Raw genomic sequence first — 144,179 nt, forward strand, 5'->3', positions numbered from 1 at the left:
TAGTCGTGCCCAAACCAACACCCCCCCCCCCCCACAGCGAGCACTGGCGCCCTGGGCGGCGCGGGCCCTGGAGTGATGGGACGATGAATAAGAAGTCACAGTGAGGCTAGTAACGTCAGTGAGAGCTGCCGTCCTATCGTGGTTCGATTTAATGTGAGTAACTCAGTTTAGTGTCGCTACTTTACTCAGTGTTTAAGGCATGTTGCCTCACTCCAGTCGTTTTTTCAGGCTCAAATACATAATTAATAAGGTGGCTTGTGTTTTTTCAGAGCTTCGTAACGCACGTCTCGTTTACGAGCTATGCAAATAACAGGTATTACGATTATCCAATGTAGGCCCTCGGTACACGTTGTGTGGTGTGGAATTCCTGTATGGAATTACGATCGCAAATTGTATGTGGGCCTGTGTTTCTGCATCCAGATTTTCCAGATGTGGGAACAATGGACACGATGTTATGTATCAGGGATTCCAGATGGTAAAATTGCTTTAGGAATGCCGTTGTGAGCTCCACTTGACCCCCAGCCAAGGCGCCGGGGAGAGCATGTAACACTAGTCCTGCCAGCCAATGTTCACTTCTGTCGCCACACTCGCCCCACATGGGACAACTTGCCGATGTTTACGCCTGGTGTGAGCCGGTGGGAAACATCTACTTTGTCTCAGTCGAACCCCCTTGTGTCAGAATCGGGAATTCTGCAGGAATCCTGTACATTGATAGTGGCCAGTATGGGAAATTCCGGTTGCATCTCCGCAGAGAACTCTTCTCGTTATCAGGACATTGGTGATATTTATGTTGCCGACCTCGGAAAGATGAAAGGATGAGTTGATCATGTCAAGATTAAAGCTAATGATCTGCAGAGGACAGCTGATGTCAGCCGTAGTTGTTTAACTCATTGTGCGATCTTGTTGTCAGTAAATATAATGATAAATGACAAAATACTTTTGCAGTGAGGAACTATTTCTGTTCGAAAACTTAAGTCTAGCAGCATCAGCATGAACACACAAGTAGATAAATAAAGTAGAACCTTGCTGGATCTGTAAAATAGATTTGTTGAGAGGAGCAGGCGGTATGCCCATCCCTGATGACACAGCACACTGTTTTCAGATGTCTCCGATTAGCTCCACGTGAATGATAAAAATGTACCGTGTTCCCGGAAATGTGATTTGAAGCCACAAGTGTGTCTTATCCTGTGCACAGATAAAAATAAATAAATTGACGCACTAGTCATGCAGTTTGCTCAACTGAAAGCCTTCACCTCTCCTGCTTTTCCCAACATTGCTAAAGGGGCAGAGGGAAGAATAAGAACCTAAAACATGCTTCAGTTCAGAAAGAGTGAACTACTTAGGTTTAGATTACAAAGTACACCAAACAGTGACGTCTCATAGACTGACATTTTTAATACAATTACAGTTTCGAAGTGATTACACTGTGGAAACTGTAACGTGTTTTGAGTTGGGTTCTGTTTCTAAAGAATGGAGCTTACAGCATGCTACCTTCCACATAATCACCTGGAACTATTCTTTTAGACATGTCCCTTTGCAGCACGACCTCACTCCTTCTCCAAAGTGTTCCCATGCTGCATGTGCTCTATTCACCCGTTTCTGGCCGCTGCAAGAATATCGCATTTCGACAGCAGTTTCAACATTTTTGTTTCCCTTATTTTATTTTTGACAGTTTCCTATTTTAAGAGTTCTTCTTTTGCTTTTCAAAAGTATTGCTATGGAATTACTTTTTCAGTGGATTTATCCCTTTTTTTTAACTCTTCTGCCATCTCTTTCCTTGCATTCTGTCCCAGAACTTTTGTGAAAAACTTAAGGGAACATGTGAGACATGTCTTAGGGCCTCATTTAGAATATGTCAGGCGGTCTGTTGTCTGTCAGGGTGGAGAAGATATTTACATCTGCCCACCATACTTCGAGAACTTCCCAGGCCTTTTCCAGATCTTCGGGCCTTTAAAGACACAACAATTAGCTAAGCGGCTCAGGCAGCCACTCGCGCAGGTGCAAAGGAGTCTTGTCTTGTATATTAGTTTGCTCCTAAGCTGTGAATCACTCCCTCCACGCTGCTCTTTTCACCCAAAGTGTCTCCATGGCTGCAGCAGGCAGGGGTGAAGGGACTCCAGGCGGAGCCGGTGACTGTGCGGAACATATGGTATGTATTAGAGGTACTAGCGGGAGAGCTGAGGAGGGGGAGAGGGCAGGACTTTTGTTTTCCCTTTCTTGTAATGGTATGTGATAAAAACCATGTTTGCCAATGTACGGGTTTTATTAAAATGCTAATTAAAATAATGTTTAAAAAAAAAGTATGGGTGACTAAAAGGAGAAAGGATCCTTAAGAGTGGATGCTGGTATGACACTTTATTTTGTCTTTTGCAGTCACCTTTGCCCTGATATCTTTAGCTTTGACCAGAAGGGTCCAATCTTGTGCCACTAAATAGAAACAGCTCTTTACCCAAAGGAAAACCGCGGTGAGGCATATCAAACGATTACAATGCAATAACTGCCTAACTGGGCTGGCACTTTCATGATGCGGCGTTCAGTTGCTGTTTTGTCATTAGAGTATCATTTCAGCTTTGTCCCGTTCCCGCCCCCCCTCCCGCTGTCCGTGTGCCCGTTAACCCGCCCCCCTCCCGCTGTCCGTGTGCCCCCTCCTGCCCCCCCTCCCGCTGTCCGTAGTAAGAGTTCATGCAGCACTGTTTGCTGAAGGCCAGGTAGTTCTATTGTCTACCATAAGTGTTCAGTGATTTCTATATAGATGAATTACGAATTACAGAAATGACGAGTGTAAGAATCTGATGGTTTTTTTTTCTGAGGGCCTCTCTGAGTTTTTTAAATCTTGATACGTTTTTTGTTAAACTGGCAAATGGAAAACTACTAAACAGCTCACGCTGCATGTACGCTGACCCCTCAAACACAGTAACATTGGTTAATGCTGATTGACTTGCCGGACTATTTAATAAGGCTGCATGAATGTGGTGGAGGAGAATGTACCAGTAGCATAAAGGTCAGCTGTTGTTTGTGGGCTGCAGTTTAGCTTTACGCCACCCATTTGGGTGACTTTAAAAGCAAAGCATGCTCAGGACTGCAATTGGAACCCTGAATGGCTGCGGTGTCCGCCTATTCTTCAAAAGCGGTATGTTCCCAAAAGGCCACTTTCTGACATCACTGAAACTGGTTGGTGTCAACAGAATACTGAACACAATCAGCAGGGTGTGATCTTTATTTATAGAGTGTGATGAGCCATGATTACGAGGTCTGATGGGACATATATTTCCTTCCTTTGTTCTATTGTGCTCAGTGCATCCAAAAGCACTGTTGCAAGAGCAAGCACGCATACCTCCCTAGGACCATGGTGATAGCTTTTGCCACAAAAGCTATTAGGGCACAGTTCTGCAGTTAGATCTGAGGAATGAGCCACTACAGCATGTTCTCCTTCTGCACAAAGTTGAATTATGTATGCCATCAATAAACTGCACAGACCAAAGTAAACCATTTTGACCTGGAAAGACCTGCTTTCAACATTTGCTGAGAATCCCCTACGTAGTGCACTGAAGCCCACAAGGTTGTGGTGCTTCATGTGTAAAAAGCATAACATGCCATATTTTGACATTGGCCTGCCCTACATAGGTTGGAGTAGTTTGTTTTGTAAAAGGCCCACTTCTTAATTGAATTGTTCTGTGGAAGAGACACAAGGGGGCGCTGTGCTTGCTTCCCTGCCCCATGGCTGTGCTTGCTTCCCTGCCCCCTGGCTGTGCTTTCTTCCCTGCCCCATGGCTGTGCTTGCTTCCCTGCCCCCTCGCTGTGCTTGCTTCCCTGCCCCCTCGCTGTGCTTGCTTCCCTGCCCCCTGGCTGCGCTTGCTTCCCTGCCCCCTGGCTGCGCTTGCTTCCCTGCCCACTCGCTGTGCTTGCTTCCCTGCCCCCTCGCTGTGCTTGCTTCCCTGCCCCCTCGCTGTGCTTGCTTCCCTGCCCCCTCGCTGTGCTTGCTCTCCTAGGTGTGTTTGTGTGTGTGTGTGGCTCTGGGTGTGTGTGTGTGTGTGTGTGTGTATGTGTGTGGCTCTGTGTGTGTGTGTGTGGCTCTAGGTGTGTGTGTGTGGCTGGATCTGGGTGTGTGTGTGTGTGTGTGTTAGTAATTGCTGTCTGCTGAGCTCGTCCAGTAGGGTACAATATGTCTTACATTTGCGAGAGATTAAGTGGTTGGCAATGTAAATGACAATGCCATTTACTTATCTGTTTTCAAAACCAACACATAAATAAAAATGTTGTCATTTACAATGCCAATAGCTCTAACTTTTTCAAAGGCAAAACCGTTGCATTGTAAATGCTTGTTAGATTTGACACCCTGCAAATGGCCATTTTGAGTATCATTTGACTCACTTCTAAATCTACTAGTTCTGTTTGTTCCTGATCTAAGATTAACTCTCTGGGTTCACACACTTGGTAAGGCAAGTGGTTGAACTCTATCTTGAACACTTTTACAGTATTCAGCACCCAACAATCATTTGTTACTAATGACCATTTTTTACTGAATAAGTGCAGTCTTCCCTCTACCTTTGAAGGGGAAAAAACAACAGGAGTTAAAACTCTTACCTTGATGTCCAGGTCCCTGGAATCTGCCTCTGCCACCACCTCTTGTGCGAGTGCTTCGACCTCTTTGTGGGAAAAAGGTATTATTGCTTCCCCTGAAGTATCTTCCTTAACCAAGTTGACATTGTTGATAATACAGGGACCTTTGGTGCCCGCAACTGCCAGCCAGTCCAATCCTGTCAGCCCTTCCAAAAACCCTACTGCCGAACATGTGTCTCATGTTTGTCTGAGTCTTACTAAAGGCCGAGAAGGTTGAGACATACTTTCCTAGTATCTTAATAAAATGTTCTCCTGTCGGGTCTCCCTGAGTATCTTGGTTAGCAAGGTCACCCAGTTTGGGGTTTATTCTCATTAATATAGCTCTGCTACGTTCTGCATTGGCGTTACCTAGGAGGCATAGAGCTTGTTGACTTCAACCCCGGAGGAGTTCAACATCCACAGGGGAGCCCATAAGTGAGGCTTCTTCTGCCAAGTCTAAAATTGTAGCAAGTGGACCTACTTTGTCTTGGCACTGTTTGAGGCGACACTCAAGTCCCTTTCTAGGTACCCTTCCTGTTTTAAATAGAAATGTCAATAATTCAGGGTCTAAGTTAGATTTCATCCCTGATTTGTTATCTAGGAAGGGTCTGGGACATTCTGACCTCATTAGATTGTGTGCATCTTTTTCAAGGGACTTGCAAATCCAGAACTTTAAATAGTTTGCTATGTGGTCCGTGGGCCACCAATCTGACCCTCTCAGGGTGTGTGATGTGGGTAGAGTTAAACATTTCCACACCTGCCGGGTCTTTGATAGCCTTAGAATTAGAAGGCTGGTCCACGTCCTCATCCAGGAGGTCATTATCTAGGTTCTCTAAAGGGTCAAACACATATTCGTCCACCTCATTGTCAAAACTCATTGACAAAGGACAGTCTTCATTATCAGTTTGTAAACTGAGGTCTTTTGTGCCATGAAGGTCACTCGGTCTTCTTGTGCCGCGAGGGACACCTGAACTATTTGCGCTAATATGGCTGCTCTTGCTAGTTGTGCCGCTGTGAACACCCAGATCATCTGTATCGGACAGGCAACCCATGGATTGGTCCTGTCCTTTTTAGCTCACAGGCTACCATGAGGCTCATTAATCAGGTGTTTTGTCTTTGTTAATGCCTTAACTCCTTTCCTAGGTAAAGGTTTTTTTTCCTCAAAAAAGGATGACAGAGTCCTCTTCAGTAGGATAATCCATTTTACTTTTGTTGAAAACAGCATCCACAGCCTCTTTTAATGAGGAATTAAACTGTTTCCCAAAAAAACTCATTTATACATTTTCGTTAAGGGTGTAGCCTCACCCTGGGCCGTTTTTAGGTCTCGCCTAGCGTTGCTGCGCACATACGGAGCTTGCTCGGCGAGATTTCTTGTAAATGAGGAGTTTGAGAAAAGGGCTTGAAGCCCCGCCACTTATTTCCATTGGCCGGTATTACCGTTTATGTTAAATAGTGGCCTGCTGTTGGAAATTATGTGTTTGGGTTGCCTCCCTTTGGCTTTTTGTGCTGGCCCACCCGAACTGGCTTGCCTGCTTTGCGTCTGTCGCAAAGCACTTTCTTATCTTAATGGGGCCATGTGTTTCTAACACATGGCCCCATAAAGACAAGAGATTGATGCTTGTTCTTGCAGCAGAGCTGTCTCTGCGCACGCGCTGTTTTGGTATGCGAGAGATGGCTGTCTGGGTCTTAATATATTTGCGGCATGACTGGAATTCTGCACAGGCCCCCACCCCTCTTTGCCAAGTCTCAAAGCTTCACCCCTCTCCCCCCACCTGTGTGCCTGTTGCAGCTGCCAGGCGCCGTCTACCCCAGCTCTACCTCTCTCACTCGCTGCCGCAGACAGCACAGGTTTAACATTGCTTGCATTCCTCTCCTGCGTGGCTCCAGTTCCTCCTCCCTCTACCTACCCACTAGAGAAGAAGAGAGCTGTTGTCTGGCTTTCAGTAACAAATAGATTTGTCCTCAGCAAACCGACACAACCTGTTTACGTGCTTTTGATCTATTGCTAGATAATCTGTATTCCCCATAAAAACCTCGACAGCTCACTGACCCCCTCCGCACCCAGCCCGTTGTGGGAGGATTACAGCTCAAGCAGAAGATATGGGATTGTGGAATTTACTTTTTAACTTCAGAGATTTATGAAAAAAGGAGCAATGTCCAAATCTAAATGCAGTGTCACTTTAAAAGTGGCTTAGTCAGACATTTCTTAAACACCTTCAAGAACTACATACGTCTTTTGCCCTGTTTTGGGGCTGTTCACCCTGTTTTCGTTTATGTGTTTTGAGAAAAATTTGCTTATCCAAGACCACGTGTCACATCTGTGGTCTGATAAAAGAGTTGCACTCACCTGAGCCCCCCGCCCCTCAATCACGTATACTGTACTGTGTTGCTGGCAAAGAGCGCCGTATCCCTCGCACTTTCTCCACATCAGAGGCCGTTTGTTGACCCTGCTGGGAGTAGCTCTGCCACCTGAATTTAGTGTTTGTAAGCGCCGCAAGGGCATGGGCAAACGCTCCTAGGAGCCCGTCTTTTGGCAGACAGAAAGTAAGTTGGAGCCATGCCGAAACCTGACTAGCAGTCGGACGTCAACAGCGATCTCAGCTCTCCATGGGGCTTGTTTGTTGTTGTTGCGCCGAACCGCCTCCCTACCAACCGCCCCCGCTCTGATCGCGAAGTACTGTGAGCTTGGAAATGCAAATTTTCTGACTTATTTTAGAAAATAATCATGCTACAGTTTTCGAGCATGTTAGGTTGGTATTCTTGCTTTGCTGGTAAAGTAGCTCAGCGGGTTGTGTAGTGGCTGCTGGCACAGGTTCAAATTCCGTCAGGGCCGACTCGATGTTGATTGAGATAAGGTGTGGTGGGGATCATAGCACATTTCTGTTTGCATGGGGAGGTATTAAAGGTATGCCTGAGTGGGTAGTGAGCGCAGTATGTGCACAGTCTATCCCCGCACATCAAGACGGGAGGGGGTCACAAAGCGCCCAGTGAGCCTAAAGCGGTAAAGAAATAACACCACTGTCTTGCTGGCACGCTTTCTTCATTGATTACTTTTGTTTTTGTACTGTAAGCGCATACATTGCATATTTGTATGCTTTATTGAAGCCAAACAGATATGACTAGGAATCTTTGCCTGTACGTTTTGTTTGTTGGGCTGCAGCCGGGACGGCAGGTTACATAAAGGCTTCCAGACCGATCCAGCGAGAAAAACCTGCTGTGGTGCTAGTTGGATAAAAGAGATTGGGAGGGGTGGGCTCCCAGTGAGTAAAGGGGATTTAAACATGGTCGTTCAGAGCAATATGCGTGCTATCGCTGACAATTTCACAATGTCCACCACGAAAAAGCTACCTTGACATAAGTGATGGCTTATGGGTTAGATGCCTTTAATTAACGACTATGAACACATGTCCATTTGCTTCTTAGAACTGGCAGTTTAAGTTTTATTTTTCTGTATATAATTTTCAGTAGGTAACTTCACCTACCCATTTGAACGCGCTTGGTTATTTCTTAGTTTTAATATGGAATTTCAATTTATAAAAGCGAACAACTGGAGTAGCATACTACTCACTGAAAAGCGCTTCAACACCTTATCAGGGGTAACGAGCACTATATAAATGCAAACCTTTTACTCTTCTATCCGTCCACTATCCTTCTCTAACCAAATAACAGACTACATATCCACAGCTCAAATTAATTTCATATTTCGCTATACTAATTCACCTCTAATCCTTTTTGGGTTCCAGAGTAGCATGCTACTCGACAAAAAAGTGCTTTGATGCCTCGTCAGGAGTAGGTAGTACTATATAAATGCAATACAATTCATCATTGGTCTACTGGAATTGTCACTTGAGCTCCGAACATTCACTACTCGGTGTGCTGATTCCTCTCAAAGCTAATTCAGATAACATGGAGGGACCGCCTAACACGTACTCAAATTTAAGGTTCCCAGTTTTCCGTTTTTACAGACAACACACCACATACCCCCAATCCACACAACAGATTTCCACATCAAGCCACAAAATTTAACAGCCCACCACATAATTCAAATCCACCACATGCCACTCCACAATATCATTCCACATAATAAACTCCATGACACACAATCTCTCTACATAATTCCAATACACTTAATACCATTTAATTACTGTCCAGATAATTCCGCAGCACACCATGCCACATATTTCCACACCACATAATAACACAAACTAACTATTACAATACAACCCACATAATACCACCACACACCACATAATAAGTCCCAGCTCCCAAAAACTGGGGCTGCTGCCCACCATGTGCCCCACCACTGCACAAATTAACATTGTTTGCAGCCACACGGGTAAATAGTGAAGCTCTCAGTTGTACAAAGCATGGGGTTCACACTCAAGATTCTTACCCAGTCAACGAATGAAAGAATAACGCATACATAATGCGTATGCATTTAATTGTGTGTGTTCCTTTTGTGCAAGCCTTGTCTTTGGGTGAAGAGTAGCGAAGATTTTTTTAGTGAACAGTATTTACACAGAACCTTTGATCTGGCGGTCAGATGCTATCACTCACTCACAGTGAGCAGTTAATCTGCAGTTTAACTTAACTGGCTTTCATCTCCCCTGTCTCCCCTTATATCAGGCAATCCTCTGCTGTAAGCAAACAAGAATTTGCAATGCAATAGGTTTCACATTTGCGAGAGTTTAAGCTATTGGCATTGTAAATGACAATGCCTTTTGTTTATGTTTTAAAAACCAACGCGTAAATAAAAGGCATTGTCATTTACAATGCCAATAGCTCAAACTCTTGCAAATGCAAGACCTATTGCATTGCAAATGATTGTTAATCTTGTAGTCATGGAAACACAAGCGTGTTGATCTCATTTGGCACAGAGGCTTTGGTTCTCTTTCTATTTTAATAATTTTTCTTTCCCCTTTCAGTGCATCATTGTCTCGCACGTGGCGGACGGAGGTTGGGCTGGTTTTCCCAACTTCGAGCCCCAATCGTTTAGAGTTATGGTTTCGCCTGGGGTGAGGGTCACGCAGCAAGTTGTTCGACCCCCGTTCCCTTAGCGCAGCTGAGCCGAGCACTGATGAACAGAGCATAGGTTTTTATCTGAAGCAAGGCACAACCTGAAGTGGGGCACAGACTTTAACCTTTTTTTTTTGTAACTTATTTTTATTAACCCCTTCCATGCTCATGACAAGGTCAGCTCGTCATGAGGCACACTGGAGCTGTGCTAATGACGAGCTGACCTTGTCATGAACAATGGGTTTCAAAGCTTTTCAGCACCCAGCGGGAATTGCCTTAGCACCAATGTGGTTAAACATTGCGGTCAGTACAGCAAGTAGAAATATGCACAAGTACCGTATCAGGACTTGTGATGAAAGTATCATTGACATTGGTAAGAAAATATCTCATGAGTATACACATGCCCATTACTCGTAAGGAAAACTTAAGTGGGACTGACGATAGGCATGTTTCCATTGCTCTGAACAGCAATGGATGTCCGGACTCACGTTCCCACATCCCTGCGCGTCGGAAAGCTTATCCTAAGGTGAGCTTTCAGTGCCGATTCCGGCATTTAAACCCAAAAGCCCTGCTCTTGTTCTGGTTACATGTCTAATAAATATATTACCATTTTAAAGGCTTTTCTTTTCTTAAGGAAACTTTGTTTTACAATGGGGACATTAAATCAGAGAACCCAACCAGAAATTGGAAGGGTTAAACCAAACAGCAACACTTACCTGAACCTTTCTATTATTTAGTTCTAGTATTTAGTTCTAGAGAAAGCTGTGAAAGTAGAGGTTAATGGGCTATAAAGCAGTGGTCTTCAAACTTTTTTGCTCCGAGCCCTACTGAGCAAAATATTTTAATTTCAGGCCCCCCCCCCCAAACTTTACAGCAAGGATTGAGTGAACAGGAGGGATAGGGCTGAGCGCAGGGGGGCTGGTTTATGAGATCATTTCAGGAGTACTTTTTCTATAGCTCGTAAACCACACTAAATATGAGATGAATAAAACCGCAGATCAAACAAAAACAGTATTGATCCATAAATACTGCCCCCTATAATTGAGGTTTGTGAGCTCTTCATACTCCTGGACCCCTATGCAACAACACTTGCTGCACTAATGATAACTTCAGTCCTGAGTAGCAGGCTATCTCCACTGCCTCTTATACCCCTTTCCCACCAAACTGGACCATCAAGCTAGTCTTGAAACAGGCTCTTTCAGAAAAAAGAGCTCCAACATGTTATCTTCCTTTATCTTCAATGGTGCCCCTGATCCTAATGTTAGAAAGGAAATAACCTCCAATGCACCCTTCTTACAGTGAAACTGTCATAATTGTGACACAGTGTGCCCCTCTGATTCCTGGGCCCAAGTGCAGCTGAACCTGCTTCACTAATGTTAACTACTGCCTTACAAAGAGGGCAGTATCCTCTGCCCTTTGTTAAAATGATGGACTCCCATCTAGACACACAGTTCTCTGCCATCTCTCTGTGGCAAAACAAAGGTCCTCCACTGCTTTCATTTTCCCCCTTCCCTGGGCTATTGCTCTCAGGCCTAAATCAACACTGACGTGTGCAATAGACCCTAATGTTAAGAAAGAAGGATAGCAAACAGCCATAATTTAATGATTCTTTCTGTCCCTTTATGTTGAAAAGCAGGAAGGGTAACATGGGCTCTAATGCTAGAAAGGAAAATGGGCACCCACTCCACTTCATGGTAAGACAGCCATAATTGAGCAGCAGTGGCCACTTACACACCTGACAGCATTACCTGCTGCAATAATGGATGGCCCTTTCTATATATATATATTTTTTTAAGGCTCCCTTATATTGTTCCCTTCCTTGGAGTATCTCCCTGAGGAAGCGGTATCTGGCCATTTGTAACAATAAACATTAAACTCCCACACATCTCTTTGACTATATTTATAAATCTCAATATTTTCCTCTTTGTCCTGGACCATTACTCTGAGGCCCTAGGGATCAAGGAGATCAGAGCTCTGCATCTGAATGGAACCCTGCTGACTTACTCCCTGCTACTCTCTGGACTCACCTTCTACAAAAACAACTGCCCCTGAATGGTTAATGCTGATTTTGAGGTGCCTCTGCCTGAAAGCAAGACTGGGGTGGTAGTGCAGACAGTTAAAGAAGAAACAAGCCTTTTTTTGCTTTGCCTTTTTATATAGCATGACCTTGGCCTGAAGGTATCAGAGTGCTTTACATGAGCACCAGTTGCACTACAGAAGAACATGTTATTTTTTTTCAGGTGCAGGGAGAGTACGTGATTTGCCCAGAATCACAGGATGCTTGAGCCTCCCGCCAAGACTCGAACCTGGCTCCCCAGCTTCATTGTCTGACAATATGGCCATTACACTACATCCTCTTACCATCCATTAACTGATTGAGGTACTTAAAGCCAGGGCCACTGGAATTATGAGTTTCTGAGGTAGCAGAGTTTTCCGCATAGTTATGGATTTACCACATTTGCTACATAATCCATCATCTGCTGCATAATCTGCAGATTTTCACAAAAAAATATGATTCTGGTTCAAACAGATGAAAAGTTACTTAAAACGTGGATGGCAACGTGTTCTCAGCAGTAAAAGGCCCTTCATAAAGGTTGATTGGTCATCTTGCAGTTGCTTATTGATGTATTTGGGTATCAAACTAGTACTAATGAGGTATATTTCACCTGACAGTGTTACCCTGACTAAAAATTACTAAATAATTAAGTAAAGCTAACCACAAAATGTGCCAGATTACGCTGCATAACTTACCTTTCCTTCTTGCATAATTAAATAAACTCTGTTGCGTAATTTGGTCCTCTCATGCCAATAATTCCAATGGCCCTACTTAATGCTTTATAGTTATAAAGATTTTTTGTTTATAGGTAAGGCAGGGGTGTTATCAGCTGAGCTCAGGAATAATGGAGATACTTATAAAAATGCTTGCATTAGGTACAGTCTGATTACTTATTACTAAAAAAAACTATATTTTGTAGGAACATGTTTTTATTTCAAACACGGCATCATTTTGCAGCTAACAGCAAAAAAACAAAATACTCAGACTATTTAGTTATTTTCTTTTAGCCAACTTCGTGCCCTCCCTTCACGGCACTCCGAATCACTGTTGCCAATCTTTTTAATCCACATTTCAAGGGCTGCGTATAAATGAAGACAGCCAAATGAATAAGGACCCAGTTCCAGGCCATCATCATTTACATGTAATTGCACAGGCATTCGCGTGCCCCTTGAAAACCATCCACAGACCCCCCCAGGGGGCCGGGTTAGAGTAAACAAGGGCTATACTTAACTATAAAGGGGCGGCCAATAAAAGAGGATGATGCCTAGTTGCCATGACATTATATGTTAAAGTTCTTAATGGATGTTTTATTCATGATTTAATACATGTTCTTTAAAAGGGCTGCACGTGGGGCAGCAATAAAAGGTTATTGCATAATGGTAGCCTTCAGCCTTGTAATGAAATTGTTCCTATTGTGAAGCTCTCGGACACCTTCGGTTAAAGTGCGCGCTATATAAAAACGCATAAATAAATAAAGTACTACTGTTTCTCCCTAAAGCCCCGCCCCACTCTCTGACAGATGCATACCTCACAGTAGCCTGAATCTGCTATCGACCAATCAGTGCTCAGCAGGAGGAGACTTTTGATCACAAGCCAGTGTCTGGACTCCAGAGCTGTTTTTTTTAAAAAAAATTATAAGCCATCGTAGTCCTGAAAGGAAGCGTCAAAATGCACAGTAGACCTCTTGCACCGGTCGATTCATAGTCGGCGTCCTGGGGTTGAAATGGTTTTGGGGCGTTCCTTTTAGCGGCGTGGGGGCCATCTTCGAATGGTCTTAGCTATAATTTTTGACGCTACCGCTCAAATCTCTCCTCCCGAAATGGAGACTAAGCTGTTGTGGCCAACAGCACGGCCCCCCTACATTCATCTGTTAGCACTCTAGTCTTTTTAAGACTTCTCCGGGTGCTCCATTTGCGTGATGCCTCCCTACGTGTGACGCAACCGCGTACGCCCCACCCCCCACGCTGCCCGTTTGACAGGCAGGTACAGGGGGTGGTCCGGGTGTGTTTTCGCTTCCGGCCCCCGCGGTACTAGAGAAGATTAAAGGCCAAAGATTAGCAGGTAATTTGGGCTTTCCTTGGTGATACACATGGTATTTGCCTGTTACGTCACTAAGGGCAGACAAGGTTACATTACTTCTTTATGACGTCTCTGTGACGTGCGCATTCCTAGGGGAGGTGATTTGAGGCTTCAGTCCTTAACCCTGGGGAAAAGGCATGGGGCAATCCAAGGGGCGCAGGATGGGGCGGGAGTGGCGGAGGGTGCACTGACTATGGATGGCGAAAGAGGGAGCAGGTGGAGCCGCGCTGCTGGTGCATGGCAGGGCGGTGGCTCCGCATTCTCGAGGGTGGTGTAGCTCGCAGGTGCATACACTGGAATGTGACCCACAGGGAGTGACCTGGAGGTGATTATACCCAGCGCTGCTCTGAAAAGACCAGGCTTATATGGGTTTGGCTGGCAAGGGGTCAGCATTTTAACTCTTTGCTATGGAGGGGGGCGACTCCTGCTTTTTAGCTAGCGTACGTTTGTTTACTACTGTCTCCTCCCTAAAAATCTCGCTTGCAGACCAACTGGCAGACACATATATAACACTCTTTGTGTCATCAAATTTACATCTGAGGGTAAAATGGACTGGCTCGTTGTTTGAGGGTTTTGTGGTCTTCGTATCTGTGTAGGGATGATTTACTGACTAGGGGGTCTGAGGCTGGAGGGGACTCGCATCAAGGCACGTCTAGGGTTGCAGAGTAAAGGGGGTGTACAGATACGACCAGGCACTGGTAGCGTGTAGGCTAGAGGGTACAGTGGAGGGCAGACTGCTAGGGATGCTGGTCTGGATAATATTCACTATCTGGATCATAGAGGAAACATTTAGGATCAGGTAATAAAGAGAGCTCAACGGTGCTGAGGTAACTCCAAATGACTCTTGGGGTTCAGTGACACACTTTTAATGTATGTGCCTGTATAATGTTGAAGACTAGGCAGAATTAACAGATGTCTCTATGTCATAGCAGCGTGGAGGGAAAGGGGCCGTTTTTGATCTTGATGGTTGTAGGACAGGTTTTCTCCAGCGGTTGATGGAAGTAGAGAAAGTATGACACAGTGTTAGGGTATTCTTTTTAGGTCTTGTCTCCAGACAGCTTTTTACGGCATGTTGTCGAAGAACTATATTGAAAAGTGCCAAGCTTTAAAATGGTTTTTAATTCAGCTCATAGCTTTCTACTGGTTGTATTTCTTGTCCATCTCATTTGCTTACATCTTATTCAATGGTTTCCTTCCTTTTCTTGTTTTTGTCCCTGTCATGCAGTATAGCTTCTTTGCCATCCTTTTCATTGAATTATTTGTGTCTTTTGATTGTTGCCATCCTTTACATTGAATTATTTGTGTCTTTTGACATTAAGAGGACTACATTTTTCTTTTGCCTTCAGCACTACATGGGAGTGCATGTGTTGAGATATATATATTCTCCTAACTTCTCTGTTGCTTTCCTCCATGTCACCCCCCCACCTTAATTTTGCATCTCAGTGGAATTTGTTTTTCTCTCCAACCTCCTGCTTCTAACTGTGGCTCACATGCCCTTCTCGAGTGTCTTTTTTTCTTGGATGGACTGGAAGCTGCAGATTGCTTTTTGAAAGCATGCATTTGTGCACATATTAACTTGTTTTTTTTAGTTCACAACTCTAAAATGGCAGAGGCGTCATGCTATATAAGCATGTACGTGCATGGTGGTGCGTGCATGGTGGTGCATGCACACTTTTACGTCATAGCGTTGGCCTGCTGCATCATCAGGCGCTAGCACATCATCATGCTTTTTAGAATTTGTTTTTTTGTTTTTCTGATGCAGTTGAATATTGCCAATCACACATTTTTATGTTATCTTGTTGATGCTGAATAGCATTGGCAAAAACATTAGCAAAGCCAGCAGGTCTGTGACACCTATTGGCTTTGCCAGAACTTATTGTAAAAGATGCGTAGTGAGCTGATGTCTACTGAGGCTGACTGCTTCATTGTCTTACTCTCTCTCTTTTGTTTCTTCTATTGCAGATAAACGACTGGTGCCCCTCGAAATGTAGCTGTGTCCCTTGTGGACCCACATTTTGATTTATTCTCACCTTTCACACTCTTCTGTGGTGCCTGGGAGTGGTTTTGTTCCTTCCATGAGCGCAGAAAAAGACTCTGCCCAAGCCGCGGGGTTCGGTCAGTCACTGAGCTGAGGGGGTGGAGGGAGGATTCTGATGGATCCCTTTGCCTGAGTCCTCAGTATCTCCACCCCCTCGGAGGTCCCTTCATCCACATGGATAGATCTCAGGACAGTACGCTTGAAGACATTCCTTTTATTGGTCCTTCATAGATGTTGGAATTCTCCCAGACCCCAATGTTGTTTACCTCTCTTAGTGGCAGCTGAAGCTAAACTGGCAGTATTTCTCCCCGTATTCTGTTTCACTAATCCTGACCCTCAGCAGCACTCATGAATCTCTTCCTAAATGAAAGTTGAGCTTTCCAGTTGTGACAATTTGCTTCATTAAGACTGAGTAGGAGAATCTCCAGCTCATGGAGTCCAGAGATGGCCGTGAGACCCCTCCAGGGCAGCTTCGGCTGCCCACCCCAGGAGCAGAGGGGAACGAAGACAAGTCCCCCTCTAGTGGGGCCTTCAGCCCGAAAGACATGAAGGTAAAGACCGAAGCGGAGGAGCTGGCAGAGGAGCAGGAAGAGCTAGACCCCCGGATACAGGTGAGAGATGAGAAAGCTCAAGACATAACCTCTGCTTTGGAACTCTTTTCAGAACCTAACTGCTTGGCATCTGTTTTTGGAATGATTTATACCAGTGTTTCCCAAACTGGGTTCCGCGGACCCCCAGGGGTCCGTGACACATTCCCAGGGGGTCCGCAGGCAACCGTTTTAAAAGCACAGAAAAGTTTCTTGTGTAATTAGCAGCTTTCCAGCAACAATAAAAGTGAGCACAGAGGGTTAATGTGCCTACTGCAAAGAACGTGTAACATGCATTTTAAAAAGCAGCATTTTATGTGCATAGGTACGTTGTGGAAAAATACAAACTGGGGGGGCACTACCAACCAGAATATAAGATCCTTAATTATTGCCCGGCGATGTCGCCTCTTGAACCCACAAAGAAGTTAAACTATTGGAGAGGCAGGCGCTGGAGACTGGAAGGCAGGAAACAAGGTTTTTATTCGCTCCGGAGGAGAACACAACGAAAACGGACAGAAGGTATCGTTCTGAGGTGCTCTAACTGCATCCCGGAGGCCTGGCCTCTTATACACGAGTTTATCTCTTTATTACATGTAACACATTCTCGTTGATACTTTGATGTACGGAAAGACATCCTCAGAATCCCCCCTTCCCAGCCCGTTCCCATGCAAGGCTACAGTGGAAGTCCCCGCCCCGTTCACAACAGGTGATGATCATTGCGCAGCTGGGTATTCCGCCGATTCACGGAGTGTGCGGGTTTCGATCGGATCTCGTGGGATGGGGGGGGGCTTTGATCATCTCGGGGGTCCTTTGAGGAGGGAAGCTTCCTATTGTATGGGATGGGGCAAGAGATTGGTATCGGCAGAGCTAGGTGTCGGCCTGGGAACGGGGAAGACAGACGGGCACACGGGGAAAAGGGGTTTGCATCAAAAGGGCCGGAGGTCATGACGGGGAAGCAGGGAGATGTCGCGCTGGGAACAGGATGAGGGCCTGGGGCAGAGCAGCGCCGAAGAGGGGTTTATGACTCAAGGCAGGTGCAGGCAGGGGGGGGGGGGGGTTGCCAGCGAAGTTAGGAGAGAGAGAGAGAGACGCGCTGGCTCTCGGCGAGAGCAGGGAAGCCATGGTGTCCAAAATGGCGGCTGTTTTACGCGCACAAAAGGTTTAAGGAGAGCAAGAGGGCGCCGATAATGTTGACGGTTTTCAGCCTAACTTTTAACAGTCCTCCCTTTTCAACATATCTAGCCAACTTGCTTACTCAATGTCAATTTTCATCAAATTCCTAACTTCGGTATCATATAATGCCCTCATATGTTCGCTTCCAATGTCCACAGTTTTGGAAAAAATACAACTCGCACATAAAGAACACATAGGTGGCAAACATTGAATTCCTAAGCATAGGCCACATATTACAACTACGGGAATCAGGATAATGGTGAGCAGTCTCCAGCCCCAGCTTTTGACGGTGTCCCAGAACCAACCACCAAGCGACCATTCTTCTTGCTCTTGGTGGACTTCCGAAGAGAGTCTGTGAAGATGTTCGATGGCTTTGTACACTGAGGGTGAGTTGTCCGGTATGTATGTACAACAGCTGGCCCCAATAATGCGGCATGCTCCTCCACGGTCCGCCAGAACTACATCTAGAACGAGGCGGTTCTGAAGAGCCACCAAACGGACCGCTTGGAGCTCGGCAGTGTTGTTGGCAAAGATGCCCGCTGTGATGTTCATGGTTGTCTCGACTGCCTGAGTCAAATGTCGGATGGCACGGCTGTTTGCCATCGGGCCCCAGAGGGGGACGAGTCCTTTCATAGCATCGAGGAACTGTGCTCCTGTTGAGTCGGCTTGCTCAACGTCTTTTGCTCGTTTTTGCCTGTGGTGATTCGCTGGGGCCACATAAGTTGGAGGAAGGACGAAGGAGATGTAGCAAGTGCCCCCCCAGCCTTTGGGGAGCCAGGTGTAGGCCTTCGTGCCACAGATGAAATACATGTTTGGGGATGACACAAAGGAAGGTGGATCCGTGGAGTCCAAAGTTCTGGTAAAGCGGCAAGCGCTGTGACCCACCAGCTGTGTCCCAAGTCCTTCTACACACATGTGGCCTGTGACGTTGATGACCGTCAGGGCTACAGTCAGAGTGGCAGCCGTTCGTTTCCGCAGATAGGAGAAGGTGGGTCTGGTTGGATTGTTGAACACCTGCATTTCGATTCGTTCTTTGGCCGGAATGTCCATTTGGATTGAGTCGCTGGGGGTCAGCGGGCAGAAGTGTGTCTTTGTCTTGTTTCGCCCGGCCCCATGAGAAGAATGTGCTGCAGCTCTGCTGGAGGTGGCATTTTCCGTATAGCTCTCTTGCAGGAGGATCAGCCAGGCAAGGCAGGAGCCGTGGACGGAGAAGGGTGAAGGGATGAATGGTATTGAATGTCCAGTGGCATGGGGTAGCAACCCACAGATCCAGCAGTTGGTGGCGTTGGTGGCAAGATTGTGCTGGTGAAGTAGCTGTACGAAAGAGTTGTTCCAAAACTCCTTTCGCCTCTCTCTTAGTTGAGGAGAGAGCGAAATTAGATAATGTTCCTTCATGGTGGTAGGCTGAGCAGTGGTTAGGAATGTTTCGTGAGCAGGTGCGTGTTCTTCCATAATCCAGAGCGTAGTCATGAGGAGAAAACAGAGGAGGATTACGATGAAGAGTGCAATTGTCTTTGAGCTATGGAGTCTGTCTGTTCTCGGATTTCTGTAGTGGGTATTTCCTGTTGTCTCAGTCGGCTTCTTGTTTGGCGCTTCCATCATCTTCTTATCTGGCGCTTCCATCATCTTCGTCTTCAAGGTGCTCGGTAGTGGGCAGGACCACAGACTCAGTTTTAGCTTCTCTCCAGGTAACCCTTGGTAGTTTGGGTCACCGTTCTGAGATTCTTTAACCTAGTCCGTGGCCTACTTAGCCGAAGCTCCCTCCTTTCGACGCAGGAAATACCCTTCTCGAGATGGCACAGTGGGGTCAGGATGTTTTGAAAGTTCAAGTGTCTCTGTATCAGGGTAGCAGTTCAACGATGGTCGGTCCCGGTTCAGGAGCTCTTCTTGGGTGTTGACGGTGTCTGTCGTGGCCAGGGCTGGAGAGACCTTTTTGCAGTGATGAGCGTGCAGCCAGTGTTTCTTCCCCTCCACTCGAAGTGCGGTCCGAGTGGTGATCAGCACTTGCCAGGGGCCCGTCCACCGGGGTTCCAAACTCTTTGATCGCTGAAAGTTTCGGATCAGCACGAAATCCCCCGGCTGGATGGCGTGACCCGGACCCCTGGAAGCATCGGGGATGGCCTGCCGCACCTGCTGATGAAGGACAGACAAAGTTTCAGTCAATTTGTACAGATAATCAGACATTAGGACATCCGGAACGTCATGAATGGACGTTGGTTTCGGGGCAGACCAGACGCTCATGGGTCGACCGAAGACAACTTCATAAGGGGTTAAGTGATGTCGGGTGGGGGTAGAGCGCATCGATAGCAATGCCAATGGGAGGGCGTCTGGCCATTTCAGGCCCGTCGTAGCCACTATTTTGGCCAGTTTAAGCTTTAGTGTGGCGTTGTGTCGTTCGACCAGCCCAGCAGATTGAGGGTGGAAGACTGCGTGGAATTTCTGTTTGATACCCAGCCCATTTAGGATGAGCTGGATAACGTTGGCTACAAAGTGGGGGCCATTATCACTCCATAAAACACGACAGAGGCCATAACGGGGGAAAAACTCTTTTAACAGGACCTTTGCAGTGGCCATAGCGGTGTTGTCACGGGTCGGATATGCTTCCACCCATTTGCTAAATGCGCACACCACGACAAGTACATATTTCAGGCCTTGGCATCTGTCTAGCTGGATGTAGTCCATCTGCAGGACTTCAAATGGGTGGTTTGGGACCCCAAATCCCCCCCGGGGTACTACAGTTCCCTTCCCGGGGTTGTGTTGCAGGCATATTAAGCATTGTTGGACCAGGCGTTTGGCGGAATCTGGGATCTTGTCATTGTGCCAAACCCTGGAGACAAGTTCGATCATGGGGGCTGATCCTATGTGGGCTGGGGAGTGTGCCATGGATAATATGGGAATCAAGTATGAATCAGGTAGCAACCATCTGTTCGTGTCTTTTGTCCGCCAGCAGCCTTCATCGTCTTTCAATCCCACCCGTGCCCATTCAGTCAATTCGTGTCGTGTGCTAGCCATTTGTATGTCTCTAATTGTGTCCTTGGCGTCAGTCCAGTTTTCTGCTTGTGACCTGGTCACGTACATACGTGTTGTCGTTCTATTTTCAGCTGTCGTTCGGGCGGTGATGTCGGCTAGTGCATTTCCCTGTCCAATAATGTCTGTCACCTTCTTGTGTGCCTGGCATTTGATAACGGCAAGTTTGTTGGGGAGGAGGACAGCTTCGATTAAGGCGGAGACTAAATCCCCGTGCAGGATGGGTGTGCCGTGTGAGGTCAAGTATCCTCTCTCCCTCCAGAGGAGCCCAAAATGGTGAACCACCCCGAAGGCATACTGGCTGTCGGTGTAAATGTTCGCCGTGGTTCCTGTTGCCAGGATGCAGGCTCTCATCAAAGCAATCAGTTCCGCTGCCTGGGCAGATCGCTGGGTGATGCGGGCTGTTTCTACTACAGTTCGAGCCGTGGTGACTGCATAGGCAGCGGAAGTGGTACCATCGGAGAGTTTGATGCAAGAACCGTCCACCCACAACTCCCCGTCGGGGTCAGGGAAAGCTGTGTCTCTGAGATCGACCCTACTCCTGGTCTGTTCGTCCGTAAGAGTCACGCAGTCATGTACGGGGTGCACATTGGGGTCGTTCTCTGGCAAGGGTAACAGAGTTGCTGGGTTCAGTGTGGTGCATCTTTTCAGGGTGATATGGGGGGCAAGCAAGGTTAGTTCGTATCCAGTCAGTCGTGCACTCGTCAGATGTTGCGTCTTGGTTTGGTTCAGGAGGGTGTCGACCGCATGGGGTACCAGTACCGTGAGGGAATTCGAGAGTACAATCCCCTCACTCTGTCGGATAGAGACTGCAGCAGCAGCTACAGCTCGAAGGCAGGCAGGCAAGGCTCTGGCGACAGGGTCAAGAGTGGCAGAGAAGTAAGCGCACGGTCGTTGCTTAGGACCGATGGCCTGGGTCAGGACAGATAAAGCGCACCCCTCCCTTTCGTGAGTGTAAAGGGAGAAGGGCTTTCTGTAATCAGGGGTACCCAGGACAGGGGCTGAGCAAAGGGCATCTCGTAGTTCTGTGAAGGAGGTTTGACACTCAGGAGTCCAAGGGAGTGGGAAAGGGACGTCTTTGTTTAGGAGAGAGAGCAGTGGTTTTACAACGAGGCTGAAGTTTGGCAACCATTGTCGGCAGAAGGAGGTGAGGCCTAATAGGGAGCGAACCTGCTTCTGGGTTTTAGGGACAGGGGTGTCTAGAATGGTCTGGATTCGATCAGGGGTGAGTTTCCTTCCATCTTTGGACAGAAGGTGGCCTAGGTAAGTGACCTGGGGTAGGCAGAATTGCAACTTCTTCTTGGAGACCTTGTGGCCATTTTCCGCAAGGAAGTGCAAGAGTTGAATGGTGGCGGTAACCGCTAGAGGGGTGGTGTCGGCTGCCAAAAGGATGTCATCGACATATTGTACCAACACCACCCCGTCGGGTAACCGGACTTGGTCTAGTTGCCTTTTGAGGGCCTGGCTGTAGATGCTAGGGCTCTCCGTGTAGCCTTGAGGGGCTCGGCAAAACCTATATGAGCGGGATTTTAGGGTAAAGCCGAAGAGATATCGGCTGTCTGGGTGGATGGGGATGGAGAAGAAAGCGTTCTTGAGGTCGATGACGGAAAAGGTGGTGGCAGTGGATGGAATCAAGGTCAGGATGGTGGTGATGTCTGAGACCACAGGGTACTGGGGTACCACCACTTTGTTGATCTCTCGGAGGTCGATGATGAAACGGTATGCTTTCTCATCTCCCTCTCCCTGCTTCTTGATAATGGGCAAGATAGGGCTGTTGCAAACGTTGCTAACCACTTCCTCTACCACTCCTGCGTCTATCAGCGACTGGATAATCATTACCAATGCCTTCTCGCCCTCTGGCGATATCCGATATTGTGGGAGTTTTGGGAGTGTTGCGTCTGGTCGGACAGTAATGTGCACTGGGTCAATTAACATACGCCCTACGTCCGAATCCGCTTTGGCCCACAGATACGGAGGCAGGGTGTCAAGCAGGGACGCGTCGACGTCGGTGATGGAAAACATGTGTCGGGGGGAACAATGTTTAAGCAGAACGGGGTTGTCGTAAAGAAACACTCGAACTCCATCTTGAGAACACCTAATCGTCGCTCGGAAGTGTTTCAGTAAGTCAAGTCCCATAATGGCGTCAGGGCTATTGGAGGAAAGCAAGAACGTGGTGTCGGTGGTGTTGTTTTCTACGTCAAAGAGAATCGGGGCAGACAAAGGGTTGGTGGAGGGCGTTCCATCGAAACCTGTCGATGTTATGAGTGAGCCAGACAAGGGTGCCCTTGGAATCAGTCGTTTAGATAACGCACTACGTGTTGCGCCAGTGTCTACCAGAAATGGAGACTTGGTACCCAGGACCTTAGCAGTGACATAAGGGCCCTGCTGGTCAACATAGAGCTCGACTGGATCCCTCCCTCGCCCTTGGCTGTCCTATGCAAAGGTGTGAGTGTCGTCATAGTCAGATTGTTGATATTGGTTCTGTCTGGGTCGATCGAACGTATTCGGTCTGCTTGATCTGTCATTAGTCGCGTCATTTGGGGGCCCTCGTTGTGTTCCCTTAGGTCTCGGTCCGTTTGCTACATCCCTGGGGTCTCTGTTCCTGATCATTTCCAGGAGAACTGGGCACTGGGATTTCCAATGGCCAGTCCCTTTGCAGAAAGCGCACTGGTCATCTCTAAGGTCTGTGCGTCCACTGTAGGGAGTCAGAGTGCGGTCCTGGGGAAATGCAGTCTTAGGGACGTTTGTCTGGTAGTTTCCCCGGTATTGGTCTCGTCCCATAGTCACCCCTTGCAGTTTGGCAATCATCACCCTCTCTTTTAAGTCTTTCTTCTTTTTCTCTGTCGCCCTATCGTTTTCATTTTTCTGATGCTCATAATATTGGGCCATTTGAAGAATCGCTGTAGGTTTGGAGGCTGCCCAACTACTCTCGCTGGCCTGTAGTTTCTGGGAGATGTCCAATGATAGGCCCTTAACATAATTCTGGACAAACAGATGGTGTCCGGTTGCAGTGGTCATGTCCTGGCCGCTGTAATCGGAGAACACCGTTTCAAACCGGGAGAAGTATTCCGATACATCCTCCTGGGGTTTTTGGCGACAGGCTGTTACTATCGACCAGTCCACTTTCTTTTCTGGGATCAGGGTTTTTAATTTCTCTACAATTTTATCTGGGAGGTCTAGAATGGATTTCAATGGCTTTTGTCCTGGTCCCCGTTGTTTGTCCAAGTCATCGAGTTGTGGCCAGGTATGTCCGAACAGCTCAAGGTGGTCGACTTTCCGGATTTGCTTCCACACATCAGCTGGTAGACATAACCCGAAGAACAAGTCGATGTCAGCCAGGGTCATGATAGTTGAACCCAGGGCTGTACCCAATTCAGTATAGAAGGCAGTGGGGTTTTTACGTAGGTCGGGTAGAGATTTCCGGAATGTCAGTATCTCTTGCCGGTCCCATGGCTGGTAGACCCAGTTGTATACTACCCTTCCCTTCGCATCTTGGTTGTTTGCATCATCATGAGTCCCTGTACCCCGAGGAGGAACCCAGTAAGGGGCAGCCTCACGTATCGGCATCATGGTGTTAGATTGCTCGGTTGGTAGTTCGGTCACTACGGGGGCCGCGGATTTAGCTCCCGGCTTTCGTTCAGTGAGGTGGCGGAAAACCTCAAGCGTACGCGTAAGGAGGTCCGACACATCACACTCGCCCTCATCCCCGATATCGACCTTCCGGTACAGAGTCCTTAGGCTCTCGGGACCTTTGTCTCGATATCGGTCCTCGTATGCATTCAAGACATGATAACACAGTCGTACGGTAAAATGTCGTCTGTGACTCCCTGTATACGAGCTGAACATATCTGTGATGTACTCTTCATCATCCTTCCTTTCTACCAGTGTCCTTGCTATTTTGTCGATCCCCGCTCGCTCATCTTTGTCTAGCCTGTTTGTTCTTGCAAGGCCAGCCCCTCGAGTCTCATGCTCGTCTAACGTTGTCGTTGATGCGGGTTTTAATACAAGGGGTTCGGCTGGCACAGAGGCCATTGGGGCCGACGCTGCGGCGGTACCTTCGTTTGTACCTGGGGGTGGCGCGTGCTGCGCCAAGGGCCGAGAAGGGGCGTATGGAGGGGGCATGTAGATGATAGGAGGACCTAACAGCAGGTCCTCATTGGCTTGTCGTTTCGAGGGTAAATCAGGGTAGAGCATGGAGGGGGTTCTAACCGGACACTGGCTTGGCGTTTCCCTTTCTAGTTTCTGTTTAGCTTTCTCTCTTTCCTCTATCTCCCTTTTTAGTTTCTGAGCAGCTAGGTGGGCTGCTTTTTGCAGCTCTTTTTCCAACCTACTCTCAGTTTTCTTTTTACGCTGTTCAGTTTCTTTTCGCCACATGCCGAAGCTATCAAGCATAGTGGGTGTTGTCTTGTTTTTACCTAGGGCAGTTTCTAGCATTTTTATTTTATCATCATCGAAGGATCCTGTCAGGGGCCATTGACTTTCTTGACCCTGTTTTGTATATTTATGCCATAGTTTACTATAGGCAATAGCGGTCAATCCATGCTTCATGAACATGTCCTTATTAGGGGTGCCTTCCAGTGGGGCTGGATGGTCCATCTCTAATAAGCGGTCCGGGCTAAACAGGCTACCAATCAGTGGGGAGAAGACAGACATGACGGCTCGTAACGAGGGACTAAAAAGTCAGCACTGCCTATCTTATCACTAGGTGCAAAGACTAGACAGAATATTTCTATTCTACGTTGTTTGCAGGCAGTGAATACCTCATGGATCACAATAACCAAAGACCAACAAATAACAATGGGGAGAATGAGTAGGTCCGCAAAGATCTGCGTTACCTACCTTTTTCACTATCTGCAAAAAGGGTGGTCTCTTCCCTGTTTGCAGACAGGGAATCTCCAGGAAACAATAATTTTGCGAACAACAGTTCAGTTTCAAGCAATTATAGGGTGAGGGAGAAAAAAATAAGCACGGCTGCTACCCTACCTATCCTCCACTGCTTGCAAAGAGAGAGACCTTTGTTTCTCCGTTTGCCGACAGTGAATCCCTCATGGATCAAGATAACAAAAGACCGACAAATAGCAATGGGGAGAGTGAGTAGGTCCGCAAAGATTTGCGTTACCTACCTTTTTCACTATCTGCAAAAAGGGTGGTCTCTTCCCTGTTTGCAGACAGGGAATCTCCAGGAAACAATAGTTTGTGAACAACAGCTCAGTTTCAGGTGACTATTGAGTGGGGGAGAAAAATAAGCACGGTTGTCTGCCCTACCTATCCTCCACTGCTTGCAAAGAGAGAGCCTGTCGTTTCTCCGTTTGCAGACAGTGAATCTCCAAATAAACAAAAAAAGAGCAATACTAGTATTTAACAATCAAGCAATTTTTTTTCGCAATTTGTCGTGGTAACACGACCTTACCCGGACCGCATGGACAGTTTCCTGACTTCCGAATCCAGCGCCCGATCGTCCTCTCTTCTTCGTTATCCTCGCGGCACTCCTGATGGTTCCCAGTCAGGACCGTAGATCACTCGAGAGAGGTCTGTTCGGAACCAGTGAAGTTCGGATGATCGGCTGTCAGACGAGGGTCTATCGGACAGACGCGTTCCCGATCGTTGCAGTCGTTCACTTTGTCGTCAGGACCTCTCCCACTGGATCCATGGGTCGCTGATGGGCCCCACGCTTGGGACGCCAATTGTGGAAAAATACAAACTGGGGGGGCACTACCAACCAGAATATAAGATCCTTAATTATTGCCCGGCGATGTCGCCTCTTGAACCCACAAAGAAGTTAAACTATTGGAGAGGCAGGCGCTGGAGACTGGAAGGCAGGAAACAAGGTTTTTATTCGCTCCGGAGGAGAACACAACGAAAACGGACAGAAGGTATCGTTCTGAGGTGCTCTAACTGCATCCCGGAGGCCTGGCCTCTTATACACGAGTTTATCTCTTTATTACATGTAACACATTCTCGTTGATACTTTGATGTACGGAAAGACATCCTCAGAATCCCCCCTTCCCAGCCCGTTCCCATGCAAGGCTACAGTGGAAGTCCCCGCCCCGTTCACAACAGGTGATGATCATTGCGCAGCTGGGTATTCCGCCGATTCACGGAGTGTGCGGGTTTCGATCGGATCTCGTGGGATGGGGGGGGGCTTTGATCATCTCGGGGGTCCTTTGAGGAGGGAAGCTTCCTATTGTATGGGGAGGGGCAAGAGATTGGTATCGGCAGAGCTAGGTGTCGGCCTGGGAACGGGGAAGACAGACGGGCACACGGGGAAAAGGGGTTTGCATCAAAAGGGCCGGAGGTCATGACGGGGAAGCAGGGAGATGTCGCGCTGGGAACAGGATGAGGGCCTGGGGCAGAGCAGCGCCGAAGAGGGGTTTATGACTCAAGGCAGGTGCAGGCAGGGGGGGGAGGGGGTTGCCAGCGAAGTTAGGAGAGAGAGAGAGAGACGCGCTGGCTCTCGGCGAGAGCAGGGAAGCCATGGTGTCCAAAATGGCGGCTGTTTTACGCGCACAAAAGGTTTAAGGAGAGCAAGAGGGCGCCGATAATGTTGACGGTTTTCAGCCTAACTTTTAACAACGTGGTTACTGATTTTGTCACAGAGATTCTTTTATTACTGTGCACTTCATAAGTGACAATCGTAATGTAGCAGAGGGACCTATAAACTGTCATCAAAGAGCTGCTTGCAAACTGCATGGTACCAGTTAGTAACTTTTGTTTTTTCCCAGTTCTTCATTATCCTGATGCTGCTAAAAAGATTTATTTGGGTGGAAATACATTTTTAATGTTAAAGTCCGTGCTAGCCACTGTGTTTATGTTCTGAATCCTGAGTTTGTGCATTTCCAGACCAAGCACTCTTTAAACATTTTATATACACACTGATTTACTTGTACGATTCAATGTCTCTATATGAAGTGCTCTGACATCCTACAATGGTATGAGAGATGCTATAAAACAAATGAAATACATGTCAGAGTCAGAGTCAAATACACTTTATTCGATTATTTTAAAATCATAAAAGTATGCTATACTATACATTCATTTTTGATCATACAAACACAAATAGTTAGACAAACAATTTTAAAACCTATATATGTGACAGAGGGGCTATTACTTCAATATAAAATACTAAGGGCCAGATGCAGATCCGTTTTTATATGCGCGAACGGGTTTGTGAACCCGCTTTCACATGCAAAAACGTATTGGGCCATGTACATTGCCTATTTCGCGAGTCGCAATTTGTTTGCGACTCGTTAAATAGGTTTTGCAACTTGCTATTTGGAAGGGGCATTCCCTTCCCAATAGCGAGTCTTAAAACCATGTACAAATGTTTTGCGGTCGCAAAACACTCGCAATTACCACTTACTTCAAGTAGATGGTAATGCATTCACAAATGGGAATGGGTCCCCAGGGGACCCCTTCCCCTTTGCAAATGCATGCAAAATTATTTTTTAAGGGCAGGCAGTGGTCCCAGGGACCTCTGCCTGCCCTTAGAAAATGAAACGAAAACATTTCATTTTTTTTTTTTTTTTTTTTAATGCATGGTAAATGGGCTGCATTTTTTTTAAACTGCTTTATTTAAAAGCAGTCCCAGACATGGTGGCCTGCAGATCCCAACAGGCACCATACCTAGGAGGGCCGGCATTCCCAATAGGCGCGCAAATTGCGAGAGGCTCATTAATATTAATGAACCTCGCAATTTGCGACCCCATTGGGAATCCGAAACAGTGTTAAACACACTGTTGTACATTTCATTTAGTGTCTCGCAATTTGCCACTCGCAATGTGTTGCCAATTGCGAGGCGCTAAATGAAATGGTCGTACATCTGGCCCCAAAATCCTTAGGGGCAATTTACAAACCCCTTGCGCCTCTTTTACGCTGCAGTTGCGTTACTTTCGTGATGCAGCGGCGGCGCAAAAGATGCGCCATGGTGCAGGGTATTTACAACGTGACGTATCTGGGAGATGTTGCACGTTGTAAAGCCCTGCGCCAGAAGGAGGCGTTCCGGCGCATGAACGCCTCCTAAAAGTGGTTGAGTGAAATCTACAAGATTTCACTCAGTCACTTTGGGGCCCATGCTGCATCAACACCCTGCGCCTGCTTGAAGCAGGCGTAAGGATTGACGCAGCATTAACAAGATTCGACCCCCCCAGAGCATTGCTGGAGCTGTGTCGCGCTTGCGACGCAACTCCAGCAATGCGCCACCTTTACGGCACAGATGCGTCATGCATCTGTGCTTTTTTGCCCCATGAGGCGCAGCATTGTAAATGCGGCGCATCAATGGTGGCGGAGGCATGGCGCATAATAAGTGGCGCATCCCTGCTGATATGCATGGATGCGTCACTTATTGTAAATCGGCCCCAAAGTACTTTGAGTATTTGTTTTGTGTGCACACGTGTGTATTTTTTTCAAATTACTGTTTTAATATTTGAAATTTAACTCATACAAATTGCTTGGGGGTCCCCGGCTTCCAGTGGTGACTCAATGGGGGTCCTCAGGAGTCAAAAGTTTGGGAACCACTGATTTATACCAGCTCTCATTTGCTGCCAGCAGTAGGTGAATTTCTCGTCGTTCATAATTCATTTCTGAGCCACTGTGGCTAGAAAGCAGGAGTAGACAGACTGTTCTTTACATGTTTGGTGTGTGTGATCAGTTTTTTTTGTAGTGTTGTAATTCTTTATTAAGCAAATAAAGGGAGATACATTCATAAACGTATAGTACAGCATAATAGACCCACAATGGTCTAGGGACATTACATATACAATATAATATAAAGAAGAAGAAATTGCACATAAGAGAAAAGGGCTAAAATAAGACAGAAAGCTAATAGTGGAAAAGAAAGGTATTGAACATAGTATGCTAAAAAAAATCCTAACCCTGATCAGTTTTGTAATGTAAAACTGTTGATATTGTGAATCCACAGCACTCCTCTGTGTTTTTGCTTTTGTTAACTAATCTACTGTTCATGACTGGAATAGGAATTCATGTTTTTATTTGAGGGTCAGGTGGATTGAGAAGGTGTTGTCATGTATTCCTATAGGTTCTGAATCGATCCCCCTATTCCTGACCCTATTCTGGTTAAACTAACTATCAAGTTAACTAACAGTCAGCCCATGAGGCAAGAAAAGCCCCCATGATGCAGATACCGTTATCTGACGCAGTCACACTACGGCACAGGAACGTGTTATCTGATTAGGTCATAACGCTTGAGATCTAATTAGACAAGCGACATTCCTCCAGCCCCTGATAAGGCATACGACGTTCTCATAACAAATCAAACCTATGACAACCTGGAAAATCCGTGCGGCCATTGTTTTGATTTCACAGAGAACTTCAGTAAAAGAATGTGCTAACGAGCAAGTCGTATGACATCTTTATTGACGTATCTATGTCCATCCTTACGTCAATCTCGGCACCTTTAAGGTATAAATATTGCCGATCTTGCCCTATGCAAACACACGCGTGGTGACGAGACGGAGCAGCCATACTTGCCGAAGCCCAGAAGCAGAGCAGACCCCGCTGGCAGCAGCCCCGCCTTCCTGACGCGCTGAGAGACGCGCTGCTATCTCCTACCGAGAGACCCAGCACCGGCGCTTTAGGGCAGCCCTCGCAGGCAGCCTGGAATATCGAGACCAGAGAAAGAGATACCATTCCTCATTCATCCTAACTTCCAGGTACAGAACTGAATAACCCCTCACAGAGAATTCTTTAGTTATTCACTTGGCAAAAACAAACTTAACTTAAACTGTAACTTTCTATTCCCGCCCACGCATTAGACTTAGGTCAGGTACACGGGGTAGGCGTATTTAGAAACACCAGTTGAGTACGTTTAGTCAAATGTATATGTGTATGTAAATATATTTTAATCATTTTAAACATCATATGGCTCAGAAACCATATCAATGTTTTTACAGTATTATTTTATACTATTGCTTTTAATGTATGCACGTTACTTAACTATAAGTATTGCAATAATATCGATCCATTTCTCTTGTACGAGAAAAGAGACTGATCAATAAATAACACCTTTTTATTGAACACGCCCGTCTCTTCCTTTTCTCTACAATCTGATGAGACTAAGAATGCACGTACTGACTGAGTAAAATAATTGCCTTGTGCTCACACGACTCTGGAGATACACTCTTGATTAGGGGAGAGCAAAGTTGTCATGTTCTATGGTTGTCAGAAACTAAATCCCTTCTTGTCTAATCAGGGGAGTTAATTCTTTCCTGAACATTCGAGAAAGTTTCTAGCGAACTCTGAGCTACGCTGGCAAACCCAAAACTTAAGTCTAGTATCGACAGTAGTAGACCTAGTTAACGTCTGGCCTAGGCCTTTACTGCTGTAGGTATTATTCCAATGCGCAGAGCCTATTGGGAAGATAGGAACTACACTACAGTGTTCTACCACAATATTGTATTCGAAAAAACGATGCATGGTGACCATAATATGGACTCCCAAAATATCGCCACTGTGGAGTTAATAGTAAATGTATACTTCCTTTGCCAGTATTATGTAGGATAAGATTTGGCCCACCTTATTGTGACGTGCAGGGAGAAGGTTATTACATTGCAGTGAACATCTAGTTAGTGAGTGGGTGCACGTGTAACAGATATCCGTTAAACTAGAGCATTCATGAATTGTCTGCTGTTATCAGCAGACCCACAAACAAGCCGACTGGGGAAGATGGTACCAACTGTTTCCGAAAGGCATACTTTGTGGGCTACCCAAGTGTGTTCTTAAATGTGCTTAGTTCTCTCTTGTTAGGAGTTGGCCACAGTTGTTTTGTTGAATTACATCTGGGACAGTATCTCAGAGCAGCAATATAAACCCGTTTGAAAACGGAGTTGAGCTTGAAGTTCATCATCTATGCATGACTGCTTTGGATCATTGCAGAGTATTGTTTATTATGTTTCTAGGGCTCTCACATTTCCAAGATGGAGAGATAGTTAAGCTCCATTAGAGTGTTAATACGCACTTGATGGCAGCTGCAGATATTTGGTGTTGTATTTCACTTATGATAGCCTCAATGAGATGGACTGATCTTTATGAAGTGACCTCTTTGTCTATTAACACCATCCGCGCTAAGCGTTTTCCCGCTGTGCGCTAAAGATTCGCAAAACCCGCGGTTCATGACGAGCTCAGCTTGTCATGAGTGTACCACAGGCGTACCTCATGACGAGCTGAGCTCGTCATGAGCGTCGAAGGGGTTAACAATGAAACATTACATCTCTGAGCATCTTGAGGAAAGCAGTGACTGGTAGAACTAGGCAGGACCCATCTTATCTTCTTCATGTTTTTTTGACTTCTGAAAATTTTCTTATGACGCCTTGCATTTTCATGTACTCAATATAATTTGCAAACCTTAAGGACAAAATCGGAGGTGGTGTTTTAATGTAAATGTGTCAGTAATTTCTTAGAAAGTTCCCCTCAGTATTAATAACTTCTGATTAGTTGTGCCTTATTACCCTGGTCACATTAGCTTCAATTTATTGAAGCTTTCTATCAGACAATTAATAAACCACTTACCTCCATGAAGGTTAATGAATAAATAGCATAAGTCTGCGCTTATCTGTCGGTGTTCATTTATTTATTATACATTTTTTTAATGTGTGCAACTGAGGGCTACACCTTGGAGTCCCATGCACAGATACAGAGATTCCTCAGTGATTTTCAATATCTTTGTGATGTGTAGCAGAGGCTATTTTATCCTAAATATAGTAGAGGATTTGTGTATTATAGCTGTGTTAATAATTTTTCTTTTAATCATCCGTAGTTTACATTTCTGTTATGAAAATTGAAACACCTTGAGAAAGCTGAGCTGTTAATTATGTGATTATGGTCTGTGGTTCGAGCCACATTGCTAAATTCTGCAAACTTCACTTGCATAAGAGCAATGGAAGGTGGGTTTTTGCTGAATTTATTTTTTCTGCAAAACCAACTGTTGAGATTTTTGTACACTTAGCAACCCTTGTTTTGAACAAAAAATCTTACACATAATTTAGACAGAGGCAGACCTTTGCACATTCTTAAACTTTGTTTTGTGTAATGAAATGCTGCCACTGTGTGTTGGTTGGAAGTTGTACCAACACAACATATACGTGGACTATCTCTGTGGCCGACAGGCATGGTTTTTGCTGTCTTAATTAGAAATGGGCATGATATAGCCATGGAGTAGGAATTGTCAGGAAGTAGTAGTTGTTGCCCAAAATCAATTTACAAATTGCATAGCTGATTTCTGTAGGGTCTTCTGTACTCCTAAACGTTCTCTGAGTTGTCAAATTCTTGGATTTTCTATTGCCTTTCTAGGATCTCTGTATTTGTAGCATTGCTGTTCTGTCCAAATATTGGCTCCCTGGAAGGAAAGGAAATCTTTCATGATATAATATGCAAACTGTATTGAAACTGAGCACAGTAGCAGTCTTTTTGAGAATGTTCTTCATTTGCAAGCTTTCAGTAAATATTACTTTGCCATGCAAACAAGTCAGGCATCACAGTTGATTGAAAAACTGTCACTACTTGCTCCGAGTACAAAACCATAATTATTTTTTTTACCATTTCGTGGAACCTTTTCAGTGGTAGGAAACACAGCACTATATTTTGGGACAGGTGAGTGTTTAGATGTTGAATCCTGGTCACCCGAGGAAGTCCACCCATCTTTACATAGGAAAGCAGCCCTGTCATTTAGAGCTTTGCTCAATATGTGTTCCTGATACCCTTATTCCTTCATATCTCCTTAATGTGCCCTTCCCCACACACACTTCTCTGTAGGAGCTGTCCTGTGCTTGTGAATTATGGTGTTGGCTGAAGGCTGAGCACCTTGCTCATCTTAATGGACGATCTTGTACCATATGGAATAAATCTTGAATGTTGATGGGAGTGTGGCAGTGTGCGTTTTGCAATAAGGAATTTATGGATCATGGATTTAAACAAATTCTTGTTCAACAGAAGACAGCAAGCAGGACACTATCCTGAAAATGCATTGAGTCACATTTTTTTGGTCTCGCTATAGGCTGCTTTAAAAAAACAAAACCAGTTTTATTGAGCTTCTCATAAAACCTAACAAGAAACAAGCAGTGCAAAAATACAGAGTATATGCCAATGGGAATACTGCTCTCCCGGGTCCAGAGCACATCATACTCAACAGGGCAATACAATGACATGCAGGGCATAGGAGGCATAAAACGTCCAAGACAATACCCAATCACTTGGAGAGAACATAAGGGCAACGATTATCACACTTGGCTGTCACATTCTGTACAAGGCATCAAAATCTTAATGAGCAGCTCACACCTCAGTGTTCGAGCCTTTCCCCGAACTAGTGTCCCTGTCCTCATTAAAGATATGAAGAACCAGCCCCACGGTTAAGATCTCATCCTCTGCTTTCTCATCAGTAGGTGCGAAGCGCATATGAGCCTCCTCCGCTCTTTCCCATTTGCATAGGTCCCTAAGCCTAGGAGATTAACTGCTACAGCCTGTCTCCCATCCACCCAATGGCTATTCTCGTTTTTGCTAATAGCAATGCAAGCTGGGCAAGCTTTTAGTGCAGCTTGCCAGCTGGGTGAGGGTACCTTCTAAGCAGTTGCTCTCACTATGGCTGGAACCACAGCCCTCCAGAAGCTCTGAATCCAGGTGCAGGTAAAAAAGAGGCTCCCAACTCCCCACACCATGCAGAGCTAGCTCCTCTCCACAGGTCTACTCTGTTCAACTGCTTAGGGGTCGCATAAGTGCGGTGCAGGAAATTAAAATGCAATAATTTAAACCTGTGGTTACAGGACACCTGCCTATCCAGGGACCAGTCTGCATCTGTGAAAGTCTGCACCAGTTCCCCGGCCCAAGCCCCAGGTACTCTGTGCTCTCTATGTCAGCCCATATCGTGCCATAGAACAGGGTAATGAGGTGCTGCCCGTCCACCTACTGGAGCAGCCCACCTAGCACCCGAGACGGTCGAAGTGTTGCCGGGAACCCAGCCCACACCTCTTTCGCTGTATTCTCCAGTTTTGCATAGTGAAAAAAGTGACCAGAGCCTACTCCAAATGTTTCCTGAAATGTGAGGAGAACCTCCCCCAGCTACAGGTGTCAGCCACCACTACGCATCCTCCCAATCTCCATTGCTGCAGGGACATATCCCTGTCGATTGCACAAAATGGAGTCAGGTCACACAAACTGACCTGTTTATGAAAGAGTGCTCTACGTAGGACCTTCGTGACCACAGCTTCCCAAACCGTTCCTGCGTGTCTTAACAAGTAAGGGACTGGGCATTCAGAGCGCCCCCCTCTTCATATTAACCGTGCCAGAGTATTCCCCACACCCCCTAACATATCTGCATACAATCTCTTCTCCCAGTTGTGGGAGTCGTTCAACCATTTCGCTGCATGTTGCAGTGTGGCAGTGTAATAAGTCCGTCAGTCGGGTCGGGCCAGCCCCCCACCACCCCCTCCAAATCATGTTTAAGGACTGACAGCGCCACTCTGCTACATCTCCCCACCCACACCAGCGAGATAACAAAGCTTTCTAATTTACAGAAGAATTCCGGCCTAAGCGGGAACAACACATTTTGGACTAGATAGAAAAACCGAAGCAGGAAGACCATCTTTGCCACTTCCGCCCTGCCCATCACCATTCTCTGCTCGAATCCCCCACTGTTCCAACTCCCTAAGTAACAGCAAGGCCAAGGGTTCAGTTGCAAGAGCAAAGAGCAGGGGTGACCGGACTGCCTAGAGTCCCTCCAAACTGCCCATGGCTCTGAGAGGTCACTCCCAACTCGGACACAAACCATACAGACAGTGTACAGAAGTCGCACCCAGCTGCAGAACACAGGCCCAAAGCCAATACCACCAGTAGGTAACCCCAGTCAATCGTATCAAAGGCCTTTTGGTGATCTATGGAAACCAGGGCCAGTTCCTGATTTTGATCGAAGGTCTTGTGGAGCATGTGTTTAAGCCTGCACAAATTGAATGCGCCAGCATAAAGCAGTATTGATCCTCATGCACTAACCCTTGAATTACCCCTACCAGTCTGGTCGCGAGCAGCTTGCTCAGAATCTTAAACTCTGAATTCTGCATGGTAACTGGTCTATAAGATATGGGGTCTGCGGTGTCCCCATCTGGTTTTGGCATAAAACTGATGATTCCCTCCCTCAGGGTGGGTGGAAGAACTCCATTCCTCCTCGCCTCCTGAAAAACCTCAAGTAGTCTGTCTTTGAGTACTGTAGAACATGCCTGATAGAATTCTATGGGGAATCCATTCCCTCCAGGGGTCTTAGATGTGTTAAGGGCCTTGCTAATTCCTCCACCGTGATCTCCAGCCCCTGCACGAGGTCTGGCACAAGGGTGGGCAACCCCACTGTGCCCAGGAAGTCCTTCATCCCCTCAGGGTTGATTCCACCAGCTTGATGCACCTGCTGGAGATGGCCTTCAAAACATCCAAGATGGCTTGATGATTGGTCACCACGCCAGGTGTACGGACATGGAGAACAGGGGGTATCTCACGCTTTAGTCTCGGTATCCAAGTGACCATCCTGGCAGATTTGTCCCCATCCCTGTGTAGGCGCTGTCGGTATCTTCATTTATCCAAGGTGTCCCATATGTGTAGCATCTTCCTATGGAGCTGGAGTTCCCCCGCCTGCGCCTCTGGTGCTTTCAGATCCAACCCATGAAGCTCTGTCAAACGGTGCTACTGGCCCACCAGGTCAGCCCCCAGTTCCAGACCCCACAAGTGCTGCCTATTCAGGCCCCCCTGATAACTGCTTTGAGAGCCTCCCAGTGTAGCACCCTGTAGGGGCCGTCCCCCAATTAACCGATAGAAAGTCAGTGAGAGAGGTTGCAGCACCTATCCGTCAGGAAGTCGATCGGCATGCACCTTCTAGGCTCACGATGTATGGTGTCCCCTCCCCACTGAAAGTGCCACAGGACCGGGCATGATCATAAAGGTCTCTCCCCAGGTGAAACACCCTGTGCAATCTCCTGGAATCCACCCCAGCTATCAGGAGGCGGTCCAACAGACTATAAGTGTTGTGCATAGATGAGTGATGTATATATGACTCCCTGGGTGCAATATTCGCTAACTATCAGACAACTCTAGGTTACTCATGACCATGTCAAGTGACTTGGTCATCAGAGGTTTAGTTCCATGTTTGGGGTTTACCATTCCTCGTTCCCATCCATACAGTTATAGTCTCCTGCCCATATCTCTGGATTTCCCATACTATCTTCCAACAAATCCTGAATACAGTTGAAGAAGTGCTTCTCATCGATGTTGGGTGCATAAGTCTGGAGGAGTGTAATAGGCCTCCCATCCAGTGTACCCTAAAGCAGGAAATACCGACCCTCTATATCCGCCTCACTATGTGTGCTTAAATGGGACCCCAGGTGCGATCTAGATGGCCACCCCTCATGCATAAGTGGAGTAAGTGGCTGAAAGCAACTGTCCCCTCCACTTCCTGTCCTGCCTTTGAGCCCCCTCCCCCCAATAAAGTGGGTCTCCTGAAGAAAGAGTGGACCCTGTATCAACCATAAGAAGCTCAGCCGAACAGAACAAACTATGATAACCTTCTCTAGAGCAGCGCAAGCAACAGTATGAATCCAGAAATCACATGGTGAACTCCGCCTATATGCACAACTCTGAGAACAGGCAAAACTTTGTACCCTTCCCCCCCCCCCCAAAAGAAAGTAGAGACCAGAGGAAAAAAAGAAAAAAGCAAAGGCACCTAGAAATATTGTGAGGCTCCTTGAAAGGGTGAAAGATCTGCCAGTATCATCTCCCAACTCTATCGCTGACTCAGAGGCCTACGTCAATCCCCCGGCAGCAGCCACAGAACCCAGGGGCACCAGAGCCAAAGTACCATCCCCCTGGATCTCAGTCCTGGGGGGGCCCTCATCAGTCTGTGAAGGGTTGTCCATCCCTGGAGACACACACGACCTCCAGTTGCGGCTATGGGCCCCAAGAGCACTCCCAGTGACCATCCGTCCATGTCCTGCCCCATCCCTGGGTACCTTGTCCCACATTTCGAGCCAGAGCCACACATCCTATGGGGTGTCAAAAAACTGCGACTTGCCTCCAGCGAAGACCCTCAGTCGAGCGGGATACAGGAACATGTAGCTGATAACCATTGTCGCAACTTGGCCTCGCCGCCAAGAAGTCATTCCAGGAGCCCTGGACCTTATTGCTATTGCCTGGATAGATGGATTTCTGATGATTCTTGAACTGGGCTACGCCTGTTTCCCTGGTTGCCCGAAGTATACAATCCCGTTCCCTGTAGTTTAGTATCCGTACTATAATGTCTTGCGGCAGAGCCCCCGGCCTAGTGAGAGCCCTGTGTGCTCTTTCGGTTGCAAACATGGAGATAGTCTGGCAGTTTTGCGCACATCCCAAATCCAGAGCTCTACGAACACCTCTGTGGCGCTACCCTCAGCCCACTCCGGAAACCCAATAAGGCAAACATTATTGCGGCTGGACCGGCCCTCCGTGTCCTCGGCACGCACCTCAAGAATCCCTAATTTAGAGATGACCACTGCCATTTTGCTTTTTCAGTGTGGCCCCTTCGGACTGCAGCCCTTCGAACCTTGTCCGAAACTTTCCTGAGGTCAGCATGGAGGAGATTAACATCTAGCACCATTGTCTCTATTTTAAGTTCGAGAGCCACTTGAGACCCCTGTAGGGCTGTATGTAACTCTGCACCGGAGGGCTCCTCAGCAGACATCCACTGGCCAGGCTCCTGGTTGTGGAGGTATATTGTTCCATGGTGGTCACCTGAGAGATAGCTGCCTGTTTTTCTCCCCATATGTTCTCCACCAGAGTGCTCCCACAGGGTACCCTACTCAACTTGAAATTAATTGAGGAAAACAATTTGCTAGATGTCCTCCAATTATTTTTTTAGGTCAAGCTGTAATACAGAGACAGTGATTCTAAGGTAGTCGTTGATGCTCCTCATATGCTAGATTAGAGTGGCTTCTTCCTTCTCAACCTATCAGCTGCCTTCAAGATGGTGAGCCATGTCATTTTGCTTGAAATCCTAAAAGAGCGAATTATGTTTAGTGGCAAAGTCTTCATCTTGTTCACCTTCTACACAGACAACTGATGTCAGTTCAACGAAATAGAAAACTCACTATCGCCTCCTACCTTTCTTCTACAGGAAGTAGCTCAGGGCTCCATCTTCCCTCCTACCCTGGTCTGTATATGAAACCACATGTGTGGAAAGGTGGAATATTATGTGATTATGCTGAGTAGGCTTTACCATGCAATACTCTCACAATTCCCCAAAGGCGGTCTTTGGCTTTACAATAATAAATCCTTAGCTCAGTCCTGGTAGACTGGCACAGAGCAGTCCGGTAGTATTAGAGGAACACTCATTAAGCATTTCAGAGTACCAGCATGGACGATAAGTAATTGACGCGATAAAGAAATCCAACACCAATTTATAAAAATCAGATTTTTATATAAATTTAAACAACAAAATTATTTGAATAATGGATTTTAGAACCAATATTAAATTAGTGCAAAACTTTATCATTGCGGTCAATGACAAAAAGCACTAGTGACAATCTGTCACTTGCGTGTCAAGTTGTGTGAAACCCAAGAAGCGTAAGGTGATGCAGGTCCCAGAGCCAAGCCACAACAGTCAGTTTGATTTTACCTGGCTCGAGAATCCCAGGTGCAGAGTTGTCCTGGCTGACCTTGGTGCTGAAGTAGGAGCCGCAGGAGAGCTGGTTTTACTGCTTATAAGGTGCTGGTGGGAAACTGGGTGCAAAAAGTCACCAGTGAAGCCAATGCTGACGTCGGATGAAGGTTTTGCGGAGTTCCCTCGAGGTGCAGCATCGAGTAAAGTGGGTGGTTACCAGACTTGCGACCTACAAGCCTTTGCAGCGGTAATCACAGTAAAAAGTAATTTCAATGTCCTGATGTCCTGAGGTACACAGTAGCTGCCTGAAACTTTGTGGAGTTCAGGACTACGTTTCCCACAATGCACTGGACCATTTACTTGGCGATCCCTCAGAGGGCCCAATCGCCAGCGATTCTTTGTTTCCGGTATGTTATTTTTACCTGTGGTTGCAGAGGACTAGTGCCACTAGTCCACGGAAGTCTGGTGATGCCTTTGGCTCTTAAAGAGATCCCTCTGTCTGGCGAACCTCGGTTGTGCAGTTCCAAGAAGGTTGTCACAGGTGCAGAGTATCTTGCCTTTGGTTTGTACAGCTTCTGTTGTGCAGACACGAGTCGTTTTTGTTATTGTTGTCCTTGTTGCAAGTCAGATGAGAAACGAGGTTCTAGTATCAGGGGTAGGCCTTAAATCCTAGATTTAGGGGTGTTAGGGTTGTGGGGGCCAATGAGCTACTAGACCAAGCTGCTAATTTGCCCCTGAAGTGACCACATCTGGGGTGTAGGTCACCTTTTCTACCCAAAACCCACTATTCTACCAGAATAAACAGTATAGACCAGGTAGCCCACCCTAGAGGTGAGGCTAGCCTTCTGGGGGTGTACACCTCGAATACCTAATTTTGCCTGCTACTCTGGTGCAAAAATACCTGTGGGTGGCGGGGGGCTGTTTCCTTATTTGGGAGGCAGCCTGGTTGCATATCACAGGCGGTGCAGCCTTTGAAGCTCACTGCCTTGATGTGCCACTTCACTAGTCATCCTGTCGGAGAGTGAGATGTGACCTCCTTCCCATCCAGCTCTTTGTTTTTGACTTCTGGAAGAGTTCATACCTCTTGGCAGGGGGTTGGAATCCTGTCTTGACAGCAGCAAGCATGGGCTGGCAGCAAGAGCACAGTAAAGGCTGGGGTAACCGGGTGGGCAACCTCTAAGGTAGCCACCTGGATGCATGCCACATCATCCTCACATGAGATTCATGTCAGGCGAGAGGAGGCATGTTGTTTGATACCACACATGACCATAGAATAAATATTCCATACCATAATGGAGCTCCCAACCTCTGGTTTGCCCGGGTGCTAGCCCATGTATTCCTATGGACCGTCTATCGCTTATAGTGTCCTTTTAATGGTAAAGGCCACTATGGAAGAAAATAAGCTTGCACTTACATTTCCAAACCTCTAATATAATGTACCCGTCCTTCTGGGCTTAGGAAGCCTTACTTGGGGTTGACTGGCATATATTAAAAACAGTACATTGACTTTGTCACACATGGAGGTCAACACTTTCTTTGAAGTGAACACAATTTCTATCTGACAATAACCAGGCAATTCCTGTCTTGTTGTAAAATGAGGTGAAATACCTGTCCTTTGACAATACTGGCAGCTGTAATAATGGCAGTCCGCTGCTATACCTGTGGATGAAAATGTTCTAATTGCCAAATATTTTTATACTTGGCTTGTTCTTTTGTGTTCTCCTCTTATATTTATGACTCATTTTTGCTGTCCTTTTGTAATATTTGCTAAAGCGCATATTTTACATTTATTACTATCTTTTATCATTATTTCTTTGACCGTTCTAATCTTTTCTTTATTTTGCATCTCAGTATTTTCTACAAAGCATGTGCGGGATTATTATTATATAGAACATGCTGACTTTCTGGATCTTGTCCGTGCTAAATAAAATGATCAAGAAAGTAAATTCTGTCTTAATCATTCTATGCCAAATGGTCGCTGGGCATGTTGCCTGTGCCTGTCACCTCCCCAGTGAGCAAGAGAATCTCTGATGTGTTTCTGCATGATTGCGAGTTCAGCCCGGAGGCTGGTCTGAGTAGATGTGCTGAGCTAGACAGGCTATCATACGTGCTAGTGGGGTTTGTGCATTAAATAACTTGTAAGAAAATATCTGTACTCATCCACAGCCTATAAAGCAAACGTTTGGACATATGTTTTTGCAGGTACTTACACTTCAGAGACCTCTGTAAATTGTGTGGATTTCTTGTTTACTTAATTTTTTCTGTCCCACTTAAGACGTGTGGGGGCAGGGAAACCTCACTGACAAGTGGCAGTTCAGTGGGACAGTATGGAGTTAGAAGCGACAGTATGGAGTTAGAAGTTCTGGTGACCTGCGTTCTACAGGACTCAGCTGTGAATGGTCTTGTTTTCCCCTATCTTTCTCTTTACTCAAAAATGTAATTTTCATTTAGTGCTCTGGCTAGAAATAAGACTATAAGTCAGTAGTGAAGCAAGGGTCACCTCTTTTAGGATCCATTCATGAATCAAGCGCCTACTTGTGGACTTTGTACAATCAAGGGCCTACTTGTGGACTTTGTACAATCAAGGCATACAAAGAAAATGACTTTGCAGGGGCTAATCAAATAGCTGTGGTTTTTTGCAGAGCTACAAGTGGGAAATGTATAAGGTTGCTAATTTGTAGAGTTTGAGGTGGGGTTCAGGTCGTGTTCAGGACTCTGGACATGAACTGTATAGCAGCATCAAGAACTGTCAAGCAATTGCGAGGTACATGCAATGGATGGATTCAAAAGCTTCTCTGATAGAGAATCAGTTGCATCGCTTCTGCTTAAAGGTTTTCAGTGGTCCCTCTCCTGCACCAAACCTCTCTGCCTCGGGGGTCAGTGTGTCACTCTCTTGCAAAAGTGGATAGTTTAACAGTCTCCTGGAGAGGTGATCACTGTCTGCCTTCTGCAGAGGTGATCCCTGTGAGTCCCTCTCATGTAAAGGTATTTTGTATGTCCCTCTTCTGGAGAGGTGGGCTCTGTGTCCCTCGCCTGAAGAGTTGGTCTGTGCATCAGTCTCTGGGAAAGGTGGGCCCTGTGTCCCACCTCCATTAAAAACTGCATCTAGGACTTTCAAAGGGAATCCATGACCCCACTTAACGATGTAATTTGTGAACCTTATCTCTCACAGGAAGAGTTGGAGCAGCTGAACCAGGCCAGCGAGGAGATCAACAAGCTGGAGCTGCAGCTGGACGTGAGTTTAAACACTTCTTTTTCAGCCGTCCTACATTTTTCCATTTCTTTAGCCCATCCCTCTGAGGTCGGCATATCTGCGGCCCCCAGCACATAGCTATGTTACGGTTAACCATTGTGTTCCACAGAGTGACCCATTGTTCTGTTGTGGTAAGATCTGTGGCATCCCATAGGTTGAGAAGTCCCAACTTGGGTGTTAATTGGATATCTTTACCAATAGCCGTACATAGGTGTCGTGTAGCTTTTCGCCAGAGTGGCACTGTGTTGGGGCACCCCGTAGCACGTGGTATAAGGTGGCCTCTTCCATGCAGTGTTGGATGCAAAGTGAGTCTTCTCTGTACCCAATTTTATTTAGGGTGACCCGGTTAGGTAAGTCCTGTGTAGTATCTTAAGCTGAATATAGCAGAGTTTTAGTGGGATAGCTGCCTCGCGAGGGGACATTAGCGCAGTTTGCCACTACTTGACTTCAAGCGGCCCCAGCTCTGTTTGCCATTTTTCTCGAAGGCGTTGAAGTGGGTCAGGTAGATTGTTTCTGAGTTTTCGGTATGTCATAGATATGGCTTTTTTATCTAAGGGTTCAGATAGTAATCTATCTTCTAATGGGGATGCCACCGGTATCTCCCCTTGTGTGGGGATAGTGGTGATCAAAGCATGCCGGATCTGCATGTATCGAAATACTTCCCTCTGGTCTAGATCTATTCTTTTTGTAATTCTGAGAACTTTATAATTTTCCCTTTTTTCCACAAGTCGCCGTTGAGTGCGTTTCTTGAGTTAGTAAGGATGGTAGGGGAAGCGTGTATTTGTGTTCAGGATGAGTTAGATGTGATTAAAGGCTTAACTGGCCTTTATAGACCGCAAACGTCAAGAGAGACTGGTCTGCTGTCGCAGTCGTGCGAGTTCATGACACGCTTGTGGACCTAGGCTTCACATTCTTACCCTCACCCTCATTTGTTGCCGGTGCCGTTTTGTTTGCATTTTGAAGTTCTTACCCTGTAGTCCAGTTTGGAAATTTTATGGGAAGCAGCATGCAAACTTGGGGTTAAGGGATTAGTTACATTTTACAGCAATAGCACACCATGCACACTAAGCCCCACCTGCCCACAGGTAACTTTAAGGTATTCTAAGATTCATGTGATATGCAGTGGGATCGGTGACATTTGATTTTCTTTTTTGTGCTTCCATCTTTTTATATATTCAAACATTGTTACAATTAACAATGTGCTTTTTATCCATCCATCTACCAGCTGCCAAGATGAAACAGTGTGCTCCTAAGCATGGGACTCTGTAGACCCCTGAACTATGCTAAACTAGGAGGTAGTAGCCCCTCCATGCTCTGTGGGTTTCCTCGTAAGTTGGGACTCGCTGACACTACACCCCCTCTACTGGCTCTGTTACTGAGCTGCAACTCATCAGATCTCTGAATTACATCGACTTGTTCCTGAGAAGGGGAACCGTTGTGCACTGTGCTCTATGGGCCTTGTCATACGTGGGACTCAATAGCATATCACACGCCATGCTTCTTCCCTGGGGCTTTGCGGTTCCCAATGCCCACTTGGCTTGCTCCTGATCTGCGCCATACCAACACTCCACACTGTTTGCACCTGCCCCAGTATTTGATTGTACCTTGGACCTGCTGTCTGACTCAACACTTCACAGTGTGTGCATTGTGAGCCCATGCAACCATCCAGTGAGCCTTTCCTGGGGCTGCAATACAGTGTCATACAAGCTTTGTTGGTCTTGATCCAGCGGGTTACCAGCAATAGATAATCTAACACCACATTCTCACCTGGGCCCATAAATTCATTCACAACACACTAACAATAACCGCCGGGGTCATGTTTTTGTAATTCCCTAGATTAGTTATTTCTAGTCCCTAACTAATCTTTCACTGATCAAAAAGTTCATTCTTCTGGTCAATGGACCGTTAGTTGAACTAGTTGATGGTGAAATGTCATAAAATGTCAATATACTTTACACATTGGAAATGATGACAGAGTCGGGATGTATTTTAAATTTGAGCGCAGATTAAATTCATGTGAACCACTTACACAGTACAGAACAAACTCCATCTCTCACAGGAAGGACAATCCAAATAATCAATCAAAATGCATTCATTTATACTTTGCAATGACTGCATGAAAGGGAGAGGATAGAGAGAAAAGCAGATAAGCGCATACACGGATATATTTATATTTACCCAGAATAGTGTGAAAACCAACTCCCAGGCCTACTAATTGGTAAGGGTCCCCCAGAAAAGGTCTGGCGAACTAAGGCTTCCGGACAGGAATTAGGTCAGGTTTCAGGACAAGACAGATGACCTCTCTATCATCGATGGTTGTGTAGCACCCCTCTCTGACACACTCTTCCTCCTTGAGGTTCTTCCGCGATCTTCTAAATCAATTTTCTTAAGATAATTAGTTTAGCAATTCGATTCTTCGTCTGGGACTTCTCCGTGCTCTCGGACAGCATCCCGGTCTCTAGCTAGCTAACTAACTAATGTTACCGCAATTATACCTTTCTGTATGCTTGTACCACCCATTAATGTCTCAAACTTATGAAATTACTAACTGTGATTGGACAAGCAATAGGAGGTGATCATCACACCATGCTTATTTCCCATTTTCTTTCAGTTCTTTGTTTTGAATCCCACCCTTTAAGTTTTATACATCAGTCTTTATTCCCACCCGTGTTCACAATGTAATTGTCACATATTCGGGAAAAAAACTGTTGTTCCCTTCCATTTCAGTGGACTGCCGTTCCGGTTCTCATGAAAGTATCCAAGGAAACCTTGGACGAGGTTCAAGTTGACATTGCGTCTTCTAGCGTGGTTGCACTACGCATTTGCAGTAGAACGAGAGGGAATAGACTGTGGTTCGTGTTTCTAGGCCCACAATAAGCATTATTGAAAGAGTCAAAAAGACAAATATTAAAATAAAAAATAAATGGTTTCACTGTATTCCACCTATCCCTACTCTAATCCCATTTACTTATTATTAATCTCCCCGCATTAGCATTAGTAGAATAGCTGGGTTTAGTTTTTCAGCAAGCAGGTGGCAAGCATGTGAGTTTCAAGCGGCCATTTTCTTAGCTACTGCGCAAGTACAGAAAGTTTCCTCCAAGCGAAAGATACGTCATACTACGTAGATGCAGTAGAAGCATGCGCACTAAAGATATTCGGTTAGCGGCCATTTTAGAATCACCCTCGAGTTACTGGTTAATAAGACACAAAGGCAAGCTTCGTTCTTACTAATAAATGTTTGTGTAATGCACGTTATTTCCACAATACAAGTTTAGTTCGGGGTTAGTGGTTATCATGAGAAGATTTCTGACAAGCAAGTCTCTTTTTCACGAGTCCTTGCTCCATCAGTCTGCTTTTGAGTTTGGGCACAATGACCCAACCACAGTGTTCGCCCTTTTCCTGGGAAGCACCTTGGCAGTGCTCCACACTCCCTGAGCCTCCTCCTGAGCTTGGTCTCTCTTGCAATACATACTTCTGAGCTTCAACTATATGGTAGTTCACATGCTCTGAGCTGGGGCTTAGCAACGTCCACACACCCTCGGCTGCTCATGACTGGGGCTTTATTCCAGTCCATGCTCCCTGAGCGTGCCCTTTGTTGCAGTCCACATTCCCTGTGCCTACTCCTGAGCTGGGTCTCTCCTGTAGCTCACACTCTTGAGCTAGGAGTTTACAACTGTTCCTTTTTTCTGGTCTTGGACTTTGAAGGTGTCCACACACCCTTAACCTGCCCTTAACTGTGGTTTAAACTAGTCTACACCCTCTGAGTTGGGACACTGCAGCAGTACAAGTTCTTTGCATTTTCCCGAGACTGGATGTCAGGAGCCATCTGCTTGGCTAAATGTTGAAAGGTAAGGAACAGAAACTGTAGTGCCGGATGTCAGTACCAGCAAACTAGAGAATGGGCATGTCCTGGTCACTTTAAAGGTGGAGGGGGGCAATGGGTGTTGAGATTGATTTCAAATATATTCCTATTTCTTGTCCTGCATTACAAATAGGGCGAAGCGGTAACCTGTTGTACATTCAATCATTGAAAGAATTGTTAATAACATTTTTCATTTAACTTGCATTTAGTGTCTCTGGTGCGTATAATTGTGGTCTGTGTGGTCATGGATAGACTGTGTGTGCGTCTGTGCTGTCCACCATCGCATGCTTGAAATTGCTACCATTTTCTCCTTTGAGCTCCAGTTTGCTTAGTCCAGTTCGCCCAAAACTGGGTGATCATTTTAAGTGAGACGGTTGAAATTATTTATTTAGAGCATGTTTAGTTAAATATATATTTTTTTATTTTTAGATCTGTTTATAGAATTTTTCATAATACAGAACAGTGCATGAAAATGTAAAGTTCGATACGGATACATCATTTCAAGGATATAGCATTTCAATCCAACATTCACTAATAATATTAAGTAATATAGGCGGGGTGTGAAGAGAATGAGACCACCAAGTAAAGTCTAATAAACCTGTGGGACCCCTCCTACCCCAAACACCGCCGCCCTCCTGGGAACCAATTGCCAAGGGGACGTGGCCAAGTTCCTCTCACCAGCAATTTCAAACCATTCCTCCGTAATCTTTCCAGGGCCTCCAAATCTTTCCTGCTGTGCTCTGGCAACCCTGAGTGGCTTACATGGTCTCTTTTGCCCCATACAACTATTCATATTTATAGCCCTATCCTCCCATTTCAGAACCATTGGCCTAGAGTGACCAGTGCGAATCCAAGATCCAATGCCACCCACAAGATTGATCTCTTTACCTGTGCCCAAAATGAATGTTACCTAGGACAATTCCCACAACGAGTGAAGCCACATTCCTGTTTGTCCACAGATATTTGCCGGTGTCACTTTTGCCATTTGGAATAGCCTCGTCCTGGTAAAATGCGCTTGATGTGTATCTTGATTTGCACCAGGCGGAAGGAACCCAGCACTGCTGGCCACCTCTCATTGGTATCGACATGCCTCTTCCCATCCCCCTTCTTCCAGAATGCCCAAGTCTCTTTCCCCATCTATATACTAGAAGAGTTCTGTATATCTGACAGACTGCATGCATGCTTCAGGAGGCTGCCATCAGCCTGTATTGCAGCCGCAGTTCCTCTGCCACTCCTGTACTTTGCCACTGTGTCTCGAGTGCATGGTGTAATTGTATATATCAAAAGTGTTGGATATCTGTTAACTTGTACTGGCACTGGAGTTCCTTAAATGAAATGATTGCACCTGTGTCCCAAGTGTGGATATTCCCAATGTATCCCTCTGCCTCCTCCACCCAGGATATCAAGTTCTGCCAGTACTTCTGACTTTCGTCGAGGGGTTTCCAGCTTCGCCCTCCCTTTCCACCGCTAGCGCCGTCACTTTCTTCCAGATTTCAGTCACCAGATCTGTTGGGGATAGGGGTCTAGTCACACGATTGTTAGCACAATATATATATTCTTCATATTACAAGAGATACATTCAAGTCCTCATTCCAGAGCAGGGTTGACCTCTTCAGCATATGGTATAATATCTATGAAAGGACTGTTTCTTTTTGCCAGTCTTAAGATATGACAAGATCACAGTATAGACATTTTCCTGAAGCTCCCTTACCTTGGTGGTAGCTGCCAAGGACCATCAGGCATCTATTAAAGACCTACTCTCCTTTCACCCTCTCTCCCCCCCCCCCCCCCCCATTTTTTTTATACTGGCAAACAACGTTGTGGACAGCATGGTGCAGAAGTGTGGATGTGCAGATAATTTAGTAGTCAACCTAGATAATAAATTCTCCATGCTGTCCCAGCTCGAGGTGTGAGTAGATGGTACCGAACTATGTTGTATTTCCTCCTAGCATGTAGGTAACAAGGAAATAATAGTCTCTTTACCACCTACTGCAGGAAGCCCGGACCACATACCGTAAAATCCTCACGGAGTCAGCCAGAAAGCTGAACGCCCAGGGATCTCAACTAGGCAACTGCATCGAGAAGGCACGACCATACTATGAGGCCCGCCGGCAGGCCAAGGAGGTAAGTGGCACACAAAGACCACAATCTCTACACATTGTCACTGTACAGCCCTCATCCTCATCCTCATCACCTGGCACCCTTACAACATTCAGTGTGTATCTGCATACCTTGGCTACCCTGGTTGCCTAGTACTTTGGCAGTAACCGTGGTTCGAAGCCGCAGTTTATCTTTCCATTCCTACACACTTGTGCTGGCAGTCTCTCGATGTCCCCTCTTTCCTGCACCATCCGTGGTTCTCTGATGTTAATCTTTAGGCACTTGACAAATACTTGGCAACTTTGCATTTGTATAGCCCATACTATAGCCCATTCATCACACTAGGTCATCTTTATCTCCTCATTCCACTTTTGCCTCTGTCACTTTTTGTCTCTTCTCCATCCGTCATTTAGTTACTCTTGTCTCTGTTTCAACCTGTCATAGGGGTACTCTCTTATCTTTTTACTTACTGGGGCAGTTGTTATGTTTTTCTTTTCTTCATCCTATTTCATGGCGAGTCCCTTTTTTTTCCTAATTGTTTCTTGTATTCCTGTTGTTTGCTTTCCTCTTTTTTTAGGATAGTGTTTTTCTTATCTTCTTCTTCCTTGTTAGGCACAACTGGAGACTCAGAAGGCTGCACTCCGATACGAGCGAGCAGTCAGCATGCACAATGCCGCCCGGGAGATGGTGTTTGTGGCTGAACAGGGATTGATGGCCGACAAAAACCGGCTGGACCCAACCTGGCAGGAGATGCTGAACCATGCCACAAGCAAGGTGAGGAGTGAAAAGAATGTGCAATCCAGGCTTTCATGTCATCGGGTAACCTATTCATGCCCTACTGCGTTTTCTCCAGAATGCTTCTGAGCTGCTTGATAGCTGCAGATATAAATGGGTATTCCAGAAAATAGTAGTAAACCTGGCAAAGGTTTCATATTCTGTTCTGCTCACCCCAAGGGGTGATTTTTTTGTTGTTGCTTGTATTGAGTTGGTTCCAGTGTGTAGTACCGGACTCTGTTGTCTTCCCTTCTGGGTGTTGAGGAATATTAGTAGTTATTTTCATTTTGTTTTATTTATTACTTTCAGGGCTTTCTAGCTCTTGGCTACACTTGTCTTGTTTTTGTAGGTCTTTTTGCATTTTCTTTTTGTATATTCCGGACCTTTTGCTAGCAGGTGCCTGTTTCTTTGTAATACTTGGTACTCTGTGCACATTAGTGTGAGTACAAGTGGCTGATGGAAACAAAGGATCTTTTTTGTGCTCACTTGAGAGATGAGAAAAACGTGCAGTAAGATAATAACTAATATAACTCACTTTTTTATACAGGGATTTTCATCACACCTCTCTTGTTTGTATGCGTAGTGCGTAAGGCGAGTATAATTGTACTCCATGTAGCCATCTTGGTAGGACTGACGACTGTCTCTGAGATTTGAATTTGTGACTTGCTAATAATTACAAATTTCTATTCTATGAAGAGTTGTGAAACAGGTGTTAAATTCTTCATCATTACATTTCTTCAAAATTGACTTTAACAATATCAAGCAGATAAGTGACAACACCATTATTTATGCAAGCGTTGGATGATGCATAGGCTCAGTTTAATCAAAACGCGATGGTCAACACAAAGATTGCAGCTATCACTAATTCAAAATTCTTTGTTCCCCATTTTCCATGCAATGCAGTTTTTCAAGACTAGATGGCACTCCTGTTAAACCACTTTTAGGCCATGCAGTGTCTTAAAACAACTCTAGATATGAAGTAGATGCGGAGAGAGGTGTTTGGGATATGAGTACCACATTTTACCCCCCTCTTTCCCCAAATAGGATGCAATGTCCTTTTTTCCGTAGCATGATTCTCTGGTTGTGTAGCGGATATGTTATCCGGCCTAACGAGATGGCTGTGGTTTTGGTAATTTGTTATACTATTTTAACATTGTGCTTAGTTTCTTTGATGACTTGTCCATCATGGTTGTGAGGGTGGTGGAAAAGGAGAAGAAAGAGTTTGTTTCAGACATTTCTTGGTGCCTCTGTTGTTGTTGAAGGGGCTGTTCTGTAGAGTGTCTGATGGTAGCGGCTACATATCCCGCATAACATACCCTGACACATTATCGGTGCAATGGAGGATATACTTTATTAATGTAGATTAAAGGGCATTTTCCTTTGGATAATGACATTTATAAACCAACGTGCCGGTAGCGTAGCTGTATAGTCTCTGCCACAATATTGCACTCACTTTGGCCCACAATGATGCTTCGCTTACTTGGCTCTCAATATTCCATTTGTCTGTCGGTATTTCTAAAACTATTCATGCCCTGAATAGGCAAGATGTATAGTTTCAGCCAAGCAGTAACTGCTGAGATTGTAAAATTACTCTGTCATACGTACGGGCAGACAGTGCCTACGATCGAACAGGTCAAGGCAGATTTTCGTTTTGATGAGAGACATCCCAGTCAAAAGCACACCTCCCAAGACATCGCTGGATAAATGATTGCAACTCCAGCAGGAAGGAAGATTAATGTTATCAAAAGTTCTCTAGCATCAGCATGTAAGAGTTGTTCTGGGACAATGAACGACGGTTCTGTTCAAGAACAGCACAATCCAGTTTGTCTTTCTGACAAGTCCCCGTTCTGCAACCTTGAGATATCCATCTGGAGGCTGGGCCAGCGGTAAATGCAACAGGCCACACCCACAGGAGGATCCAGTATCTGCAAGGCAGTCCATCACCACAAACAAAGGTAGTAACGATTATGGACACAGCATTGCATGGCTGCAGAACAGCAAGTGGAGCTGGCTGCATTTGGGCATCCAATCTAGTCACGGAAGAGGAGACAGAAGCAATTCAGGCAGGGAGCCCTGACCTACGGCTTAGTGCATGTCCAGAGATGGACACTGGTGGGCAGGCATCCCTGGGGGTGCAGCACTCTTGCACTGGCAGGAGTGGACCAACATTGGCCATCCGCAACACTTCACGACTGTTGGAGATGAGCAGCACAAGGTATGGTTGTCTACAGATATAGTGCAGGGCAAGTTTCTTTTGGTGCACCTTCATGTACACTCAATCACCTGACTGAAGGGTGTGGGAGACCTCAGAAGGGTGGTCGGTGACGGAGAACCAGAGAATAGAAACTGTAGACACTGAATACGTTTTTTGCACTATTGGAGAACAGCCACATCATCGTTTAGTTGCAGGTCTAACTTAGCAGCTGTGACAAGTGGGTTTGAAGGCAACGTCCTAGAGCGCCCATAACTATTTTGTAGGGGTTCAGTTTGATTTTTTGAGTTGGAATGGCCCAGGTTTACCACAAAGCTAAAGGGAAGGTGTCTGACCACTTCGTTTGGGTTTCAGAACTATTCTCTCTTTCTACTTTCCTGCTAATTTTGGATGATGGGTACAATGACAGTGTTGATTGATACCTAAAGCTTTGCAGATCTCCTGTGCCATGTGTGAAATGAAGTGCAATCCTCAGCTTTTGCTTGTGTGCAATCCTCAGCTGCTTGAGAGGAAAACCACAATACTGCAACATGGGATAACATCAGTGAGTAAGCATTTAGCTACACCTATGCCGTCTACTTTTGTACATGGTATGCTTCCACTCACTCTGAAAACAGTCACAAGCCCATAGGGATTGGTGGCCCTTTTTTGGCATTTGTATAAAGTAAATTTGGAGATGGATGAAGGGGCCAAAAGGAGTTGGGCTGAGGGGATGGCTTTCAGTCGCTTACCTAAATTAAGTTATTGGTAGATGACACGAGTAGCAATTGTTCTCAATAATATAAGGAAACAAGGGGCATACCAGTGGGTGTATGTGGCAATAATCCTACTGTCCCTTCTCACATAGAGCTCCTTGGCAGCTCCATGATACAACCATGTGTAGTTAGGAAGCAGAAATTTTGGTGCGCCACGAGCTGTAAAGCGTCCAGCAAATTCTGTGCATGGAAGCAATTTTTTTTATATATATCGTTTTATTGACACTTTAAATGCAACACAGTACTGAAAAATTTCACATTATTTTCTAGCACCTTTCACCAGCCCCCCACCTGCTTCAACCCTTCACTCATTGTTCGATTCTCTTGTATTGTATCTAGGACTTATCACTTAGTCACCTGGCTGGTCAGAATTCCCATATATCTGGTCTTTATACGCATTCATCCATTCCAAATGTTCTCCTATATCCGGGTGCAACCATGACTTTCGTATACCACCCATTCTGCCATCATGCACCAATCCATATCGCGTTTCCATGCCTCTAGGTCTGGGGCCTGTCCGGCTCCCCATAGCTGTGCAATATTTATTTTTGCCACTACTAGGCCCATTGTGCTCTGCTGATGTATGGCTCTTCCCAAATATTCAAAACACATTGCTTCACTCTATGGAAACAGTTTTAATCAGGGTAAGGGCAAGAGTGAGAAAACCCCTCTGCATCTAGAGAAGACCAAAGTTGTGCGCAACTCTAAAGGCATACTTTGAGTCTCTTAATAGGTAAAATCTTTTTTTCAGCAAGGATATAAGCTCAGGTAAGGGCAACACGTTCAGCAACTTGAGCATATCTCACATTGGGTAGGTGGCGGTTCTCACAGTCTGATTTACAGTGCTTACATCAAATTCAGCAATCCGGTCATCCGCAAAATAGATGAATTCACAATTTGATATTGGTGCATCTGTAAGATCAGTGTGCAGAGCTTGGTTACATGTCTTGGGGTAACTGAACAATCCTGGGGTCTCCCCTTACTGATGGGCTTCAAAGAGGTTATGTTCAAAGCAGGACAACTGTTGTGGGACTTGTGGTTCTGTTGGATGTCCCCGAAGAACAATCACTGCTCTTTGATCAGCAGTTGAACAATCTCCATATGGAACTCTATTTACTCATTGGTAAAACTTAAAAAACATATATGTCTTAACCACTCGGTTTGTATTTAAGGAGTATATATTGTTGTAACATGACTGAAGGAAATATCATTCCACAATATTTCTCTGTATTGTGCTCCGTGTGTGACAAGTAACAAAAGGTGCTCATGGAGTGCTTCGAGGAATGTGGGCAAGTATACAGTAAAAAACAAATATGCAATTCTTTGTAGTTCTTTCGTGGTCTGGCCAATCAAACAAGTCTCTAATTGGGCTTGTTAGGTTGATCCACTTTACTTCCTTGCCCAAATGGGTATTATGGTGCAGGCGAAAATACAAAATCAGTCTACATTTTGATCCATTCACAATGCATGTACTTTATATAGCTCAATTTAGGTCCTTACCAGGCCAGTGAGGGAACATCCTGTTAGGTAGAATGATATAGTGACTGATATCCTGCTTACAAAAAAAATGTTTAAACTTCCGAACAAAAAAACTAGGGTACAACTCACCTAGAATGTGTGGGAATTGCTCAAACAAAAACTTCTCCATACAATCGCCCATACATCTGATGGGCTGCATCTTCTCTCCCCTAAGATATGGAACAAGAAAGTACTCTTTTGCTGCCCTCATGATGATTACATTGCTTCTTTAGAGAACAGTCAGCACTCATGAAGAATCCTGTGAGTCAAATGATGTGTTCCTTCCTTACAATCCAGTAAAAACTGTAGTTGTAATACCAACTGCTTTTTTAGACCAGTCTGAGAGGGGTAGTGAACGGAATTCAGACATTTTAAGGGCAGAAATTCTTGTGCCAGTATTGACAAGGCAAGTGGTAGGTTTTTCTGTTTATCATACATTCAACATATGGAACTTTCTGATCTATGGCGGACAAGACCCTCACTCTTGGCGGCTTTTCTGCCTCTCCTATTTCCTCTATCTGCTTGGCTGCCACCCTATCCCCAACACTTTTCTCCTCCTGAATTGGCTCCCTGTCCCCTTCCCTTTATATTTTGTTGATTTTATGTAATCCTAAAGGCATCCGTTTAAATTCTGCACAGTCTTTCTTTGATTCTTGTGATGCAACACTGTTTTACTCCTTTTGAACACACCCTTCAGCATGTCTAGGTAATCTGCTGACAATTCTCCTTTAACGTGCTTACAATTTAAAGTCTTAGTCCAATCTATTTTCATTGGACACACATCCACAACTGCAGTCAACAAGGCATCTTTTGTGGTGTTCAGGGAATTCAGGCTCACTATGTTCCCAGGACTCTGCCTCGGCCACTCTGACTTCTCAACCAATCAATCTTACTTCACTGGGCACTACCAGGCTCAACAATTGATTTACATCTGCTCTGTTAGGTCTCCTTGCTTCAAATACACTTTGCAATTCTTCTCGAAACTGTGTAGTCTTTTCACTGAGTTGGGGAACTACTTTTTAATGTTCATTAAATAAGAAGGCCCCCATGCAATGTGAACAGTGATACTACCTATGATCGCCTCTCGAATTGAGGGTGGTGCCTGGGGCCGGCAAAGTGGGATCATCATGGTCTGCGACGCTACAGTGGGGATCGGCTTCTGGGTTCTCTTTGTATCCTGTTACTTTAAGGGTCTGTGTTTCGTGTCCTGGCACTTCCGCTCATCTTCTCCATTCCTGTACTAATCTCTAGAGCAGTGGGCTTCAAACTGTTTAATACTGTGCCCACCCCACCCCACAGTAGAAAAAAACCTATCCGGCCCCCCTTTAAATTTTCACAGTTCTATTAAACTGGCAATGTTTAAATAAGTCTAGAATTATGCAGACCTTGCAGTTAAGTTCTGTTACCGTTTTAATAATGCAATCAAATAAATGATTGCCCATCATACTATTCTTTTAAGGCAGGCCTTTCTAACGTGTGAACGTATCCACAGTGTGGCTATTAGAAATGGAGATGGGGGTTTTAAAGAATATTTGGAGTCCTTTTCCTTTTGACACCTTCTCCCAGCAAGGATATAAATGACAAAAGATGTCCGTGATGGCCCATAACAGAGCGCTTACTGCCACTCTTTGGTTTCCACTAAAAACAAAGCACATAATGCTGCGTTTGGCCAGAGCCTGGCACCTTCTGTAGGATCACTTGAAGCCCCCCTGGGTGTGCCTGCTCCCCAGTTTGAAATGGATTACACATACTGTCTTCGCATCAGCGAAGGAGCTGATGCTGCTGGATCAGCATCTCTCTCACACACCTTCATCCCTAAGGTGATCCCTATGCCCAGCTGTAGGATTCCTACTTACCCACGCAGTCTATCCCATCATCTCCTATCAAAGTGACACTTTGGTGCACTGATAAAACATCATAAACATTGCAAAACTGTTCATATGGAAAGCAAAGTAGCAAATGACACACTTCACTTAATTTAGTTCAGCGTGCCTACACTTTCCAGCCAAGTTACAGATTCCAGCACTGGGCCGTGCTCCGTCGCAAGCTCTCTCGGAAATCTCTTTTACCTCTCAAACCTGGAATCATCATGTGGAGTTTTGAAGACAGAACTCCACATGTCTTCAGAGGTGGGCTTTTTAGGTCTCGCCTAGCGACGCAGCACATGCGCTGCTCGCCTTGGTGTTCTATTGTTGTTGGAAGGGAGACAGGATGTGCATGCGTGCAGAGGACAGGAGTTGTGCACGCGTATGCACATCTCCTGTCCTCGCTCGCGGCGTTTAAGCATAACGCGCGGATGGCATGCTTTCACTCTCACGGCGACAGCTTGTACAGGAGTTGTGCACGCATAAGCATATCTGTCCGCGCTCGCTGCTTTTCAGCAGAACGCTTCCTCTCAATGCACCAAGAATGCAGCACATCAAGCAATAGCGGATAGATATTAATTGGTATTGGAGTCCAGGTATCCTTTGTGTTTCAGCGATGGGTATTTTGAGCTAGATTTATTATACTGGAATGCTCAAGTCTACTACTAACTGCTGTTCATTAGCTGCACCTCTCATCACATCGCAGGGAGGCCCCACGTCGAGTACAACTCACACACAGGACTTCTTTACCTCTGTCTGTTAAGGGGATCACCGTGTTCACACCTCTCAAGCCCTCTCCTGCCTCACCTCCAGTGCTGTTCTCACTGAGTGTCTGATGTGTAGGAGCATGGCAGCATCAATCGGGGTCTGAATCTGAATCACTCTTCCTTGCCCCGCTCGAAACCATTGATGCATCTCAGGTCCATGTGGGGTTGCGGGGCTGCAGAAATAAATTCGGAGCTGGCGCTCCTCGTTCCGTAATAGGCGAGGCTCTACCTCTGGCCCACTCTAGCACTCTGTGACTGTAGGGTCTTTCGGCAACCTCACCTGCAGGGATTCTTGAGTCTGCCTCCTGGTGCTGCAAATTCGAAGGTCCTCACCTCCCCCAGTCGAAGCACTTGTATTACAAGCGGGCGTTAATCCGCGTTCGAGGACTCCTCATCGCTCTTCTGTGCTAGTCTCGGGCAGCGCAGGCGGAGCCTGCTGGACCCGGAGCAACACCGAAAGGTGGGCGGAGGTGGTCTAGGTGGTACGGGGCTCAGTCACTGGTCTCTTCTTCTTCTTTTAGGTGGCTTACCAGTGGGGCACGTTCAAGTCCAAAGCTCATCTCTTCTTAGGTCCTTCCAGTTTCTTTTGTCTCTGGTGGCCGCTGCCATTTTGTCTCCGAGCCCCGGCAGCCTATCTCGCTCTCCAAGCCACAATATTGCTCCGATATTAGGGTCCCCAGCTGCGCAGTTTGAAGCTTGTCCAGGGAGTGCCACTGGAGCAGCCTAGTTGATCGTGAAGTGACAGGATGGCACTAGGTTAGGGTCTGCCGAGCGGAACTCTGATCAATGCTGCTTACTTCATCGGCATCAGGCCATGCCCCTCCTCGCTGCCTATCAACATAGCGGGCAGGGGGGCTTTATTCAAAATTATATCTCTACCCAATTTGTTTTATGCCCTACAGAACTACCCCTACCAACTGTCAAATTCTTTTTCCTAACACTACACGTGGCGATAACATAATTCATATGGGCTGCCAAGCAACCTTGAATATTCTACAGGAAGTGTGTCTTATCCCCATTTGACAGTGGTGTGGGTCTAGCGGATTTCCAGCTATATTATCCGCACAAGACACATTTCATTGGCTCTTCTCAGACAGCGACACTCTATGGTGTTGTTGTAGCTAGAATGCATAGAGTAGCACAGCCTTCTACATGTACTTTACACCCATATGCACATAGACCTCCCTCGGACTATTACAGGGACCCTGGTTTTCTGGCACCTACCCCTTCGATAGATTAAATGGGATAGAATCTCTGCTATGGGAGCGCTCCTTGTTAGAACAAATAGCCAAACTAGCCAGCTTTAAAACATTGTATTTCATAGTCCTCTCTAGGTTGGGAAACGTTTGGGAAGGGAGGCACATCTGGTCATTTTCGTATCCATTGGAAGCTTATTACAACAGGCATCTTACAGAATTTTACAAATATCTGCTACTGCGACACGCACTGGATGTCCACGGGGACACCTTTCTTAATCTCCTTGCACGCAACTCACTAGAGGCTCATGTAATGCAAGCAGCCACAGAGAGCAAATGCATCAAAAGATGCTACTGCACACTGGTCGCCCCATACTCCCAATCCTTCAACGACCTTGTGTGAATGGTGAGTGTAGGATGTTGGCTCTATAGACAACGCTGACAGGACAGAGGCAGAAATGGCTCTGAGGATGTTGGCGATCTGTACATGGTTATGCCTCATCCAGCTAAAATACCTGCATAAGGTCTCCTATATCCCCTCGAGGCTTGGCAAAAATACTTGAAATGCTATAGGTTTCACATTGGCGAGAGTTAAGCTGTTAACATTTACAATGCCAATAGCTCAAACTCTGGTAAATGCGAGACCTATTGCATTGCAAATGCTTGTTACTGACGTGCTAGCAACTTCCTTTCACTAGATCTCCCAGCCTCTTTGGATAATATGTTAAGTCTTTATGGTCATTGGTACAGTCACTCATGTATTTTACGAGTGCACCACCGTGTCCACACATACAGGAAGCTGGTCTTGTTGAAAGCTGTAGTACCAGAAGGGCACAATCTCTCCAAGTCTTAATCGAGACTCTTGTAGAACGGGGCACTTGTATTTGACTGATCATGACAGGCCTCCTGCACTGTAATTCTGGAGATGTATGGTTTCTCATACCACCAAAAAGTCTACACTTTCAGGAGGTTGAGAGTTCAGAATGGCACAATACCCTTAATCCCTTGCAGATCTGAGGGTAAGTACACATACTTGTGGATTCTAGACCCATCTTTTAAGTGATTTTCGTCTCCCCTCTCCCCTCTCCTTCTTCCCACTTCCAGAACTCGCCTGTATTTGCACAGATGCCCGCGCCTCAAAATCCCCACTAAGACTTTACTGAATTGTGGGAAGTTTATGTACTCTTTCATCAGACAGCTTTTATTGCCTCGCGCTCTTTTCTGGTCAGCTAGGAATTCGCCCACCCCCACCCCCCTATGGGTTACCTCATCTGTAGAACCTGTAAGTGATCCTGCCTCTGTTGACTAATCTGTTTCCTCAGCCTCCACCTCCTCAACTTATGTTGACCTCCAGCGGGTTAAGTGGCTCCGGCTGATCTGTTTGTGCCTCAATTTTGGCACTAACAGGCTGCCAGTGCGGCAGCAGCTGGCTCTGCTTTGTAGGCATACCATACAGCGGTTTTACTATAAGGACATGCCACAGCCTTTAGGCATAATGTGGGATATTCCCTGCATTCCCATGGAACAGCAGTCAGAAGGGATGTTTCATTGTCCACCAGGGGAGATGCAGCCTCAGCTAACCGAGACGTTCTTCACAGAGTGTCAACGAAAGCAGCTTCCCGTGGTTCTCACAAAAATGTATACTTACAAAAATATCTGCAAAACAGCACTGGGTCAATGTAACACATTGCTGCCACTTCCCTTTCTTGTTGAAATAATTGGTCCTTATATGATGGTTACACTTTTGGGCACTCTTAACTGTTGATAGTTTGCTACTTCTGTGTTGTAGAGACACTTCCGCTCCAAGTTCCTGCCATCTAGGATTGGGGTGCAGCTTGTTTTTTTCCTGTTTGTTCTTTTAGTTTCTGTTGTACATTGACTAAAACATGCCTTTCAAACCCATATTTCACACAGACGGATGTCAGACTACATTTGTTTGTTATTGTGTTTGGAGCCCTTGTTGTGTAGCCCTTTGGTACAAAAATTAATTTTGACTCTAGAGGGAAACACCGCTGGGCGCGTTACACCATGCTACCCCAAAGGTTCTCTGCTGCTAAGGGCTTTTGAAGAGGAATTTGAAGAACTGGCAAAAGGGGCCTTGAAGGGTTATACATAGATCGCATCCTGGGTATTTGATGTGGATAAAGTGGACTCTTCCTTGTTCCTCATTACTCCACCAACCTCGCACCACCCTCCACTTCTTGCCTCTTTATCTCATTCTTCTAGGGCCCCCTTTGTCACAATTTTGTCACATATTTGTCCTCCTCATTTCTCTCGTCTGCTTTTCTGCCTTGCTCGGGATAGAAGTTTGATGTTGTCTTGATCCCCAATGAGTGATGGTGTGCCCACCTGGCCCATGCTGTATTAGCACTGATAGGAATCATTACTCTTCTGCAGGGCCATTTCTAGGTGTTTTGCTGCCCTAGGTGAGAATTGAAAAATGCCGCCCCCTCCCTTTTACGACTAATTATTCACAAGAGTAATATAACCCCTACCTACCCTCACACGCCAACCCCGGAAGCCACTGAAGGCCTAAACAACTACACAAGCAAACGAACCACTGGTGTGTGTCACACGCCTGCATCTGGCTGCCTACTGCACCTATAGCCGTATTAGAAGAACATTGATTCCCATAACATCCCTCGGTTTGATTGACAGCAGAAATGTCTTACACAAGCTTTGAACGGGAAAGTCTTGCTTATATTGCAAAACGTTTTTTAAAAGCACTCGCGCTCCTGCGAGTCCTACACAGATGCAGAATGGTTGCTCCCTATGGTGTAAGGTCTGATCAACCTCGCTCCTCCTATGGACCCCAGAGCGCGGAAGAAGGGACGAGGCAGTGTCTCAACTACTCTTGGAAGCAGAGTCCCGCTGTATGTGTTTTTAACCTCCTGGGCCATGACAGCCCCTGTCTGTTTGTTCCCGCTGGGAGGACCAGATAGACAGCCACCCGCTCCACAGAAAGGGGCAGTTAGGAGGGTGGATGGATGAGAGCTGGGTCAATTTTGGTCTGAAGTAGGTGCCGCCGCTGGGAACCGTTCAGGGACACCCACATGACTGGGGCTGTTGGCATTGCAAATCAGTCCTTAAACTCCAGACAGTCGGAGTGAGAGTGGGCGAGGAGATGATGCCGCATCCCGGTTTCCTTTCAACTCCCTCACAGGACATTTTCCCTTTCTCTTTGAAGAGGGCGTCCCCACCCCAATCCCAGCGGAAGGAAAAAACCTACAGGGCTGTATCCTGGTGAATGCAAAGTGATTTTAGACACTGACTACTCCTGGCCTGACCAGCCTGGTGCCACCACAGCCTCTTAAGCTTAAAAAATGCGACGTTACAACAGCTAATCGCCTCACATGTTCGCGCCTATCTTCTCACATTTAGATCAGACTGCAGATGCGATTTTGGCACCCCCGCCCACCTGCCCAAGACATGCTCCTGCCGTTCTTTACACAGCTTTTCGGCCAGGAGTGTGAGACCCACGGGGGTACAGACAGACCTCCTTGCAGGGGAGGAAGAGACGTGAAATGAAACAACTGTTCAACTTTCCTTTTTGCCCTGATCCAGTTGGTGTAAAGACAGGGCCAGCACCTCAACCAACAAGGGTGGCATTTCACAACAATTGATGTAGAGATAGGGAGCGAGCAGAGAGCGGCTGTAGGCTTTGCACGTCCCACTACAGATTCCATGTCAAGAAAGTGCGCCAAGAAAGGCCTCGCACGTTAATATTTACAACGCGTGCACCTCCCTCACACACAGTGAGGAGCAGCGAGAGAGAAACCGAGGAAATAAGAGAAAGAGGAAGAGAGACAGGCGACTGACAGCGTCAGAGAAGGAAAAGTGGACATTATTTCGACCACTAAATGAATCCTACCATGTCCGTAATACACCGGCTGGCATCTAAAGTCTCTCACACCACATGCAACAAAAGCAGGCTGCAGGATCGGCCAACCGGTCCTTGCCTTTATGCTCCTGACTCCTCCTCTCAGCTCCACAGCACTCTGAGTCTGCTGTGCGCCAAGAGGCTAATTGAAAGGTGACAGGCCTGCCCCTCGTAATTTCATTGGTCCAGTCTCTTTGGGGGCAGGCCAGCAAGAAGAAGCTGGGCAGTCACAAGTAGCGCGTTCGCGCTATGAATGATTAACAGCCCTGATTATTATAGATTATGTGAAAAATTATTTCCCCCTTTTGCCGCCCTAGGCGGCTGCCTAGTCTGGCCTAATGGTAGAAACGGCCCTGCTCTTCTGTAAACCCAGAAGTCTCCTATTCTGGAGGAGGTATACGCTCGAAAGAGTCTGCAGTACTCCACATTGGCCATGCTAGAAATTCTCCTGAATCACACAGAAACTGCTACAACTCCATTAGAATTGAAATGATTACCCCACTTTGTTCCTTCAACTTCAACACAAGTCAAACCCCAGCACTGACGTTAGGTTTAGGAATTAGGAATAACTTCAACTGGGCTTCAAAGAGGCCCAGCCTCCACCATATATTACTTGTCACATCTCAGTCTCCTTTCCCACCTCTGCAGACAGTCGGAGGTTGAGAAGGAAGGAGAGCAGGGAGACCAGGTGGAGGGTAAACAACAAAATGGTGTGTGGAGAAAAAATAGGTTGATTTTCCCAGGAATCTGAATCCTCTAACTTGATTGATCTTGCTTCAGGCATCCCTGATCTGGAGGAATTTGTCTTACACCCAAATCTGTGTGATGTAAGGGAGAGACCCTTGTCAAGTCTTAACCCCATGATTAAACTTATTCATCCATGGGAGGGATATCTCATAGGGAGACTTGATAAATAGAATCTGGCCAATGAGTCAAGTTGTTGCCAAACAAGAGAATTTCTGTTTTGCTTGCGTTTTAACTTGATAACATTTTTACAATTTCCAAGCCTGCGCACCACCCCAGTAAGAGGTCTATCAAGTTGGATGTTAACGTGAGGTCTAGATGTTCAAAACCTACAATTGTGTGTCATCCAAATATGACCTTGCCATGCACCCATTGGATCTAATCACCTGGGGTAGTGCGCGCATGTATGTGCGAAACAACAATGGTGAAGGAGAAGATACGTTATGGTAGAGACCTGTAGGGAGAGGTAAGACAACTGATGGTTTTCCTCTTTGCTTGAAAACAGAACCTTTGTATGAACTACGCCCAAAGTCCATACTTCATCTAGCTGAGTCAGTAGGATGGAATGATTTACTGTTTCAAATAGTGCTAAAAGTATGAAGTCAGCTGGGTCCCCCGATCCAATTCAGTTTAAGTTGATCCAGGGCAAATGTCAAGGCTATCTTAGTGCCGAGATTAGGGTAAAAGTCAAGTTGCCAACTTTATAATACTTTAAGTGTTAGGTTAGTTGTTTGACCATAATGTGTTTGGTTAATTTGTCATGGACTGATAGCATTATAATGGGCCAATAGGTTTCAGCTAAAGATCCACGTAAATGTATTTATTTTTTGTTTTCAGCAGGATGTAGTTACCCCCGGATTGCATTTAGACATGATGAAACAGAGAAGAGGAAACATTTACTATATTGAAAAGAGTGATGACAAAATGGATAATGAATGTGAAGAAATGTTATTTGGGTCATCATTGAACCAGATTTAACAAGGCTGACAACTGCCATCATTTCTTCTTTGTTGGGCTAAAACTAGCCCTCACTCTTGCTGGCGGTTGAGGGAGTGAAAGTGAGATTGACCATATTATAAAAGTGTTTTATGTCTTCATTTTATAATTTTGCAGGTAACAACCTGACCTGTTCTTCGCAAAACGTAACGGAAGTGCACAGCTTGTTAATGAAATGATTATCAAAGTGTTTGCAAAGTGTGGAATGTTTTGCTGTAAAAAAAAATGTTTACCCCACAATGTTAACAGTTTACACATGCATGTATCTTACAGTTGTTCAAAATGTACACCTGTGTACCTAATTTTATTGTCCTTTGTTTACTAGGTCTATTTAGTTAACCCTTTTTAGGGCTCGGCTGAACGCGCGGAAGCGCGTCTCCGCCGAAGCTCTTTTGTCGGCGTGTGTGCTTCCCAGGAGACAATCCTGGCCGCGCGCATCGCCTTTGAGGCGATTTCAAAGTGGCACGCGAACGAGCCCTGTGGCCAGGCGCTGTCTCCTGAGAAGCACACACGCATGCGCATACACACACACACACACACACACACACACACAAGCACGCACGCACATACATACATACAGACAGAGACACCCCCCCAGCTCACATACATACACACACACACACACGCGCGAACGACGAGTGCACCCCCCCTCTCCCCCACTGTCGCACACATGCATACACACACACACACACACACGCACACACGCACACACACGCACACACACACACACACACACACACACACACACACACACACACACACACACAACGAGGGAACCGAGTCCCCCCCCCCCCCCCCCCCCCCCAGCCCTTTTCAACTTACCAGGTGAATTCTGAGGGACTCCGCTCTCCTTCCGGCGTCGCAAGACGCTTTCACTCCGCCTTCTCTTCCGGTCCGGATGCAGCCCCGCCCCCGTCACAGGCGACTTTGCCTGACTTCCGGTGAGGCTGCTGGGCTCGTTTATTTATGCGATTTTATATAGCGCGAACTTTACCCGTTTGCAAGCTCTGGCAGCATTTCACTTGTCAAATAATACAGAGTTGTGTTCATTGAAACTTGCATGTGGGGCGCGTCACTTTTTCCCCCTCCCCGCGATCACTGTGCACTTATTGGAGTCTGCTCTGAGCTGGTGTTTAATAAATTTAAAGGCTCGGCATTTCGTGCTCCGATTACCTTTTGAAGAGGCAGAGCATGTGACTGGCTGTATGGTATCATCTGGTACCGCAATTAACTTTTAAAGAGGCAAAGCGCGTTACCAGGTTTTAGAGGCAGAATGTGTTACTAGCCTTATGACAGTGTCACGCTGGCTTATCAGCTGCGTTACCCACGTCTTCATTTAATATTACATTGTGCTGCTATTGGTTACAAGCTCAGCGGTGACACGCACACCCTTTAAATTTATCAACAGCTTGCCACAAGCCATTTGGTAGCATATACTGTGGTGTTATGCACACCAGAGCCAGAATTAAATTATTGCTGGGAGTTACAGCAGTGACTTACACACCTGTTTTATCTACAAGCAGCAAGTCCATACTTATTATTCAATGTGCATGCATCGGTGATATGCACACCAGTTTATCATACAAATAGCGTGTCACAAAATATTTGGATATATAGTGGTCTCACACACACCAGAGTCATTTACACTGTGCTACTTACTGTGCATTTCTACCTGTTTGTTTAAAGTTTTCTTGTTTAAATCTTTTATAAATAAGTCCTTGAGGCCTCGTGTGTCATGTTCTTAATGGCTGCATCACAAACTGTTCGATTAGCTGTTTGCAGGCTCTGGCAGCATTTCAAACGTCGCGTGCCTCTCCACCATGATCGTCCCCCGGGTCTCGTGGGCTCTGGCGCACATATTTATTGGGGTCTCTTGCAAAATTCGGACGAGATTAGCCCCTGCAAGGATCATGCACTTTCCCGGATCGCAGCACCTTAAAGGCTGCTCTCTTGGCTTGTGACAGAGGATGAAGCCATTGTCTTGGAGACGCTCCAAGGTTTTTTTGAACCTTCTGTAACTGATGTTATCAGGGCCCTAGGATGTTTATCCGCACGTGAGCCGGGACCCTGTTCTGTGAGTCATGGAATCTCGCTGGCAATTCCCACTGTCCCTCGTCTATCTTTAGCCAGTGGCGGCTGGTAAACTTTGAAAGTGGTAATGCATAGTAGGGGTGGATGTCTCAAGACAGTTTTTGTTTTTTTTAAATCAATCACCTGCAGTTTTCATCTAGGCGGCAAAGCCACTGCTGCGTGAAGTTGGACCTCATCTGCCATCGACCAATGAGCGTACACTTCACTTTTTAGGGCTCGGCTGAAAAAGGCTTGTTAAAGATGGGGATAGTTTCTACTCCTGTCCATGTGTCTGGTATGGGGGCTCCCTCCGCTATTGCATTGGTCAAGCAATTAACATTTGGGACTCTTTTAGACCAATCATGGCGAAATAGATCACCTGAAATTGATAATTGCGACAAGAGTAGACTGGACTATTTATTCCATTTACCCACTTCACACTACAGAGAGAGAAGAATCAATAAACGAGTTTTAGTTTCTGGAAACGCAAACATGTCAAAACATTCCATTGGCTATGCCCCAAGTCAAGAATTAGATGCAAGACTCTACACCATACATTTTACTCTGAGAGCATAAACAACATCCCACCATCTATCAGGCTCAGCCTACGCTCCTGCAGTTAAAAAGAAGCAAAAAGACTCATCGGTCACCGATAAGAACCCTTCAGCTCTCTCTGGATACTCTAGTTAGCCATACACATTACGCGACTTTGAGCTATTGGCATTGTAAATGACAATGACTTTTATTTATGTTTTGGTTTTTAAAACATAAATAAAAGACCTTGTCATTTACAATGTCAAGACCTTAAACTCGCGTTCATGTACAATGCTAATAGCTCTAACTTTTGCAATGCCAAGACCGTTGCATTGTAAATGCTTGTTTAATAACTTGCAGTCTAGAGTAAAAAAATTAAAATTATCTCACCAGCTTTCCTTTCTTTATTGGCTATTACATTTATGAGATCTAGCACAGAGACAATCAGTGCAGGTATTGTCACTTCATATGAAGAAGTGAAGTCTCTTTAGAGTGTGTAGCTAATGTTTGTTCCAGTGTTGAGGGTGGCACAACGACCAAGAGCAATGTGAGCAGGTGTCAGATGTGAGGTAGGCAAAGGTTGAGGTGCTGTGTCTTACTCTTATGACCCAAAGCAGTGATTGCTTGGGCTACAGCAATGGTAAGCTCTGAGCTTAAAACGCTGTCTGTAGTTTGGACAAGTAAAGCAGTTGCAGCAATAGATCAAGGACAGTGGAATAAGGAAGAAAGTGGCATTGGGATCTATATTGTTGTGTCCTTTAGTGCCAAGCAGCCATTCTGCTCACAGTAGAAAACATTTAACCAAGGTTTCTTGCAGTCAGGAAGCCTCAGAGCAAGTGAACTACCCAAGTCTCTTTTAAGAAGTAGGCATGGGTTTTCAGCTTCGGGGGTCTAAGGAAAGGGACCTGAGACAGTGCTTACTGAGATCTTGGAATGGTTATTGTGTAGCCTAAAATCCATCTGTGGCAACACCCAGTCATGGCCAAAAACTTGCAGATCCTAGCCTGTGCCAGTAGCCTTGCAGATGCAAAATAGCAGTAATCCTATCCACTGAGACTTGTTACAGGGCAGGGAATATGTTGTGTACCAAATAGCGGAAGAATAGAAAATTCTTTGTGTCCATGTGCTGCAATGTGCTTGGAGCACAATAGTATATTCAACTCGTGTCATAGGAAGAAACTCATTCATATATAGTGTAAGTGAAGAACCTCTGGTCAAAACTAGTGAATCTAGGTTACCTTTAGGGGTACTTGATAAAATGGAGCGGGCTTCAGTGTATCCTTGCGCTAGGAGCATACAGAGTTTGTTGTGTACACCACAGGGAATTGGCTGTCCGTGTACAAGCTGTAGAAAAGAATTAGGGGGACTGGATGAAAGCGCTGTAGTGGAGTTCCAGGACCACGGAGAAAATGTCTATAACTTTTATGGCCCTCGGGTCCTGGACAAATCAATAGGTGTCCTTACTTGGCTTTTTAACACACTGAATAGAGATGTAAAACTAGCTATTACCTCCAAACCAGAACACAAGCAACCTAGGTCCCAGATGCGCTTCTCGTGCACACTGCGTCACTGAAACCAAACTATACCTAGCCGATGAGCCCCTATTCAGGGCAAAACTGGTCCTAAGTTTCTTGTGTTCAGGGAGGACCTGTGCTTGCACTTTGGACTGGACTGTTTCCATTGGAACATGATCAAAACTGTTTGTCATTTAGCTGGGTACAAACTTAGGTGGTATGGCTTTCAACATAATGATGAAATGGGATGCGGCAAGAGTAATTACCAGTGGCTGAGATTAATTGAAGCATTCTATTCATCCATGGGATGTTATGCAGATTTGTATAGCGCTCTAATCACCTATGAGGGTATCCAGGCGCTTCACAAGTGGGTATACAGTGGTCTACCTGTAGATTATTAGAAAAGCCAGGTCTTTAACTTCTTGCAGAACTCGAGTGATGAAGATGCTCTGTTGTGCTATGGGATGTCCTTTCCTGCTTTGGAGGAGATGCATTTGAAAGCATGACTGCCAGATTTTGCGTATGGGATGTATGTGTGCCAGTGAGCGTAGGTGTCTGGAGGGTTGGTGGAAGTGTATGCAGCTGTCACTTTTTGTAGACTTCTGTGATGATTGAGATCAATCTAGAAATGCACCTAAGATTTCCAGTGTTTACTGAGCAGTACCTGGTTCCTAGAGCCAACTGAAACTTAGTAGATTTCACACCGTGTTTTTACTCTGCTCCTCATACTCCTCTCTCACCCCTTCCCCAGTGCCCCAGCAATGTTTGACATTGAATGCTACTAGAACGGTTCTCCAGGAAAGCTTAGGGATTTACTCTACTGTCCTTGCTCTCTGCCAGGCATTCATACACATCTGCTTTCGGATGAGCCACAGCAGTTTCTCTAAAGGTACTGCAGTTTGATGAGTGAGCGCCATGTTTACTGCGGCCGTTCAGCTAAGTATTTTTTTCCCCCCCTCAAAAACAAACTCCCAAAGCAGGGGTTTCTTTGTGGAAAAATAAGAATTAAATGTCCCTGCCACGTTTCCTGAGTCGCCCGACTCTTTATGGAGCGGGCAAACCATACGTTTCGTGGAAAGGGTACTCTTCCCCCAAGTATCCTGCCTACCAAACTCTAAGCCCCAAAGTGGCAAGCGATTGTGCCCTGGAGTGTGCAGTCAGGTTCTGAAATGAATTCTCTATTGTCAGTGAGGAAGTTTTGGGGGCTATCCATTAAAAATAAAACAGAAATAAATTACCTTTAATTTTCAGATCTTGCATCAGAGATTACAGGCTTTGTCCCACCCTCCGCATGTGGAAGAAGGGTGGTTAGTTGGTATAAGAGAAGAGATGCAGTGTGTGAATCGGAGTTCTCTGACATAAATCCTTGACACCATTCGTTCTTGATCCCCTGACAGGTGAATGAGGCAGAGGAAGAGCGGCTGCGCAGTGAGCGGGAGCATCAGAACGTCACCCGCCAGTGCCAGCAGGCAGAGGCAAAAGTACAGACACTGCAGAAGTCGCTCAAGCGCCTGATCGTCAAGAGCAAGCCGTATTTTGAACTAAAGTCCCAATTCAACCAAATTCTGGAGGTGAGCTAGAGAGCCATAAATTGACCTGTGGGTTTCGGATGAGAAAACATTGTGTATAAGCCAAAGGAGCACTTGAAAGGCTAGCAAAGTGCCCGAGATGTGTGGATGATACACCAGCAGTACCAGGTGGAGTTTGGGGGAAGGGTAGACCAGGTGCCTCAAGGCACCTTGATTAGAGATTCTTGGGAGGGACAGGGAGGGGGTGGAACATGGGATGTACAGGAAGCTTGCAGTCCAGGGGTTTTATGCTTTGAGCCAACTGAATGAGTGATAGTATTGGAGAAGGAACTCCAGAAGGGAAAGACATACACACCAGAACACCTAGTGATTCATAAACTGGGAGGAGGGTTGGTATCGGGAATAACAAGACATACACTGAGGGACCGCACTCCGAATGAGGCGTACATTATGAGGTGGAGTCAGGCATGGAGGTCCTAGGTAGGTTGGTGACAGCACAAGAATGCAGGAAGAAGATTTCTACTGGCCATACACTATCTTTCAAAAGAACCCGGTGGGGTCACAGCACAGGATTTGTTACGTTATTTGCTGTAAAGAAAAAAATCTTCCTGGCTTCTGAAGTATGGCAATTTGTCATAAAATATTCTACTGAAGTCTGGAAAATGATGCAGGTAAAAGTCTTTTTTTTTCAACAGTTTTTTGTACTCGCACCAATTAACCATAATACATATACATTTGCATGACCTAACCAGAGCCTTACAGGGGACAATAGTGTCAATAATGTGACTTTTATCATTGGGTACCTGCTCATTTCAGTGCACATCAGCCTAAGTAATGCCCATATCCTAAGCCTGTTCAACCGCTTTAACGCCATAACTTGCAGATGAAGACAGTGACTGTGTACTACATTACATTCTATGGCAGGGTCAACAAGACTGTTCATTATACACTTGTATTCCTGAAGTATGTATTTGTGGCACGTGCAAATGTACCGGCTAAAACAATTGTCGGGGCCCACAAACCCCTTCGTGAGCCGGCTGCTACTTCCAGTCCTTCCTCACCTGAGAATGTTGTGTGGGTGATGGAAAGACATCTTTTCAAAATTTCTCTCTGCAATTTGAAATACCCATGGTCATACTACCACCAAATCTGGCCACGTTAAGACCTATCAGAGTTTGTGCCTTGCCTCCGTTCCAAAAAGACACTGCAGTGCTGAAGGGAACGGCACTGGATACACTAGATGATGTACTAACAGAGCTCTGTCAAAACGTTGGACATCTTAACTACCAAAGAACAGGAAGTCACTGGTCTTTCTGGTCTGGCTACGCAGTCCTCATCCAGTCCGGAGACCGTGTCATTGAGCGCATTTGTACCTGAGGAGAACGTCAAGCCAAAGACCAGTGTCCCTTGCTCCAAGACCATGCCTATGGAGGTAAGTATGCCACCGGCCCCTGAGGCCCATGCCACCAGGCCAGGACCTCCAAGGAAGTCCCATGCCGAGAATGAGCACTGCTCCCACAGAAGTCCGCTCTCAAGCCCTGGGCAAGGATGCAAACAGATGCCAAGCCAAATGCTTCCGCTACCTTTGGGTTGCAGTCATCAGTGGGAAAAGACTTCAGAGCCTGACAAGCCTCTAAGGTTGAGCTCAAGTCACTTCAAGCACCCTAAATAAGCAATGAAGGCTCCATATGTGCCCGTGCCTAAGAACCCAGTGTCACCAAAACTTTGCTCGATGCTGAAACTGAAGTTGAATCTGGGCTCGATGCTCCAGTCGATGTTTAGATCCAAGGAAGTTGTGGCAGGAGCTTGATAGCATGAACAGAAGTACCTGTTTATGCATCCTTTATAAGTAAGCTCTCTGTGAAACTGCCTTAACCGCCACCTCTGGAATCTCTTCCTCGAACGAGGAGACTGGCCTGTGAGAGGGAACCTTCCTCCAAGCCTCCTTCTCTGGAGCCAACACTGAAGAACCAGGACAGATCTGCCAGTCTTCTTCCTCTGCAGTACACCACCCCCACTGCCTCCACCAAAGTTGCACAAGAGGTCCCTTTTCTCCTTTTCAGACACAAGCAGTCCCTATGACCATCATGTCACCGGGACTAAGCTATGGGAGCAGTCTTCAAATCTAATTAAGGTCGAACCCTGGCAGGGAAGTCTGATGGCAGGTTAACCCAGGCATAAAAAAGTTAACTTCATAAAATGTACTTTTCCTAAATAGTAAAAATTTAACTTCACCATTCATTTAAAAAAAAAAAATCTTAAAAATAGAAGTTTAACCATATCTTTAGCCTGTCCCAAGCCTGAGATAGCAAAATTAATATATTACGATGCACTCTAGTTTTCCCTCATAGGATAACCAGAACCTTCCATGGTGAAAATATCTTTTGGGCCTTATCCCAACTGCAGGGGCATGCCATCATCCAATATCTGCATATCCTATTTTTAAATACTAGGCACCGTACCCTATGCGGTGACTTATTAATATTTAAAAGGAGTGTCTTTCCCATGTCAAAAGGGTTAGTTTGGCAGGTCGGACTGTAGGCTTAAACAGCAGCAATCCGATTTTTTTCTTGTCACGCTAGTAGATGGCATAATAAGTGCTTCTGGCAACAAGTGACATTTAACTTTCCATGCCATGGGTGCAGTTTCTACACCATATACTAAGGCACATTTAATTCCTATGTAATGCCAATCTGGAATTAGGCAATGTGACATGTTTTAGGGGTCAGTTCACATACACTGGGCATTAGAAGGCAGTGCCCCAGTTCTCAAAACTTAAAACCATCAGTAAAATTCACCTAAAATGGTGGTGACTTTACAGAAAATGGGTATTTTCTCAAACATCTCTCCTTTCGGGGGTAGGATACCTGATTGTCTCTCTCTTTGAGAAGATATCTTATCAGGGAAGGGGATTCTAGCAGTGGGCCAACATGGCTATTGCCTCAAACTACACATACTCCACCCCAGCATCCCACCCTGTCCATACGCTCTCAATAAAGAATACTTCTCTGTATTTCTTGAAGAAGTACACCATAGAGAGGGTGCCCCCCACAGTATGAAGGGAGAGGTGTTTACTGTCACTACTTTCTCATCCCCAAAAAGGATGGCTCTGGCTTCTCCTCGACCTCAGGCCACTCAAATGTTAGATCCTATCGGATCATTGTCACATGCAAATTCTGCAGAACCTCCCCCCCCCCCCTCCCTCCACAGAGTGATTTTATGACGGGGCTCTATCTCAAGGACTCCTATTTCTACATACCTATCCAACCTGCTCAGTGACTGTACCTTTGCTTTGTGTCAAGCGAACAACACTGCCAATTCAAGCTACTTCCTTTCAGTGTCACCACAGTCCCAAGGGTGTTTATGAAGTGTCTAGCAGTGGTGGCTGCGCTTTTACGGCGGGAAGACATCCACGTCTTTCCCTACTTTGGTAATGTGGTCACTGAGGGAATCTTGAAAAACACTGGGTACACAGGGAATATGCATTAAAAGGGAGTCAGATGTGGGACCTTCTCTGGCTCCCAAAGAGGAGCCCTCCTTTGGTAACGTTTTTCTCTGAGATTATACACCCACTTATGGAAATGTGGGTTTAGGTATTACAAGACTGGCACATTGCTGCTTTCCTGTTCTATTTACCCAGATCTAATTTAACTCGAGAATTACTCCTGGCCTGAGGAGAGATCCCTTTGCAAAGTTAAGGGAGGGAAACTTCAGGATGCTGGGGGATATGTTCCACTCGGGGGGTTATAAAGTCTTTCAAGTCCTGCAAATGGGAATACTGTTCAAAGGAAACTGAGAGGTTGCAATATCTTCAATTACAGAATTGGTCACAGCACTCGACTAATAGAGAATGAGCAGTGCGAGACCGACCCCCTTTCAAAAACTTTTCACTTCCTAGGGTTCAACCAAGGGACTAATCATGAAGACATACACAGCATTGAAACATAGTCTCCCAGTCAAAACCACATCATGCAAAAAATGTGCCATACATTCTGGCAAACTGTACTGAAATCCCTGGGAAGTGCCCAGAATAGGGAAATGTGATACACTGCTGAAATACAGTTTGTATTTCACTCCTAGGAATCTAAAAATCCACTACAGACTGCAAATGCTGAAGGTGCTGTAGCATGCCAGGAGATGAGATGCATGTATTATAGACTTGCCCAAAGTGGCATATTTTCTGTAAAGATGTTTTAAACCACATAAATTCCATCAGAGCCTTGGGTTCGTATCCTAGGAGTACACCCAGGATCCCTTATGGCCATATCAACGTATGATTGGGTTGTAGTGTTTTACAAGCCAGTGGATGCAAAAGAGTTGATCACATTATGATGGAAGAAGACACCTTCCCCCAATGATTAATGACTGGCCGAGCTGTATACGAACTATAATGGCCATATAAATGTTTACCTATGACATAAAGAACAAGAACGTTAAATTGAGTTATGTATCGATACCTTTAGTGGACTATTTGAGTAGATGATTCCCAAGCCTAAGTTGTCCATAGACTAACCCAAGGGGAGAGAATCCTATGACTCCGCGTATCATCCAGAGCTTCAGTGTCGCGTAAATATGTTTTGCAGGCAAGAGAAAGTGCTTATATATATTTATTTATTTCTAAAGTTTTATATAGCGCGAAAAACATTCTATACCTCAAGCATTCATGATGCAATGGTACTTAAATCCTTTTTCTGTTAGTCCTTTATCAGCTGTACATGAGCATGAACTGGGCTTTCGAGAAGGGGGCGAGGGAGGGAACATACAGGATTACTAGAGTCTGTCTTACTTATATAGGTATATTAAAGGATGATGGACTCTGCAATGTTAACTTGTATTCAATAACATTTTGTTTATAACAATAAGTGTTGGAAAGCTCAAAAAGTTAGGGGCAGTGGGGTAATGCACTAGGGGATGGGGTGTAGATATTGAACATGGTGTCTGGTTCTGAGATATCAGAGATGGGTTTGCAGGTAGTGATGCCACTGGATGAGGTGAAAATGCTGGTCCGGTACATTGTTTCTCGAGATGTGATGGAGCCTCCGGTATTTTCAAAGAATCCAAATCAGTTGTTTGATCATTCTTGGAGGTTGCTTCTCTTCCTGACCTTGGTAGCCCTGAAGAACTTCCTCCGGAATGACGTTCAGAATAGGCTGTGAGAAGAGTGCAGAGGGCAAGGCTGGTCGGTGCCATCTGAGCCTCAGTGTTGAGGTGGGAGACTAGCAAGAGGTCCTGACTTGACGTGTTAGTATGTAGAAGTTCTGTAAGTGTTATCTACCATCTGAGTAGTCCTTCAACAAGTTTGCAACCCTCGTAGTCAAGGTTGTCATTGCTGTGGTTGTCATCAGTCAATGAAGCAGAAGCTCGTAGACCCGAACTTCAGAGCCATGATGCGGATAATCTCTACTTGGTCAAAGTAAAGGCAATAAATGCCGTATTCATGTCGATATTATTGCAATTTGGATAGGGATTCCGATTTTCTTTTTTGTCGTAGCATAAGTAAGTTAGCTGTTGCCAGCAAGCTAAAACATTTGCTAGCAAACATCCTGCCAGAGCTTTTCAGATGCATGTAAAATGCAGCTTTTGATTAGAATGCTGGTTATCACAAAATCTCATTATTATTTATACTGATATGTTATTGATTTGTCACCCACTCACTATCTCAATGGAAGAACAGCCCAAACGATGTGGTTTGTCTAGTAATCATGCACTGCAGGATGACAGTCTTTTAGCATGAGAAGCTGTGAACATCCAGTGTGCAATATGCCGAGAGCTCCACAGTGAGTAGAGGATAAAAGATGTACCTGGAAACTTTGGAAGGTTCTTTCCATGTCTAGGTCTGTGGTGAGTAGAGGATGGAAGATGCACATGAAGGCATTGAAAGGAGTCTGATATATACGAAGAGGCATTAAGAATAGTAAGAAATACCCGTCGGTCCTTTGGATGTCTAGGTCTATGGTGAGTAAGAGCATGGGACATGCACATTGAGCAGAATCGAGGAGTGTGATCTATACAAAGAGGTGTTAAGATTATATCCGTCAGCCTCTTAGTGGTGGGAATACCTGGACATCTGCTACAATTGTGGGGTATACTGACAGAAATGAAAACTGTGCAGGAGTCGCTAGGAGGATCGAGAGGGGTAGATACATGGCAGGTAAGCATGAACCTTGAGGAGGCTTTGCTTCATGCCCTCACAGTGGCTCATTGCAGTGGGATATAGGGCTGTTTTGAGTACATCCTAAAACTGTTGGTAGAATGGTAAAGTCCATGTTAAAAGCAATCTATTGGAGAGATAAAGATGAAGTGTTTCACCGGTTAGGGAATGTGGACCCCCTTACTGCAGCCTTCTTGGAATTCAAAGTTTCCCATTTTTAGGTCTCGGACTGCGAACCGATCGCGAAGCGATCGTCGCTCCGAGACTCTATTGCAATCATTTCTGCTTTCAAGGAGTCAAGGGAGACCGGAGACAAGTGATGTGCACGTGCAACCTTGCGAACTGGGAACAGGTCGTGCGCGCTTCCTGTCTCCCATGGCTCCTTGGAAGCAGACTCACACGCACGCACACACACACACACATACATACAGACCCCCCCCGCCGCGCATACTCACACACACATACAGACCCCCCCTCACGCCGACGCGCATACGCACGCACGCACACACACACATAGAGAACCCCCCCCCCCACACACACATACACACAGAACCCCCCGGCGCTTACACACACACATCCCCTACCTCGTCTCGGCGTGTCTTCGCGCTCCCTTGTTTAAATATGGTGACGTTCGCCAAATGAGGGTGAGCACTGGGCAGACTGTCCTGCACAAGGACGGGCAGGTGCACAGTCGTCTACAGGCCCCCAACAAGTCACCAAGCGCCTAAGGAGGGGCACCCTCTCTCAACCGAACACACCAGGCTTGCCCCCGTCGCGTGCCGCCCCTGCCTCTCACGCGGTCGTACGTGCGCGCTCTCCTCGCCCTGTCACTGGAGCTTCTCGCCCTCAGCTGATGATGGGATTGCGTGCCAGTGCTCGCGCGCAGCCACTGTCCACGGCTGCGCACGCGCCCCCGCAGCTGAGGCAGAAGCAGAGCCTGGAGTAATCACACACCGCCTCCTTCTCCTCCCTAGCCGCTGCCATTCTCTGCTGCCCTCTCTGCACACCGAGAACCGCCGCCCTCCCCCGGGGGGACACCATGGGCGAGTACACTGTCAGTGGCACGGGGAACGGAAGGAGGGGATGGTGACAGGCATTTTACGATACCATTTCTGCGTCCAGCCGCCCCCTTCCCCATCAATCATAAGTTGTGCGGGCTGTGGTGTTAAGGTCGGTTGGAGCTCAGCGTTGTAAATATTGCTACGGTGGGGTGGGTGTTTTGCTGCGACCCATAAGTGCTCTTGACAGTCTGAGAGTGGACCGCATATGCACATCCTCATGCTCTTCACATTCACTTCCTTATGCACAGCACATCCACTTCCCTCTGTTGTACGTTTCACATCCACTTCCTCAGTGCAGTATCCCTTTTCACTTCCACTGCCCATCCTTTCAGACCTTTATCTTCCCCTCTCCACTGACCTCCTTTGCTGCCCCCAGCCTATGCACTCGTCTCCTTTCCACTTCCCCGTACCCACTCAATCTGCATGTCCCCACCCTAAGCAGTGCATTATCGCTGTTCCGTGTCTCTCCCAGTGTATTGTTTCTCCTCACTGTGTACTGTACGCCCCCCTTATAGTCCCATGCCATTATTCTTCCCTGTTTACGTCCCAGTACACCTTCCAAATGCTCTGTCCCTCCCTACAAATTACCACTTACTGTTTAATGCACACGTTCGCTGTGCGCCACTCCTCTCTGTGCAGTGCCACCAAAATGCTCATCACCTTTGCTCTGAACCGTGCCTCTCTTTGAATGATCTCTGGTTTACTGCAAGTCTTTGCTTTAATGTGTCCCCCCTCATCCTGAAGCAAGAGTACTGTAAATAAGTACATGTTGCTGTTAATGTCTGCCTGTCTGCCTTCATTCCCTCAGCTGCTGTCTAAGGCCCTTCTAGGGTGGAGGAGCCCCCTCCCATTCCTTGCTTGGATTTTGTTTTCATTTTCGTCGTCTTGTCAGTTGGTGATGACCTGAAACTTCCTCCTCCTGTCCTTTCACCCTCCTCCTACCCAACGCGCATCCCAAGAGAGGGACCCGTACTGAGCATGCGATGCTTCTACATCCTTTACCCCTAGGGAGAACCAGCAGTAAATCAGGTCGTGTCAGGATTCGCTGCTGCCTTTTCATGCTGTGTTAGTGAAATGAAATGAAAAGGGGATTTGTATAGCGCGGCTGCTGCCCGAGGGCGTCCAAGCGCTGAATAGAGGGCGTAGTACTCTGAGGGAAGTGGGGGTAATTAGTTTCTAAAGAGGAAAGTTTTTAGATCTTTACGGAAGGACGAGAGGATAGGGTTGGATCTTAGGGGAGGGGGAAGGGAGTTCCAGAGTTTGACGGCATTGAGCGTGAAGGACCTGCTTCCTGCTCTGGACCTTTTGATTCGGGGAACTGCGGCAAGAGATGCGTTCGTTGATCGAAGTTGTTTACCGGGGCAGTAAGGGATGAGAAGAGAGTGGTTGATCTCGGGGCCGGCTCTATGAAAGGCTTGATGGGATATGCAGAGGGCCTTAAATTTTATTCTTTCCCTAACAGGGAGCCAGTGGAGTGATCGGATCCCTGCTTTGGCCGATTCTCTGCGAGGAATCTGGAGTAGGGTACGAGCTGCGCAGTTCTGGGTCCGCTTAAGTTTTTGCAACACGTATTCAGGGGCCCCCAGGTAGAGGGCGTTGTTAAAGTCAAGCCGGGACTGTATGTGGCCCTGAATGACAACTTGCTTGGCTTCAAAGGGCAGGATCAGTAGGATTTCTCTTAGCATCCGAATGATCCCGAGGCAGATTGTTGAGGTTTTTGTTGCCTGGGTGTTGAGGGTGAAAGACTTTTGATGTCCTCCTTCGGGGATGGAGGTGGGCCTAAGCTGGAGGGCCATAACTGGTCGGTGGGGGAGGGGGGACCGAGAAACATGATCTCGGTTTTTTCACCATTCAGTTTTAAAGAGGGTGCCGTCATCCATCTCCTTACATCTTCTATACAGGCAGCCAGGTTGACTTGCGGGTGCCAGCTGTTGTTCTGTGCCAGGGAGACCACGAGCTGAGTGTCGTCCGCATACGAGATGATCTTGATGCCATATTGACGGACGACCCCAGCCAGCGGTCTCATGTACACATTGAACAGCGTGGGGCTTAAGGAAGAGCCCTGCGGTACCCCACAGCTCAGAGGTCTGCTGGTGGAACAGGAGTCACCGTCGAAGACCTGGAAGGTCCTTCCGCTCAAAAAAGATCCTAACCAGGCAAGAGCGTCTCCGGAGACTCCCAGATCGGACAGTCGTTGCAGCAGAGTTTTGTGGCACACCGTGTCAAACGCGGTGCTAAGATCGAGGAGGACCACTGCCACTGATCCCCCTTGATCCAAGATCCTCCTAGATTCTTCCATTACGGCTAGAAGAGCCGTTTCCGTGCCATGTTTTGGGTGGAATCCTGTTTGGGTGGCGTCCAGTAGAAGGTTTTCTTCGAGGAATTTTGTGAGGTGGAGATTGATATGTTTCTCCAGAATCTTGCTTGCCCAGGGTAACAGGGAGATGGGACGGTAGTTGTTAGGGTCATTCGGATTGAGATTGGGCTTTTTCAATAGTACTTTCACCATCGCCTGTTTCCAGGTGGGAGGTACAACTCCCTTTTGCATGGAGCTGTTCAATAGCTTCATGAGGGTGGGGAGGATGACTTGGCTGACCATGGTCATCGTGCGGGGGGGTGCTGGGTCGGAGGGGGAACCTGATTTTATCTGTTGTGCGAGGGATTGAAGTGATTCTAAGTCTAATAGAGGGAAGATGCTCATGGTTACTCGGCGGAGGGGTTCTGTTGCTGTTGGAGGCTGGGGCTCACTGGTGCTGAGCTCGGGGACGGAGGTCATAAAGGATGAATATATTTTGTTAATTTTTTGATAGAAAAAGTCGGCTAGGTCATTGCAGCGAGCCGCGGGGTTATCGGCTGGGACTGCAGGGGGGGGAATTTTGGAAAGGCTTTTGACTATTTGGTAAATTTCTCTAGGCTTGGATCTAGCAGACATGATTTTCTCTTTATAGTAAGTGGATTGGGCTGTAGTAATTCCAAGTTTGTACGCCCTTATGGCTTCCCTATATCTGATTTTGTCAGTGGTGGTATATCCCAGGCGCCATTTCCTTTCAAACCTTCTGCACTGACGTTTTTTTTTCCCTGAGTTCTTCCGAGTACCAGGGGGCGGTCTCTCGTGCTCTTTTTAACACGATTTTCCTGCTGGGGAGAATAGAGTCGAGGGAGTCCTCGATCCATTTGTTGAATTTCCCACTATCGAGTAGGGGGTTCTGGCAGAGCGAGGGTTTCGAGGCAGTCAGTAAGTTCCCCCACTGCTCTAGAGGGAGCTTTGACCAGTTTCTCATTTTTCATGGGGTGGGGGTATGGGGAGTGACTTTGTGGGTGGACCAAGTGAGGGGGATAAGAAAGTGATCAGTCCAGGGGAGGTGAGTGATGGTGCCAACCGAGAGGTCGGGACAGTTGCTAAAAACAGGGTCAAGCAAGTGACCTTTGTTGTGAGTAGGGGACCGGATTAGTTGCTCCAGTTGGATAGCGGCCAGGCTAGAAACTAGCTCATTAGCGGTGCTGTCAGTACATTTGTCAAAGTGCATATTAAAATCGCCAAGTACCGTGAAGTTGGAGGAGGACATGGCAGATTCGGCCGCTTGCGAAGGTAGTGAGGAGTGCAAGTGGTTCAGAGGGCCTGGGGGGCGATACACGAGTATCCCTGTTAGGCTGTCGTTGGGGGTGAATTTAAGGCAGAAAGACATGCGTTCACAATCTGGGATTGGGTCCGGCGTACAGTGGCACTGATATAGGGACTTGTGGATGACTGCAAGACCTCCTCCTTTTCCCCGTGTGCGGTCCCTGCGAGCGATCTGGTAACCAGAGGGGAGTGCTTGAATCACGTCTGGATCGCATTCTGGGGTTAACCAGGTCTCGGTTAGTAAGACGGCGTCAGGAGTCCGCTAGTCTATTAACAGGAAGATTTCTGCGCTATACTTGGGCAGGGATCTGCAGTTTAGGAGGAGTAGGGTGAAGCTTTGCTGTTCCGGTTTGTACCGGGCGGAGTTGAGCCTAGTATCACAGTGTTGGCAGGAGGTGGGAAGGTCCATGTGGTGGTGGCGATGATGGCAGTAAGCTTCCGTGGGGGGTTTTAGTTTGAGAAGGGCGGTAGTGCTATATTGAGTCCTAGGAGGGGGATCAAGGGGGGTGGCCCCTGTCCCCTGTCGGCTGCGGACGGGCATAGACGGGCTTGCCTTTGGCGCGCTGGCGGCGCGCTGGCGGCGCGACCGCTGCGCGCGGCCGGGGGAGGCACATGTTTTATGTGAGGGGAAGGGGCACGGCCGTGGGCGTGGCCTGTGTGCTTCAACCGAATGGCGGCAAAGATATCTCCAACCCGCGGCAGCGTTAAGATCGGCTGCGCGGGAATTATGAAGTAAGTAAGGGGGGGGAGAGTGCTCAGGGGGAAGTGCACCAAGATAAAAACAGACAGTATTCAATTATAAGTATAATTATTAAAACGAGCGTGCTCCCGGCATCCGCCTCAGGAGTATGTAGCCTCTAATGCGGGCTCTGGCGTCAGCACGACTTATATAGTGGTCTGGGGGGGGCGTGGCCACACGGCCGTGGGCGTGGCCTGTGGGCTTCAACCGAATGGCGGCAAAGATATCTCCAACCCGCGGCAGCGTTAAGATCGGCTGCGCGGGAATTATGAAGTAAGTAAGGGGGGGGCAGAGTGCACCAAGGGGAAGTGCACCAAGATAAAAACAGACAGTATTCAATTTTAAGTACAATTATTAAAACGAGCGTGCTCCCGGCTTCCGCCTCAGGAGTATGTAGCCTCTCCGTCTTAGTCGCATGTACATGTTGTTGCTGGTTAGTGGGGGAATCAGGGTGACATAACAAGAAGCAGTTCCTTGCACAGGCCCGCTGAACGCGGTTTTGTAACAACGGCGCGCACACTTTTGTCATATTTTCATTGAGTTTGATATGGAAACTTAAAACGCCTCTTCATTAACCCCACTATAATCGGCATTTATAACATGTCTCCACACTTACAGCCCCCAAACGATTTGGAATACTGCCTTTTGAATTCTTTTAATGTAAGGGAAGGTGCTAATTATCGTATGCTCTTAATTTATATTCTAAAATCCCTTATTGTAAGGGTTGCATTGATGAGTCTTATTTAGTTTGATGGCAGTCAGGACCTTTACGCAGTTTCTGCTTTAGTGGTACGCAGGGGCATTTAAGATGGGGTCAGCGCCTCAATGGCTTTATAGCATATGGGGCACCTGTTTGAACTCTTACGTGTATGTGATAACACACGTAATATTCATTTCCTCTTACATCGCTTCTTTTGCTGTGTTGTCTGAAACCCCCTGTATAATACACAGCACCTCTAATCCATTGCGGGGGTTTTTTCTCTCCCTATGTGATAGGAAAGGCCCTTGCCGCCCCATTTGTTGAATTATATTAGCTCGAGGGCCAAGTACAACAGCTGTGGGTTTTCTCTCCAATCTGGCCTTATAGTAAGGAAGCATCAGACATGGAAAAATCAGGAGAGGACGTAGTCTCAACCTAGAGTCGTGACTGAGAACAATATGAAAGCAATTTGTCTTTTGGCGATTTGTGCATTAGTACTTCAAAACAAAGACAACTTATTTGTTCAGTGTAGCTTTTTATGGTGCAATGTAATGCACTACACTGGTATCTGTGGAATGAAATCAGTGGGTTATGGGCATTTACATTTTATTAGCTGGTGATGAGGGAGTGCAGTGTGTACACTGAGATTTGAAGTCGGGTTGAGGGCTTGTCAAGTTGAAGGCTGATTTGTATAGGTGATTTTCTGTTGCTTTCCAGTTGCTGGTATGTAAGGAGTGTGGTTTGAGAGTGACTTTAATTTTGACAGGTCTTGGGCAGCCACCATGAAATCAGGGTTCTGGATTCTGCAGACTTTTGCGTGTATATTTTCATTGCACTTCTGGTTAATCTGCGTCAGATTGTGGACTGGTTGTGAACATTTGCTTGTGTGCATCGCTCAGTAACTGATCTGCTAATACAGGGTTGTCGCCATCAACACCAATCCAACAATATTCAGAATGCACCCTATTAACCGGCATTCCTGAAAACAGCGCCTCTGCTAAGATCAAAACTCAACGTTGGCTCTGATCTCGTTTACGGCTGACATCAACAAAGTTTTGGGAGCAGATTTGAACAACGTGTAGCTGGTGAACAAGTTCAAGTGCTTACAGCCACACACACACAGCCACACACACACACAGCCACACACACACAGCCACACACACACACAGCCACACACACACACAGCCACACACACACACAGCCACACACACACACAGCCACACACACACACAGCCACACACACACACAGCCACACACACACACAGCCACACACACACACAGCCACACACACACACACACATACACAGCCACACACATACACAGCCACACACACACACAGCCACACACACACACAGCCACACACACACACACAGCCACACACACACACAGCCACACAGCCACACAGCCACACAGCCACACACACACAGCCACACACACACAGCCACACACACACAGCCACACACACACAGCCACACACACACAGCCACACACACACAGCCACACACACACAGCCACACACACACAGCCACACACACACAGCCACACACACACAGCCACACACACACACAGCCACACACACACACAGCCACACAGCCACACACACACACAGCCACACACACACACAGCCACACACACACACAGCCACACACACACACAGCCACACACACACACAGCCACACACACACACAGCCACACACACACACAGCCACACACACACACAGCCACACACACACACAGCCACACACACACACACAGCCACACACACACACAGCCACACACACACACACAGCCACACACACACACACAGCCACACACACACACACAGCCACACACACACAGCCACACACACACAGCCACACACACACAGCCACACACACACAGCCACACACACACAGCCACACACACACAGCCACACACACACAGCCACACACACACAGCCACACACACACACACACAGCCACACACACACAGCCACACACACACACACAGCCACACACAGCCACACACACACAACCACACACACACAGCCACACACACACACACACACACACACACACACACACAACCACACACACACACACACAACCACACACACACAACCACACACACACACACAAACAACACACACACACACACACACACAGACAACAACACACACACACACACAGACAACAACACACACACACACACACACAACCACACTGTCAGTGCACACTTTCACCAGGCACAGGCACCATCAGTCGTCAGTGCACGCTTTCACTGGGCACAAACGCCACCAGCCATCAGTGCACGCTTTTACCGGGCCCAAACACCACCAGCTGTCAGTGCACGCTTTCATCAGACACACACCACCAGCCGTCAGTGCACACTTTAACCAGGTACACACACCACTAACCGTCAGTACATGCTTCCACCAGGCACACACCCCACCAGCCGGCAGTGCACACTTCCACCAGGCACACACACCACCAGCGCACAATTTCTACAGGCACACACACCACCAGCCATCAGTGCACACAGCAATTGTTAACGCATCCACAAATTACTATTGTAGCAATCGCAGTATGGCGCACTTTACTTTCAAACATATTCATCTAAAGCGCAGCATGCCACCACTGCTACAAAAATAAATACACATTTTTTTGGCCTACGATTTATAGACTTTTGGTGCAATTGGTGTTGCAATATTAAGCAATGCCAATAGCTCAAACTTAATTAACCCGAGACCTATTGCATTGTAAATGCTTGTTTGGAAGAGTATATGGAGGACATTGAGCCTCTGGCTGCTAGAACATTGTACATCAAATTATGGTTTTGGACCCGGTCTCTTCACCCTTTTACAGTGAGATGGCCGCGCTCCCTTATTGAGCAGGAGATGAGTTGTCCCTTTTACGTTGGCACCAAGGAAACTGTAGGGCATGTTTAGTTTTTTTGCCCTATTTCTATAGGAGGGCTTGGATTGTTCAGCTTTGCTGTAATCTGGGGGTTAGGGACCACAATTCTGCCTTCAGAATTTTAAGATTCAATCCAGCTCGTCCAATAGTCTTTGCAGTCTCCGGGTTTCTCTTACATATGTGACGGTGTAGACTAAAGTGGGCTACCGTTCCATTTCTAGACCAGGCTGTGTGATCTGTTTTACAATCTGCCATTGCTGCTAATGTAATATTACTATGACTTCTCAATGGAATTGTTTGATTAGTTTATTTAAAAAAAAAAAAAATACTGTCCTAGCATGAATGATAGTTAGTCATTTTTTAGATTTATATTATTATTTAGAATGTTTTAACAGTTTTACGATGTGTTTTTATGGCTATGAGCCGAAATAAAGTTAAATAAAGAAAGTTATAGGGCAGTCTGCCAGAACCTACTGACTTGATGCTATGTTAAACCATATTGATGCATTATTGTCTCTATTGTATTGTTTTGTTGAGTATTATTTGAGCCTGGAAGCTTCTTCGTGGTTTCAGATTTTCATCCCCAGGGCTCACACAGTACTCATAAAACATCTTTTTCTCTCCCCATCTTGTAGGAGCACAAGGCAAGGGTGACCGAGCTGGAGCAGAAGGTCTTGCAGGCTAAGACCAAGTACTCTGTAGCACTTCGGAACCTGGAGCAGATTAGCGAGCAGATCCACGCCCGGCGCCTGCAGCGACTCATCTCGCGGCGGGCCTCTCCAGTGGGGGCTGAGGCCATCTACCCCTCAGAGGCTGGTCAGCTGGGGGCCGAATGTCCCTGCTCAGACACTTCCTCTGTGCTGAGCCTGCTCACTATTGCCTCGGACCTCCAGAAGTTCGACTCAGTGGAGCATCTGGCGGGGATGTCAGATGCAACCAGTCTGAACAGTGAGGAGACTGATTCTCAGCTTTCAGGCTATCAGAGCCACCATGGACAGAATCATTTTAAACATCACCGCAGTGTTAGCCTGTGAGGTGGGCACGGTTTGTTACAGGAGACTTCGTAGAGGAGCTCCAGAGCCGTGCAAGCCTGTAAGGTGGTAATGGGAGCCTGTGAGAGGGACCTCACAGTACTGACACATTTTTATGGGTCTGCCATTGTAATGTGAGCTTTTGTGGTGGTGGCAGTACATAGTGCAAGTTCTAAGAGACAGGCCATGGCAGTGTGAGCTTGAGACTTATTGTTACAGTGATCAGTCAGTCAATCTCGCTAAACAGCAATGATCCTCTGAGGACCGCCTCGACTGGTGAAAGACTAAAGCAGAGGCTGGTTCTGCAGGGGTGACGGTCATGCACAAAGACTGGAGACCGAAGGGGTGTCCAGAAATGTAAAGTGACTGCGGTTGTGCTTGACCTCTGAGAGCAAGAAGAGAAAGACACCACAGACAATGTGGGAAAGGCAACACTACAGGAAGCACAAAGATACTGACAGCCTGAGCAGTGGATTGACATCCTGAGCCCAGGGGAACTCTAGGGGGTGGGGGGAGGAATGCTTGTAATTCACTCTCCTCCTTAGTCTCCTTGTTTGTTATACCCCCTGTTCTTCTGCCTTTCTGTTTCAGCACTTCTTACCTATCAGTCACCCCTTATCTCCTTTAGATCCTAACAGCCATCCTTTCTTAATTGCTTCTTCTGTCCCTTCACACAGCTCCCAACACCAATGATTTTGCTCCTGCCTGTCCCTGCCTCCTATATTTGTCTCCTTTTCACCCCTCCTTTCTCTTCCTTATTCCCTCTCGCTCTTTTGGCTCCTTTCTCTGTGAGCACCTTTGTGCACATTATTGCTCAGTATCAAACAAGTGTTCTCGAATCTTAACGCTGCCATGAGCACCATGTTGGACCTTCTGGCTGGATTGCCTAACCCCCTAAGGCCTGCATTACTCTGGTGCTTCCCATATGTCATCACAAAGACCAATGTTGTTTCTATCATGGTGTTATCAACTGTAACCCAACTTGTAGGTCACTAACAGAGGGGTGGAATCATGCTGCCCTGTGCACTTTCAAGGGCAAAGCACTTGTATAAGGATGTTACATTGGGGCACTTTTCCCTGTAGTTACTCTACTCCTGTGTGCCCCTATTTACTCCCTCAGACCCCCAGCAATGCTAAATGGGGGGTCCTTTTCTGCACGGTACATACAAAACTCCCCTACTGCTCAACTTTGACAGTTTTATCTCTTTTTTTCTGTAGGTGTTATTTAGAGATTTAGCTATTATTTATTTTATATTTTTTTATATACACGTCATGCATCAAATCCTCTCCTGTGCCTTCCTAAATGCCCAGATGAAGTCATACACATAGCCTGTTGTTTGTTGGTGAGGAATCTGAATGTAACTTTTGGACTTCAGCAACCAGTTGACATGATTTCTCATCCTTTACCAATCCGTACTTCAATCCATACTTCAACTCCAACAATAAAGGAAACTGACTAATGAAGATTGGCCCCAGTTTGCCTCCCTATCGATATCTGGTTTACGTGGACTGTGCTCCCTGTCGCCAATCTATGGGAGACCTGGGAGTTCTTCTGAATGGCTTTACAGTCTGGTCCTGGCTGTAATGAAACCATCCTTGGGTTGAGGCAGCAAAGGACGTGGTGGTTATCCGACATTAGGCCCTACTGACCCAGATCTGGAATAAATTTTGTTCTGACCTTGTGGTTTCTGCATAGCATATTTTTCCTCTCTACGATTCTTTTTCTAACCTGCTTTTTATTTCACAATTTATAAAAGCAAAACAAAAATGGGAGCAGGAGAGAACTCGTGCAGCAAGGATTCTACTTATTCCCTGTTACCTCAACACCATTGCTGCAGAATCTTAATATCGTCACAGTATGAGTTTCTCTCGCAAAGGATCCTCACCAGATTCATAACATTAGAATAATTTGATATTGCCAGGACGGATAATGGAAACAGGATGGAAATAGATATAAATGTGTCCATCATGATATCTTCAGTAATATCCATAGGCTGAATATCTCTGCCCACATGTGGGTACACTTTTGTAACTGAGGAAAGTATGCGATAAGGGGTTTATATTAAAAAACTAGAGAATCAAAATGAGCTTTGAAAGACACTTAACAGCATTGCTGCACAATTCTTTTTTGCTACTCTTAAAAGATCAAAACAATGAAAGGAAACTTGAGGGTGAGTCTCCGACAACACATGTTGTCTGGTTTGAAAAGTGCAAAGAACACAGTTGATGAACAGAATGTAGAACAATGTGGGAAACATCATTAACAACGAAGGCAGTACTACGCGTAACGTTTACAACGAGGCACTTACCACGTAAACGTCTTTCCAACGCGTATGCCTTCAACGATCGTATTTACCACGAAAAAAAAAACCGAAGGATTAAATAGGGGGGTTGGGGGGGGTCTCCCCCCCCATAAAAAAACGATCCCGCCGTGCCGAAAAAAACAGTGTCATAAGAGAGGAAGCGGAATAAACTTCCGCTTCCTCTTTATGACGTAAGAACGACGTGGCAAAGAAGATGAGGGGAAAACGAATTCCGTGGTAACGCATGCGTGGAAAAGGCATGCGTTGCAACGGAATTCGTGGTAACGACATATAACCGAACAATGTCATACATTCACCCCAGTACAAGGATCTGGGCCTAAATCCATCGTTTTTTTGCACTCCACACCACCCTGGGTTAGACACTGGCTATATGCAAATCAGCTCTGACCCTGTGCCTCATGGGAACAGTCCAGTCCGAACTACCAAGCCATGTCTTTCCCAGACCGGAATCAAGCATCCAAGGACCGGTTTCTGGCTATCAGCCTTCATCACCCACACACTGTTGCTTTCTTTCTTATGTACACCCCCCCCCCCCCCATAACCAGTGTTGTTTTCCCTCTTGTGCTCCAGTTCCCCTCCACACTTCCCGTTGCTTCTTCCAACCGCTCTGCTATTCCTGGTCACCTGCTCCGTTTTTAAAAGCAAATTATATTTTATTATTTATTTATTCATGTGTTTTTCAAAGCTCCTCCGCCTTGAAAAACACAATTTTACACTACTTGTAGTTAATTTTTTTAATGATCTACTGATCTATCTCTGATCAGTTAATAAAATAAAAATGGGACCTGCCTCATTTTATAGGCACACCATGCGTAGTGTTGCATGTGCACTTGTCAGGCATGGATGTGCCCTTATGACATACAGCTGCTCCAGTCATGTTATCATGCCTCCCCACCCCCACCCCCACCAAAAGACTAAACCTATTGGCTTTTCCAGTGATTGTTTCATGACTATACAAACACAAACTGCACTGTTGCTTTAAGACCGCGAAGGAGGTACACAACCCCCATAAGATGCATAGTGGCAGATGGTTTTTTGGACTGTTTTGCTGCTCTTTCAGAGTAGCATCTGTGAACGAGATATTGGCCTTCATCTATTTATACACAGAAAATACTCTTTAAAAAAAAAAAAGTGTAAGGACACTAATTTTCTTTTTACCTCCAATGAAGAGACACTTTTCGGGTTGGGCTGTGGGTGGGGCCATTAACTGGAGGCAGCAACCTCACAGAGCACAATTGTTTGTCGTGACTGATTCTGGAACAGGCATTCTAGTGAATCACAAAGCTATGAACTTTGAATAGGGATGATTTCTGATGTAAGTCCTTTTAAGCACACCTGGTACAGTCTCAGTTTAATGTAACTTGTCTGGCATCAACATAGGGCAGATACTCCATGGCGCCAAAGGTCGGAGACTTCCTGTATTGGCACTTCACCCAGAAGAGGAGGTCTTTGACCCTCGTAGAGTTGGTGAATGAATTCCACTACGAAAACTAGAGGTTGAAGTGGGCCGGGGAAATTAAGTTTCCAGGCTTTATTAATTTCCCATGCTTTACTAAAAGAACAACCATACCTGAACGTTTTTTTTGTTGCAGTTGTATATAGCGGGAGACTCGACCCAAAGGTATTGAATTTCTTTACATGAGCACCAGTTGCATTACACAAGGTCATATTTTTTGTTGTTGTTGTTTCCCTTCAGTTATGTTTTAGGTACAAGGAGATAAATATTTTGCCCCAAATCACAGTATATTGAGCCAACGCCGAGACTCAAACCTGTTTCCCCAGCTCCACAATCAGCAGCTCTGGCCCTAACACCATATCCTCTCCCTGAAAGGAGAGAAGGGCTTCCCCTGCTGTGACGTGAGAAAAGGGAGAGGTAGCTAAAGAAGAAGCAAGCCTCTCCAAAGTCCCTGCTCCTGAAAGAAATTAAGTGTGTGCAATTAGTTAATCTGCAAACCTGGAGGCTGTTTCGAACCAGTATAGCCTTTAACTGATAGAATATGAAATTTGTCCTTTTCATGGAAACCTGTAAAAAGACTTGCACAAGGTACAGTTTGCGTATTACTAAAAACATAATGTTTGAAAGCACTGTAAACATATAAACAGCATTTTTGCAACAGCCTATTCATACTGTGTGTAATACATTTCTTTAAATTAAATAACTTCCATATTACAAGTGCATTCTGCCACTGGCTTGGACACATTGCTGTTTTACCAGTGCACCTACCAGGTTTCAATTCAGTGACTGTCCAGTTATACCCACAGACATCTGAAGCGGTTGTATTAATTGCAGAGTTTTCCTACCAGAAAAATGCTTTTCCCACAGATAAATGGTAAGTTGTGTTTATTTTTCATTTAAGATTATTTTGTTCTTATTAGCCACATCTCTGACCACACACACTCATTGAACCCACCTTCATTGTACTCAGCATCACAGTTTCCATACTTGTCTTTATGCACTTTGATCACTGACTAAAACATCTACATTTGATCTGCTTATAACAGAATGCTTATGAAAATATTCTTGGCTTTACCTGACGTAGACCCTAAAACTCTGTGGGAGGCCCTCAAAGCAACCATCGGAGGTGTGCTAATAGAAATCAAAGCCAGGAGAGACAGAGGCGAAGGCTCAGGTGTCACAACTAGAAAAGGATATCAAGCTACTAGAAACAAGACATATTGCAGACACCAGGAACCAACACATACTGACAGAACTCACAAGTAGTAAATACGAATTCAACAGAATCCTTCGTGAACGGGCAGGACTATGGATAAAAAAATACAAACAAATCAACCTGTGTGAAGCTAACAAGGCAGGGAAAACACTAGCCTCATATCTCCAGCACAAGCAAAGGCAGCACTACATCACAGCAGTCACAGACACTACCAGCAAAACACACACCCGTCACAAGGACATCCTACATACCTTCATGGAATTCTACAAGGAGCTTTACAACAAAGACCACAACTTAGACATAGAAGGGACTAAGACCTACCTTGAGAGCATAAACTTACCGAGGATATCGACAGAAGAGGCACTAGCATTAGGACAAGACATGAAAACACACGAGGTCAAGATAGCCATTAAGGCCCTAAAAGACAACAAGCCCCAGGACCTGACGGATATACAGCTCCATTCTACAAATCTTTCCAAGACCAGCTAGCACCAGTCTTGACGAAAGTATTCAACCACTGCGGGAGCAAGGGAGAAGTAACTGAGACGATGTCACAGGCCAACATCATAGTCATCCCCAAAGAAGGTAAAGACCCACAATGGCCGAAAAACTACAGACCAATATCACTCATTAACCTAGACTGCAAAATATAAGCGAAAATCCTAGCAACGAGACTTAACAGAATGTTCCCACAAATAATCGGAAACACACAGGTAGGATACATGAAAACTAGAATGTCCAGTGACAACACAAGGCTGCTCTGTCAGGTCATAGAACACTGCTCGAATTCAGGAAACGCGGCAGTAGCGATCATGCTTGATGCGGAAAAGGCCTTCAACAGAGTCTCTTGGCACTTTTTAGAAAAATGCATGCAAGCGTATAACCTGGGAGAAAAGTTCATAAAGAGGGTCATGGCCCTCGACAAAACCCCGAAAGCACAAATAGCCATCAACGGAACGACCTCGCCCCCTTTCAACCTCCAAAGAGGGACCAGACAAGGCTGCCCTCTCTCCCCCGCTGCTGTTCCTACTAGCACTAGAACCACTGATCAGGGACATCCTAGCCAATAAGAACATAGCAGGCATAACCATTAACAACACCACAGCTAAACTAGCCGCCTACGCGGATGACTTACTAATCACAACGGAAGATCCTGTCCGGTCCATACCGGCCCTCATGCACACCATTGACAAGTACGCATCCCACTCTGGGTATAAACTAAACAGAGATAAATCAGAGTGAATATACACACAACCAAGGAGGTATTGGGAGACTCAGGGCTAGCTTGGCAAACGAGCTCTGTCAAATACCGAGGAATCAATTTCGGGAGAAACCTAAGAATAACCCTCGAACAAAACGAGAAAAACACCCTAGACAAGATAAAAGGGCCACTAGAAAACTGGTCGCCCAAGTTTATCACATGGTGGGGCAGAATAGACAGTGGAAATGATGATCACCCCAATAGTAAACTACCTAGTAAGCATGCTCCCCCTAGCACTAACGGACTACTTCCATAAAAAAATAGACCAAATACTCAACAAATTCATCTGGATAGACAAAAAAAGCCAGAATAGGTCTTCCGAAACTGAGACTGAGGAAAGAACAAGGCGGCCTCAACCTAGCAGATCTGAGAACCTCCCAAGCCGCCTTTGTGGCCAGACAGGGGATTCACTAGATACTACAAAATCAACAATATACCCCTACCTGGCTACTACTGGAGAAAGCCATCCTTGACCACACTGACCCGCTTGCCCTCCTCACCACCAACAAACAGTCACTAAAAGGAAACCCGATATTCAAAATAACGAAACATGCACTTCTCAAGGTGGACCAAAAGTTAAAAGTAAGCATCAAAAACTCACTGTGGGATGCACTATGGGCAAACCCCAAAATCAAATACAAAGGCAGATACCTAGACATAAAAACATGGAGACAATTAGGCCGTAAACAGACAGGTATTTGGATAAATCCCAATACCAGGAGGGTTCGAGAGGTATGACTGTACCGGAGTATGTCCTCTCTAAATAATATCTGTCATAAAAAATACTCCAATAGACACCGGTTAGTATCGTTCTTGAACTAGCTGTATCTAGGGGACAAGACTAACAGGAGAAAAGGAATTCCCTTGTGAAAGGTTGTACCTAACCCAACCATGAATGTGGGGGAAAAAACTACTTTTTGTTTATTTACCCTCACACACCCTAGTGGTGTCATGCTTCCATCATCGGGTCACCCTGACCCCTATAAGTCAGGGTGGGCTCAACCACAGTGTTGGGAGCTCTTGTGATAGATCAATGGCAAGGGGGTTTAAAGATAAAATACCTCAGTCAGATCCCTGGTTTCCCTTTATTTTTGGGTTCTGTCTGGGTCATTAAAATTACATTAAGAATGGGTCTTTGTTGGAGTATTATGGTCCTAAGACCCTAGTGCCGACATGTTTCAGTCCATGATGGCCGTGTAGGTCCAGGACATTCTTCAGGGCAGAGATGACCCCCTATGTGAGGGAACTGAATGGATCGGAGGTCCCTATCCTATCAGTATGAAAGGGCAGAGTAGCTGCTCCTTATGATATGTATGTGGTGTTTGTATAATCTGCCAGGCTCCATCTGTGAAGAAAAGACAGCGACAAACAATATATAATATGCTCAACAAAATAGATTACTATTGTACAAACGCCCAGTTCGGTTGTCACCTATGTGAGCATGCTCTTTTTTTTATAGTATGCTTCGTGTTTCAGGTATCATCCTTTCATTGTGCCACTCAAATTGATCACTGTAACATATTGGATTTATATGTGACAGGTAAGTGGCTGTTTCAATCGCATTCTAGCAATATCAGCGTGAATGTCTGATCGATCGAAAAATAGCATGCATCAAGTAAAATCAATCTCAATTGCAATCAGATAAGCGTTTTAACCAAAATAACGACTTGGTAAAGTATACATTCATACAATCCACGCATCACATTTCTCATACACGATATACTTTACCCAATTGGGATCGGTCACCGGCGTCTCACGGGACTCGGCAGTCTATGTAGGTGGTCCTAGGTGATTGTTAAGGGGATACATGTGGCGTTATCGATAGTACTGTCTAAGCAGATATTTACGGGGATGACTTTCAAACAGGATGTGAAAATCCCCCGCAGCATAGTAGCTGCGCCGTTAAATGCTCGTGCAGATATTCCGACCTGGTATTGGTCTCAAACTTACTTTCTTAAGTACACACCCAGCAGTCTGACCTGTTACAGCCTCCAGTCCCTGGCTCTTATGTTCCGAGTGGTTGTCCTCGGATCTGTTTGTTGTTTAAAGCATTGTTCCGGATGAAAAAAAGCTGGATGCTCCCGCCCTCACCTTTTGACCCGCAGCGCGCTCGGCGTGCAGTGTCATTGTCAAACAGCCGATCCTGAGCCCAGTGACCCACGCGAATTGTAGTTCCCAATGTTTACGATTCAAAAGAGATATCTATATGAATATATAATGTGTTAAATTGAAAAGAACACTGTGATTAAATGTCTATGTGTGTTAGGAGGAAGAATTGTTTTTTTATGATGATGATCGAAGACCACTGGTCACGGTCACGTATATTCATGTCTCATCATCGCGATAGTGAAAGAAATTATTAGGACACAATATCCCCATACTGGGTCGCTCAGTATTAATTGGAATCGTATATCAGGGGTCAATAACCCTGCATGCGTGTATGACCACGTTGACACGGCCAGAACTTCTGTTGGCATTCTATTCGTATTCCAAATACCATCATTATATTTATTATACTAGGGGTCTCAGTCACATATATTCGGGTCTCATCATCGCGATGGTAAATAAGAATCTTTTGATATTTTTTCTTTGTGCTGTACAATCATGTGCCAGGGATTAGTACTATGTATACGTGTATTGCCATACTTGCAGGGACAGAATTTCTGTTGGCATTCTATTCTTATTCTCTATATAGAGCGGGCCACTCTCGCTTGGTTTTATTCAGTTTAGAGTGTCCGCGATCTCATTTGTAGATTCTTTGGATCTCCATATCAACATTTAATCAACTTCTTCTGGTATCCATATTTACACCTTGAAGGTGTATGGTTCATAGAACAAACTCAGGTCAAATTCCGATCGTCATTTTTTCATTTATTCATTTAGTCAGTTGACTCCATGGTATGCCATCATTGAGTCCTATCTGATGGCTCTTTAGTCGGTATACCCACCGTTGTTCTCTGTCTATTAATCTCTTCTGTAAGTTATTTGTGCCTTTCAGTTTCTCTATGATTGTCCACCGGATGTCTGTATCCTTGTGTTGTTTTTCCACAAAATGTGCGGTTAGTCTGGTGGAATTGACTGCCCATCTAATTGTGCTTCTGTGTTCGCTAATTCTTATCTTAGCTTTGCGACTGGTCATGCCCACATAGGCCAATCCGCACGGGCATTTGATGAGGTAAATTACTGATTCAGAATTACAGTTAGTGTGTGACCGTTGCTCCCATGGGGTCTGTAATCCTAAATCTAAAGATTTAGTATGTTCCGTGAATTCACAGGCTACACAAGATCCACAGGGGTAGTGACCAGTCACTGGTGGAGTGTTCCATAGGGTAAGTTGGTTATCTGCCTTGGGTTTATAACTGTCCGTATGAATGAGGATATCTCTTAGGCTATGGTCCCTTTTAAAAGAGACATGGGTTTTTCAAAGGTTAGTTGTTTTGACGTGAGTATTGACCATCGCTTGTTGATTATTTTCTTTACTTCATTTGAGGATGAATTAAATGTGGTGACACATATCATTTGTTTTTGTTCAGTCCTCTCATGTGTCTCGAGGAGAGCCTCTCTTGGGGGGTTTCGTGCTCTTTTTTGAGCTTTCTCAACAATTTTGGCAGGGTATTTTCTCTCTCAACTTATTCGTTAGTACTTGGGCTTCTTTTTTGTAATCTTGAAGTTCTGAGCAATTTCTCCGTATTCGTAAGAACTGTCCCACCGGTAAATTCTGTCTTAGGGCCCGTGGGTGTGCACTGTCGAACCGTAATAAGCTGTTTCTGTCAGTGGGTTTTGTGTAGAGTGAACTGCTGAGGGTACCGTCCTTAGCAGTTATATTGATATCTAGAAAGGGAATTGTTTCTCTATTCTTCATCACGGCGAATCTTAGGTGTGGATTTAACCCATTGATCCAGTCCGTAAAATCACCTAAACTCTGTTCATCCCCCTTCCATACTAACAGGATATTGTCTATATATCGACACCACTTACAGATGTTCAGGGTGTATGGATTGGTGGTCCAAATATGCAGATTTTCGAAGTGTCTCATGTATAGGCATGCAATGCTAGGAGCAAATGTACTGCCCATCGATGTTCCATGGACTTGCAAGTACAGTTGATTTTCATATTTGAACATTTTTTCAGTGAGTGCCAGTTGTATTAGTTTGATCACCCAGTCAACTGGAGCTGACCATTGCCATTCCGCTTTGGTCAGAAGTTCTGTGATTACTCCAATGCTCTCAGTCTGAGGTATGCTAGTATACAATGCCTCAACGTCCAGACAGACCAAGATGTATTCACTTGGATCATATTCAATGTTGGTCAGGAGGTTGAGAAGGTGTTTTGTGTCTTGTACATACGATGTTATCTGTCTCACCAAAGGGCGTAGGAACCAGTCAGTATATTTCGATAGGGGTTCCAGGATCGATCCAATCCCGGACACGATTGGCCTCCCTGGTGGGGGTATTTTCCCTTTGTGGATTTTTGGAATTGTGTAAAACAGGGGAGTCCGTGGGTCCCCTTGATTCAAAAAATCGTGTTCCTTTTTGGTTATCCACTTTCTTTCTAAGGCCTCTGATGTAAGTTGAGAGATGGTTTGTTTGAGTCGTTGTGTGGGGTCTCTATTGATTTTTTTGTAAAACTTGTCCTCAAGAAGAGAGAGGCACGCTGTTCTATAGGTTTTAACATCTTGAATCGCTGTTGCTCCCCCTTTGTCCGCTGGTTTTATTATTAATTCTGTCCTGGTCTTTAACTTCTCAAGGGCTTTGCGTTCCCTGTTACTCAGGTTGTTATAGGTGTCCTTGCAGGGTTGGAGATTCTCCACTTCTTTTGTTACCGCTTCTTCAAAAGCCAGTACCTCAGGAGGCATCATAGTGGATAGGGGGGAAAAAAGTCTATTTTGGTCGCAGATTGGTGTACTCTCCATCTGTAGCCTTCTCTTCTGTGTTCTGGAAAAAGGTCTTGAGTCTTATTTTCCTAAAGAACTCTCCCAGTTCGCATCTCAATTGGAATTTTTCCAAGTGGGTAGTTGGGGAAACCCCAGGCCCTTTTCCAGGACCCCCATCTCATCAGTGCTGAGGGTAGTATCTGTGAGGTTCACAACTATTCCTTCATTGTGCTTGTCCCTGGTTGTGGTTGGCCTCTGGAGTTGCTCCTTGTGTTCGCTCCTGGTCTGTCTTCCTCCCATTGTACTCCTCTGTTGTTCCTCCGTCCCCGCCTGCCTCTTCTTCCACCCTGTCCTAACAAATGTTGATTAAAATCAGGTTGGAAGTAAGGTCCTGTCGGGTACTGGGGAGGGCCGTTGTATGGTATCTGGCCAAACGGGCCTGGCCATGGGTACATATGTGGATGTCCATATCTTTGGTTGTATCCCCCCCGTCTCGGTCTCCTTGGTTTGTTGTTCCAGTTTCTTTGGGAGCCATCACTAGACCATGAGTCCTGGTCGGAATCTGACGTCCCAGATTGACCACTTCTTGAAGATCCTGTTTCGGTGTTCTCTTGTCCTTTGTAGTCATCCTTTATGTATGGATATACTTTCTCATGGCTAAATTTCTTAAGATCTTTCTGAAGTTTTGAGATCTTGTTCTGCATGAGATAATCCTTGTGTTCTGTGATTTCCTTATTTACTTCCTCGAGTTTCTTTTTGTAAAGTGTTAATTTAATTTCTGTAAGTAGATGATCCTCACTCGTTTTGATTTTAATCAATATGGCGCCTGAGAGGCGTTTGGCCGTATTTATTATCAGGATTAACCAATCCCTTGAACAGCGCCATGCGATCAGAGACCATTCCTTCTTAAATTGGGGATCATCCAAAAATATCCTGGGGGCATTTGTGACTAGAAGACCTGTTGGGGCAGCATTCCCCCGAAGGTATTCTGTCATTATCGCTCCATGTAACAAGATCCGCATTTGACAGCGTTTAAGTTCCTTTAGTTCATCCCAATTTTGTGTTTGGGATAAACTCTGACCAATATTGGTATCTGGTAATAGTGATGGACCTGCCAAAATGGCGGTTGCCATATCATCTGTGTTGGACCCGTCTGCTTCTGAGAGTCCCCTCACCAATATGATTTCTTTTGTTCCCCTGAACCTCCCAACATTTGCCGCTTTTTATTTGTCTACCAGGACCTTTTTGTGTGTTGTTTCATGGGGCTAGGTGTTCCTTGACCCCCAGTTGCTCACAAGGTTTCTGGCACCTATGTACAAGGCGCCTGGCGAAACCTGTGAACATGAAAACTGAGGTTGGCAACCTGTGTGTGTTTAACCTTAAAATGGTGGACACATATTTCCCTCATGTGAGTGACTCTCATTGAAGCCTCCTTGAACCCTGACCTTTTGAGGTTTTGGCGCCCTTTCTGGTTGGCGCGCTTTCCTGACAGGAATTTCATAACTTTCCTCAGGTACACAAAATGGCTGCTCCAGAGCCCCAGTACGGTGGCTCTGAGTGACCAAAAGACACCTCAAAAGTGCCATGCCATTGACACAGCCAGGGAAGGTTCTAGAACCTTCTGGCTCGTGCCAGTACCTCAGGGCACTGGCTATATAAAGCCCAGTCCCTGGCGGCCATTTTGGATGTAATTCAGATTCCAGACTTGACACCAGAGTGACACCTGCCCTGCTGACCCCTGAGGTGGCTGAGAGCACAGGCAGTAGAGTGGCACGGGTTAATAGCCTGATTCCTGACTGGCGTTCCAGTCAGGCGTGTTCCAGTAACCTTGCGCCTACATCGCCTGCCCAGCTAGTGCCTCATTGCCCCAAAAGACTGTGGCCAAGTTTATGTGCCTCCCCGCCCCCCCGGTGGCGAAGTCGTGAAGAAAAGGCGAGTCGCGACCTTCCACAGTGCCCCCTTCGTGAATAGCGCCTATCGCGGGGGACTCGGACGTCTCCAAGCCCCACCGGCGTTGCGCGCTTTCTGGTTGTGCAGTGATCGAAGGTGAGGTGGTGCGCCGGGGTGGGGAGAGGCCGGCCTTCATTGGTCGGGATTAGCGTCCCTGCCCTTTCCCAGAGACCCGGGAAACTGTTGCCATGGGCGGGACCAGCCCCCGTATGAGGAAGTCGGAGGGAGGTCCGTGAAGCCCCTGAGAACCCTGATGCTGGTGTAGGAAGTGCTGTGCCCCGACTGAATCGCTATTCGATTGCAGCCGTAGTGAGGTGGGTTGTTTCCCCTGGAGGGGTGCCGCGTTATCAAGGAACTGTGCACCGGCGTTGATTTGAGCGAGCGCTGAGACTGAGTGACCCCGCTGGCAGCCGTTCGTTCGTCTACTGACTTCGAACTGTGCTACCCTGGTGCCTGCGATATTGCCGTAGGCTCAAGTAAACCACACCGGCAAGCAGACATCCTTCCCCGGTGGCAGCGGAGGGCCAAATGTCATATTTACCGTGTTTCCTTGTCTTTAGGTACACGCACATGGGCCCCGCGTGAACATAAAAGAGTCCCCAGTGCACCGTGAATCCAGAGAAGCCCGCATGCATTCCCCATGATTCCACAAGTACTGTTATCCTTTTCAAAGTGGGTTTATCTTGCAAATGTAAACTTCCTGATTTATTTAATTGGTGGCAGCGATACCAGAATGAAAATGTGGTTATGCATTTAAATGAACCAGGCTTTATTATTCCATGTATTGGTGATATATAAACCTGATATGCATTTTATTTATTGATAGAGCTATTCCTAATATTTATGCAACACCAGTGTTCCTGAAGTCCTATTTACTGTATTTATTCTCAACCTGAATCCCAGAGTGCTGTAACAAATGAAATGTGAATGTGCTTCCCCAATTGATCCCTATTTACAGCAGAGAACTTTTATATAAAGGAATCGTATTTTTCTACAGCAGTGGTGTGGTGTCCTTCTTTTTGGTGTGACTGTGCAGGGGGTTATTATTGGGTCAGAGCCGGCTTAGCACTACAGCCTTCACTGCCTTGACACTTGAGCCAAGCTACCCCCTTTGTGCTGGGCTTGCCCATCGCAGGTCCAACAATCTGTATAACCGATAACCAATTGTTCAGCCATGGCAAATGATTGTATGTGTCTATTCTTTAGGGTATAACTCAAATGACTGCAAGAGACTAAAAATAAAAGTGCAAGTGCTATTTCTAAACCCGTGTGAGAATCCACTTGAGTCTCACCTTGAGTTTTAAACCCACAGCTGTGCGCTGCTCAAAATCCGTAAACAGACAGGTATTTTTATAAATCCCAATACCAGGAGGGTTCGAGAGGTATGACTGTACCGGAGTATGACCTCTCTAAATAATATGTCACAAAAAATACTTCAATAGACACCGGTTAGTATCGTTCTTGAACTAGCTGTATCTAGGGGACAAGACTAACTGGAGAAAAGGAATTCCCTAGTGAACGGTTGTACCTAACCCAACCATGAATGTGGGGAAAAAACTACTTTTTGTTTATTTACCCTCACACACCCTAGTGGTGTCATGCTTCCATCATCGGGTCACCCTGACCCCTATAAGTCAGGGTGGGCTCAACCACAGTGTTGGGAGCTCTTGTGATAGATCAATGGCAAGGGGGTTTAAAAATAAAATACCTCAGTCAGATCCCCGGTTTCCCTTTATTTTTGGGTTCTGTCTGAGTCATTAAAATTACATTAAGAATGGGTCTTTGTTGGAGTATTATGGTCCTAAGACCCTAGTGCCGACATGTTATAGTCCATGATGGCCGTGTAGGTCCAGGACATTCTTCAGGGCAGAGATGACCCCCTATGTGAGGGAACTGAATGGATCGGAGGTCCCTAGCCTATCAGTATGAAAGGGCAGAGTAGCTGCTCCTTATGATATGTATGTGGTGTTTGTATAATCTGCCAGGCTCCATCTGTGAAGAAAAGACAGCGACAAACAACATATAATATGCTCAACAAAATAGATTACTATTGTACAAACGCCCAGTTCGGGTGTCACCTATGTGTGCATGCTCTTTTTTTTATAGTATGCTTCGTGGTTCAGGTATCATCCTTTCATTGTGCCACTCAAATTGATCACTGTAACATATTGGATTTATACGTGACAGGTAAGTGGCTGTTTCAATCGCATTCTAGCAATATCAGCGTGAATATCTGATCGATCTGAAAATAGCATGCATCAAGTAAAATCAATCTCAATTGCAATCAGATAAGCGTTTTAACCAAAATAACGACTTGGTAAAGTATACATTCATACAATCCACGCATCACATTTCTCATACACGATATACTTTACCCAATTGGGATCGGTCACCGGCGTCTCACGGGACTCGGCAGTCTATGTAGGTGGTCCTAGGTGATTGTTAAGGGGATACATGTGGCGTTATCTATAGTACTGTCTAAGCAGATATTTACGGGGATGACTTTCAAACAGGATGTGAAAATCCCCCGCAGCATAGTAGCTGCGCCGTTAAATGCTCGTGCAGATATTCCGACCTGGTATTGGTCTCAAACTTACTTTCTTAAGTACACACCCAGCAGTCTGACCTGTTACAGCCTCCAGTCCCTGGCTCTTATGTTCCGAGTGGTTGTCCTCGGATTAGTTTGTTGATTAAAGCATTGTTCCGGATGAAAAAAAGCTGGATGCTCCCGCCCTCACCTTTTGACCCGCAGCGCGCTCGGCGTGCAGTGTCATTGTCAAACAGCAGGTCCTGAGCCCAGTGACCCACGCGAATTGTAGTTCCCAATGTTTACGATTCAAAAGAGATTATATCTATATGAATATATAATGTGTTAAATTGAAAAGAACACAGTGATTAAATGTCTATGTGTGTTAGGAGGAAGAATTAGGCCTCTTGCACCCCCCGCAGAACATCTATACAACCTGGCTTAAGAGCATTGCACTGGCTCCCCATCAAAGAGAGAGTCCAATTTAAATCTCTGTGCATTGCACATCAGGCCTACTGGAAATTAGGTCCAGCGATCAGCCATTCCTTGGTATCGCCATACAAACCTACCAAAGCCCTCCGATCTTCACAAGCCTTCCTAGCCCAAGTTCCAAGGATTTACAGAGCGAGGGCCGGAGGTCGTTCATTTAGTTATAAAGCCCCGAAAATATGGAACACCCTACCACTTCATCTTAGAGCAGACTCTAACCTTCTGAGCTTTCGCAAGCAGCTTAAAACATTTCTTTTTAATCAATAGGGCTGTCACCCCATTCTTTCTCTTAGAGCACTGATGGTAGTTTTTAGCGCCTGGACGCCTCAGGGCAGCTGTTAGCGCTCAATAAAAACATTTTTTATTTCATTTCACCCGGCCCAGCCGGTGGAAAAGGGCATGCCCCTCACGTTCAAAAACATGAAAGACAAGCACGCTCTCTCTGACCTAGTTATACAATTTTCTGGCTATCAAATCGGCCATTACAAAAGCTACACTATGCAAGCAGACTCCCTCAATCTCCCAATACATGGAAAACATAAACAAGACCGGTCACCAAGTATCTCACCTATACAAACTCCTCCGCCCAACATCCACAAAGATCAACGCTAAGAGTACAGACTACTGGGAAACACAGATAGGCTCTAAACTCTCAGAACAAGAAATACCTACCGTATGGAAGTCCCCAATCAGTAATATGATATCACCAGTACTAGCCCAAACAAAATTCTGGCAGCTGCACCAAGCATACTGGACGCCAGCCCGACTTGCTAAAGAAGGTCTCACCGATAGCGACCGGTGCTGGAACTGTGAGAGAGAAAAAGGCGACCTAGCCCACCTCATCTTCTATTGCAGCAAGGTTAGCAAATTCTGGAGGAAGGTGTTCGACTTTACTAACAACGCTCTAGGCTGTACCCTGAAACAAGAATTTGGCACCATAGTAACAGCACATATAAACACTGACGTAAACTCACAACAAGACAGAAACCTTCTTGACTTCCTCCTGACCATTACGACAAAAACGGTGTTAGACAAATGAAAAAACACCGCCAAGGCCACATTCAAGGGGTGGCTGAACTGGGTGACAACACCGCACTAAGACACACACCTTGGAGAAACCCCAATAGAGAAATGTGGTCATCCTTAGACAGTTTCCTAGACCCGCACAAGCCACCGTAAACAGTTGTGAGCAGGCAAAACAGAGACATTATCAACAGTGTTTGATGGTCGATCCACAACCAGCTGCCAAACGCCTTTATGTTATACGTTTTTATGTTATATGTTCGAACTAGGTACAGGACCGAAAAACAAAGGGTCCTTAGCAAATAAGCCACAGCGTTCGCAAGCCCACAGGACATTTAACAATGAAAAGAAACCACCCAGCAACCAGCTACCCAAAGTCTTTATACAATCCGAGTATGCCAATTGTAACAGCGAAATGTACTATTTGTGATATGTGTATATATATATTCTGTCAAAGAAAACAATAAAAATATATTACAAAAAAACACAAAAAACAAGGAGCAAATGCCATGCCTTTGGAGCCCTGATCCTTAAGACTTCTGAAATTCAAGCTAAATTCCTACCCAGAGGAGTCTATTCTATAAATATTTGAAAAGTCTGGTTCCATCACAGTAATTTTCCAGTATTTATAAATTTTAGTAACATGATTAACTTGTTTTTGCAAGCATTTTTAAATATACTCATGTTGTGTGTACAGGAGAAGCCAAAATACTAAAAAAAAAAAAAAGATTTAGTGGGAAACAATTACAAATTGATTCAAAGACCCCCATCAGCAAAAACGAACATTCCATATTTGTGATTTTCCAGTCATAACAATATGATTATTAGAGCAAACCACTGTTGAACAAGAAAATCCAATTACATGTTTCTGCAACCTAATAGACTAGCTACTGTGTTTACATTCTTAAGTGCCCTTGTGGAAAAATATATGTTGGAAAGAATGAAACAAAAATGAAATTGCGACCCAGTGAATACGACCAATATCAGAACTTGAAATATAAATCATCGGTAGTGATGCAAATTAATTAAACTAATCACACAGCAACCTTTGTCAATCATGGTTCCAGATTTTGGATATACTGAAGGGAGGAAACAGGTCAGAACTATTACTTCAGTGAGAAGTATTTTGAATTTGGCATTGTGACTCGTTACAAACAAAGGCTTAAATGACCGATTTGACATTCAATGTTTTTATGAAAGAACCGTATGACATATTTCAACAGGGCATGGCGGAACAGACAACTGAAACGAAGTTGAGGAAGACTTCTAATTGAGTTACATGCTAGTTACCTTAGAATCAGAACTACAATGAAAACGGATCCAGGGACCATCATTTTTATAGGGCTGCTATAGGTAACAATACTAGTCGGAGGAGTGCTCCGTGTGTTTCAGTAATTACACACATATTGCTTTAAACAGAAAAGGCTATCACTGTTTTTTTTAATTATAGCTTCTGAAGAAGTGAAATGCATAGAGGATTTTTTATGTGTCGTAATTCTTTATTGAGAAGTTAAAGGTATATAAATTCATAAAAATATAGTACAGCATAATAGACCCCCTATAGTCTAGCGACAACATATTCAGTGTAATATAAGGAAGAAAAAACTTGCATGTAGGAAAGGGAAGGAAGTAGGAGAAATAGGATAAAAGACAAAGTGTTAATAAAAGAAAAGTAGAATATTGGACATTATATGCTAAATAATCTAACTTTGGCTAGTTATAATCATGGATAAAAGTTAGAGTAAATTATGGGACGGTAAATATAATTTAGAATTATTAAAATATATTGTGTCTGTAATATGAAGTACGATATAAATATATATATGGGTAATGGGAGATCCTGAAGGGTACTAAATACATTTAAAAAAGTAGATAAATGTACAAGTGGGAAAATAAATGGATAAGTAAATAGATGTTTTGAGAAAATAAGCATTTAAGTGGATGAGAAAATGGAAGAATGGATAGATAATGATATGAAAAGAAAGAAACAACAGGAGAGAGACCTCCTTACCCAAAAAAAAGAAGGTAGGAATAGGACCTGAGGAGAAAAGAGAATAGAGGGAAAGAACAGACAAGTCAATAAGAGGGAAATATTTAAGGATCTCGGAAAAAAGAGTCAATACTTGTTGAAATATTTCTTCTTGGTCTTGTAATTTATATATTATATGTTCATGTGATGCTGTCTGGATCATCGCAGTCATCTAGTCCTCCATAAATGGAGGACTAGGTGATCGCCACAATCTTAAAATGCTAATTTTTAGTGCAGTATGTAAGAGTTGGCTCTGAGGATGCGTAATGTCATATGAATTCCCAAGATCATGCAATAAGATAGTGGAGGAGGTAAGAGGAAGTTTCCTTTAATGTATCTCCTACTGATGTCCAGAAATGTTGTATAGAGGGACACTCGCAGAGTATAAGGAGGAGGTCACAGTTAACACCAGAACATCTCCAACATTTCGAGTGTGGTGATAATCCTACTCGTTGCAACTTTGATGGTGTCCAGTACCAGACATGTAGTCCAGTCATGTAGTGTTTTAAAAAGACAAAATTTCAAGCGTGCTACACGAGTGCCCTTGTCCAGGGCTTCCAAAATGTCCGGCCATACATTTTCGTCTATAGAAATATGTAAGCATTCTTGCCATTTCTCGTAAAGAGCTTTAAGAAGTGGTTGCGAGTATAGATGGTTACTTAGAGTACAATATAACCCTGACATTACACCTTATGTTTAACCCATATGTGAAGATACTTCAATATCGCCAATGGTTCTAACATCCATGGGGGAGGGCTATGACATCTACTCAGGCAGTGCTGTAGCTGTAGATGTCGCGAAATCTGATGTAAAGGAAGGTCAAATTCTTCATGAAGAAGATCAAAGGATTTCAGTTCACCATTTATTATAATCTGATCTAATGTCTGGATCCCTTTTCGAGCTCCAGGTAGTCCAATTAAGCGTTTGACCATTAATATGAATATTTTCATTAACCCATAGTGAGGCTCTAGAGTGTAAATGATGGGCAACTCTTAAAAGGTAATGTACTCTTTGCCATGCTTGGTATGTAGCATGAAGCACAGGATGTGGAGGGGAGGTTAGAGGTTTACGAATACTGTGTAAAAAATTGAAACCATCTTCACAATTAAGTATTAAGCGTTCTGTTGTAACCAATTGTGGAGGATCAGTAACACCTGAAGTAAATGAGCCTATTTTGAACGATGTAAGACCAAGGAATAATGTTCCAGTGATGGTAAACCTAAGCCACCATGGGAACGACGTGCCAATAGTTTAGCAGCTGCTAAACGAGGACGCATGGTTCCCCAAACAAAGGACCGTATACAGGAATCTAAACCGCTGAGTAAGTTCAAAGGTAATACAACCGGAGCATTCCAAGCGTATAAGTAGAGCGGGGTAGAGTTACCATTCTCACTGCCTGAACTCTCCCCCATAGAGAAGCCCAAAAGTGACCATTTGGCAAAATCAGTTTCCATTTGTGCTATAAGGGGTGAAAGATTATCCCAAACCATTCCCTCAAGTCCACGGTTAATCAAAATTCCTAAATATTTTAATTGTGACGATTTCCAGCAAAAGGGGTATGCATCAATTGAAGCTTTTGTGGTATCAGAGGAGAGTGGGAGAGCTTCACTTTTGTCCCAATACACCTTATAACCAGAAAATATTGCGAATGTATTGATAATATCAAGTTAAGTTGGTAGGTATTGGGAGAGATGTTTCAGTGTGAGAAAGATATCATCGGCATATAAATATATCTTTGATACTCCTCCTGCTATAGGTATACCCCAAATCTGTGATGAGTGGCATATGAGTGTTGCAAGGGGTTCCATTGCTAATAAGAATAAAAGGGGGATAGTGGATAACCTTGACGGGTATCTCTTCGAATTGGAAAGGAATCCGAAAAAAAACCTCCACAATTGACCTGTGCTATGGGGTTATCATATAATAAATGAACCATGGAGATAAACTGATCCCCTAGGCCAAAGCGTTTCATGGTGGCTAAAAGATTTATCCCGTCAATACTGTCAAACGCTTTTTCTGCATCCTAAGAAAGAGCAATTGTTACCTCTGTCATTTTTTCCGCAGACCATAAAGTATGAGCTAATGATCGGAGATGGTTTCTAGAGGAACGACCTGGGACAAATCCAACCTGTGAATGGTGTATTAAAGAGGGAATAACTTTACATAATCATGACACTAAAATACTTGCCAATATTTTAACATCACTGTTAATCAAGGATATGGGGTGGTAGCTACCACATACAAGGGATCTTTGCCCGGCTTGTGGATGACTGCAATCAATGCTTTATTAGAAATAGGACCACGAGAAGATGTCTGAACAGTTTCATGAAAAGAAGAATGCAGAGTGTTAATTGTTTCTTCACCTGACCATTTATAATATTCCGCAGGGAATCCATATTCACCTGGGGATTTGTGATAAGGTATTTTGGAGATAGCTGTAGCTACTTCATCCTTAGTAATGTCGCCACCAAGTAAATCTCTACACCCCCATCTGTGAGACATGGAAAATCAATGTACGCAAGATATGCAGCTATTTGATCTTCAGTTGCTGGGTTCTCATGAGTGTAAAGTGTCTTATAGAAGCATGCAAAAGTATTTACTATTTCTTGTGGATTGGTGAGAATCTCACCAGAATTTGTTCTTATTGCAGATATAGCCATGGAGGCTTCACGTTGTTTCAGCTGCGCTGCAAGCAGTCGGCCTGCTTTCTCCCCTTGATCATAGTGTCTACCTTTTAACCGTCGAAGAGCATACTCTGCTTTTTAAGTGTAGAGACTATTAAGTGCCATTTTAGCTCTCTAGACTTTTGCAAGTAGTCAAGGTAGGACGAGAAGTATATAGACGAGTAGGAGAAACAATTTGAGCTTCAAGTTCAGTACGACGTGAGGATGCTGATTTATTGGCTACAGCTGCATCTCTCAGTTGTCCGCGAACAGTTGCTTTTGCAGCTGCCCAAATGGTTCTACAAGAGGTACCTGAGGATTTGTTATTGATTAGATATTCATAAAGGTGAGAACGTAATTGAGTTTTTCCTTGAGGTGAACAGTATTTTTTAATATTCATACGCCATGGTTTTTGACCTTGAGAGGTTAAACCTACTTCCAGAGCAAGAAGAACTGGAGAGTGATCAGAAACAGTTGCTTCTAGAATGTTCGATTCATTGGTGATTGCAAACACTGAATGGGAAATAAGAAAATAATCTATTCTAGATTGTGTGCCATGGGCAGAGGAGAGAAAGGTATACTCTTGATCTGATGGATGACAAAGGCACCAGTGATCTACTAAACCATGGTCCGATGTTATATCGCTCAATTAGGTTCGGTCACCAACATTATATCTATCTAAGGGGACAGTTTTATCTAAAAGTGTTTAGCACATGTTGGTGTATATACTGAACCAATATAGAAGGTCCTTTCTAAAATTATAAACTTAGCAAAGTAATCCCTTCCTTCTTGGTCGATCCAAGTTTTGACAGTTGTTATAGGTGGAGTGCAAAAAAAGGATGGATTTAGGCCCAGATCCTTGTACTGGGGTGAATGTATGACATTGTTCTACATTCTGTCCATCAACTGTGTTTTTTGCAATTTTCACCCCGAGTGGGCTGGGTTGCTCAGACGTGAGTCCCAGGCTCTCCACACCACTTGAGTCAAGCTATCCAGGCTGATGAAGGCTGATAGCCAGAAACCAGTCCTTGGATGCTTGATTCCGGTCTGGGAAAGACATGGCTTGGTAGTTCGGACTGGACTGTTCCCATGAGGCACAGGGTCAGAGCTGATTTGCATATAGCCAGTGTCTAACCCAGGGTGGTGTGGAGTGCAAAAAAACGATGGATTTAGGCCCAGATCCTTGTACTGGGGTGAATGTATGACATTGTTCTACATTCTGTCCATCAACTGTGTTTTTGCAATTTTCACCCCGAGTGTGCTGGGTATGCTCAGACGTGAGTCCCAGGCTCTCCACACCACTGGAGTCAAGCTATCCAGGCTGATGAAGGCTGATAGCCAGAAACCGGTCCTTGGATGCTTGATTCCGGTCTGGGAAAGACATGGCTTGGTAGTTCGGACTGGACTGTTCCCATGAGGCACAGGGTCAGAGCTGATTTGCATATAGCCAGTGTCTAACCCAGGGTGGTGTGGAGTGCAAAAAAAGATGGATTTAGGCCCAGATCCTTGTACTGAGTTGAATGTATGACATTGTTCTACATTCTGTCCATCAACTGTGTTTTTTGCAATTTTCACCCCGAGTGTGCTGGGTATGCTCAGACGTGAGTCCCAGGCTCTCCACACCACTGGAGTCAAGCTACCCAGGCTGATGAAGGCTGATAGCCAGAAACCGGTCCTTGGATGCTTGATTCCGGTCTGGGAAAGACATGGCTTGGTAGTTCGGACTGGACTGTTCCCATGAGGCACAGGGTCAGAGCTGATTTGCATATAGCCAGTGTCTAACCCAGGGTGGTGTGGAGTGCAAAAAAACGATGGATTTAGGCCCAGATCCTTGTACTGGGGTGAATGTATGACATTGTTCTACATTCTGTCCATCAACTGTGTTTTTTACAGTGGCCGTGGGGCGTGACATGTACAGTTGTCCATATGTACTCATAAATTTGTTCATGATACCTCTTGTATCACGCTTAGGAGTTCCTGTGGAGTCCTTGACTGTCTGAATCTGTTGTGGGGAATGACCGTTGCAGATTTTGTTTGCTAGGGTTTTCCCTGGCCTACCCCCTTCCCCATAGGCCCGTGCCGTCTGTCGTTTCGAGATGAATTTGAGCTTGTCATTGGCATATGTTTGGTGCTCCAACAAGATCGTCTTTATGTCACTTAATATTTTAGAGTCTTGAGTGCTTTCATATTGTTGTTCTAGGACACGCAGTTTGTTTTCACGAGTGGTAAGCTGTTGCCTAATGTCCTTGAGAATGCCTGCAGGGGTACTAATACATTTGCCCCTGATTGTCGCTTTGAATGCTTCCCATAGCAGTCTTCAGTTGTCGGTGCATTCAACTTAAAGTATTCAACAATGGCAGTGTGAATGGTGTCAGTGTATACTGAGTCTAAAAGCGCTGTAGCGTTAAATCTCCAGTTAAAAGGAGGTGGGGAGTAGTGTGGTATTTGTAATGTCAGCAGCACTGGGTTGTGATCGGACAGGGTACGGGGTAAATGCTTAACTGAGGTTGTCCAAAGTGAGATGTCTCCTTTCCCTAACCAGTAGTCTATGCGTGACCAGCTGTTATATGCAGCAGTGATGTGAGTAGCTTCAGTGCGATCAGGGTGTCTTGTTCTCCACAAGTCTGTGAGTTGCAGATCTGTGATTGCGTCGCGTAGTGTGTCAAGGGCACGTTTGTGTGGCTCTGTGTTACGGCCTGAACGATCTAGCCCATCTTGCAATGTAAGGTTAAAATCACCCCCCATAATAGGTGTATATCGCGTAGATCCGAGAGGACTCGCTACACTTTACTATAAAACCCGGGGTCATCCACATTTGGACCATATGTATTTATCAATGCTATGTTCTGGTTGCGTATGGTGCCCACTACTATAATGTATCGACCTTCATCATCTTTCAGGACTTGGTCGACGGTAAAATGTACACCTTTTTTTATGAGAATAAGGACTCCTCTGGAGTATGTGGAGTAGTTCGAGGCGTGTGCAGATTCAGCTCATCTTTGGCCAATTCTTGTGGGCGCATCGGCTGCAGCATGAGTTTCCTGGAATAGTGCTATATCTATGTGTTGCCTATCGAGATAGGCAAAAATTTGGCGAATTTTCTTAGGATTGTTTAGCCCCCTAATAATCCAGGATAAGAAGTTCAGATGTTTTGGTTGCAGTGTGTCAGCGAATTGCGAAGTAGCAGAATGGCGGACTAGGTAGCAGTAACATGTATATCGTGTATAACCCTGAAATGGGACATACAGGGTGTGATATAGACATTTTCTTACTATTCGGCCTGGAGTCAGCAATGTTTCTCAAGTGCATTGGTCTTAAAATAACATCCCAACACCACCCACACTTCCCCCTACCCACTTTAGCATCCCAACCTTGCCAAAGCCAATCCCGAGAACAAACCAAACCATGGTATAAACTGTTGTTGGGGAGCACCCATGTGGGGGGTCCACCCGGTACGCACAACTGCATCCACATAGGGAATGTGGGCAGGTGCTCAATAGAGAGTACAGTGCGGACAAGCAGTGCCGCAGGCAAGCAGCTATGTAGTATGCATAGGTAGCCTGGTGAGGCAAAACCACAACCAACAACCAACAGCGCTCTGCTGGTCAGGAAGGCACAATGTAGAAATTATTAAACATTGCTAATGGATACATGGTGATAGGTCGTGCATGGAAAGACGTTAAGCAAACAGTATCTCGTGTAGTTAGCAATTTGCATAAGTGAACAGTTATTGAATGACCCACTAACGTAGCACTATATACTGCAATTTACATATGCCGTGGCCTAAAAATGTTCATGTGCCATGCAGACAGTGGTACAAGGAACTCCGGTAGTAAAGCATGGCATTCAACAGGGCCAGAGTCTCTGCCATATGTACCAGTTTGTGAGAGGCAGTGAAAGGGTATTGTGGGCAGTGGAAGTCACCAGTATAGTGCTAGACACCCAGGTGTCTCTGCACATCTGCGTCCATACGTGACAAGTCACATGCGCATCCTACAGATAAAACAGGGAGGGTATTTTGCTGCGTCTTACCAGGTGTGCGGCCTACCAACACAGGCCTCTGTTTACATGGTGAAGACACCTCAGTCTGAATCCCGCTGCTGCTCTTCTCTGTTTTTCTCCTTGAGCCTGCGACTAACGGATTTTATGAATTCATGTGCAGCCTGTGGTGTGAGGAGTACTGTGGATCTGCCATCATGTGACACCTTGAGCTTTGCCGGATAAAGCATGGCATATTCAATGCCCAGGTCCCGCAGCTTTTTCTTCGCCGGGTTGTATTCCTTTCTTGCTTGCTGGACCGCCATGGTGTAATCCGGGTAGAATTCCAACTTGTTCCCTTGATGGTTGATGTCGCCTTTTTCACGAGCTAGCCTTAGAACGGTGTCCCTGTCCCTGTAGTTCAGCAGGCGGGCGACAATAGGTCGCGGTGGAGCACCTGGTTTCGGGTGTGGGGCGAGGGAGCGGTGTGCTCGTTCCACCAGCAACACAGATGATAACGCCCCCTCGCTAAATATAGTTTTAAGCAGTTCTTCCACATAAGTCTCCATTTTGCCAATGTTCGTGGTTTCCGGAACGCCTGCGATCCGTACATTATTACGGCGGGACCTGGCTTCCAAATCCTCCGTCTTATTGCGAATTACGTCCAGAACCTTTTCCATTGTTGCGCAAGTTTTCGTGGTGGACCTGGATTCACCCTCTACTGCAGATATTCTGGTTCCCGCCTCAACAAGCCGCTCACCATGTTTATCCAGCTTGGCCGCCATATTATCTACTCTTTGTGTTAGATTGTCTAATTTACCATTCATTTCTTGAAGGCTTCGTTGTATGGCCCGCAGCACCTGCTCCATTCCACCGCCCTCTGTCTGGCCGTTGTCTGTTTCTGTGTCCGATTGTGCCGTTGCGCCCCTGGTATGTCGTGTTGATGTAAACTGCAGTTTCGTTTGTTGTTCTTCGGGTTTGCCCATTGTCCCAGTGGCGCGTGTAGGCTAAATCGCAGGGGTAGCGGTGTTGCTATACAGCTGGTTGAAACGTCCCTTAGCGAGTGGTGTCCGCACTTCTCTTCCCGCGTAAAATCACGTGTGGTCAGTTTGAGGCGTCAGAGACCGGTCATCTAACTCCCTGGACGGTCCAGCACAAGTGACGCAGTTCTTGAGGGCTGTTAACAGCGTGCAGTCTAAGTGACAGTGCCCGCCGCTACACCCACATCAGTGTTGCCACACCAGCGGTGGGTAGGGTATAGATTTCTTTATGTCCAATGAGCAGCCCTTAGACAGGAAAAGGACTTGATATCGGTCAGCCGCTGCACTTTGAAGCATAACTCGGGGAAGTTACGTTTCGCATTGGAGACAGAGGCGCAACCAGTTGGCACATTTATAAAGGGAGCGAGGTGATTATGCCCCGGTTTCGTGTCTGTTGGTTATGTGCACCACAGTGCCGGGCAACCGTTAGTGACAGGCGTCATATTGTAACATAGCATGAGTCCTTATCGCGCACCATCTCCATCGCACTGCCGCATTACAAGCAATTCACAGCATTACCGGCAGCTCTGTTCCATGCACTTATTCCGCGTGCAATGACAGTGTTAAGATCTTGGTATGGGGTTGGCATTAATACAGCAATGCGCGATCTCTGTAGATCCAACACCTCTATTGTTTTGCGTGGTTCTTCGCAACGGCAGATCAGGCCGCCATTTTGTCGCCCAGAGTGATGCACATAGTTAAAGTCACAGTCGTTTCATAAACGTGCAGCCCATATATGAATTCCGTGACTGCAGCAGTGCATTCCGCCTCCGTGCCTGGCACATCACATGCCGCCCTTACTGTTGGTACGTTGTCCCTTGGTCTTCAGTCGTCCATCCTCGCGGCATATTTGTATCGTATGGGCGCCGCCATTTTGTGCCGTTTGCGAGTGGGTCACCGCGATCGTGTTCAGCAGTTATCCCTGCATTTTTACGCAGTTTGGCCACTCACAGCTTGCTCTTGATCTCTTCCGGTTACAGAATCGGCGTTTTTTGGGGCTGTACAGGTCCTCGATACGGTGCTAGAAGTGACATTGAGCACCCGCCCGGCGGAGCTGCTTCAGGAGCCAGCCATTCCGCAGTGCACCCTCTAGCGCCCCCATGTAATTTATATATATATAGTTATCCTAATATCTATACTATAATTAATGAAGAGGAATAACACAGGGAAACAGGCTATGAAGGAAACTATGATTATAAAAATATATTGATATAATATACAAAGATTAGAGTCATACAAGCTTTACATAAAATGGTAACAATAGCAATAAATAGTAAATGTTTTTTTAAAGTAGCTAGTATAACAATAAGGTATTACTAATCCTATATTCTAGTATAATATAAATAGATATCATCATAATTAAATATCAAGTCAGTTAATTATTAAATATTGAAATAGTTAATTAACATCATATGTATTGATTAAATAAAAGGAGAGGAAGACAAAATGTGAAGAAAAGGACTAAGAAAAAAGAAGCATAGTAGTGCTATAGTCGGTAATAAATTAATAACAAGTTAAATATTAAATCAATGGAAATTCATATTTATAGTCATTCTACGTTCTTTGTCATAATAGATTTAGCAAATAGGCTATGAAAGTAAACTCTAAAGTCAGAAGAATATTAACATATGTATAGATTTGGGAATGTTGGAAGAGAGGATAGAATAAAAGAAGGGAAGATAGAATAAATTATATGTGAGAAGAAGACAAGAGTTCAAGTATTCATCTGATACTCATCTGAGCATCCTCTTCGGTAAGTTTCTAGTGGATGAACTTCCGTCCTCTTGTAGATGCCAGAGATCAATCCATCAGCCATAGTTCAAGATACATCCTCTTCGAGTGAAAAAGGTTTTAAGGGGGAGCGAGATTAGTCCCTTCACTCGATCTCCCAAGGAACGTACAGGTCGGTCTAAGTCTCATCCTCTACTTTGGGAATGATCTGAATTACCCGGGTTTCACTAGAAGATATCGTAGATTTCGATGATAGTGGATGAGAGGCAGGTTCTGGAATACATTCTGCACACTCCATATTTTGAGGAGAAAGATTGTCTAGAAAATGACAAAGGTCTCCTGGATCAATAAACTCCTTGGAAATTCTATCTTTGGTGGTCCACAGATGTGCAGGCTCGAAAAGGCCATATTTGCTGTCAAGTTGACAAGACTGGGTCTAAGAGAAAGGAAAGCTTTGCGGCGATTGTTAGTTTCTTTTGAGAAATCTGCAGTCATTCTAATCTCATGACCTTCAAATATGTATGATCCGTGACTCCGAGCTGCAGTGATCAATTGACGGGCCTATTCATGTTGTAGGAAGCAGGCGATGAGTGGATGCGATTGAATATTTTTCCCTGTGTGGGTGGTCCAATACGATGGGCTCTCTGCATCTCCAATGAGGCCGGTGATATTTGGAAGAATTTCTCTGAGAAAGGATTTGGCATCTGATCCTTCTATTTTCCCCAGAAATTCAAAGAAACAGACATTATCTCGACTGCTTCTGTCGTCTAAGTCCACTATTTTGCTTCTGAGAAAGAGAAGTTCTTGGTCTCGGTCTGGAATAGCATCAAGGTGATTCACTGCTATTACTCTTCGTGCTGTTAGACCATCCATACTTCTCTGGAATCCAGCAGTATCTGCTTGAATAGATTTAGTTTTGGTCGTAAGAGTTGATATGGGCATTTCAATACCTTCTAGAAGGCGAGCTGTAGCAGACGTTTCCTGGAGTATATGTCCATAGTTGAGTCGGATGATGATGAGGTGGTATAGCTAGGGTGATTTGGCATCGAGGAAGTAGCAACGCTTGCATGTGAAGTAGAGCGACCTTGGTTTAGGGCCTCAGAAAAGAGTAGTCTTGCAAGTTTTACATTTGTTTTACCAGCAGGCATCTTCAATTTAACTGCTTTATTTCTTTGGTGTAGGACAGTTATATTCTGTGTGTGTCTATTGTTAATCAATCAACAGGTATACATGTATATAGAGTGAGCCAGATGAACTGCTCAAAAGCGGCAAATGGAAATTGTATTTTATATTTATAAGCGGGAGTTTAAGACCATGTTTTATGTCGGTTTTGTGTAATTAGAGGATTTTAAAGTCACTCTATCTTCTAGTATGATTAGCATAAAATAACTGGTGTAATACAAAGGAAAAATATCCACCTTAAACCTCGCAATTTTTCAAAGTGAATAAAGTGACTCTGTTTGCCTAATGTCAGTGATCACAATTTGAGTAAATGCTGTCAAGACGAAGTTCAAGACTTCAGACTCTATCGTACTGACAAAGACACAAAAGGATTTGAAAAAGTTCCACACTGGAATAGTTAAGACCTTCATATACAATGTTATAGATGATTTATGAATATCACAGGTATTCCTCAGAACTGGTTGAAGCGCACAATCAAACTGCCTCAGTTGCGCAGTTTCTGTGTTTTATGAGACTCTTTTGATTCAATATATAAGCCCATATATTATTCAATTGTAGTTTTCAGCCATTGTTTAAAGTGAAAGCAGTAAAAGAAGCCACTGCTTAACTCTTGGACTCTCCACTATTAATAGGCTATACTAAAGGCTACCACAGAACTCCTGTTGTCCTACGAGGCTCCTAACTTCACGGAGGTTCAAGTGCAAGCCTTTGTATACAATGTTGCAGTCTGTTCTCAAATTCCACAGATTTTCCTCAAAGCCGATGGAAACAGTTAATCAATTAAGCTGTGTGAAGCACATTGTCAGCACTGTCCCGTAATTAAAGAAGCCGCCGTCTCACCTCCAGACTCTCCGCTCGTTAGCGCTGCCCCCGCAGTCTGTGAGGCAACTTTTCAGTCAGTGTAGGGGCAACTATTTTCCTCAGCTGAAACATGTAACAGGAGCAGTCATTAGGAATAAAAACAGCACCGTCACATCCTCAGACTCTCCGCTGTCAGGGGAGCATAATTAAAACCGCTTCCGTATCACTGAAGAACTTCTGCCGCCATCTGGGGTTCCCCACAGCGGGCGCTCTGGATACAAGCGGCCATCTTCTTGCGTGGCCAGACCACGCCCCCATAGAGGAGTTGTTAAATGTTACAATCTAACCGTATGGAATCCGTTAATTCATTTTTTTTTAACAGATTTTATTAGTTTTGTGCATGTAAAACCGTTGGGATAAGCAATACAAAGGCTGCCATTACACAGATGGCTCATGCTGCCACAGGATAATAAGCAAATATCAAGTAATTGCCCCTTCCCCCAACGATCCAAACCCCCCTCCCTCCTCCTCCCACCCCCTGCCAGTGTGCCTCACTCAGGTCAATCACAAGAATGCCAAACGACTATCCAGCTGCATAGCCAGTTGAACAAAGAGAAAACAGGTGTGGAATCAATTTAAAGCATCTTCGCAAAGACAGACAGTGCCCTGCAGCCACATCCGAATCCACTAACATCACCAGCCCTGGTTCGCGGCCGAGTTTCTCCCCTGCTCACCCATACACCTCATCTTCACTTAGTACATTCTCTGTCTGTCTGGTGCTGGCGTTTGGTCCCCCTGAGTAGACTCTGCGTGCCCCTCTCCATCCTCCTCCTCGGCATCTGCGGGTGGGGTTTGTAGTTCGGCCACCAGCGCCTCCCATGCTCTCGCGGGTTTCTAACGCCTTGTCATTAGCTGAGCGCCTAGCTAATTGCAGGCGGAGCGTCCCCTCGCTACCCGCCCAAGTCAAGAAACTTGCCCGCCATCTCTGATAGCTAGGTCCCGTCCTAGATTTCCAATGCATAGTGAGTTCCCTTTTTGCCATAATCAGCCCCAAGTCATAGAACTTACTGGTAACCTTAGTGTTGGGAGTATGTGCAAACCAGAGCAACAAACAAGTTGCCATCTCTGCCGCTAATGTTCGCCCTGTCGCATGGTTCAAGCACGTCACTACTTCTTCCCAGTAGGATCCCAGCCCTGTGCAGGACCAGAACATGTGTAGGAAATCAGCACCGTCTGCAATACATCTCGGGCACGTTGAGTGGGAAACACCAAAGTACCACAAGATCTTGGCTGGGGTCAAATACGCCCTATGCAGCGCAAAAAACGGTACCAACTGGAACCGGGCATTGCGCATACCCTTCCAGGCCCGCCGCAACAATTGAGGCCACCTCGTCTCCGGTATGGCTTTGCCGATGTCTGCCTCCCATTTACCTTTTAGGGTATCTAGGGGTGGAAGCTGTTCGTTTGACAGGCGTTGATAGAGGCAAGTAACAGCTTTAAACGTACCCGCCGCCATGGTAATATATTGACAGCCCAGCGAAGTCTGAGGTTCCTGCAGCCCCATCTTCCAGTGGCGCTGCAGCCCCACCACCAACGCGGCGTGCAATAAATAGTCTCCCCGTGGCAACTCAAATATGCCTTGTAATTCCTGAAAGGACAACAACGCGCCATCTCTATATAGATCTCCCACCATATGGAGGCCGAGCTCCTCCCAAACCGCCAGCGCGGACCAGTTTCCCCCGTGGGGAAGGGCCGTACACATGCCCAGCGGTATCTCCGGGGCATATGGGCGGGAGCAACCTACCCTTTTCTGACTCCGATTCCAGCACAAACGGAGAGTGCGTTCTTTAAGAGTGAGCTGGGTAAGGTCGATCTTCTGTTGAAGGACTATGAATGATAAGACTTGTCGAGGAATCACTCTACCACAGTGTCCCTCAGGTCCCCGGAACTCCCGAGCCACTGCCAGCGTAAGCCACTGAAGCTGTGCTGCCAAGTAATACCACTCAAAGTCAGGCACCGCCAATCCCCCTTCAGCCCTTGGTTGCATCAGGGTGGTCAGCGCAACTCGTCGCCTACCCGAGCCCCAGATAAAACCCGTGGTCAAAACCCTGAGCATCCGGAAGACCGAGGTCGGAATCCACACAGGCAATGTGCGAAAGAAGTAAAGCAAGCGCGGCAGCACCACCATCTTTAAGAGTGCCACCCGGCCAGCAACCGATAGGGGGAGGGTACTCCAAAATTCCATGCTACCCCTAAGGCCCCTTATCGCCTTGTTCACGTTACCTTCCAGGAGATCAGACTGCGTGTGATAAATACGGGTGCCCAAGTAGGGCAGGCAGCAGGGCTCCCACCTCAAATCCTCCCCCGCCGGGGATTTCCGCCCATCTGAGGCCAAAGGGAATAGGCAGGTTTTGTTCCAATTCACACGCAGACCCGACAGACTACCAAACTTTTGAAGCAGAGCTCTGGCACCTCGTAACGATTCATCTACTCCCGATAAGAACATCAGTAGATCATCAGCGTATAGGGAAATGTAATGGGTCTCCCCCCATAACGACAGACCCTCATATGATCTCCCCAACCTAGCGTGTGCAGCTAGCGGCTCGACCGCGAGAGCAAACAATAGTGGGGACAAGGAGCAGCCCTGCCGAGTGCCCCTCCCCACCTGGTACACCGTCGATATGGTCGGTCCCGTCCTGATCCTGGCTGTGGCTGAATTGTACAATAGCGTAGTCCACTGTATAAACTGATCTCCAAGGCCAAACTCTCTAAAGACCTGAAACATATAGGGCCATTCTACGCTATCAAAGGCCTTCTCAATATCAACCGAAAGCTCAGCTGCATTCGGGGCATCATGGCAACCTCCTTCCTTAACTCTGAGCAGCCGACGTATGCACGTCGCTGTGTTCCTGGTGGGGATGAAGCCCGCCTGATCTGGATGTACCAGGGCCATCATGTGTTCCAAGAGCCGTGTCGCAAGGACCTTGCTGAGAATTTTATAGTCTACCGTAAGCATAGAGAGTGGTCGGTACGCTGAGCGTAAGCTGGCATCTTCACCCCTCTTCAGCAATGGAATTATAATCGCCTCCCTAGTAGTCGCAGGTAGCCTGCCCAGATCCCACGCTTCCCTGTACACCAAGTGCAGCCTTGGTGCCAAGAGGTCAACATACTTCGCATAAAACTCTACCGGGAGACCGTCGGCCCCTGGTGTCTTTCGCCGCGCCATGTGTTTGATCGCGGCCCTAATTTCTCCCAAAGAGATAGACTCTCCCAACTTGTTTCCTTGTGCCGGTTCCAATCGTGGAAGTTGGGCCGCCAACAGGAAATCGTGGATCTCCTCGGGCGGGTCTGACATCGCGCTCCGATAGAGCGAGGTATAGTAGCTAAGGAATTGGTCATTTATCTCCTTCTGGGAGTACACTAGGTCCCCGGTTGCCGTGCTCAAAGATAAGATCGGGGTGCCCGGGCCGCCGGGTTCGCTAGCCAAGCTAGTAAAGTACCCACTTTGTCCCTCTCTGCATGTGCTCGCACTAGGTACTCCTTATAATCAAGACAACGCAACCGCTCCACCTGGTTGGCTACCACCTCACGTGCCTCCAGTCCCGCCTCTTGACCTGCTGCATCAGTGTGGCTCGCCATCTCCGCTTGACGCAGCCGATCCTCCTCCCTCTCGATATCCCGCAGCAAAGTCTTGTGGACTCCCGTCATAGCCGAGATGCACACCCCTCTCATTACGACTTTAAACGCATCCCATTCATGAGCCCTACTGGACGCCGTATTCGCATTTTCAGTGAAATAGTGTTCTATGCCATTTCTGACCTCGGCATTAAAAACAGGGTCTTCCAAGGCCATGGGGTTCAAACGCCACGTGGGGATCGCCTGACGCCGTATTGTCCACCACACAGCTATTAGACAGGGATTGGGATCCGAAATTGTCCTTGCCAGATATTCGCTGTGATAAGTCATCCCCTAGGCTTCCGGTGAGCACAGGATACCATCAATCCGCACATGCAAATCATGTGGTATGGAATAAAACGAATAGTCCCTATCTGTTGGATGGTGTGACCGCCAGGTATCAACCAGGCCCCATGTGTTCTGCCTATCTCGCCTCACCTTCGCTAGCCTATGCACTGCTGACTGGGCCAGCGGAGGATGTGAGCGATCTAGATTTACATTAGCGGCTGAATTGAAATCGCCCCCCAAAAACACCGTGCCAGTCAAGAGGGTCGCCAGCTTCCCAGACAGTCGCGAGAAAAAGGCCGGTTGTTCAACATTAGGAGCATACACACTGCACAGGGCCACCTCTCTTCCATCCATTCGCACCTGCACTGCTACAAACCTCCCCTCTGGGTCAATCACTGTGGTCATAGGCTGGAAAGGAACACCTGCTCGTACCCAAATCAATGTACCTCGTGCATATGCAGAATAAGTAGTATAAAACAATTGACCTCTCCATCTGCGCTGCAGCGCCCGTCCCTCAGCCTGAACAATGTGGGTCTCCTGTAAAAAGACTACTTGAATCCCTCTGCGCACCAAATATGCATGCACCTTATATTGTTTCCTCATGGAGTTCAGCCCCCGCACATTCCAGGTAATGCATTTCAATTCAAGGCGGGTCCCCATATTTGAATTCACAAAGACACAACTTCTCCCTCTCCCGAGTGGGCACACTGACAACTCCCCCAGACCCCAAACATCCCCAACCAACCCCCCTTCCCCAGAACAGGTGCTAAACCGTAGTTACCCATCCAAACCCGGTCCCGAGAACAGGAACTCTCTGGCAACTACCAGAGTCTCACAACTAGCGTGAATATGGGGGGGCGACTCTACACCTGACCGAGCTAGGCAACGATACCACCCTGTCGCAATCCACGATCAGCCTCCAAAATAAACCCCCTATTCTCGCGCCGCCCCGCCCCGGAGGGACCCCCCAGCAAACAGTTGCATCATTTACCCCACCTAACATGAAAAACATTGATAATATTCACCCATCCCGGGGCAGGCTCCCCCGGTTCTCACCCCACTAGGTCAGCCCAGTTCCAGGATATCACCCTCTTACTGTATAGGAGCTGGGTCACACAAGAGTCATTCATCCAAGAGGCCATCTGCAGTTCTCGGCGTGACATGTGGCAAGGCCCGGTTATCCACGTCAGATCCCTCAGACACCAGTTCCTCTGACCCCTGCTGGGATCCCGAGTCCACCACTGGAGTCCACCACTTAAGCCTCACAGTGCCGATGCGCAGAATCTAGAACTGAGGCGCAGGCCACTGCTGCTCTAGCGCTTGGAGCAAAAATTGTGCTTACTGCTGTAAATTGTTTTATTCCTCACGCACCTTTTAAAAATTGTTATCTGCACTTGGTAAACCGCGAGCTGACTCCCCGTTCCACCGCAGCGATTGATGCTGTTTGTTGTGGAGGGAGAATATAGCGCAGGCTACTTCCTGGTGGGGCCACCGGCGGGCGGCCATCTTGGCAGGGTGACGTTCCAGCCTTTCCAAGAACCCAATCTACTTAGGTCACATGTCACCACCGCGCAGCGGGAACACCGTAGAAGCGCCGAAGAGGCGCCAAAGAGAAGCCAGTCTGCGCCAGTCTGCGCCCAGCTGTGCCCAGGTCCCAGGGACCCTAATCGCAGGTCCGGAACTTTGTATAACTATGATTCCTCATGTTTACACAATTTAAGATCGGTCGTTAACCATAAATGTCTGCATTCAATACGACCTACAGATATCACGACCAACTGCACGCACTGTAATTGGAAGCTACCTTCTAATCCCATAGGGAATCAACCGAATCATAGTATATGGAGGCTGTTCCTTCTTAATTGCAGATCTCTGCCTAAGCACCACACTGAGCTAGCCCTTTTAATAGAAGAACATAAACCTGATGTACTTTTCCTAACGGAGACCTGGCTCCAATTGGAAGCCGACCCAGCCATCGTATGGGCAGTCCCACAAGATTACACAGTAAAAAGATCTGACCGTAATGTGGGTAGACGTGGAGGCCTGGCTATCATTTATAGAGAAACATATAAATGCCGCACCACTCCCAACGTCACATCTGCTTGCGAGAGCATGGCGTTTTCGCTGGAATTATCCCCGACAAATACCTTTACCGGTCTTCTGGTCTATCGTCCACCTGGAACGCTAGGTCAATTCACGTCCAATCTGATCGACCTAGTTGCCAATCTGGCGCTCACCTCGGCCAACTTTACTGTGCTGGGCGATCTAAATTTGCATCTAGATGATCCGCTTGATTCCGCAGCTAACAGTCTTAGACTGGGCCTTCAAGCTATTAATCTGTCTCAAAAGGGATTCCTCCCGACACATAATAAGGGCCATCTTTTAGATCATTTGTACAGTAATCTTGATGCCCTGAACACCGAATCGCCCCTACCCTTACCTTGGACTGACCACTATTTAATACCTTTTATGTGGATAACCGGAAACGTTTCACCTGCCCAAGAACCTAAAAAACACTGGGGTAGAAAGTGGTACAAACTTTCCTCTATCAAGTGGGAAGCTGCGCTGGCTGATCTCGTACCTCCGAAGCTGTCTGATCCTGATACGGCCAGTAGCAACTTTGATAATTGGATCCAAAATTCCCTTGATCTAGCTCTCCCGAAGGAACCTATGCACTACATAAAAAGGCAAAAAGTAGCCCCTTGGTATACCCCCAGTTTAAGGAATATGAAACAATCATGCCGCAAGCTGGAAAGACTTTGGAGGCAAGATCGCTCACAAAACAAGAAGGCAGAGTATAGGGCCGCAGTTAGGCTTTATAAAACCGAAATTAAGGCGGCTTAAGCCCGGTTTTATGAAACAAAAATTAACCTAGCTGCGAACGCCCCTAAGGAAATCTTTCTGATAGCTAAATCACTGATCACATCCCCTCCCCACCCCCAGAATTAGCACCTTTAGATGGGGCTCTCGCCCGCTGTAATAATTTAGCAACCTTTTTTTATCAGAAAATCCAGACTATCTACGCATCTTTTGACCCTGATAAAATGGAATTAGATGCTGTCATAACAACGAAACCTAGTGCCTTGACCATCTGCCAGCTAGAAAAATGTACCCTCCTAGACTCTAGCTCCTTGGATAAAATCATGCCTAAAGTCACCTCAGGATCCCCCAGAGATCCAGCGCCGCCACAATTTCTTACCTCAGTCATTGATGTAATTCGTCCAGCTATTTTGGATGTCCTTAACGCCTCTATCATCTCGGGCATAGTTCCTACACCTTGGAAATGTGCAATGGTTAGGGCTCTTTTAAAAGAAAACAACCTTGACCAATGTAATCTATCTAACTTTCGCCCAATTTCCCTGCTGCCCTGGATGAGTAAATTGGTCGAGAAGCACATTAATAACATTCTAGTGGAACATCTGGAATCTAATGACCTGCTGTGTGCCTCCCAGACGGGATTTCGTCCCCAACATGGGACGAAGACAGCCTTGTTGGGCTAGACCAGGGAGGGAAGGCAGCCATTATATTATTAGATCTGAGTGCCGCACTCGACACGGTAAACCATGCCATTTTATTACATCGTCTCAATGGTACGGGAGTGTCTGGCGCGGCTCTGACATGGCTTGCCTCCTTCCTGGACGGGCGCTTCTTTCAGGTCTTTGAAGGAGAGGTTGTTTCCACCAAACAGCCACTTAGCTGTGGGGTTCCCCAGGGCTCGGCCCTGAGCCCCACACTTTTTAACATTTATATTAGGCCCTTGGCGGAGATAGTTCACCCATTTGGCGTTCGAATTGTCACCTATGCAGATGACACCCAGCTGGTGGTGTCATTGAATCACGCTGAGGGGTCATCTAGCACTCTGAGTCCGTGCTTAGAAGCTGTGGCCAGATGGATGGAAGTCTCTTGCCTCAGATTGAATGGGGAAAAAACAGAGGTTATGCTGGTGGGCAATCCCTCACCCACCAGTCTAGCGCCCATCTGTGTTTGGGTTCCCCCCCTCTCCTAAACCTCAGATAAAAAGCCTAGGAGTGTGGCTGGATAGTTTACTTGATTTTACAGTTCAGGCCACCAAAACCTCATCTACCTGTTATGGCCTAATGAGAATGCTTCGGAAGGTTCTCCCCCTGCTTCCGTTCTAGGCGAGAAGAATCATGGTCCAGGCTTTGATACTTTCTCGCCTGGATTACGGCAATGCCCTCTATCTGGGAGCCCCGAGGGCTGTGATTAACAAGCTTCAGGTCACTCAGAACTGTGCCGCATGACTGCTTTTTCAAATTCCACGCTGGCAGTCGGCCAAACCAGCTTTGAGGAAACTGCACTGGCTCCCTGTGTCAGCCAGGATACAGTTTAAAGCCATGTGTTTGACCCAGAAAGCCATACGGAGAATGGGCCCAGCTATAATGCATCCTCTAGTGACCCCATACCTTCCCCACAGAGCCCTTCGCTCTAGTTCATTACACCTGGCCACCACTACCAAGATAAACAAGGCCCGTTGGGGTGGTCGCTCTTTTTCACACAACGCCGCAAAAATCTGGAATTCCCTCCCTCTTGCTCTCAGAGAGAATAACAATCTGCAGGCATTCAGAAAGCTTTTAAAATCTTATCTGTTCGGAACAACCTGTTAGCTCTGTGCCCTGTTACCTCTTGATTCTAGCCAAAGCGCTGCGAGGCCTCAGGGTAGATTATGCGCTATACAAATTTAATTTTCATTTCATTTCAGGAGCCGCGACCGCCGCCCCCGAAATGGCAGAGAGCGCCTGGAGGGCCGCCCGTCGGTCCAGCTCTGTCTGTGACTGCGATGGTGTTCGGTCAGATGCCGCGCGTCCCCTAGCCCGTCGTCTCCTACGGGGCTTCGGGTTGGTCTCCGTCGTCTTCTCTGTCATCCCGTTGCCATCCACGCCGGCCCTATACGTTTCCAGCCAGCTCCAGGCATCATCAGGTAAGTCAAAAAAGAACTTTTTGCCATCCACCAACAGCCTCAGGCGTGCCGGGAAGAGGAGAGAGTATTGTAGGCCCTCGTCGCGAAGGGCCCTCTTGACCGCTAGGAAAGTGGAGCGACTGCGTTGAACTTCATAGGAATAGTCAGGATAAATGGACACGGAGGCATTATCCACCCGGTAGGGACCCATTGCTCGTGCCTTCTGCAATATAACATCCCGGTCTTTAAAGTGTAATAAACGTGCCACTACAGGTCGGGGAGGGTGGCCAGAGGCTGGTGGGCGGGCGGGCAGGCACCCGGTGAGCCCGCTCCAGAGTGTAGAACTGTGACAGTCCCTCAGGGGCCAATACATCGCGTAGCCAGGTCTCCAGGTAGGCGAACATATCGTTCCCTTCGACTTTTTCGGGCAGGCCCACCACTCGTACGTTATTACGCCTGTTACAGCCTTCAGCGTACTCTGTCCTTTTCTCTAGGTGTTGCACCCTCCGCAACAGGTCCCCCACTGCCGCGTCGGTCGCCTTGTGAGCTGGCTCCAGCACCTCTAAAGCTAGCTCCGTGGTTTTGACTCAGTCCGCTAGCTTTCCGTGGTCCGCACGCAGTAGTCCCAAGCTCATGGACACCTGCGTTATGTCGTGATGCAATGCCTCCCTTGTGTCTGAAATAGCTTTTAGGATCAGTTCCATCTGTTTTTGCTGTAGCCCCGATGGAATCCTGATCTTGGCCCTCCAACATCTCCTCCATAGTATCAGGGGGCGGCGCCCCAGGTTTTGCCCTTGGTTTCCCCATATTCCTGGTCTCAGGCGTTTGTCCCAGGGTCCGTCAAGCGGAGGGCACACAATGCCCACTCCTCTGTGACAGTGGTATAAGCACAGGACCGCTCACTCACCCCTCGTCAAGCCAGTGACGTGCGGCCGGGCCAGGCACCTCACACTGAACCGCCACCGGCGCAGGTAAGTATCACAGGGGAGAAGCGCCACCTCCCAGCGACCGCCCTCCCAGATGGCGTCTCCAATCCCCCGGGCGCCGGGTTACTGCAGTAGTGATGTAGCGTCCACCTCACCATTCAGTCCTGAGGTAGTGCCACCCAACCTGTTCCAGCTACCTATGGCCCGGGGCTGCTTCGTTTCACCAGGTCCCCCATAAGTGATCCCGGCTGGGCTATGCTCCCCAGCGTCTTCCTCCAGGCCCAATTGGTAGGCGTATCTCTCCCACCGGGCTCGCCTCCTACATGCTGCGGTCTGGGCTCCCCGTCCCTAGGTGATAGGGGGCTTGTCTGCACCTCTGGTGAAACACCGCTTCCCGCCACTCAGTCTTCGACCACCTCTCCAGCTACCTGAACTTCAGTTGCGAGCTTCCAACAGCGGGTGAGTCTGCAGGGAGTAAAGAGTCTCCTCCTTAGACGTGGCCCATCCCCATCACTGAAGAGTTTTTTAAGACCGATCTCACAGGCCGCCCAGGTACTCAGGCGCTTCCAATTCTTGAGCCCGGCTGGAGCGCCACGAAGAACTCCCCGCAGCGTCACAGGGCCACCGTTCTGGGTCCCACAGCCAACCGGGTCCCCCGCTCGACAAAGACGAACACCGCGGCACCTGCCAACGTCCTCGTTGCCACTCCGCTGTTATCGCCGCCAGTAGTGAAAGAGCGGCAGATTCTGGACCGGCCCCGGGATGACTGCCCTGCTCTGCGGCGGTCTCCTGGTCACGCAAGGCCGGGGATGCAGCGATTGAAATAGGCCACAGCAAGATGGCCGATCTCCCGTTTTCAGGCCCGCGGCAATCTCCGCTCCGGTGTCATCAGTGATCTCCGCCGTCTGCCTCCGGTCAACACATCGGTGCCCCCACAGCTTCAGGGAGCCCCTCCAGGACACAGACGCCGCTTAACAGGTAATAAAACAGGATAAAAACCCCGAGGCAAGCGCGGAGCTCCTAGCTCACGCAGCCATGCCCGTCGGTGGTTAAGCCACGCCCCCATGGAATCCGTTAATTCATGACAGTATTAATAGGAGTACAGTGATTACATTCACTAAAGAAAGGCCTATTTTATTTGATACAATTGTCTATCCACACTTGCTTGGGTTTCATTTAGCTTTGCATAGTGGTCCATTAGAAATATGTTCCTGTGCATATGCTACTGGTTTTGAGAAACACCCTTGAGCTCTAGACTCAGCCATTCCATGCTGACCCCCCTCCCACATATTTTTCTCCCACGATTACTGAGAAACTAGGACCAAGGGCTAATAATTAAGGCACACATGTAATATTATGTTTGACACGTAGAGCCATTTGCAAGCAATGGCCATAAAGAAGAACTGCCAATGACTTGTGATCCCTGCTTGTAGGATAACATTTCCCACAGACGCCAATGTTATTTTGATGTTAATACTGTGCCGCAAAGGCAATATGAAACTACCTAAGGTCATATCTCAGCCCTTGAAAGTGCCAATTGTCTTTGTGTTGCTTTTTTACTGCCTTTACCAGTTCAAAACTAAATATATGTTCTTTTGAAAAAAGTTGCTCTTAGGTGGAGCTTAGCCTTTGATCTATCGGGATCCAGCACAGCGCTATTCCTGGGGCTGTGACTGGGAGCACCTGTGCCGGAGAACCTGCAATGCTGTAGGGCCTGCCTTCTGCTCATCGAAATGGCGTTTTATCTACCTGGGGTGATCAAGACGGCATCTGTTGTCAAGGGTGGTCTTATAGCCCGATTACGCACTGGTAATCTTCATTACTCCTAGTCATCACTTTCAAGGTTTAACCCACCTCAAGACAGGAAGCAAAACAGGAATGCACCCTCAGCTGGGTGCTATAATAGACTAGCATGCCCTCAGCACTTCTTTTAATACCAACCCAAGTCAAAGGGCTGATCCAGGGGAAGTGAGGGGATGTGATGACTGGGACGAGGACTAAGAGTACTAAATATTAGCAAAAAGTGATTAGGCAATTGCCTCTATGTCCCTCGTCCTCATCGCAGTCATCACTTTTGAGGCATGCCCAAGCCAGCAAAGCCTTTGATCCTTATCTTTGAAGTACCATATAACCATACGTATCTTAAAAACATTTCAGTAAACGGAAGAAATGTAATACAGCACCTTGTGATTTAATGCAAATATATTGCTCATACTAGAGTTAGTAAAAAGGACTTTCATTTATTCACTGATTTCAAAACGTTTACACCAAAACCTTTGCTCTCAGGAAGATGGGTTTGCACTCAATAGCGTTTAACAAAAGCATGCTCCGATGCTGAATTCCTGGCTCTGTAAATCTCAAGTGACAACTTGCTTTCTGCCCAGGAGACTGCCATTTTTCTGGTAGAGTGACCTTGAACCTCTCCTGGGCATTTTAAATCTTTATTTGAGTAAGCACACAGAATTCTCTCTTTACTCCAGCTACTCAAAGTGATTTTAGATGCCTTCTTACCTCAAGCAGGTTAAAGCAAAAGTGACAAACTGACTGTCCAATGTACTGTACCTATTGGATCGGTCAATGTAAACAGACCAGCATGTTTAACTTCCAGCAAATTCAACAGTCTATCATCCTTGGGTAGGAGAAGGAATTTACTTTAGAAAATAGATGGATCTAGTTTAAGAACTACATTGTTCTAGAACTTTAAGAAAAGAGAGTGTCAAAGAAGAATCGCAAATTCACCCAAACGTGCAGAGGTGATAGTTACAAGAAGAAAACACCTTTAAAGAAGGGAATTTTAAGCCTGTGTATAAGGGCTGAAAGGGGTGAGATTGTAGACATTTCAGGACGAAGAGAGCCCCCAAGGAAGTGTCCTAGTACGCAAAAGAGGTCTAATAATGGAAAGCTGTTGAATAGCCTTGATACAAGAGTCTCAGTTCCCTGATAAGAGGGATCCTCACCATGAAAAGCCTTTATTGCAAGCCATTGCAACTGTATGGTTGCCAAAGACATATTCATATGAAGTCCTCCTAGAAAGAGTTTAAGAATAGACCTTGTCAAGCAAGAAATGGAAGAGACCTTGTGTGATAAACACCATGAGTGAAAATTCCCCCAATGTCTAGAGTTGAAGGTCTAGACATTATTAGTGGATTGTACTTTTTGTCAAAGATTCAACCTCCAAACCAAAGCTGACAGACGTTAGAGATGGGAAAATAGGCAGAGCCCAAAAAAGGTCGAAAGGACATCCTCATTAAGAGAGGAAACCAAGCTTTGTGAGCCACAACGGTACCACCAGAATTATATCCTGTTTCACCCTCGAGATTTTCAATAGTATTCTGAGTCAATAGGAAGGGATGAAATGCATATAGGAGTTTGTATGACCATTGAAGTAAGAAAGTATTCACCTTTAGAGTAAGAAGTTTGACTTAGACACAGATAGATCCACAGATGGGGTGCCAAATCTCTTCCAAATCTTTTGAAATACTGGATTTGATAGAAATTCTGTGAGGAGGAAAACACCCTCCTTAGGTGATCTGCATCCAGATTGCGCTTCCCCTTTATATGTACAGCAGCTGAAACGGAGAGCAGATGCTTCTCTGTCTGTGTTTCCAGGGTGCATGCTACTTAATTGAGATTCCTTGAATTGGTACTTCCTTGATGATTTATATTGGCAACAGTCACTGCGTTGTCGATTTCATTTCAAGAACGGAGGCTACCATTATGAAATTACCTTTTATTGCTGCCCCAACATGCAACCCTTTAAAGAACAGAGTATACATATAAACAAAAGTATTCCATTCTGGAACCAATGCACAATACATATGTCCATAGCAACAACCCTCTTCCTCTTTTAATTGCTGCTCCTCAATCAGATAAGTATCACTTTTGTTATTGCTTATTCCAGGATTATTTTTTATTGTTTTAATACTATGTTATCTTTGCGTTGCTATGTATGTCTCTTATATACATAGGTTTTCTCTTGAGCTATTCTAATTTTTGTCCGTGGCTAGGGTGACTGACTCTGGAATCTGGGATCACGGTTCGATCCTTGCCACCGGCGGCAGATTAGCCCAGCACCATGTGACTCTGGGCAATAGCTTGCTTAATCTTCCCGATGGCCCCCAGCTCCTAGAGACCCTTACGGGTGATTGTGCGCTTTACAAATGTGGATTATTATTATTATTATTTGCATCCTTTTTTCTGGTTTTAGTTTCCTCATGTTATGGTATAGAATTTGTAAAGTGTGTGGCTGCCCCAGCAATGGGGCGTCTCAGCGCTATTCTCTGAAAGAACAACTGTGGAATGAAAAACAAATGATAGAGGACCACAGGTGCACTTAAGCAGAAAACAACCAGGTCTTCAGGGTTTTCCTGAAGGACCAGAGATTCTGAATGCTCCTGATAGAGGAGGTGTGTTCCAGAGAGCATGAGCTTTTGCGATGAAAAAAGCGACCACCTGCTCTCACCTTTTTTTTTTTTAAACTGTTTTTATTACAACATCAAAAATTAGTCATACAGACATTGTTCAATTACATTTCTTACTCACTTAGATCACATTTCTTACATATTCACGCTTTTGTTAAGTCAGTATATCACTTATTTCTTTATCAGGTCCTTATCTTATCCTTCCTGTCTCTCCCGTTATTCCCCTTCTATCTCATCATCTGAGCTATCTCCATATGAGTCTGACAATGATTCACAAATGTTCCCTCTGAAAGCATTCCACGCCGTCCATATCTTATTCCATTTCCACGGACATTTTCTGGTTGCGTATACTGTACATTCAGTGATCATCGTTAGGTCCATATTTCTACACCATGCAGACAGTGTCGGCACTTCTGCCGCTCCCCTTTTCTGTGCAATGTCTCTCTTAGCAATTAACAGACCCAGTGTAGTCCCGATTTGCCCATGGCGTGTGAGGTCGTTAGGCTCCCATATGTTTAGCAAACATCTTTTTGGTTCTGGTAAGAGTGATGTTTCTGTTGTCTGTGATATCATGCGTAGCACCTGTCGCCAATAGTCTACTATTAGTGGGCAGTCCCATATAGTATGGAAAAAGGTACCCTCTTCCCCGCATCCTCTTAAACAATATGGATGTGGCGCTCTCTGCATTTTTTGTAAGGTGGACCTAGTATAGTATATTCGATGCAGGATTTTGAGTTGAACTAACCTCAGCCTGGCCGAAATGCCTACTTCTTCAGGTGATGCCAAAGCTTCCCTCCATTCCGGGTCGTCCACATCCCCCACCTTCGCCGTCCATTTCTCTTTCAATATACCTGTGGGGACCGGCAGATTATTGAGTAGCCTTCGGTATGTGAATGATGTGGCACTTTTATGCATTTGATCTGTAAGCAGTTGGTCTTCTAACGGGGGAAGCGTCAGGGAGTTCAGTATCTAGTGGGAGTATCGTCATTAATGCGTGTCGTATTTGCATGTATCTAAATCTTTCGTTCGGGCCTAGGTTATATTGCTGTTGCAGCCGTGCGAACGGTATCACTGTTCCTTTGTCCCATAAGTCTCCCACTGTGGAGAGTCCTATGTTGTCCCACTGTGTAAAGCCCTTATACCGTCGCAGTTGTCCTAGTGCCTTGGCATCCCAGAGTGGGGTCAGCTTCGTTATCACCCCCCTCCATCCCAGTCGAGCCTGTGCCGCGTACCAAATCAGCGCTGTGTGCTTGGTCGGTCCCGTTAGTTTTGCGACTAAACCTCTGTTGTAGAGTATCGCCAGCATATTATTCGTTCCCAATTGCGCCATATCTGCTCTGTATGCTGGGTCAATATGGGGTATATGGATCCAGTGGTTTATGACTTTAAGTTGTGCGGCCCAGTAGTACAGTTGGAGATTGGGGAGTGCGATCTCTCCATCATACCAGCTGTTATATAGTTTCGTCTGCGCTATGCGGGCCGGGCGATTGCCCCAAAGAAGGGCCGATACCAGTGCCGCTACTTGCTTAAAATAACGGGGTGAGATCGGGTCGGGCGTATTTTCAAGGGCATAAAGGAATCTAGGGAGGGCCTTCATTTTGTACAACGCTGCTCTCCTCGGTAATGAGAGGGGCAGCGTCGCCCAGTGCGTCATATCACTTCCTAACCGCTCCAGTGGGGGTGCCAGATTCTTAGAGAAGAAGTCGCTGTATTTTTAGTGATGTGTATTCCTAAGTATTTAAACGAGTCTTCCGTAATCACTAATGGACATTCTGTAGAGTGCTGGCTTTGGTCCCCTCAGAATGTATATGATCGATTTAGACCAATTTATTGTATATCCTGAGAGTCTTCCGTGGGTGTTACATATATTAAGAAGTTCCGGTATACCGCTCTCTGGTTCTGTAAGATAGACCAACATGTCATCTGCATAGAGTGAGAGACGGTCTTCCCACCCCGCCTTCCAATTGATCCCCTTTAACAACGGGGTCTCTCTAATTAGTGTCGCTAGGGGTTCCAGCGCTAGTGCGAATAACAGCGGCGACAGGGGACAGCCCTGACGTGTTCCCCGTGCCAGGGCTATCACATCTGATATATGGCCATTCGCCGTCACTCGTGCCAACGGTTTAGTATATAGGAGCCATACCCATGCACAGAATTTGGGTCCAAAACCCATATGTGTTAGGACTCCGAACAAATATTTCCATTCCACCATATCGAATGCCATTCTCGCATCCAATGATAATATCACTGCCGGGTCTGTTACTATTGGGGCCTGTGCTATTGCTCCTTGCACTCGTCTAAGATTAAGGGCTGTGTTCCTATGGGGCATGAATCCCGATTGATCCGGGTGAATCAGCTGTGGGAGATAGACTATCATTCTGTTTGCTAACAGTTTTGCTAGAATTTTGCCCTCTGCATTTAACAGGGAGATGGGGCGGTAGGAAGTACAATCCATCGGTGGCTTACCAGGCTTTGGGATCGCTACTATCGTCGCTATACGTTGGTCTAATGGAAGTTCAGCCTTTTCCAGACTCTCCTTGTACATTGCCAAAAGAGGCGGGCCCACTGTTTCTGCCATTAGTTTGTACCATTCTATGGGTATTCCGTTTGGCCCTAGCACTTTCCCCGATCTCACCGCACCTATTGCAGTTTGGAGTTCTTCAAGCGTTAACTCCGCTTCCAACTCCAAAGCCGCCTCGGGTGTAAGGGTCAGCATCTCAATGTGCCTGAGGGATTCTTGTATGTCAGCCTCTGTTAGCTCTACAGTGGGGGTATATACCTCTCCAAAGTGGTCTGCCAGGATGCGCACTATGTCTTCTGGGTGTGAGTGTAGCGTTCCCTCTTTTTCTCGTAGCTGTTGTATTCCTCTTACTCCCTCTCCTTTCCTATCTAGCCATGCCAACATTTTGCCGGCTTTATCTCCTACATCATATATTTTGTCTCTTGTTGCCAAAATATTGCCCACTGTCCGTATCTTAAGGTAATCCCGATATTACTGCTGGCATAGACTTAGGGTATGAGCTGTGACTTGTGTTGGGTCCGCACTGTGTGCCGTTTCTGCTGCTAGTAGCGCCACTTCCAGCTCTGCCAGCTCCTTTTGTTGTTCCCGCTTATACCCAGTGATGGAAGCTATCGCCTGCCCTCTAAACACCGTTTTATAAGCCTCCCAGAGTATTGTTGCTGAGTCTACTGAGGTCGTGTTTTCCTTGAAATAGAGTTTGGAGGCTTTGCGGAATGTCTTTTTGATGGTCGGTACTACAAGGTATCCTGGGTATATGGGGTAGAGCCGCCTGCGGGTCTTTTCTCGACAAGAGAGTGTAAGTATCATCGGGGAGTGGTCCAAAATGCCTCTAGGCTTTATGTCTACTTCTTCAATGTTTTGGAGTCTAGTATCCACCATTAGAAAGTCTATTCGGGATAAACTGTTGTGGACCGTAGAATGATATGTGTATTGACAAGTATCAGGGTGTGTGTGTCTCCATATATCTACTAGGCCCATTGCTTCTAGAAATCCTCGGAAACGTGAAAGCCCTTGTGTCTGTGTTCGGGTGGGGAATCTGTCTATTGCTGCATCGATTGTGGTGTTGAAATCCCCTCCTATGATGAGATCTCCCTCTGGTAATGCCAGTAGGAACTCGCCAAGCGCTGGTAGAGCTACTGTGTGAAGTGCCGGCGGCATGTATACCGATATAATATTTAGGAGCCTGCCCTCCCATTGACCATGCACTGCTGCAAATCTCCCTTGATCATCCACTTTGGTCTGTAAGACTATGAATGCTGCCGTCTTTTTAATTAGAATACCTGTACCTCTAGATCCTGAGGAGAATTCAGAGTGTGCTGCCATTTTGTACCCCCACCTGTCCATTGCCTTACACGCTGACCCTGTGAGGTGCGTTTCTTGTAGGAGTGTCAGCATTGGGCCATATCGCTTTAGGGCTTGTAGGACTAATCCTCTCTTTATTTTGTCGCCTAGTCCTCTCACATTCCAAGTTACAATTTTAAGGGGGGTGACCAAGGTTTCTTGTGCAGTTATGTCAGCACTTCTATGTAGTGTGTCAGAAGCCATGAGTATGGTGTTCTAATGATGGGGACAGTAACGGCTTTACCGGTATGGACATTCGTGTAAAGACCTACTATCATGAATATGACCAAGCAAATCTGTAACGTGTGACGTGTTGTTTGAGCAAGGCACCTATCAACTGAACGTCGGTTTCCGCTGTCTGTAATACCTCTAGCGATTGCAAACAAATTACATAAACTGTAAACATCCCCCTCCCTATTCCTCCTCACCCTCCCTGCCTCCCTGCTTAGCGGTATTGCAACTTCCCGCCACCCCAACATAGCAGAGCGCTCATTCCCTCCCAAAAACATAGTACTTGCTTGTCCGGGGTACAGGGACCAGCGGAGTCCCCAGACCTTCTTGCCCTCCAAGGTCGGCCATAGTCCATTTCCACAGCCGCCCCAGCCGTGGTGTTCGTTACGTTTATACTATCTGTCGGTAGTCTCTGTGTGTTAGTGTTGTCATTTCGCAGCCTAATCTTCAACTTCATGTCCTGGTGACTGTTCTGGGTCCGGGTGACTGGTTTCTTGCATACCTGGCTCTTCGTCTCCCTCCTGCCTTCGGTGATATCTATTACCACGATTACTGCTCCCCACTTGTCGCCATCCATCGATCCAGTCTTGCGCTGCTTCTGGTGTCTCGAAGAACCACGCCCGTTCATCAGCCACCTCTCTAAGTTTTGCCGGGAATAGCATAGAATAGGGCATTTCTCTTGCCCTCAGTATTTTTTTAACCTCCAGGAAACTTCTCCTGCGTTTAGACACCGCTGTTGTGTAGTCCGGAAAAAGGGTTATCGTTGAATTTTGCACTTTTCTGGGCGGAGAGATTCTTGCGGCTTGTAAGATAGCATCCCTATCTCTATAATTAAATAGTCTTGCGAGTACTGGTCTCTGGGGGGGCCCCTGGTTTCGGCCTGCCGCCAGGTACTCTGTGCGCTCGCTCCACTGTGAAAAAGTTGGAGAGTCCCTTGGGTTGCAGTCTCGTTTTTACCAGTTCTTCCACGTAGAGGTCCATTGCTTGTTTGCCTTCTGACTCCGGAAGTCCAATATTACGTATATTATTTCATCTTGCGCGACCTTCCTAGTCATCGACTTTGTCTGCAAGTTGCTTATTTTCTTTTTTAAGTAGGGAGACTTCTGTTTGTAGTTCTGATGTATCCGCCACCAGCGATTTGGCCACTATTTCAACTTCTTTCACCCTGTCAGCCATTTTGTGTAGGTCCGCTCGCAGCAAGGAGACGTCAGTAGAAATAGATCCTACCGTAGTTTGGACATTTGCTAGTGCTGCCATAATGTCTTCCAGAGTGATCTTCTTCGCCCCTTCTCCGTCCTGGTTTTTACCTGTGGACGTGCGTCCTTCGGACTGTGAAGCTGAGTTTTTATCAAAGGCGAATTTGTCCAACTTGCCTTGGGCTGCGGTGTTCCTAGGACCCTGCCTGCCATTGCATCTTTTTACGTGGAATTGTCAACGTCCTATGTGGCGAGCAGCACTCTCCTGGCGGTAGGGTTAGAAAGGGCTATTGAGCAGTAGTCCGTGCGTTCAACTGTGAGGCGGTCGCCGCTTCCCTGAGCTGTGATTCCTTCTGTTCCTGCAGTTACGCTGTATTATGGAGCGTGACTTCGTGCCTGATGTGTGCTTTAGTTCGGTCGCTCGCTCCCTACCGCTCCTTCATGAGACCCCGTCTCCCAGTTACCGTGCAATGTCATCCTGTATGGACAGTGGGGAGTCCTCTTATGTTTCGTTTCTCATGGCAGCCCTGATTGTCTGGTTTATACTGTGTATCCCCGTACACTCTGCGCCTGCCCACTTGATGGTGGATTATGCCTACTCACCACGCCGTGCCCCCTTCCACTCCGCCTTAGCGCCGCGTGAGTCAGTGAGCGCTACGTGCCGTATCTCTCTCCAGAGTGGCCTTTGTGTTAGTCCCCGCAGGCAGAAACAATCGATGACTGTACTTCTGCTGTGTTGCAGTACTGTTTTAGGGGCTTCCGCAGTGCATTAATCGCGTTTCTCGTTGGTTTTAGCAGTGCTTGTTGTTTTGGGGTGTGAGGGCACGCACCTTTCTCCTGTACTACGCCAGTTCGTCCTCTCCGGCTCCGCTCCGCATGCAGGTGTTGTAGCGCTGTAGTAGGTCCAGTCTCTGCCCTCTGTGGACGCCGGTTCTCCGAGCAGCCGTAGGCCCTTCCCGCTCGGGTGCTGCTCCTTCCTCCCGGTCTTGAGGCCCGATCCCGGATTTGCGCCTCTTTATTTCACCACGGGTACTGTGGCGAAGCAAATCTAACGTTTGCTTACTGCCGCTTCTGGTTGGGCTTTCCACCTCCGTTCCCTGCAGCTGCGTCCGTCTGACGTGCGTCGCCCCTCTCGTGCACCAGCTCACTCGTTCCCTGTGACAGCGTTGTCCTGCACTTTAGTCCCCGGTCTCCGTCCTGTGGGTAGGCCGCTTCTCCAAGCTCGGTGTTGCTCCGACTTTCCGGTATCGGATTTCTCCCGGAGTTCCTCCGGCTGTTGCCGCCCGGTCGCGGACCCAAGCCCTGGCTCCTGGAGTATATTAAAATACCGGATTAATGCTCGGATTCAATGAAGGCCCGTGTTCTCCCCGGAGCTCCTGAACTAAGCAGCCATTTCGTTCGGCTGTTAGCCACGCCCCCCTACTCTCACCCTTTAAACACGTGAAACACAAGCCAAATTAGGGTTGGCTGAGCGCAGGGGCTGAGGTGGTAGATACAAAAGTAGCAGATTGGACAGAACAGGGGCCCCCTGGGAGAAGAAGATATTATGAGCAGTGCCCAAGGCATTAAAGTTGACATGCTTGTCCACAGGGAGCCAATGCAATCTGCAAATAAAGCAAGAGTCCGGGCAAAACTTCGGGAGTGAGAATGGCAGCCTTGCCATAGTATTCTTGGCCAGCTGGAGTCTTCTGATCACCAAGATAAGCAATGTAGGCATGGCGCACAGTTTCAGGTTTGAAAGAAATTATATGCTGTAAAGGTAGGTGAAAGTTTGAGCAGAGATCAAGGTGCTCCAGCAGGTGACACAACTGTCCAAATGCGTCAAGACTGTTGAAAGGTTGAGTGCACTACTGGGGTGTAGGCGCATCCCTGCTTGAGGGCACACTTATGTGGTTCGTTGTTATGACACAACTGACTCCAAAAAGATTCAAGGAAATTTCAAATTATTGTAATTTATTTCAAACGTTCATTTTCAAATTCACGGGTTTTCCATAAATAACATTTAGAAGTTCATGTTATCCACTTCATTGAACTTTTGATCAAAAATGCTCCAATGCATTTCGGACCCGGAGGGTCCTTTTTCGAGGAGCGCTGAAAAGAAACAGGATATGACTCTAATCAATGGTTGACATCACATAAACGTTGCATAAACATTTACCAAACAACAATTCATTTGTAAACGTGATCAATGTGGAAGATTTACGTGACGTAGTTGAGTCACCTACACCAGTGTTTGTTCAATCACATTATGGTGGCTTGTCGAATTTCGATGTGAGGAAAGGTGGGAGCGTGATCGTGCGCAAGTCATAAAGAACATTAAGGTGGATTCATGCTGGGATGGTTATTTCATGGGTGCATTTAACAGGGGAAGTGACGGTGATAAAAAACGGTAAAAAATGGGTGGTGAAAAATATGGTGTAGATAACCAGGCCGCTCGTTAACAAACGAGACTTACGTGATATGTTTTAACGGTTCCTCATGAAGTCTGGGGAAACATAAAAGGATGGGTACATCAGTGTCGGCTCGCTGGTAATTACAACCGCGGCACATAAATGGCCTCAGGTTTAGACTTACTGGAGATATTGGGTCCTACGTGGCTTCACGGGGTGTCTGTACCGGAGTCCAATGGCTTCGCGGAAAAAACGCGGAGTCTTTGACCCGGGTCTAAACGAATGTGAAAACTGATGAGGGGTTCACGTGAACGTGTGGTGCGGCCATCTTGGAGTGGGGTAAAATGAGCGAAAGTGGTGGAGCCGAATCGATTTGTAAAGTAAATCAGTCATTAAACAATACAAAATAATCACAACAAGCAAAACTCGGTCACAGTGTATCATTAGTGTACCCTAGAGGTACTATAAGTAGCAACTTAATTCAGTTCGATCATTTAAGCCATGTGGCTTTAGTGATTGCAGTCTATAAATCCATGCTGTTTCCTTCTGCAAAAGTGTCTTATTGGTATCTCTTCCTTCAATTTTTGGTACAGTTTCCAGAATTAGGAATTTCAGTTGAGCCACGTTGTGGTTAGCTTCGTTGAAATGAGTGGCCACGCTGGATTTGATATTTTTTGTGCGAATGTTCGACTTATGTTCGTTGAGGCGGATTTTTATCTTTCTTGTTGTTTTTCCAACATATATCATGCCACAAGGGCATTTGAGGAGATAAATCAAGTTAGATGTGTCACATGTAGCGTCTACGTTCAATTTTATTTTAAAGCCTCTCATTGGGTGATTGAAACTGTTTCCTTTGATTACGTTGTTGTAGTTGTTGCAGTGGTGGCACGGGCGTGTGCCCGTGTGGTTCACTGGTCCTTTGCTGGTTTTTGACAAAATCTCTTTGAGATTTTGTGAGCGGGTGTAGGCAAAGATCGGTGGTTCCTTAAAAAGTTCCCAAAATCTGGTTCAGAGGATAAAATTCACCAATGTTTCATGATTATACTTTTGAAGGTTTTACTGGATGTTGAATATCTTGAAACCAGAGCTATTCTCTTGTTGTCAACCTTGATGGTGTCCTTTAGAGTTTCTGAGCGAGGGATCCTAGATGCTCTTGTGACAGCTTCATTAATCAATTCATTAGGGTATCCTCTGTCGAGAAATCTTGTTGCCATGGTTTGCATTTGGGAAGTTGTGGTTTCAGGGTCAGACACAATACGTTTGATCCTCAGCATTTGGCTGAATGGTAGATGTTCCTTCAAAGAGGTTTGATGAAAACTGCTGTATAATAAGGTGTTGTTACGGAAAACTCTTTGAAGGAACATCTACCATTCAGCCAAATGCTGAGGATCAAACGTATTGTGTCTGACCCTGAAACCACAACTTCCCAAATGCAAACCATGGCAACAAGATTTCTCGACAGAGGACACCCTAATGAATTGATTAATGAAGCTGTCACAAGAGCATCTAGGATCCCTCGCTCAGAAACTCTAAAGGACACCATCAAGGTTGACAACAAGAGAATAGCTCTGGTTTCAAGATATTCAACATCCAGTAAAACCTTCAAAAGTATAATCATGAAACATTGGCGAATTTTATCCTCTGAACCAGATTTTGGGGAACTTTTTAAGGAACCACCGATCTTTGCCTACACCCGCTCACAAAACCTCAAAGAGATTTTGTCAAAAACCAGCAAAGGACCAGTGAACCACACGGGCACACGCCCGTGCCACCACTGCAACAACTGCAACAACGTAATCAAAGGAAACAGTTTCAATCACCCAATGAGAGGCTTTAAAATAAAATTGAACGTAGACGCTACATGTGACACATCTAACTTGATTTATCTCCTCAAATGCCCTTGTGGCATGATATATGTTGGAAAAACAACAAGAAAGATAAAAATCCGCCTCAACGAACATAAGTCGAACATTCGCACAAAAAATATCAAATCCAGCGTGGCCACTCATTTCAACGAAGCTAACCACAACGTGGCTCAACTGAAATTCCTAATTCTGGAAACTGTACCAAAAATTGAAGGAAGAGATACCAATAAGACACTTTTGCAGAAGGAAACAGCATGGATTTATAGACTGCAATCATTGAAGCCACATGGCTTAAATGATCGAACTGAATTAAGTTGCTACTTATAGTACCTCTAGGGTACACTAATGATACACTGTGACCGAGTTTTGCTTGTTGTGATTATTTTGTATTGTTTAATGACTGATTTACTTTACAAATCGATTCGGCTCCACCACTTTCGTTCATTTTACCCCACTCCAAGATGGCCGCACCACACGTTCACGTGAACCCCTCATCAGTTTTCACATTCGTTTAGACCCGGGTCAAAGACTCCGCGTTTTTTCCGCGAAGCCATTGGACTCCGGTACAGACACCCCGTGAAGCCACGTAGGACCTAATATCTCCAGTAAGTCTAAACCTGAGGCCATTTATGTGCCGAGGTTGTAATTACCAGCGAGCCGACACTGATGTACCCATCCTTTTATGTTTCCCCAGACTTCATGAGGAACCGTTAAAACATATCACGTAAGTCTTGTTTGTTAACGAGCGGCCTGGTTATCTACACCATATTTTTCACCACCCATTTTTTACCGTTTTTTATCACCGTCACTTCCCCTGTTAAATGCACCCATGAAATAACCATCCCAGCATGAATCCACCTTAATGTTCTTTATGACTTGCGCACTATCACGCTCCCACCTTTCTTCACATCGAAATTCGACAAGCCACCATAATGTGATTGAACAAACACTGGTGTAGGTGACTCAACTACGTCACGTAAATCTTCCTCATTGATCACGTTTACAAATGAATTGTTGTTTGGTAAATGTTTATGCAACGTTTATGTGATGTCAACCATTGATTAGAGTCATATCCTGTTTCTTTTCAGCGCTCCTCGAAAAAGGACCCTCCGGGTCCGAAATGCATTGGAGCATTTTTGATCAAAAGTTCAATGAAGTGGATAACATGAACTTCTAAATGTTATTTATGGAAAACCCGTGAATTTGAAAATGAACGTTTGAAATAAATTACAATAATTTGAAATTTCCTTGAATCTTTTTGGAGTCAGTTGTGTCATAACAACGAACCACATAAGTGTGCCCTCAAGCAGGGATGCGCCTACACCCCAGTAGTGCACTCAACCTTTCAACAGTCTTCTGATCACCGCCCAATTGGATACCAGGTATAAGATGTTGCACTGGTCTAACCTGGAAAGAATAGCTGCCTGAGTGATAACTTGTCGAATGTGGGGATCAAAAAATCCAAAATAAGTTTGAGCCCATGTAGAAGCCCAAAGCATGTGCCGACTACCGATTTTGCTTGTGCTTCGAAAGGTAAAGTACTGTCCACCCATACACCTAGGTTTAATATAACCGACTTGGGCAGCGGAGGGTGCCCCAAGGAAGAAGGCCACCAATGGTCACCCCAAGAGTGTATATCTTTACCTAGAAGGAGAATTTCAGATGTGCTCAAGTTCATTTGCAGTCAATTAGCAGCCATTCACTCTGCAACAGCTAACATGCCACTCTGGAATCTGGCCAAATCCATAGAACACCAGTGAGAGCCCCAGGGCTTTCACAACCTGAGGCAATGGTTGAATATAGATGTTAAATTGAGTGGACCTCAGAGAGGAGCGCTGGGGAACTCCATGGTGCAGACCATGCAAGAGAGAACTGTGGCGAGGATACGGTTCTGCCTGCACACATTGCTATGTTAGCATAAGTGAGCTAGTTGCTCAAACGCCATTTTGCTGCTTTTGCACACAGCACTACATGTCTCAGTTTTTATAAAGACAAACTGCTTGCTTTTCTTCACATGAGAACGGTCTGTTTTTCACATCTCTAGACTCACACAATGACCTCAAGTCTGCACAAAGTGTTCAAGGTTAAAATAACAATTTATGCTGTTGATGCAGTTTGATTGGCCCATGCTCTAGGCACAACACTAACACAGCTGCTCATTTCTGAAACTCCGGTGCTTTTAATATTGCATTGCATGCATGAAACAGGCACTTGGAAAAAACCTTTCCGACAAAGAGCTGTGCTGATCTGGGATGTGATTCACTTCACCTGACTTTTGAGGTATGGGGTTCTCTGTTTTAACCTAGAGATCTTCTATTATTATAATACATAGCTCCTAGCCAAGGGAGGGTGGTACACAAGGTACTATAGACCTGGTTCCACCATCATTATAATGTGATTTCTCCCTTTGTATTTTATGGAATTGTAACAGTCCTGATTGTATTGATTGTATGCATCTTTTTACTTGTGTTGGCAAAGATACTGCGTCTTAGAGCATCTAGTTGAAATAAACATTTTAAACAATACCGTGTCTCTGATTACTCACGTTGTGGACAGTTATGAGAATAAAAACGAAAGAGTGTTCTTGATTCCCACTATTCCTGAGAGGTTCCTAAGTTGCTTGTTCTGGGTTGTCTAATCATTGGTAGCTTTGCTGTAGTACGGAGAACCCATGAGACACTGATGCTAGTTGGATTGGGTCCTGGATACTGAGGTGGGTTTTTGGTACACCACAATACACCGAGGTCCTGGTTTCCTGCACATAGTTCTGTGCATGAGCAGAATCCCTGCAACAGAACTACGCAGAGGGGAAATAACCTGGAAAAAACAAAAGGAAGCAGGTAAATCAGGTTAAAGCAGCCCCCCTATACCAATTTCCTGTAGGCGCTGGAGCAGGCTTTGGTGAGACAGTGTTGAATGCAGCACTTAAGTCAAGCAAGATCAAAACTGAAGATATGTCTTCATCTGAAGCGCTGCAGAGATGCTCAGTGCCTGCAAGGACGGACGACTCTGTGCTGTATAGTAGTCTGTAGCCATTCCGGGAGATATCCAGGATTTGGTTTTCCTCTAAAAACTTAGTTAGGATGCTATTAACATGTGTCTCTGTAACTTTGGCAAGAAACAGCAATAAAGAAATAGGGCAAAAGTTTTCTTGCTTGGAGGCATCCAAAGCAGATTTTTTCCAGAATGGGGGATAACTTTGGCATGTTTCCATGAAGCCGGTACAGATGCCGATGCCAAGGAAATATTGATCAACTCAATGCACGGTGAAAGAAGACAATCCTGAAGTTTAAGAAACAAATGTGGCTTAAGTGGCTCAACTGGTGAGCCTGATTTGACCTTGTTACATAGAATCCGTAGCTCTTCAAGAGACAGCAAAGGTAGAAGGTAGAGCCGAGGAGGGGTAGTACTGATATGTCCCTCTGGACTGAAGTCATTTGCCTCAAGGGTGAATTTGGAGTAGATGTTTTCTACCTTACTAATAAAATACTTTGCCAGTTTCTCGCAGTGGTCATTAGATGTTACATTGGACTCCACAGCAAGTGCAGGTTTCATAAGACCATTAAGAAGGGAGAAGATGACTTTTGCAGGATTACTGCTAGTCTTTGTTTCGTTTGCAAAATACTCAGCCCTGGATTTCCGAATCAATTTGTGGTTGTCTTAATGGCTGCTCTGTATTGCGTTTTTTAGTAATAGTGCCTCCAAGAACGTTTAAAGGACCTAACAGTTCTTCCTAACTGAAATCAAGGTTTCATTAAACGAGGGGCTGGCATGGTTTTTCATGCAAAAGTTTGGTCTGACACGGATACAAGTATCCAGAGCATAGTTAAGTCAGCCATGGAAGATACTATCCGTTGCCGCAACATTGGAGGCCAACTGCGGGGTGCTGGGTGTTTTGCCATGGGTGTTTAAGAATAGGGTCCAGGCAGGGAAACTGTTTATGGCCTTCTAAGCAAATGGACATAGGAATCAAAAAATGGTCCGTCCAAGTCATAGGGAGATTTTTAAGGAATCGGTATTTAGGAACAGCAAAAGCCTATGCATGTTGTAATCGCTATTAAAATAGCGATTCCTAAACATTCCTTAATTGCTTCTCGCAAATTGCTACTCGCAATTAAGGAATGCTGTACCATTCATTCCTATGGGCCTACAGGCCCATAGGAATGAATTGGAGATCGCATGAGCAATTTGCGAGTACCAGTAGGTACTCGCAAATTGCTCATGCAATTTCAAGGGTGCAAGGGTGTCAAAATGACACCCTGTTGCACCCCTGAAACTGATCTCTGCGCATATGTTGCACACAAACATGCCCTAAGCGCATGTGTGTGCGCAACAAGAAACTTTGAGAAATGCACAAAAGTGTTTTTTTCAAAGTTTTAGCAAATTACCATGAAGTTCAACTTCATGGTACACTGACAGACAGTTGCAATATAATAGCGCAGTGTCCATCTTACATTGGTTCCCCCACACAAAGAAGAACAAGCTGACAAGTAAATTTATAGATATGGGACTATTGATAGCCAAAAGGGAGCTGACCAGAGGGTGGAAATCGAAAGCGGCACCGACACACAGAAGATGGGTGAATGAATTCCTGAAATGGGCGACTGCGGAGAGCACGATACTTTACCAGCTGGCCCGCCGTAGCTCAAATGACAAGGCGCAGGAAGTTGCAATGCTATGGGAAACGCTGGTACAGGCGCTGAGAGATAGTCTGACTGAGGAGGAGGAGGGGGAGGAGACACTAGACGAGACGCCCCGAACAGGATTAGACACGCCGACGGTCAATTCACCAGATGCACACAGACAATAAGTAGCATTGACTCCGATTTTCCTTTTCCCACAATATGGGTATCACGATTGCACCGATCACTGACGCTGACACAGGGAGGGACGGTTGGGGAGAGGGGAG

At 46.0% G+C, this 144,179-nt stretch overlaps 1 protein-coding gene across 1 annotated transcript; it reads left to right on the forward strand.

Annotated features, from left to right (window-relative positions):
• The first annotated feature begins 13,604 nt into the window (after positions 1–13,604).
• SH3BP5L (SH3 binding domain protein 5 like) lies at positions 13,605–86,639 on the forward strand. The gene is made up of 7 exons (XM_078645705.1): positions 13,605–13,732; positions 15,713–16,399; positions 42,361–42,423; positions 48,299–48,427; positions 49,016–49,177; positions 68,626–68,799; positions 84,560–86,639. The coding sequence occupies exons 2-7, from the start codon at positions 16,220–16,222 to the stop codon at positions 84,956–84,958; spliced, it is 1,107 nt and encodes a 368-aa protein (XP_078501831.1). The 5' UTR covers positions 13,605–13,732; positions 15,713–16,219; the 3' UTR covers positions 84,959–86,639.
• Positions 86,640–144,179: the final 57,540 nt, after the last annotated feature.

Source organism: Lissotriton helveticus, chromosome 5_1 (genome assembly GCF_964261635.1).
Source record: "Lissotriton helveticus chromosome 5_1, aLisHel1.1, whole genome shotgun sequence".
Classification (NCBI taxonomy): domain Eukaryota; kingdom Metazoa; phylum Chordata; class Amphibia; order Caudata; family Salamandridae; genus Lissotriton; species Lissotriton helveticus.

What these genes read in the sequence shown, in the direction of transcription:
- SH3BP5L (XM_078645705.1), top strand. Translation starts at nt 16,220, where the DNA reads ATGGAGTCCAGAGATGGCCGTGAGACCCCTCCAGGGCAGCTTCGGCTG. An exon ending in AGCTAGACCCCCGGATACAG is followed by an intron (nt 16,400 to 42,360) that starts GTGAGAGATGAG and finishes TATCTCTCACAG; the next exon opens with GAAGAGTTGGAGCAGCTGAA. An exon ending in CCCGCCGGCAGGCCAAGGAG is followed by an intron (nt 48,428 to 49,015) that starts GTAAGTGGCACA and finishes CTTCCTTGTTAG; the next exon opens with GCACAACTGGAGACTCAGAA.